This window comes from Macrotis lagotis, chromosome 8 (genome assembly GCF_037893015.1).
Source record: "Macrotis lagotis isolate mMagLag1 chromosome 8, bilby.v1.9.chrom.fasta, whole genome shotgun sequence".
Taxonomy (NCBI): Eukaryota; Metazoa; Chordata; class Mammalia; order Peramelemorphia; family Peramelidae; genus Macrotis; species Macrotis lagotis.
In genome coordinates, this window is record NC_133665.1 from 100,396,083 (window position 1) to 100,540,261 (window position 144,179).

At 41.2% G+C, this 144,179-nt stretch overlaps 1 protein-coding gene across 3 annotated transcripts; it reads right to left on the reverse strand.

Annotated features, from left to right (window-relative positions):
* Positions 1–48,293: 48,293 nt before the first annotated feature.
* On the reverse strand, positions 48,294–110,772 carry PTH1R (parathyroid hormone 1 receptor). 3 transcript variants are annotated; one of them, XM_074197757.1, is made up of 14 exons: positions 110,669–110,772; positions 81,585–81,687; positions 77,289–77,414; positions 73,541–73,651; positions 72,569–72,687; positions 68,148–68,242; positions 62,098–62,275; positions 61,464–61,617; positions 57,362–57,422; positions 56,955–57,021; positions 52,882–52,976; positions 52,559–52,700; positions 49,674–49,715; positions 48,294–49,042 (listed from the first exon to the last, which is right to left on the reverse strand). In XM_074197757.1, the coding sequence occupies exons 1-14, from the start codon at positions 110,741–110,743 to the stop codon at positions 48,662–48,664; spliced, it is 1,749 nt and encodes a 582-aa protein (XP_074053858.1). In that variant the 5' UTR covers positions 110,744–110,772; the 3' UTR covers positions 48,294–48,661. The 3 variants fall into 3 exon arrangements, with proteins under 3 accessions (XP_074053858.1, XP_074053857.1, XP_074053859.1); XM_074197756.1 differs by having other exon boundaries at positions 62,089–62,275; XM_074197758.1 differs by lacking the exon at positions 110,669–110,772 and adding an exon at positions 100,322–100,427 and having other exon boundaries at positions 62,089–62,275.
* Positions 110,773–144,179: the final 33,407 nt, after the last annotated feature.

Sequence of the window (144,179 nt, forward strand, 5' to 3'; positions counted from 1 at the left end):
TGGAGGTACAACTAGTAATAGCAACTGTGGGGAAAATATTGAAAATATTGGTGGACTTATGATAAAGAAAGCAACTCACCCCAGAGACAGAGCCATTGGAATCTGAACACAGACTGAAATATTTTTTTCCTCTCTATTCTTGAGGTTTCTCATCTTCTTGGGGGAGGGATCTATGTTTACTCTCATGTTTACTCTTATAATACATTCAATTTACATTAATGTACAATATGGAAACAATGTAAAGACTATCAGGCAGCCTTCTACTAGGGAGGGAAGGGAGGGTGGGGGAAAATTGTAAAATTCAAAACCTTTCAAAAATGATAGGTAGATACTACTATTGTATACAGTTGGAAAACAAATAAAATGTTAAAAAAAAGATTGAGTGCTAAACTCTAGAGTGGGAGTCAAACTGATCCAACTATTCTGAAGAGTAATTTGGAACTGTGCCCATGGGCTAAAATCTGCATACCCTTTGAGGCAGCAATATCACTCCTAGGTTCATATCCCAAAGAGTTTTTAAAAGGGGGGGGGGAGTACCTGTTCAAAAATATTTATAGAGGCGGCTAGGTGGTGCAGTGGATAAAGCACCAGCCTTGGAGTTAGGAGTACCTGGGTTCAAATCCGGTCTCAGACACTTAACTATTACCTAGCTGTGTGGCCTTGGACAAGCCACTTAACCCCATTTGCTTTGCAAAAAAAAAAAAAAAACCCTAAAAAAAACGCCAAAAATATTTATAACACCTCTATTTTTGTGGTGGAAGAGTTGGAAATTGAGGGAGTGCCCATCAATTGAGGCATACTTAAATAAGTATATGATTGTGATGGAATACCATAGTGGAATACTTTTAGAAAAACCTGTAAAGACTTACATGATCTGATGCAAAATAAAATGAGCAAAACTAGGAGAATATTGTACCATAGAACAGCAATATTGTATGATGATCAGCTGTGAATGACTTAGCTATTCTCAGCAATGCAATAATTCAAGATAGTTCTGAAGGACTTAATGGCAAAAAAAACAAAAACAAAACAAAAACTATTGCCAGAGAAAGAACTGATGGAGTTTTTTAAAAATTTTATTTTATTTTTTTTGTTTTTTGTTTTAGATTTTTCAAGGCAATGGGGTTAAGTGGCTTGCCCAAGGCCACACAGCTAGGTAATTGTTAAGTGTCTGAGGTCACATTTGAACCCAGGTACTCGTAGCTCCAAGGCCGGGGCTCTATCCACTGCACCACCTAGCCCCCCCCCCGAGTTTTTTTAATTAAATATTTTGTTTATTTTGAGTTTTACAATTTCCCCCCAATCTAAATTCCCTCCCCCCCACAGAAAGCAATTTGTCAGTCTCTACATTGTTTCCATGTTGTACATTTATCCAAATTGAGTGCGATGAGAGAGAAATCATATCCTTAAGGAAGAAACATAAAGTATAAGAGATAAAAAGATCAGACAATAAGATATCAGGTTTTTTACCCCTAAATTAAAGGGAATAGTCCTTGAACTTTGTTCAAACTCCACTGTTCTTTATCTGGATACAGATGGTATTCTCCATTGCAGACAGCCCCACATTGTCCCTGATTGTTGCACTGATGGAACGAGCAAGTCCATCAAGGTTGATCATCACCCCCATGTTGCTGTTAGGGTGTACAGTGCTTTCTGGTTCTGCTCATTTCACTCAGCATCAGTTCATGCAAATCTCTCCAGGCTTCCCTGAATTCCCATCCCTACTTATGGAGTTTTGATGCAGATTGAAGCATTCTTTTTTCTTACTTTCTTTTTCTTTTTTTTTGAGGGGGGGAGGAGGGGGTCTGTGTTTTCTTTTATGATATGACTAACATAGAAATGTTTTGCATGATTGCACATGTATAACTATAGCATATTGTTTTTCCTTCTCATTGAGGGATTTGGAACTCAAAATTGTAAAAAAAGAATGTTGAAAATTGTTTTTATGTGTAACTGGAAAAAAAGTTTAAAAAAACGATAGGATGCTAAAGATGTGTGACTAGGCTGTCCCATTTTGAGAACTGCCACTTTCAATGACTCCCATTTCATTATGTTTTCTAAGTTCTCTAGGAAATTCTTAGGGGAGACCTCTGCTTTTGCTACCTCTGAATATGGAGCCTTGTCTGAGAGGTCTCTGGTATGTTGTGATGCTTTTCTTCTGTTTGCCCACATGCAGATGCCTATGGACTTCTAGTTAACTTTACAGATGTTTTGAAAGCAGATAAAGTTATTTACTGTAGTTTTTCATTAGATTTCTTAATCAATATGTTTCTGTTGTTATTTTTACCTTGGTTTTGTGCATTTCTTAATGTTTTGAAGTGATTGAGGGAAACCTGGACTGCCACACATAATTTGCATAAGTCAGTCTCTCATTCACTTGCCACCCACAATGGATTTCTGAGATGTATTTAAGTATTTTATTTTTTCTCATTTTGCAGTTGGAGAAACTGAAGCTCAGGATGTTAAATGATTAATCTAGGGTCATATAGCTAGAAAAATGACGGAGCTGGAATTCAAATCTATCTTTTGCCAACAAATTCAGTCTTTTTTCAACTACTTTTCCCTTCTAATTAATCTTCCAGAATTCATCTTTTTAAATTTATGTTTAGAATATTAAACTTCCTCAAAATAAGAGTCACTGTACACTTTACTTAAGCTGACTTTCGGGGAGGAATGGCAGGATACAGATGGAATACTTTAATAATTAAAGACATAGGGGGCAGAGCCAAGATGGCGACATGAAGGATCGAGTCTTAGGGGCTCTCTTATAAAAACTCATAAACTAAGGACTCTAACTAAACTTTCAAGAGACAGAACCCACAAAGGGACACAGTGAGGCAGTTCTCCTACTCAAGGTAACCTGGAAAAGAGCAGAAAGGCTCTGCTCCCCGGGGTCGGAGGGGTGGCCCACCAGAGGGGTGGCCCACCAGAGCCAAAGAACTTCAACCTCCCGGAGGCAGCCCCAGGGCGCTGGGAGCTGCGACTCACAGCAGCGGTACTGAGCTGCACCCCGGGGAGCACTGGCACAAAGTGGGGGAACAGTGGGGGACCTCTGCCAGAGTGAACACATGGAGCCCAGACCTCAGGGCACACAGTGAGCAGCTTGGTCTTTCTGCAGCCCAAATCCAGGAAACGGAAGCAGGCAGAGCTGGTAAGCAGGAGCCCCCAGGGCATGAGCCCATTGAGCTGAGGGAGGGGAGTGAAGAGAGAGACTGCAGAGCTCTGTCCTCTGCCTCTGGAACAGGACTCTGGGGCTCTGACCACATTCAGATCCTGATCCCAGTCTAGGCCTCCCCTATAGAACAACAGGGCCCCCCCACCTCGGCCCCGTGGCAGAGGGGGGCACTTATGGTCATTCACAGGCCAGGAGGGAGGACAGAACCTCACACACTGAGACCCTTGTGGGAGTGCCCCAAAAGCTCAGGAAGCATCCCCAAAAAACAGGCTTAGGTTGGGAAAATGAACAAGCAAAGAAATAAGAGGAAGACCATTGAGAAATATTTTGCAAATGAGCCCAAGAAGGATCAAAATACTCAGTCTGAAGATGAGGAAGCACAAGCTCCTGCATCTAAAGACTCCAAGAAAAACAGAAATTGGGCTCAGGCTATGATAGAGCTCAAAAAAGACTTCAAAAATCAAATGAGGGAGTTGGAAGAAAAACTGGGAAAAGAAAGGAGAGAGATGCAGGAAAAAACATGAAAATGAAGTCAGCAGCTTAGTCAAGGAAATCCAAAAAAATGCTGAAGAAAATAGCATGCTAAAAAACAGCTTAGGTCAAATGGATAAAACAGTTCAAAAAGTTATTGAGGAGAAGAATGCTTTAAAAAGCAAAATTGGCCAGATGGAAAAAGAGATAAGAAAAGTCTCTGAGGAGAATAAATCCTCCAGACAAAGAATAGAATTCAGGGAGATTGATGAATTTACCAGAAATCAGGAATCAATACTTCAAAACCAAAAAAATGAAAAATTAGAAGAAAATGTCAAATATCTCATTGAAAAAACAACTGATATGGAAAACAGACTTAGGAAAGGTAATTTGAAAATTATTGGAATACCTGAAAGTCATGATCAGGAAAAGAGCCTTGACATCATTTTCAAAGAATTACTACAGGAAAATTGCCCTGATATTCTAGAAGCAGAGGGCAAAATAGAAATGGAGAGAATCCACAGATTCCCCCAAGAAAGAGATCCCAAAAAAACCAACCCCTAGGAATATTATAGCCAAGTTCCAGAACTCCCAAGTCAAAGAGAAAATATTACAAGCAGCCAGAAGGACACAGTTCAAATATCATGGAGCTGCAGTCAGGATCACTCAGGACTTAGCAGCATCTACATTGGAAGCTCGTAGGGCTTGGAATAAAATATACCGGAAGGCAAAAGAGCTTAGAATGCAGCCAAGAATGAAATACCCAGCAAGGCTGAATGTCCTCTTCCAGGGAAAAAGATGAATTTTCAATGAACCAGGGAGAATTTCAAAGGTTCCTTTTGGAATGGCCAGAGCTGAACAGAAGGTTTGATCTTCAGATACAGGACTCAGGTGAAGCATGGAGATTGGAGGAGAGGGGGAAAATCTGAGGGACTTAATGAGGATGAACTGCATGTATAGAAAAATGATACTGATAATATTCATATGAACCATCTCAGTTAATAGAGCAAGTAGAGGAAGCTTTTATAGTTGAAGCACAGGAGAAAGCTGAATTTGAAGATAAAATATGGTGTAAAAATGGAGTCAATAGGAAAAAAGGGAAATGGAAAGGGAGAAAGAAAAAGGAAAGGGGGAATAGTCCAAGATATTTCACATAATAAGTTTTTTTTAATTACAATGAGCTATTGCAATGATATGGAAGGGGGGAGGCAAGGGGGAATGAGGGAAACTTTGCTCTCATCAGAGATGGCTAGGAGAGGAAACAGCAAATATACTCAATGGGGTATAGACATCTGGAGTAAGAAGGAGGGGAGAGCAGGGGGAAGGGGTGGGGATGTGAATAAAGGAGGAGAGGATGGACTTTTTTTCACCCAAGCAAGTCTATCTATATTCATGGGGGGAGGGGTATTTTGTTTACTTGTAAACAAGTATATTTTATTAATGTAAAAAAAACATTTGTACAAAATGAGAATAAAAAATTAGAAAAAAATAAAAAAAATAATTAAAGACATAAAAAAGAACTAGAAAATGGGCTCAGACTATGAAGGAGCTCAAAAAAGACTAAAAAGCAATTAAGGGAGGTGGAGGAAAAATTAGGAGGAGAAATGAGAGTGATGGAGAAAAATCATGAAAGCCAAATCAGCAGCTTGGTGAAAGAAATACAAAAAAATGATGAGAATAGTATGTTAAAAACCAGTTTAGGCCAAATGGGAAAAGCAAAACAAAAGGCAAATGAGGAGAAGAATGCCTTAAAAAGCAGAACTGGTCAGCTGGAAAAGGAGATAAAAAAAGTTCTCTGAAGAAAATAACTCCTTCAAATGATGACTTTGTGAGAAATCAGGAAGAAGTAAAACTTCCAAAAGAGCCAAAAATTAGAAGAAAATGTGAAATATCTCATTGGAAAAACAACTGACCTTGAAAACAGATCCAGAGGAAATAGTTTAAAAATTATTGAGCTACCTAAAAGTCATGACCAGGAAAAGAGCCTAGACTTCATTTTTCAAGAAATAAATCAGCAAAATTTCCCCTGAGATCCTAGAAGCAGAGGGTAAACTAGATATTGAGGGAATTCACTGGTCACCTCCTGAAAGATATCCCAAAAGAAAAACTTCCAGGAATATTATAGCCAAATTAGCAAACTCTCAAGTCAAAGAGAAAATTCTAAAAGCTGCCAGAAGCAAACAATTCAACTACCATGGTTCCACAGTCAGTATTACACAGGATCTAGCAGCATCTACATTAAGGGCTCATAGGATTAGAATATGATATTCTAGAAGGTAAAAGATCTTGGTTTACAACCAAGAATCAACTAACCATCAACTACCCAGCAAAACTGAACATCCTCTTTTAGGGGAAAATACAGACTTTCAGTGAAACAGGGGACTTTCAAACTTTCCAACTGAAACAACCAGAGCTGAACAGAAAGTTTGATCTTCAAATGCAGGACTCTGGTGAACCACAGATGGGGTGGATGAGAAAGACTAACTATGAGGAACTTAATGATATTGAACCCTTTATATTCCTTCATGGGAAGAAGATATTGATAACTCATATGAACTTTCTCATTTATAAGAGCTGTTAGAAGCTTTTATAGACAAGACACAGGAAGGAGCAGAATATAATGATATAATATAGTAAAAAGATGGAGTCAATGGGGTGATAAAGGGAAGTACTGGGAGGAAGAGAAAGGAGAGGAAGAAGGAGCTAAGAAATTTCACATAATAGTCAAGAAAAAGCTTTTTCAATGGAGTGGAATGGGGGAAGGCAAGGGGGAATGAGTGAGCCTTCGTTCTCATCAGAAATGGCTCAGAGAGGAAATAACATGCACATTTAATAAGGTGAGGAAATCTATCATGATTGTACCTGTATAACTTTTGTTAGATCCCATACTATGGGGAGGGAGGTTATAAAATGTGAAATTCAAAAACTTATAAAAAAGATGAATATTGAAAACTATTTTTGAAATATTATTTTGAAAAAAGAAAGAAATGACCTTTGAAAAATGTATAAAGTATAAGGAAAGGAGAAGCAAGTTCAGGGGCCTGGAATATGGAGCTCAGGAAGAACCAGTGATAGAAAGCTGGTGCAGACTGAGGGTCTTAAATGGAACATGCCCATAAAGGGCAGGGTTGTCACCTTAAAGGACTTTTGGGGAAGACCAAGAAAAGTGTTCTAGCAGAATGAATCCAGGAATTCTAAGAGTTGGAGGGAAGTGGGAGAGAGTATTTCTGGTTGGGGGACAACTAGGGCATAGAGATTAATGATGGAGCAGTGTGTGTGAGGAATAGCCCAGTAGAGATTGTAGAGTTCATAGAAAAGGGGTAAGGTGTAAGGGACCTGTGCTTTAGACTCCCAAGAACTTTCTATTGTTTACAGTTATTTTAAATGGGATTTGTTTTTAGATTTTTTCAAGACAGTGGGGTTAAGTGACTTGCCCAAGGCCGCGCAGCTAGGTAATTATTAAGTGTCTGAGGTCGGATTTGAACTCAGGTACTACTGACTCCAAGGCCAGTGCTCTATCCACTGTGCCACCTAGCCACCCCATAAATGGGATTTTTCCTTTCTGTCTCTTGCTGCTAGGCTTTGTTGGTATCATATAGAAACTCTGATGATTTATGGTTTTTATTTATTGATTTAACAACTTTGCTAAAATTAATTATTTCAAATAGCTTTTTTAGTTGACTTTCTAGGATTGTAAATTGACTTTATTTTTTTCAGTTTTCAGTTTGTACTTTAATGAAATTTTTAAAATTTATTTTTTATTCTCATTTTGTACAAATTTTTTTACATTAATAAAATATTCTTGTTTACAAGTAAACAAAATACCCCTCCTCCCCCATGAATATAGATAGACTTGCTTGGGTGAAAAAAGTAAAGGGGAAAGAAAAAAATTAAAATAAAAAAAATAATAGTAATAATTGTAGGTATGGCCAGGTGGCACAATGGACGAAGCACAAGCCCTGGAGCCATGAGCACCCGAGCCCATATCCAGCCTCGTAAACCCAACAATCACCCAGCCTTGTGACATGCAAGCCAGCCGATCCCCACTGCCCTGCAAAAACCAAAAAAAAAAAAAGGAAAAAAAAAGACCCAAAATAAAATAAAATAGTAATAATAGTAGGGGTGGCTGGGTGGTGGACAGAGCATTGGCCCTTGAGCCAGGAGCACCTGGGTCCAAATCTGGCCCCAGACACCCAAAGATCACCCTGCTATGTGGCCCCAGGCCGGCCATCCAGCCCCACTTGCCCTGCACCCTCCTCCAAATAATAATAACAAAAAATGTGCTTGAGTCTTTGTTCCAACACCAACAACTCTGTCATGGGTGGATCTCATTCTTTATGATAAGTCCATCACAAAAGTTACTTCCATATTTTTCCACTGTTGCCATTGCTAATCGCAACTCCCTCCTTTCTTATTTCTCCACTACCATGTACTCTATTTTCTCTCTCCTTTCACTCTGACTCTGCTGTAGGGTCGTTGACTGGCACAACAGACAGATCCCTGGTCCTGGGGCCAAGAAGCCCTGAGCTCCCATACCACCCCCTTAGGCCCAGAATCCACCTGGCCCTATGGTCCTGGGCAGGCCTTCCAATCCCAGCCCCTTGCAAGAAGTAAGAAAGAAAATGTGTTATATCTGACCACACTCCCCCCATGGTCCATCCTCTCCTCCTTTATTCACATCCCCACCCCTTCCCCCTGCTCCCCCCTCCGTCTTACTCCAGCTGTCTATACCCCATTGAGTATATATACTGTTTCCTCTCCTAGCCACCTCTGATGAGAGCAAAGGTTCCCTCATTCCCCCTTGCCTCCCCCCTTCCATATCATTGCAATAGTTCATTGTAATAAAAAAAAATATTATGTGAAATATTTTGGACTATTCCCCCTCTCCTTTTTCTTTCTCCATTCCATTTCCCTTTTTTTTCTATTGACTCCATTTTTACACCATATTTTATCTTTGAATTCAGCTTTCTCCTGTGCTTCAACTATAAAAGCTCCCTCTACCTGCTCTATTAATTGAGAAGGTTCATATGAGTATTATCAGTGTCATTTTTCTATGCAGGAATGCATGCAGTTCATCCGCATTAAGTCCCTCGTATTTCCCCCCTTTCCTCCAATCTCCATGCTTCACCTGAGTCCTGTATCTGAAGATCAAACCTTCTGTTCAGCTCTGGCCATTCCAACAGGAACATTTGAAATTCCCCTGGTGCATTGAAAGTCCATCTTTTTCCCTGGAAGAGGACATTCAGCCTTGCTGGGTATTTCATTCTTGGCTGCATTCTAAGCTCTTTTGCCTTCCAGTATATTATATTCCAAGCCCTACGAGCTTCCAATGTAGATGCTGCTAAGTCCTGAGTGATCCTGACTGCAGCTCCATGATATTTGAACTGTGTCCTTCTGGCTGCTTGTAATATTTTCTCTTTGACTTGGGAGTTCTGGAACTTGGCTATAATATTCCTAGGGGTTGGTTTTTTGGGATCTCTTTCTCTGGGGGATCAGTGGATTCTCTCCATTTCTATTTTGCCCTCTGCTTCTAGAATATCAGGGCAGTTTTCCTGTAGTAATTCTTTGAAAATGATGTCAAGGCTCTTTTCCTGATCATGACTTTCAGGTATTCCAATAATTTTTAAATTATCTTTCCTAAGTCTGTTTTCCATATCAGTTGTTTTTTTTCAATGAGATATTTCACATTTTCTTCTAATTTTCCATTTTTTTTTGTTTTGAAGTATTGATTCCTGAATTCTGTTAAATTCATCAATCTCCCTGAATTCTATTTTTTTGTCTGAAGGATTTGTTCTCCTCAGAGAGTTTTCTTATCTCTTTTTTTCCATCTGGCCAATTTTGCTTTTTAAAGCATTCTTCTCCTCAATAACTTTTTTGAACTGTTTTATCCATTTGACCTAAGCTGTTTTTTAGCATGCTATTTTCTTCAGCATTTTTTTGGATTTCCTTGACTAAGCTGCTGACTTCATTTTCATGTTTTTCCTGCATCTCTCTCCTTTCTTTTCCCAGTTTTTCTTCCAACTCCCTCATTTGATTTTCGAAGTCTTTTTTGAGCTCTGTCATAGCCTGAGCCCAATTTCTGTTTTTCTTGGAGTCTTTAGATGCAGGAGCTTGTGTTTCCTCATCTTCAGACTGAGTATTTTGATCCTTCTTGGGCTCATTTGCAAAATATTTCTCAATAGTCTTCCTTTTATTTCTCTGCTTGCTCATTTTCCCAGCCTGGGCCTGGTTTGGGGGTGCTTCCTAAGCTTTTGGGGCACTCCCACAAGGGTCTCAGTGTGTGAGGCTCTGTCCTCCCTCCTGGTCTGTAAGTGACCATAAGCGACCCCCTCTGCCACGGGGCCAAGGTGGGGGGGCCCTGCTGTTCTATTGGGGGGCCTAGACTTCGATCAGGATCTGAATGTGGTCAGAACCCCAGCATCCTGTTCCAGGGGCAGAGTTCTGAGCTTGCAGTTTCTCTTCACTCCCCTCCCTCAGCTCAATGGGCTCATGCCCTGGAGGCTCCTGCTTACCAGCTCCACCTGCTTCTGTTCCTGGATCTGGGCTGCAGAAAGACCAAGCTGCTCCCTGTGTGCCCCAAGGGCTAGGCTCCATGTGTTCACTCTGGCAGAAGTCCCCCACTGTTCCCCCACTTTGTGCCTGGTGCTCCTCGGGGTGCAGCTCAGGAGACTCCCCCCTGCTGTGAGCTGAGATTCCCAGCGCCCTGGGGCTGCCTCCAGGAGGCTGAAATTCTTTCGCTCTGGTGGGCCACCCCTCTGGCAGGCTGCTCCTCTGACCCCGGGGAGCAGAGACTTTCTGCTCTTTTCCAGGTTACCTTGAGTAGGAGAAATGCCTCACTGGGTCCCTTTGTGGATTCTGTCTCTTGAAAGTTTAGTTAGAGTCCTTAGCTGGTGAGTTTTATCAGAGAGCGCCTAAGACTGGATCCCTTCTTGTCGCCAAATTGGCTCCGCACCCGTAAATTGACTTTAAACGCCAAACAAAGGACTATGTATTTGGTAGAGGAGATGATAGGGAACCACTGAAGTTTACTGAGTAGGGCAGTGACCTGTACTAAAGAAAGTCATTTTGGTAGTTGAGTGGAAGTAGGATTAGAGCTGGGATAGAGGAAGGAGGAGGAGGACCAATAAGGATGGGAGGCAATAATTCAAACAAGAGGTGATGAAGGCCTGTCCTGGTTGGGGGGGGGAGGGGGTGAGGGGGGGGTGGATGGCTATGTGATTTGAAACCAAAGAAAATGAAAGATATTGTTCAGGTAGAAATGACATGATCCATCTCAGGACTGTGTTCATTGATGCACAACATTCCCAATGCTTGGAATGGATTTTACCCTCCATTCCCAATTCTCTTCCCTGGTTTCTCATTCTGGTAAAATGCCCTCCCCCTTTCAAAGCCCAGTTTAGCTGCCACCTCCTCCTTGAGACCACTGGGGAGAAACAGGAGTATGGCTGAGAGATTCCAATGCAAAAACAAAAATTGTAGATGTTTATACCAAAATTATCATACATCTCATATTTACACTTTCGGTTTCCAGTGCTGATCAACAAACAATTTAGTTCACAAACAATAGATTCCTGTGCAAAGGCCCCCTTGCCACATGAGTGCAGAACTTTCAAATACTTCTCCAATAAGCAATTTAGACACAACTTCTCTCCTTTTTCTTCCCTCTTCTTCAATAACAACTCACATTTCAATAGAATTCAGGGTTTTAAGTAATGCCTTTCTCACAATTGTGGAACAGGAAGGAAAGTGCAAGGAATATTTCCATTTTACAGATAGGAAAATTGAAGCCCTAAGAAGATGATGTGTATAGCAAGATGTGTATAGCAAGAAAGTGTCTGAGGCAATCTGGTGTTCCATCCATGCCACTTCCTTCTGCCTCCATTCTTTTTTTTTCTTCTTTTCTTCCTCTTTCTCATCCCATTCCAGTTCATCTTTTATTCAGTAGCAAAAATAATTTTCTTAATGTCCTTCTCTGGTTTCCCATTGCCTCTAGGATCACAGGGGAATTCCTAATTCATCACAGACCCTTTTGTTCTCAAAAGCAACACATTTTTGACATCCCTTAATGAGGGAGGCAAGCTTTCATCTAAAGAATAGATAACAGCTATAAATTTGAGATTTAATCAAAATTATCTTTTATTTAAAGCTCTCTTCTGGTTTCCGTGACCTGAGAATCTTCTGCTTTCTCTCTACCTCTTTGCCTATTCCTTTTCTCTTTCCTTTGTGGTTTCTTATCTTCTTTCCATCACCCAAGTATAGGCTTCCCTCAAGGTTGAATCTTTGTAGTCTTTCTCTTCCCATTCTACCTTCCTTTGAGATTATCATTATTATGTTATTAATATCAAATCTCTGCAAATGACTCCCAAATATTTATTTTGACACCTATATCCTATCCATCACACCCCATCCATTGTATTCTTATGAATCCAAGCTTCATAGACTGTGAGCTTAACAGGTTGACTTGGGAAAGAGTTTCAAGGGAATGATGAGAGCTGGAGGAGTAAGTGTTTTAAAGATGTTAATGAACAACTGTTCAGTTTTTACTATCTGTAAGATCCTGCATTCATCTTGGTTACAGAGAGGGGTGAGAAATAAACTTTGCTCCCAAGAATCTTAAAATCCTTTGAAATAGAGAAATGAACAATGATGTTATGATGTGAGTGGAAGGGACACAAAAGCCAAGGAGATGCCCAGGCAAAATTCTGTGAGATTTGAGGTAAAACACTCTTTCACCCAGAAGTGGGAATGTCAGAAAATCTTCATGGAGGAGATAATCAATGAACTGGCTCTTGAGAACACTTTAGCAGCCATTGATAAAAGCACAAGTGCTAGGGAGATAATCTGAGTATTTCCTGCTTAGTTCTGTGTAGGAGAATAGAGGGAATGAACTGAGGACAGATGGAAAGCCCCTAGATTAATAGAAAATAGACCTTGATGGATGGGATGACCAATAATAGAATCATAATTTGGGACTGAGAGGGAACTTTGGAATTATCTGGTTTAACCCTTTAGAGGGAGCAAAACTGAGACCAGAGAGGAGAAAGAATTTGCCAAAGGTCACACAACAAAAAATCAAAGATTCAAACTCATTTTCTTTGATTTTTAGATGCAGTGTCTCCCCCCCTTTATTTTCTTAATTTAAAAATCTGAACATTCTGTTTCAACACATCATATGAAAGCCTAACTAAACCCTAACATACTCACAATTTATAACCTCAGAAAGCACTTGAGCAAAACAGCATCAAAGAACAGTTGAAATGGCTGGTACATTCAACCTTACACTTGAGGGGTTAACCCTTATTAGAAGGAAGGAAGGAAGGAAGGGGCGGTTGCAAGATTTATGTTAGTACCAGTGTTGCCCAATGTTTGGGATCTGAGTTTTGTTGTTGCTGAAGCTGGTTTTTGTTTATAGAGTTGTTGAAATTTCAGCTTATTGTTCCTTTGCTTCTTATATATTTACTCTTTCACTTTATATATAGGATCAAAGAATTCCTGATCTGGAGGGGGTAGGGACCTCAGAGACCTGGTCAACCAACTTCATTTTATATTTGAGGAAACCTGAAACTCAGGGATTGTAGGAGATTTGCTTATGGACACTCTGGCAGCAAATGGCAAAATCAGAATTTGAACTCAGATACTCTGACTTCTGATGCAACTCTGGAAGCTCGAGGGCATTTTCACTCATTTGCATCTCATTGAAAAATGAATTTGGGCTGTCAGTGCTGAAACAACTCTACTGTCAACTCTAGGTTCCAGGATTAGCTATTAAGGGGAGAACATGGCAGAGTCAGTAGTAATTCTTTGATGCCAATGACTTGAACCTTCCCTGGTATGCTTCCCTAAATAGCATAGAGGATGGTGTGTGTGTGTTTGAGTGGGGGTGGGGAGGAAACTGAAGATTAGATGAGATATTCGTAAAAGTTACTGGCACTTTTTAGGTTCTCAATAAAAGCTCCTGAGGGGGGAACTTATCTTTTCTTCTTTGTATGTACAGCACCCAGCATAGTGACTGTCCTATATTTTTATTAGAGATCTTTGTTTCACTTCCCCAAACTGAAAAAGAATAAAGCAGAAGAAAAACAAAGAAAAGGTGTAACTATTTCTAGCATTATTTAGAAAACCATAAAGAATCAACAAAATTTTTTATTCATTAAGATTTTTGAAATAGCCAATCAATAGTTAAAGTCGAATGCATTCTTAAGTTACTCTCTAATTTAGCTCTCCAATAGTTTAAGAATCAACAAAAATTAATTGGAATCATTGTTTCCTCAAAGTTGAAGAATGCAAAATAAATCATAAAAATCGTCAGCTTTTCTTTATGTGACTGACAAAAGCCTAGAAGAGCTAGAAGCAAAAATTACTGTTTGAAATAGTAACAAAATGAATTTAAACATCTGGCAGTTAATCTACCAAGGCGCACAAAGGACATTAATATGCAAGGTATAAAATTTTTTTCTCAGAAATAAAGACCTAAAGGAATGAAAAGGTGTTCACAATAATGCTGTGCCAAGATAGTAAAAACAATAAGACTGCAGAAATTAACTGACAGGTATACCAAAATATATATCAAAACACACTATACCAAATTACCAGTGAATACTTTATATATACAGACAAAAATAAAATTCATAATGTAGAAACAAAAGATCAAGACTACACAAGGAGATAATAAAAATAAGTAGGTCTCAAAGAAGCTTAGCAAAAACAAATCTCAAATGATGTCATAAGCAATAGTTGTTTTTTTTTTAAATCTATTTATTGGATTTTTTAAAAATTGGAGTTTCCAATGAAAGCAGAGATAAGACTTATAAGGAAAGACACTTGTAGTAAACTAATCTTCAGTAACACAAGAACTCAAGAACATGTACTGGGGAAATAATTATTTTATTAGAGCAGCTGGGAAAACTAGAAAGAATTAAATGTAGACCATCATATTACTTGCACAATGTACTATGATAGACTCCAAATGGATAAATAAGGGAAGGAAGGAAGGAAGGGGTGGGGAGAGGAGAGTGAAAAGAAGGTGAAAGAGGGGAAGGGAGGAGAGTGAAGGGGAACATTTTTCATTTTTTTTTCATTGTGCATATTGTTTTCTGACTGATTAATTTACTTTGCATCAGTTCATGTAAGCCTTGTATTTGTTTTTTCTCCTAAGGTTTGAGTTTCCCCTCTTTTGCCCAGGTTGAAAGGACAAGGAATTACACACCAGAGCCTAATTCTACTTTTGGCAAATGGGAGTTTTGACCTGTTCTATTTTCAACCTGGGCTGGTTTACCATTCTTTAGGCAGCCTGATGCTCCCCTCATGGCCCATTCCCCTTGTAGGTATTCACATATTGATGTCCTATATTAGTTCAGATACCAGAACAAAGTCCAGGACTTAGTCCAGGACAAACCAGAACTACTGAACTCAAGAGGTTCATCAACTTTAGCCACCTCAGTAACTGGGATTATAGGTGTATGCCACCTTGCCTTTCTCATGTAAGTCTTTTTCCATTCATATTTGTAGTCATCATATTCATTTCTTCTTACAGCAGAGTAATATTTCATTACATTTATATACTATAATTAGTTTAACCATACTCCAAAGCCTCTACTTTGTTTCTAGTTCTTTATTACCATAAAAGTTCTGTAAATATTTTTGTGTATGTAATTTTATGTATCAGTGTCCTTCTTTGGTTTTTGAGTTTAGTAATATAATCTCTGAGTCAAATGGTATGAGGATTTTTAGTCACTTTAGTTAATGCTATTTTGATGTGCATATCCCTTATTATGAGTGATTTGGAACATTTTTTTCACAAGGTAAATAGATAGCAATTCTTTTGAGAACTATTTACTCATGTCCTTTCATCTATTGTTAAAAATTAGTTCAGTTTTATTTTCAAGTTTAGTTGTGCTGGTACTTTTGTGTTTGTATCCCTAGCACCTAGCAGAGTGACCTATCACTTAATTGACACTTCTTGATTGATGATAGGTTTACAAATTAAAATTTCAATCTATTATTTGTACCTATATCACTTCATTTTTGTATTTCCTGAGTCATTCTTTTCTTCACAGAATCCATGAAATTTTCCATTGTCTTTTCTATACTGTCAGTTCTCAAGTTTGTCTTTTTAAACTGTTACTTCTGTGGTTGTATTTCCAGTTAGATGCCAGATCTCCTCTTATATCTCTTCCTGTGATCCTAAAGCATTGTGGAGCTTCCTTCTATATATCCATTCTCTTTTCCAGAAATTTGGTTGTTGTTAGGGTGCTGTTCTTTCCTTCTGAACATTTCCTATTATTTCTAAATTTCCCCTTATTGTTTACTGTATTGAGACCTCTTTTTTTTAAAGTTCTGTATTCAGTCGTTTGGTTAGTTTTCCTGTAAAAGTTCCTTTTTCTTCCCCTATTTTAAAAAAATTTCTTTTTTTTTTTTTGTCATTGTTTGAGGTGGTTTAGAGGAATGGGGCTTATTCATGGTCACTCTCTCCATCACTTTGCCAGAAACCTAAAATCATTGTGTTTTCTATTATACCAAACTGCCTTTGTAATACAGACAGAGAAAGGATGGTAGACTTGGACTAAGAACTTTTTGGCTGCTAGATATTTTAGAATCTATTGGATACTTTTATGTAGCTGTTAAGTGAGTCTAGAGGGAGAGTTCCAGTGGATGAGATTTTTCTCCATGTCTGCAAATTTGTGAAAATTGTTTACGTCATTTTTTCCAGGAACTTTCCTTTAGTCACTCCTTGTGTTTCTTTTCCTTTGGATCTAACATAAACAATTTATTTTATAACTCTGTTTTGTACTTACCTGTCATTACTTCATTTTATATCTTCACAAGAGTCTTAATAATGATGATAATAGCTAGTGTTTGAATAGCACTTTAAACCTTTCTTTTTTCTTTTTTAATTTAATATTTATTCTCATTTTGTACAAATGTTTTTTATACATTAATAAAATATTCTTGTTTAAGAGTAAATGAAATGCCCCCTCCCCCATAAATATAGACTCGATTGAGCGATAAAGTAAAGGGGAGAGAAAATAATTAAAATTAAAAAAATAATAGTAATAATTGTAGGTATGGCCAGGTGGTGCAATGGATGGAGCACCAGCCCTGGAGCCATGAGCACCTGAGCCCACATCCGGCCTCTACACCCAGCTGTGTGACATGCAAGCCACTTCAACCCCCACTGCCCTGCAAAAACCAAAAAAAAAAGAAAAAAAAAGACCCAAAATAAAATAAAATAGTAATAATAGTAGGGGTGGCTGGGTGGTGGACAGAGCATTGACCCTTGAGCCAGGAGCACCTGGGTCCAAATCCGGCCTCAGACACCCAACGATCCCCCTGCTATGTGGCCCCAGGCAGGCCACCCAGCCCCACTTGCCCTGCATCCCCCCCAAAATAATAATAATAATAAAAAATGTGCTTCAGTCTTTGTTCCAACACCAACAATTCTGTCGTGGGTGGATCACATTCTTTATGATAAGTCCATCACAAAAGTTACTTCCATATTTTTGTACTGTTGCCATTGCTGATCGCAACTCCCTCCTTTCTTATTTCTCCACTACCATGTACTATGTTTTCTCTCTCCTTTCACTCTGACTCTGCTGTAGGGTAGCTGAGTGGCACAGCAGACAGATCCCTGGTTCTGGGGCCAAGAGGCTCTGAGCCCCCATACCACCCCTTTGGTCCAGCATCCACCTGGCCCTATGGTCCCAGACAGGCCATCCAATCCCAGCCCCTTGCAAGAAGTAAAAAAGAAAATGTGTTATATCTGACCACTCTCCCCGATGGTCCATCCTCTCTTCCATCACTGACATCCCCCCCTTTCCCCTATCCCCCCTCTCTCCTTCTTACTTCAGATGTCTATGCCCCATTGAGTATATATGCTGTTTCCTCTCCTAGCCACCTCTGATGAGAGCAAAGGTTCCCTCATCCCCCCTTGCCTTCCCCCCCTTCCATATCATTGCAATAGCTCATTGTAATAAAGAAAAATCTTGTTATATGAAATATCTTGACCTATTCCCCCTCTCCTTTTTCTTTCTCTCATTACATTTCCCTTTTTTTCTATTGACTCCATTTTTTACACCATATTTTATCTTCAAATTCAGCTTTCTCCTGCGCTTCATCTATAAAAGCTCCCTCTACCTGCTCTATTAACTGAGAAGGTTCATATGAGTATTATCAGTGTCATTTCTCTATGCAGCAATACATGTAGTTCATCATCAAGTCCCTCATATTTTCCCCCTCTCCTCCAATCTCTATGCTTCACTGGAGTCATGTATCTGAAGATCAAACCTTCTGTTCAGCTCTGGCCATTCCAACAGGAACATCTGAAATTACCCTGGTTCATTGAAAGTCCATCTTTTTCCCCTGGAAGAGGACATTCATTTTTATGGGTAGTTCATTCTTGGTTGCATTCCAAGCTCTTTTGCCTTCCAGTATATTATATTCCAAGCCCTACGAGCTTCCAGTGTAGTTGCTGCTAAGTCCTGTGTAATCCTGACTGCAGCTCCATGGTATTTGAACTGTGTCCTTCTGGCTGTTTGTAATATTTTCTCTTTTACTTGGGAGTTCTGGAATTTGGCTATAATATTCCTAGGGGCTGGTTTTTTGGGATTTCTTTCTCAGGGGGATTGGTGGATTCTCTCCATTTTTTTTTTTTGCCATAGCACTTTAAACCTTACAAATATTATCTTATTTCATCTTCACAACAACACTGGATAGGAGTTTTACATATGAAGAAACTGAGGCCCAGCTAATAAAATATTTTAGGCAGGATTTGAAACAAGATTTTTCCAACTCTAAGTCCAATCTATTAAATAAGTCTGATCTATTCATTATACATCATTCAACTGTTTTGGTTGCTGCATAGTGATGTGGAAATTTTCGTGAATTCCTAAATGCTGTTCTTGATATAGTTTGCTTACTATAGGTTTTCCTATAAAAGTCTTTGAGTATTTTTTAGAAGAGACTTTCTTTCTTTAACTTTTAATTTTTTTCTTTTTCTTAATTACATGTAATCAAAAATAATTTTAACCATTTTTTAAAATTTAGTTGCAAATTCTCTTCCTCCTTTCCTTAGCTGCCCCTTCTTTAGAAGGCAAGCAATTTGATAAAGATTATACATATGCAGTCATGCAAAATATAATTTATATTAACCATGTTGCAGAATAAAACATGAACAAAAAACCTAAAAATAAATAAATTTAAAAAAGTAAGTTTTAATCTGCATTAATCATTTAATCTGCATTTATGCTTATCACTCCTTCTTTGGAGGTGGATAGTATTTTTCATAGTTGCTTTGGAATTGTTTTAGATCACTGTATTACTGAGAATAGCTACGCCATTCACAACTGCTCATTGTACAATTTTGCTGTTACTATGTACACAATATTTTCCTAGTTTTGCTCATTTCACTTTGCATCAGTTCACATAAGTTTTCCCAGGGATTTCTGAAAACATCCAGGTCATCATTTTTTATAACCCAACAACATTCCGTATACCACTACTTATTTAGTCATTTCCCAATTTATGGGCATCATCTCAGTTTCTAATTCTTTGCCACCGGAAAAGAGTTGAAGCATACACACAGACATTTGTATATATGGGTTATTTTCTTTTTCTTTGATCTCTTTGGTGTACAGACCTAGTAATAGTACTGCTGGGTCAAAGGATGTGCACAGTTTTATAGCCTTTTAGGTGTAGTTCCAAATGACTATTCAGAATAGAAGGATCAATTAACAACTTTATTGTGCTTCACATAGTGCTTTAGTGTCCAAATTTCCCTGTGTTCCATCCAATATTTGTCATTTTCTTTTTCTGTCATATTAATCACTCTGATAGATATAAGGTGGTACCTCTAGTTAATTATGATATAGAGTATTTTTTCACTGACTATAGATAGCTTTGATTTCTTCATCTGAAAACTATTTATATCCTTTGACCATTTACAAATGGAGGAATGACTCATACTCATAAATTTGACTTCTTTAAATATTTGAGAAATGAGGTTGTTATCTGAGAAACTTGATGTACCCCCCCCCCCCCCAGTTTCTTGTTTTCCTTCTAATCTTGACTGTATTGGTTTTGTTTGTGCAAATCCTTTTTAATTTGATGTAATCAAAATGATCCATTTTATTTATCCCATATTGAGTATAATTCTAGTAACAGACTGTGTATGCTTTCTGTGGACCAGTTTTGATAGGTATAAAGAGGCTTATCACAAATAGGCTACTTACTTTATGGGGAATTATTTGACTGATGACCCATTAAAAAAAGAAAAATATAAAAATCTCTCAGGCTGTGTGGTTTTTCCCTTTACTTTTGAAGCAATGATGGCAGAATTATGGGGAAAAAGACAGAGTGTTAAGAATCACACTGTTTTTAGACTATAAATATTAAATTAACTGTTGACTCGAACTGAGATTCTTGTCCAATGACTAATGAGTTGACATACTCAATGGAGAAATTGAATTATATCAATCTTGATATTCATAGTGACTATGAAACTGCAAAATATTAGGAAACTGCAGCTATATGGCTTCCAGGCAGTAAAATGCAAATAAAGGCATACATAGAACAGTAAGACAATTTCATGAGACATTCTCCCATTGTAGCACTCATGATAAGCATTTGGGAAAAGATTACCATACAATAACTATCTTCAGGCCTCATTTTTCATTAACTTCCGTTTTGCTGATGCATCCTTCCATGCTGATCTGTAGCTTTCCATATATATAAAATATGTAAAATTTCCTCCCCCATTGGAAAATGAGCTCTTTGGGAGCAGCACTTGTCTTATTTTTCTATTCGTATGCTAAACACATTGTTTTGTGCAGAATAAATCTTTTAAAAATGCTTTTTTTTTCTTTTTAGGTTTTTGCAAGGCAATGGGGTTAAGTGACTTGCCCAAGGCCACACAGCTAGGTAATTATTAAATTTCTGAGGTCAAATTTGAACTCAGGTCCTCCTGACTCCTGGGCTGGCGCTCTATCCTAGCCGTCCCTAAAAAAATGCTTCTTGCAGAAGATAATGTGGAGAAATTCTGTTATGTGTATCTATATCTGTAAAGACAGATATAGATAATAAAATAAAACAGCATGACTTCAATTCAAGGTAATTGTAAGGACAGATGGCAAAAGGATATTGGAAAATATGGTTTGGTACCAAGAAAGCAAAGAATTCAAAGGTTTGTAGACTATACAGAAATCGCATACCTATGTATCATGAGGACTTCCTTCACTAAGAGAGTTATGTCATAGATAAAAATTGGAATTGACTATATCTTAACAGAAATGAAATAATATCTATTTCTGTACAGATCAATTACTTGTTAGAACAAAGGTCAATTTCAAATGAGAAGAAAAAGCAAAAATAAGAAAATACAGCATAAAATTTAAAAGGGGGGAAAAAGTCTTCAATCATACTTGCTTAAACAAAGTTTTGATGCCCCATCCCTCAAATGACAATGGATAAAGGAACAGATATTGATGGGTGTATTTACCATTTCCTGTAAAAGTTTTACTGATGTAAAGAATTACCACAACAAGGAGACCAAAAGAGTTTAGAAGTCACCTCAGTCAGCAAACACTCGATCTTCCTGCCAAGCAAAGAGAAATGGTAGCCAAGGGTAACACCGGCTTAGAATATAAACTCACTTGTAAAATGTCATGGAGAAGGATGGTGGAAAAATATGAGCAATATTGTCTCATAAAACAGTGAGAAGTGGAGAGAAAAAAAACAAGTTTACAGAAAACTTGTCAAGAGATCCAATTAAATCAGATCATTCCAAGGACATTTAAGGAGGAAAATGGAAAGATGATAACAGATTAAAAAAATGGAAATGATTTACAAGCTTGTTATGAATTAATAATAATAACTAACATCTACATAGGACTTTAAGATTTACAAGATTTATATAGTCTATCTTCATTTTTCAGTCATTGATTCAGTCCACAAGCATTTGTCAAAGTAACATTTTTTATTAGTTATGTGGGAGGCAAAGGCAAACAAAGCAATTTCTGTCCTCAGAAAATTAACATTCCATTGGTGCTGGTGGTGAGGACTAATAGGTAAGTTAATTACCATAGAAACCCTGTAAGATAGGTACTAAAGGGGGTTTTATCTCTATTTTATAGATGATAAAACTGATATTTTAAGAGTTAAACTTACTCATAGAAGTAATATAGTCACATAGATAGTAAGAATTATAAATTGGATTTGAATCTGTCTTGCTAACTTCAAGTCTAGCATTTTATCTCTATGACTGTCTCAGTGAGATGTGGCTGCCAAGAAAGCTAATTCAATCTTAAATTGAATGAAAAAGGTACAGTATTTAGACAAGGGAGATGAGAGCCCTGTTGCCTGTTCTCTTCCCTAATCAGGCCACATCAAGAATATTGTGGTTAGTTCTAGGTGCCACATTTTAGGCATGATAATGTTAAATTAAGGATGACAGTGGGAGGGAGGGGCTACACTATCATGCCATATGAGGATCAGAAGAGAAGACTGGGGGCAAGGCAAATATTTGAACCAGGGTATTATGTGGGAGAAAGATTAGAAATGCAACGAAGGCAAACAACTTAGAGCAGTGAGAAGTGGAGTCAGATGCAAGTTAAAATTAAGGAAAAACTTTCTAATAATTTGGATTATCCAAAAGTAGAATAAGCTGCCTTGGGAACCAGTGAGTACCTCCTCACTGGAGATCTTCAAGTCAAAGGGGGGGATCATAATTACATGTTGGGTATATTGTTGAGGGATTTTATACTCAGGTATGAATTGGGTTAGAAGGATCTAGAGGTTCCTTCTAAGACTGAGACTGTGATTTGCACAACAAACTATTTTCTACAAGGACAATATTTGAACTCTAACATCACAATCCCTAACACAATACAGAAGTGGCATTATAGTCAATAAAGTGAGAAGTATATGGGAGGTTAACATCTAAGTTGGCACAATCTGGTGGATGTTGAGAAACTGATCTTCAAGATTTCTGAAAGATTTTGCTGAATTATTGGGGACAGATCACAGAGATTTATTATGCCTCCAGAAGATGATTGAGAGGATAAAAGAAACTCCTGGCCCATATACTTACTCTCATCTCTACAAAAACTTTATGAGCATGGCAAACTCCTAGAAGATAGGATAAAACAGGGAAAATTTTGGAAATAATATTTTATTACATCTGGATAAAATTTATAGGAAGCATTTTGGTTGATGCCTCTGCAGGAAGAAACCATGTTGATCATATTATGGATCCATTGAAAAATAGTTATCTATGTTTACTTTCTGTCCCTGAAGATGGATATTGTGTCTTATCTAAACTAATCCCAGAGAGTTGCCTGCCATATTGGAGCATGATGGGATCATAGGATTATAGAATTTATAGTTGGAAGTGATCTTAGAGATCATCTAACCTATTCCTTTTTCTAAGGAGGAAACTGTAAGACCCTCTTACACAGGGTCACACAACATAGTAAATAGGAGGGAATGGAGTTGGAGATGAGGATGGGGGTGTCATAGAAGGTCAGTTCAAGTGCAGTGTGAAATCTGAAAGGAAGAGAGGGAAAGTGAATAGATATTGCCTTGGTTATTGTCACGAATGGCAATAAAAGGGTAAAATGGTAAAAGGGGCTCAGGTATGGCAGATGTCTGAGATCAAGGATCAGAACAGGCTACAGGGGCCTGTCTTGGGCTAAGGATGAGGGACATTTAGAAAGCTCGTGTCTTACTCAAGGAAAAGCAAATAAGCAATATTGTTTTCTCTGATGCAAAAGAAAATTGACTTCAATGTCTAAAGACCTGGGTTCCAATCTCAAATTCACTTCTTGTGTGATTTATCTTTATGTTGTCTTTCCTTTTAGAATGTAAGCTCCTAGAGGATAGGAACTGTTTCCAATTTTTCTTTGCCTCTCCAATCACTTAGTGCAGTGTCTGAAACATTGAAAAATGCTTACTGATTCTTCTGATTATGAGCTTGGGCAAGTCAAGCTATCTCTCTGGGTCTCAACTTCTTTATCAACCAAATTAGGAGGTTGGGTTATATGACATCTAATGTTCTTTTCAGTTCTGAATCACCTAAGTTTATAAGATTCAGAAAGGAAAAACCCCTGAGTTCAATATTAAGACCTATTTTATAGGCCCAATATTAGACCTATTTTATAAATGAGACAACTAAGGCTGTGGGAGTTTAACCAACCTGCCACAGGATAGTAAATGTTAAAACTAGGTTTTCAACACATCTAGGTTTTAAACTCATTTAAACACTTTCAAACCTCCTAGTCAAATAATTTTTTATGAATAAAAAATAACAAAACACTCAGGTATATCACAAAGCCACTCTTATTCCCTTCTATTTTTTTTTGGTGACAATCAGGGTTAATTAAGTGACTTGTCCAGGGTCACACAGCTAGTAAGTGTCTGAGGCTTGATTTGAACTTAGGTTCTCTTGACTTCAGAGCTGGTGACAGGATACCATCCAGATCTCCCCACCTCCATATACCATTTTCCCACAACCTGAGGTTCTTTGGAGGCTTTGGTTCTCAGGGACCATAAGAAGGATTAGTTCTACTATCAGGCCAAATCATTCAAAAGGAGGTTAAACCTTTAGTAGCATCCCTGTTTTCAGTTTCTTCCCTCTTTAATTCCTTTTCAACATATTTGTTAGTCCCAATTTGATAATCCCAAAATAGAAGTCTTGCCATATCATCCCCCAATTTAACAACAACAACACTTTGGTGACTCCCTATTGCCTCTAAGGGAAAAAATACAAAATCTTCAGTCTGACATTTAAAATCCATCACTATCATCTGGCTTCCATCTCCTTTTCAGTCTTTCCCCTTATACTCTCCCTTCCTGTTAAATTAGATTCCCTCTCTAGCTTCCTTGTCTTTGCCCAGTTCATCTTCCTTTGGAAAGTGCACAGAGACTCAGAGAAGTTAAGGAATTTGCCCAAGAGAACACAGATAGTAGCTGTCAGAGCCAGAATTTGAATCCTTGTTCTCTGACTCTAGACCCATCATTCTCTTTCTCTATATCATGCAGCCTCTTGTTCCCTATTTATCTTTGTACATGATACCTCCTCCAGTAGGAAGAAAATTTCCTAGAGGTTAGGAACTCTTTCAATTTTTGTCTCTGTATTAATATATAGTAGGTGTTAAATAGGTGCTTATTGGGCTTGAATGAAGAGTTGACTGGATTCAAAGCCTGCATAGATCCTGTACTCACCAGCCTGGAGGTAACACCAGGAGGAGATATCTAATCAAGGTCAATAAAGAATCTGCCCCACAACCTGAGGATACTGCAAAGTCTGGAAGCCTGCACTATGGCCTTGCCACTACTGGTGGCTGAAGACTCCATAATGACCCTTGCTGCCCCCTTATTAACTTCTGTGCCTGCCCCACCAGAAGTCCAAGTGACTGTGGGATAGATGGGAGGGGGCGATATTGTCCCTGGACCCATGTGCAGTGATCACTTAACTTTCCAAAAATATATTTTTATTTATTTTGTTAAATATTCCCTAATTATATGTAACATTTTAAAAAACATTTACTTTTTAACATTTTGAGTTCCACATTCTCTTCCTCCCTCAACTCCTTCCCTTCCTGGAGAAGGAAAGCAATTTGATTTGGATTATATAAATGCAGTCATGCAAAACATATTTCCATATTAGCCACATTGCAAAAGAAAACACAAACAAGAAAGAAAAATAGAGAAAGTAAAAAAGTTGGCAATCAGAGTTTATCAGTTCTTTCTCTAGAGGTGGACAAGTTTTTCATCATGGATCTTTTGGAATAGTCTCAGATCATTGTCTTGATCAGAATCTAAATCTTTCAAAGTTGATCATCTTTACAATGTTTCTGTTATTGTGCACAAGGCTCCTCCAGTTCTTCTTACTTCACTTTGCATCAGTTCATATAAGTCTTTCCAGGTTTTTCTGAAACCATTCATTTTATCATTTCTTATAGTGTAATCATATTCCATCACCATTTCATATTACAACTTGTTCAACTGTGGTCAGTCACTTTGTAGTCAAACTTGTCTCTATCTGTTGAGGAAGGGAGATAGAAAAAGGGAAATGACTGGAGAAATTAGAGGCAAAAATGGAAGTTGGGAAAGATAGAAACAAAGCCAAAGAGATAGAATCCAGAGATATGTACAGACTTTGGGAGCTAATGAGGAAAAGTTCAGAGTCAGTTTGAGGTTGTCAGGTCCCAGTCTGCCAAGATGGAGAGAGATGAATGAGATAATCTCTATTTCCTCTCAATTTAGAGGAGTGCTTCCTGGGAATGGGTCCAACACGTCCCCTGGTCAGTGTCCCATTTGCTACTTCCAGCATGTTGGGCAAGTCATTTCATGTCTCTGAGCCTCAGTTTCCTCATCTGTAGAAGGGGTGGGAGTTGAACTAGATGACCTCTAAATCTGTGATCTCTTTTCCAGGGGTTCACACTGGGTCAGAACTTTGTTTCATTAGTCACCTCCTCCAACTCTTCCTTTCCTGGCCCAATCCCCAGTTCTTCCAGAGGCAGCTTCAGATCAGAGTCTGTGAGAGAGAGTCTGTGTGAATAAAGATCTTCATATTAAGCCTTTCAGGGAACTAATTCACTTACAGTCTCCTGTTGAAAAAAGAAAGAAAGCCCTGGTGGATAATTAAAAGCAGTTATACTCTTTCAGTTTTAGCTGGAGTAGGGTAAAGAATCCCCTCCATCAAGGCTACTTGCTAGAAAGGGATTCACTTCTTGCTACAGATTGATTTTTTTTTTTAGGTTTTTGCAAGGCAAACGGGGTTAAGTGGCTTGCCCAAGGCCACACAGCTAGGTAATTATTAAGTCTTTGAGGTCAAATTTGAACTCAGGTCCTCCTGACTCCAGGGCCAGTGCTTTATCCACTACGCCACTTAGCCGCCCCTACAGGTTGATTTTTTGAAATATATATTCTGGCTTTGAGGACCTCACTAATTCCTTTCAGGAGAGATTTACTTCTTTTGACAAATAATTGAAAGCTATGAAACCTAAAGTATCAGTTTAGCTTCATTTACCAAAGTTATTTGCTGCAGTAGGTTGAATCTTCAATGCTTTGGGGGAGGGAGGTCCTGGAGAATACTGAGGGCAATTATGATAAGTGGAAGAGGCCAGGACTTGAATATAATGCCCATGAGTTCATATCTCATATTTGACCTACCTATAAAAGCTGTGTGATATTGGGCAAGTCACCTGCCATAGTTCCCTTGTCTGTAAATGCACATGAAACTCTTATTCTATCTACTTCATAAGTTTTTTGAAGGATCAAATCGATAAGCTCCAATGAAGTCTGGAATAGTGTCTTATCAGAACTAGGTTATCTCCCCAAAATCAGCACAGAGCTCTGCAATGATCTTTAATAAGTATATTTTGTTTATTTGGTATATAGATGGTGTTATTGATGAATTGGTGCATGGTGAAGTGAACAGAACCAAGAGAATGTTGTACACAGAAACAGCAACATTGTTTGATGAAGCACTTTGAATGATATAGCTATTCTCAGCAATGTAATGATTCAAGACAATTCTAAAGAACCAATGATGAAATGCACTATCTGCCACCAGAGTAAGATCTGATATCGATTGAATACAGACTGAAGCATGCTATTTTTCACTTTTTTTACTTTCTTCTTTTCTTCTAGTCTTCTTGTGCAAAATGACCAATATAGATGTTTTGCATAATTGCACATATATAACCCATATCTGATTGCTTACTATCTCAAGGAGAAGGGAGGGAGAGAGGGATACTTTAAATAAACATGTTAAAAACTGAAAAAAAGAAAAAAGTGCATGTTGAGTCACTGACTCTAAATTCAAAGTGTCTCTTTCCACTGTCCAATGCTGCTTTACCTTCTCTCCTCCTTTTCTCTTCCATCCTTCTAAATTGGATAATTGAGACCCAAAGAAATAGAAGGACTTGGCAAGTCTCACACAGTGAATCAGCACCAGAGAAGGTTTGAGAACCTCAAGGAGTCCAAATTCTTTATGCCAGTATTCAAGGCCCTCCACAATCTGGCCCTAGTCTTCCCTTCCAGGCTCATCTCCCAACACTTCCCAATATCTACCCCACACTCCAGCCAAACCAGCTGACTCATTATGTTCTTTCTGGCCTCAGTACATACTTTTTGCTCCTTCAGTTCTCTCAATTTGGAATGCTCTCCTATTCTCCATCTCTCTGCTCCACCCTTCAAGGCTTGGCTCAAATGCCAACTCATCTAGGAAGCCCTCTTTGATTACCCTGCCCCCTTTGTCCCTCCCACCCCAGGTGAGGGTGATCTCTTGCCTCTGAGCTCTCATTCTCTTAACTCTTGATAACGACTTCTGCAGTCAGTTTTTTACATTGTCTTGTCTTGTAAGTCAGAACATCATTCCATGATGTTTTTAGTCCTTTTAGAAAATGAAGGATAAACAACACCTCATCTACAAGTTTTAGCTTTTCAACATTAGATTACAAGCTCTGTTAGACAGGAACTATATCCTATAACCAATATTCTACAGTGACATCTACCTTAAAAGTTTACAGAGCTCTCTGCCCCTAACAGTTCTGAAAGGTAAGTCACACCAATATATCACCCCCCCCCCCCATTTTATTGAGACACTCACCTTGTCCATTGATTACATAGCTAATTAACAACAGGACTCAAACTCAAACTCTATTTATCCTTTCTATTTCTTCTTTTTTTTTTTTTTGCTTTTGCAAGGCAATGGGGGTTAAAGTGACTTGTCCAAGGTCACACAGTCAAGTAATTAAGTGTCTGAGGTTGGATTTGAACACAGGTCCTCCTGACTCCACTGTATCATGTAGCTCCTGGACCTTTTCTCTATTTCAATCTTGTTTAGGAAGTTTTCCCAGATGATTCCAATCCATCAATGAATCAACATTTATTAAGCCCCTTCTATTTGCCAGGCAAATACACAAATACAGGGAATACACATGCAAATTGAAACAAAGACAGTCACTTCCCTCAAGGAATTTTCAATTGGGGGAAGACAACACACAAAAGGAAGGTAAGGAAGTGGTGGTGGAAATGGTGGTGAGAAGTTACAAAGAAGTTCCAAACCCCTCCAAACAATAGTTAAACCTCTATTCTTATCTTCCCCAGCCCACACATTTGTTGTTCATGTCATTTCAGTTGTGTCCAACTCCTCTTTGTGATTCTAATTGGGATTTTCTTGACAACGATAAGGACGGGCAGCTAGGTGGCACAGTTCACAGGATGCTGAGCTTGGATAAAGGAAATCTGAATTCAAATCCAATCTCAGACACTTATTCACTGTGTAACCCTTGGCAAGTCATTTAACCCACTGCCTTAGTTTCTTCTCTGGAAAAGGAAATGGCAAACCACTCTAGTACCATTGCTGTTGTTTTTCAGTCATGTCTGATGCTTTGAGACCTCATTTGGGGTTTTTCTTGATAAAGATACTGGAGTGGTTTGCCATTTCCTTTTCCTGCTCATTTTGTGGATGAGGAAATTGAGGTAAACATGCTCAGGATCATACAACTCTTTTTATTTATTTATTTATTTATTCATTCATTCATTTATTTATTTATTTTAGGTTTTTGCAAGGCAAATGGGGTTAAGTGGCTTGCCCAAGGCCACACAACTAGGTAATTATAAAGTTTCTGAGAATGGATTTGAACCCAGGTACTCCTGACTCCAGGACCAGTGCTCTATCCACTGTGCCACCTAGCCGCCCCGCCCCATCCATACTATCTAGCCCTTAGTTATAGTTTGTCATGAAGTATTCTATAAGAATTATATTTGTATATGTCGTCTCTATTACTCATCAAGCTTGGTGAGTTTGATCAAGCTAAGTATCGTCCTATGTACATCTTTGAAGTCCCCACAATCCAAGCATTCGAAAGTCAGTGTGTGGCATAACGGAGAAATCCTTGCCTTGGAGTCAAATCTGAACTTTGAACCTCACTAATTATTCAACCGTGGACAAGTCTCATCATCTCTCTAGTCTTCATTTTCCTTCTCTGTAAAAGGATCCTTTCACCAACTCCCTTAGGGGCATTGTGAAGCAGGTACTATTTGAATCCTATTGCCCTATAGAGAGCTGTTTATAGAAGGCTCTCAGTAAGTCCTTAAGAGGTTCAATGAGGACCACCATAAATCCTGATTCCTCCAAAGGCAACTCTTGAAAGATAAAGTTCAATGGATCTGTAAATCTTATTGTATTGTTGCCATTGTTGTCTCTTCCAAAACCCAGTCTTTCTTCTGGAGCCTTGCCAAAGGAACACAATGGAAGAATGCTCTTTAAACCAAACTACTTAATGAGATCCCATGCTACTAGCAGACTGCTAATGGGGAGGGACCAAGAGAAAGGTTCAGGGATCTGTTCTGCCCTCTGCTGTTCAACTGTTTTATCCATTACTGGAGTGAAGTCATAGAAAACTTTACTGGTCCATTATGTGGATGATCTGAAGTTGGGAAGGATAGGCAAAACTTGAACAACAAAACAAGAATCCCAAAAGATTGAAGTAGGCTGAAATGATAGGTCAAGTCTAATGTAATGAAGTTTAATAGGGATAAATGTGAAGTCCTGTACTTAAAAAAATCAGCTACATTAACTTCAAGATGGGGGAGATATAGCTAGGCAATAATCTATATGTAAAAGATCTAAGGGTTTTAATGGACTAAAAATTCACTGAGATTTGATAAGGTGACACTACAGCCCCCCCCCCAAACCAGTGTAATCTTAGGCTACATTAAAACAAAAAGGAAGGTAATACTATTATTATATCTCTTGTTAGAGCATGTCTTGAATATAGGTACTATATTTTAGTAAGAATGTTGTTATTATTTACCCTTCATTCTTTTTTTTTTTTAGGTTTTTGCAAGGCAGACGGGGTTAAGTGGCTTGCCCAAGGCCACACAGCTAGGTAATTATTAAGTGTCTGAGACCAGATTTGAACCCAGGTACTCCTGACTCCAAGGCCAGTGCTTTATCCACTACGCCACCTAGCCGCCCCTTTACCCTTCATTCTTGAAGAGGAATATGACATCAGGTATTGCAAGTGAACTGGATTTAAGTGAGGGAGGATTGTGCGAAGTCAACAGCCTTACTTTCTTTCCAGAAAGGAAGTAGACAAAGTACAATAGAGGAATCAAGCTGGAGAGGGAACTGGAGATCAATCCATATGATTTGTTGAAGGAATTGGGAATGTTTAGTCTGAAGAACAGAAGACTTGATGAAGGCAGAGTAATAACAGTCGAATGCTATGGAATCAAAGATCTGGGTTCAAATCTTGCCTCAGATGCTTATTACTTGTGTAACCTTAGGTAAATCACTTAATTAGGCTGGGTATCAATTTTCTCATCTGGAAAAAGGGCAGATTGAACTAGATGACTTCTGAGGTCCTTCTCAGCTCTAGAATTATTTGACTTGGGTGAGGTAGAGGATAGAACATGACAGCAGTCTTCAAGTATTTGGAAGACAGACTGGAACTTGTTTTGCTTGGCCCCAGAGTGGAAAGGCATATTTGATCTCAATGTGATGATACAACGAAATCTTTCCTAACAATTAGAGCCACCCTAAAGGAATTGGGCTCCCTTGGCTGTTCTGGGGGATCCAAGTCTCTGGAGGGGGGTCCTGTAGAGGTTGGCTCCCTATGTCAGGGATATCTTAGAAAGGACTCTTGCTCCTATGGAAGGTTGTACTACATTGGTTCCAAGGTCACTTCCAGCAACCGAGAGCCAGAGATTCTGTGCTTCCGTGATTTCGAGAAAAGATGAAGCAAAGGAGCCTTAATGATCAGCTCTACTCCTCTGCCTGTCTGTTTACATGTTCCCTGTGGCTTGGCTAGGGGAGTAGGTCTTGCTCCCTGTGCCTCTGGCCTCCTTCTCCCGCCCCGGAATGGTCTCGCTCCATTGACTGCCTGGCTCCGGCCCCTGCTCAAGGCAAACAGCTTTTGACCTCTCTCCAAATTCTGCCTTCCCCAGTCAGGGCTCTTGTAAAGTTCTTCCAAGTTTTCATATCCTCTTTCCCATCCACCTGGTTGAAAATGGCCCAGGCAGGGGACAGATGGAGCTTGAAGTGGGGTGGTGGTGGTGGTGGCAGTGGTGGTGTAACTCCATCTTTCAAGGAGAGCTCCACTTTCTGGAGAGATCTGAGTTTTCAGAGGCAATGAGAGAATGATAGACTCTGCCCTCAAAGAACCTTATGTGTCTGAGGGGGAAGCACAAACCCTGCCTTCTTGTAGTTTGAAGATGAAGAAATGATTCTGGGAGTCCATAGTTTGGGGGAAACTTAGAAATGTGGGGTCCCCATCTGAGCAGGGAGACATAGAGCCCATTCTTTCTAGAGGAGTGGTGTCCTACTAGGACTACGAGGGACCGGTCAGGATCAGCATGACAATATATTTGTAAAAAACTTGTTGCTTTTTACCCTTTGGGGAGGTATTTTTTAAATGACTGATTTTTTAAAATTAAAATTGATTTTGGTGACCTTAGGTCCTGGCTGTGTGAGTCCATCTTGCCTGGGCTGGTGAGGGGAGAAAGGAAAGGGATTTTTTTTGAGGGATTTGCTGCCTGCCAGGGTTGTTTCCCAAAGCTGAGTGTTTCCAGATGGTGTATGCACCTTCTTGGAGTCTATTCTCAGGAGGGTTGGACAAGGTGCTGGTAAATGGCTTTGCAGAGGCAGGTGATTCGAGGTTCATCTCCTGACTCAGCCAGGAGAGGCCAAGGTCAATTGTGATTTCAATAGAAGATAGGGACTAGATCTGTTATCTCATGGTTGCAGGGAACTCTCAGATGATGATACTCCTTCTACCAAGGCAGGTCAGCACCTTTTCTGTTACTTACATTCTTAGAGAGTTGCCCACCACAGTGAGAGGGCAAGAGACTTGCTTAGGATCACATAGCAAATATATGTCAGAGTCAGGACTCGACCGTCTCTTCTTGACTGAGACCAACTCTCTTTGTATTGCCATATTGTCCCTTTCTTTACAAAAAAAATTAATAAAACTCAGTAAATATTAAATTCCTAGCAAGTGTCAGGCCTCATGCTTGGGGCAAGGATAAAAAAGATTGGTTTTGCATGGTTTGTCCTACTCTTAGGGAGGTTATGCTATGATGGGAAGTGAAAGTGCTTGTACATACACATATATAATTTCTGTACATGGGAGTGTGAGATGTACAAGGGAGAGAGGGGAAAGAAGAAAAGAGACAAAGAGAGAGAAGAGAGACAGAGGGAAAAAATAGAGAAAAAGAGACATGGAAAAGAGAGAGGGAGGAGAAGAGGAAAGGAGAGGAGAAGGGGAGAGACAGAGAAGGAGAGAGAGAGAGAGAGAGAGAGAGAGAGAGAGAGAGAGAGAGAGAGAGAGTTAATTCTGAGAAGAATCAAAGATGAAGACATAATTTTCACCTGGGAAAAAGGTGTCAGAGAAAGTTTATTGGAGGAGGTGGCACTTGAAATGACTCTTAAAGAGGAAAAATTTGGAGATAAGACATTTTCTAGGTATACATGACAGTGTCAACCAGGACACAGGAAAAGGTAGGGAGGAAACAGGTTGCCTATAGAAAAAAAGATCCAGTTTCAAGGTAGTATAGAGTGTTTAGCAAGAGTAATTTTAAGACTGGAAAGGTTAGGATGGTGTTAATATTGTGAAAGGCCTTGAATACCAAGTGACACTGTCATCCATCCACCTCCTGTCCTAGCATTAATAAAACGACAAAATCTTTAGGAGTCATAATCATTTGGGGTGTGTATGTGTGTGTATGTGTGTGTGTGTGTGTGTGTGTGTGTGTGTGTGTGTGTGTGTGTAACAAATAAGGTGATCTAAACATGCTTAGGGAAGGAGGTACATTTGACTTTGTGCCCAGTCAGGCTTGATGGATTGGAACCCATTACTCCAGAAGGGTATACCTTACTCATAAGGATGGAGGAAAAGGAGAAGAAAATCATTGCATATTAGGAAATAGGCTTGTAAATAAATTTAGGAACAAGAATAGGGAAGCATGATGGGGAGCATTTGGGTAATGATTAACAGAAAAACAAAAATAATATTCTTGCAGAATTATATTACAGATTGCCTGGCAAAAAGGAGAAATTAGTTGAGGAATCTGGGAAGAGATCACAAGCCTAGAATCACTTTTGTCCCAGTGAGATACCTATGGTTACGGGTGTTTGAAGTTAAGAGGACTAGGACCTTTGCTGTGAAAGCTTACTCAGTTCTTTTTGGGGCTAGTCATCCACCTTTGGGGTCCATGGGTTTACCTGTCTTTCAACTACGACTCCAAGAAACTGTAGCATGCACAGTGGCCATAGCCTAGTGAAACTGGCCTGACAGAGGAGCTAAATCAGGTTAAGGTTAACCCTCAGGTTTCAAACCTATTTGTAAGGTACCCCAACCAAGTGTGAAGACTCTCCTTGGTGGAACAGATGGATGAGAACAATTTTTTCCAATGACTATGAAGGCAACTGAAGCAAAGTTGCAAAGGTCATTACCCATCATTTTGACTCTTCTCTTGCCACTGTACCTTGATAACTAAGGGTAACAAATTTGTGTCACTATGTCTCACTTAACTCCATTCACTCAAGTCAAAACATCACTCTATGATGTTACTGGTTTTCTTCAAAAACAAAAGAAAAAGGGTCAGCTAGGTGATGTATGGATGGATAAAGCACTGGGTCTGGAGTCAGAAGGATCTGAGTTCAGATCCAACTTTAGACACTAAATAAATACCTAGCTGTGTGATTTTGGGCAAGTCACTTAACTCCATTGCCTTGCTAAAAAAGAATTTGAAAAATGAAGGACAAAAAAACAACATATCTTAGGATCTAATTCATGACTCATACAGTGTCATCTATCTCCATGATTTCAACCTCTTGAATCCCTTTCTATTCATAGACTTTTTTTCCCTTTCTTACATTTCTCATTTTTGACTCCTCCTAATTCTATTCTTTGTTCTCTTCTGGTTTCATTCCCCTTCTCTGCTTCATTTTAATCTCTTTTGCTGCTTCATTTTTCATCCTCCAGCCCTATAAATCTGAGTATTCCTCAAGACTTTGTCCTGGATACTTATCTCATTCTGGGATATCTCCCTTGTGAATATCACCAATTTCTATAAATTCAATTATCATCTCTATTCAGATAACTCTCAAATGCAAAAACTTTGCTTATCATTCTATTCTTGCATTAACAACTACTAGGCTTCTCCTCTAGGATGTATTTTTGGCATCTCGAACTCAATACATCTTCTATGGAACTCATTATCTTCTTCCTAAACATACTCTTTTTTCCCTGAACTTTTCAGTTTTTGTCTAGGACATTGTCATTATTCTCCAGGTAACCCAAGTTCCCAAACTTAGAGACATTCATACAAGTCTCCCATCTCTCTTATAGCCTCCTTCACTTCAATGATTTACCTAGTCTTGGTGACATTCCTCACTTTTGTCTCCTTATTTACATTCATAAGACTTTTACTCTACATAAGATCTTCATCATCTCTCACCTTGAATTTCTAGGATTTACCTTCTCTAATCCATCATTTTCATGGTTGCAAAATAATTTTTCCTAGGAGGCATGACTATGTTACTTCTCTGACCCAAACTTTTTCCTTTTTTGTCTCTAGGATAAAATATAACTTTTCAGTTTAGCATTAAAATCATTCATGATCTACCTCCAACTTATCTTTCTTGTTTGATATCACATTACTCTCTACATTTCAGCCAAAATGGATTGCTGTCTTTTTTTTTCTGAACTTGGAATTTTATTTGCTCCTTTTGAATTTTTGTATAAGTAATTGGTCATGTCTCAATGATGCTTACTCTTCACCTCTAGTGCTGAGATCCTTTACCTTCCTTCAAGACTTAATTAAGTACCAACTCCTATGTGAACCCTTTCCTGATCCCCCTCCATCTGCCAGTGGGCTCTCTCTTCATACTCGTCTTTGTAAAATATTTATCAGTGTGCACATTGAATTCCCCTCCTTCATTAGAATATAAACTCCTTGGGCAGGGGCTTTTTTTTTCATTTTTGAATTTGTATCCCCAGTACCTAACACAATGCTTCACAAAAACTGCAGGCACCTAAAAAGTATTCACTGAATTGAATGGGTGTAGAGTCATAATAGAATAATAATGGGGGACTTCAATTATCCCAACATCTGTTTGAGTTCTTTTACTGCCAAAAGCAGAGCAGTTAATAATTTCTTGGCTTGCCTTTATGATAATTTCATCCTTCAAAAGTTGGAGGAAGTCATGAGAATGACTGCCGTTTTGGACCTGATCAAGAAAGAGAATTGGTTGCTGAATGGGAACCTTGATGGAAGGGAACCATTCCAACTCATGGTGAGGTAAAGGAGGAAAACTAGGCATCGTCTGATAGCCCTCCCCTCGCAAGATTTTGGACAAGTATATTTCAAAGTGTTCAGAGAAAGGATAGATAGGATTCCATGGGCAAAAATACTATAGGAAAGTCATCCTGGGAGGAAAAATAGGGTGTTATCAGGTGGCATTCTTTCTCCCATTGGCAGTTGTACTCCAGTGTGTCCCTTCTGAATCCACACCATCTCCCTACTTCCTTTCATGGAAGCAGACTCTCTAGCAGCGGCCTTAATATGTTCCAGGATTTCTGTCTCTTCACTCTTCACAATTATATGAAGTCTCAGGTTGATCCTTTAATGTGACCTTATGGTCTCTGTTTCTTTACCATAGGATGGTATCTCAGAGTTGATTTCTTCATATGACCCTATGACCTACTATCATTCCCCTACAATGGAATTTATCTTAAAAGGGTGATTTTGTGATGCCCTTTCATATTGCCTGTTCTAGACACCAAAATCACTAGTTATAGCTCTTGGAGCAGTTGAAGGAACTCTCTGGAGGAGAGAAGACTAAGGGGACATGGAGCACAATGGTCACCTTCAAGCATTTGAAGGGCTGTCACATGGAAGAGAGGTTAGATTTGTTTCTGCTTGGTTTCAGGAGGCCCTAGTGGAAGTTGTTGAGTTGCATTTTGAGTAAGCATAAAGAAAAACTTTCTAATAATTAGTGCTATCACAAGATAGAATGGGCTGCTTCTAGTGGCAGAAGTCTTCATGTAAACTCTGAATGTGGGTATGTTACAGATAAAGAAAGAATACTTGTCCTGGTTGGCCTTGATGGTCTCTGAGTTCCCTTTTAACTTTGTGCTTCTATGGAAATCTCTGTGAAGAGTAGTTTCTTCTCAGAAAAAGATTGGGGATGCTGTAGGTGACCCCTCTTTTCTCATCAAATTCTCCCCACCAGGAAGGTTCCCCAAAGTGACCTCACCTGCATCTGTTGTGTGCTATAGAATTATACATGTCAGAGCTGAAAGGGATCTCAGAAGCCATCTAGTCTAACCCCTTCCTGTTATAGCTGGAGGAACCAAAGACCAGAGTGGTTAAATTATTTTCTCATTTACACAGTTGGTGGTAGATTTGGGACTAAAACTCAGTTCTCCTGACCTCCGGTCCATGTCTCTTTCCATTACACCATGTTACCTCTAGTTCCTCCCTTGGATCTCCAGGCCCCTGTATAAACTTTACTTATTTGCAATTCATCAGTCAGCTAAACAAACAGAATTCTTTGAGTGCCTCCCAGACCAGGCTTATGCTAAGAACTTGGGGATGGGAAAGGAAAAAGGAGAGAACACATAGTCCCTGTCTATGATTATAGAAATGATTATAGAAACACAGACTCTCAGAGTCAGCCTTGATAATCATATGATTCTATGCCAATCTGAACAGGAATCTATTGTCTATAATACCTGACAAGAAGACATCCATTGTAAGCTAGAGGCAGTCCATTCTCTTCTTGGACAATTCTGATTGTTAAGTTTGTCCTTACATCAATGATGTGTTTAACTTTTACAACACAGCTTATTTCCTTTTTCTTCTATTTCTACAAATTCCTTGACTTCTACAAATTTTTCCCCAAGGGCGTATTATCTTTGGGATGTCATATTTCACTCTTTTGTCTCTAGGAGAGGGTCACTGGTGAGATAGTTGAAGTATTGCTGTTGTTGGCCCTTTGTTTTTCAAGAAGACCAGTGACATCATGAATGGATGATGTCTTGACTTGAGCATGAGTTCATTTTAAGTAAGGGCTGAGTTCTCTCGGTGGAATGGGTAGATGAGAACAATTCATTTCAACAATCATGGAAGTGGCTGAAGCAAGTGCTGTGGAGCACTTAGAACTTAGTAAGCTGTCAATGATGCCACAGTTATCCTCTGTAATTGAAGTGAGAGGCATTTAGAATGGTAGAGTCATAATCTATGTACACAATTTAGAGTCAATTTAATCAAGCTCCTTCATTTTACTGAATCCCAAAGAATACAAGTGACTCATCCAAGGTCATACAAGTAGTAACTCTCAGAGCTAGGCTTTGAACTTAGACCTTCTGATTCCAAATCTATTACCCTCTCCACTGCATCAGATTCAAACTGTGTTATAGCTTAGAATTGGAAAAGATCTTAGGGATAGTTTTTTCCAGTAGTTTATTCTATGCAAAAATCCTCTCTAAAGAATTCTTTGAGAGGCCATCCATTTGCTGCTTGAATACTTCTTGTAAAGGGAAATTTACTACCTTACAAAAGAGTATTTTCTCCTTTTGGAGAGCTATCCTTTCAGTAAAGTATTTTCTTATAAAACAGATATATCAGGGGCAGCTAGGTGGTGCAGTGGATAGAGCACCAGCCCAGGAGTCAGGAGTACCTGAGTTCAAATTTGACCTCAGACACTCAATAAGTGCCTAGCTGTGTGACCTTGGGCAAGTCACTTAACCCCATTACCTTAAATAAAAAAAACAACAACAATAAACCCCCCCCAGATATATCAGTTAAGATAAGACTACATTTCTGAGATTTCCTGGACCAAGAAAATGAATGATAATTGGAAGAGGACAAAGAATCTTTCTTATAAGGTCATATGCCTATAGGCACATGTAATTGGTTGGTTTTGGAGGACTAAAGGAGATATCTCTGGGTTCAAGATCACATGGAGTAGAGAGTAATGACTGTGAGCAGGTAGAGAAATGTGGATTGTAGACCTAGGCCTGTGATGAAGGCAACAGGGGAGCAGGAAATCCAAGATGCCCAGACTTGGTTCTTAACTGATGTCTTCATCTCTGGGTCTTGTCCAGGGGCATATTCAGGTTCTTGGATATTGCCTTCTAGATTAGAGTTGTGGATCTTGTAGGAATTTGAATCTCAAACTACTCTAGGAAAAGTGGAGCAGGTGAAGAGATGAAACTGTCCTTCAGGAATGTGGCCAATATAATTTTTGTTATTTTTGCAATTTACTTGTGCCATGATTAAATGCTTTACTAGTCTACTGCTATTCTTTGTCTGTTAGCATGGTGAACAAGCAAATAGAAACAAGTTTGTTAACTTCAGAAGGTCTCTCTTTTCAAATTTAGAGGGGTCAAAGAATATCAGAAACATGTTTTATTTTTGAAAATCTCTCATTTAAATGCCAGTTGTGGGAGAGTCTTGACAAGAACTCCCTTATATTGAGTTAAAATATGTCTCCCTCTTATTTCTTCCCATGGGTACTCATTTTTCCCTCTGTTTTTTAGGTTCTACACAGAATAAATTTATATAGAATGAAACACAGAATAAACTAAATTCCTTCTAATACTTCTTCCACATGGAAACCATTCAAATATTCACAGCATGATGCAATCTAAGATCTAGAAGGAGCCTCAGAAGTTATTTGGTCCAAACTGAGCAATAATAGCCAATCTCTTCTTGAAGGCTTCTGGTGATGGAAAACTCGATACTTCATTTGGTAACCCATTCTACTCAGAAAGCTCTGGTTGTTAGGAAATTTCTCATTACCTTTAACTTAAATCTGACTCTTTGTCACTTTTACTTATTGCTCCTAAATCTGCTAAGGTCAATTTGAAGAATAACTATAACATGTAACCTTTAAAGAATTTGAGTTCATCTATCTTGTTCTTAACATCCCCAACTCCTTGACTTTTAAGACTTTTTCAGGCTAAGGAGCCCCCTTTCCTTCAATTGATCCTTTTAGGGCATAATTTCTAGTCTTCTCACTACACTGGTCAGCATCCTCTGGACTCACTCCAGAGCTTGCCAATATGTCTCTTAAATTGTAACGTCCAGATATAAACATGATACTTCAGAGGTAATACTAGGTATTCCCTATTCCTTCTCTTGGATGGGCTAGATATCACCACTTCAATCTATCTTTGCAAAATCTGATTTCCACTTGGCCACTATATTATGCAATGAAGAGATGAAACTGTCCTTCAGGAATGTGGCCAACATAATTTTTGTTATTTTTTTCATTTTACTTGTGCCATGATTAAATGTTTTACTGCAGATGACCTAGAGTCAGGAAGACCTGAGTTCAAATGTGACCTCAGACATTTAATGAACTGTGTGATCCTAGGTAAACCATTTATTTATTTATTTATTTATTTGTTTGCTTATTTATTTATTTTAGATTTTTCAAGGCAATGGGGTTAAGTGGCTTGCCTGAAGCCCCATGGCTAGGTAATTATTAAGTGTCTGAGACCGGATTTGAACCCAGGTACTCCTGACTCCAAGGCTGGTGCTCTATTCACTGCGCCACCTAGCCGTCCCCCCCCCCCCACAAATCATTTAACTCTGTTTACCTCATTTTCCTCATCTGGAGGAAGGAAATGGCAAACTGTTTCAGTATCTTTGCCAAACCCCTCCCTCTCCAAATAGGATCATGATGAATTAGGTATGACTGAAAAAAGGCTAAACAATAGCAGCAAGCATCCCCTAGTGCAGAGCTCAAATAGTCACTTGGTCCTCCTTGGGGGTGAGGTTAAAAGTTGGGAATAGACTGAGATAAAAGGGAGGGTATATAGGGGCTGCACAATCCATAACTAGACTCTGTTTTACAGAAGCAGAGTTGGGCGACATCAGAGGGGGAGAGATTAGGTGTGCGTGTGAATGGTGAGGAGTAGGAAGGGAATAGGTAGGAAGCATGAAGTTCTCATTGGGCTGAAGAGTGGGAAGGGGGTTCCACTGGTTCCAGGGGAACTTAAGCCTGTGACTGAGGGATTTGTTCTCACAGTGTTCCCTTCTTCATACCAACCACACATAGTTTTTCAGGGCAAGGGTGATGTGTGTAAATGTGTTTGTATGTTATAAGTGTAATTGCTCTCTCTGTCCCCTGAAGCATGATAGTTTTTAATAGAGGTGGAGTCCTCTTCTTTCTCAAACTCAGACTTCTTCTCTCTCCCAACTCTCTCCATACACACCTTGTGAGAGTGGGTATAGAGCACCCACTGTCAGTGACAGGGGCAGGCGCCAGCCAACAGCCATATAGGGATGTGGTGGCCTCATTAATGAGAACTTCCTGCTAATTAAAAGCTTCCCCAGGGGACTTCTTGGCTCCTACCTGAGCCCCCTCTCCCCCCACCCCACAGACTTATGGCCAGTGGTTGCTGAGGATTCCTTCTATATGGGCACCTAGAGGGGAGGAGCTGGCTGGAGCGGCAAGTTCAGGTTTGGAAGAGACAGTATTTGTTTATACAGCCAGCACAGGTTTATCTAATTCTACTTTCTGATGCTCCTGTGGTGATCCTGGTGTTCCCCATTTACCCACTGCATTCATGCATGAGATCTGAGAAAAAGAGCCTTTTGATTCAGCTGTTCTGCTAAAGCAACTGGGGCAATAGCCAGAGCTCCCTGTTTACCTTCCTAAAGGGGACAGGCCTGGCTGGATTGGGGGGAGGCAAGGATGAGGACAGGCAGCATCTGGAATTGAAAGACCACAGATGAAAGGTTCAGGGACATAGGGATGTGTGAGCAGGAAAAAGAATACTATTTGTCTTTGTCCCCAGCCCCAAAGAGTCAAGGACCAAAGGGGTGGAGGACAATAGGATTGTTTGTTCGAGTCATTATCATTGTCATAATTACCACCATATGGTCATTCACCATTTTGGTCAATAGTACCATTACCATCCTAAGCATATATAATCATTCCTTTCACTCATCTCCATCGTCACAACTCTATCTTTCCATCTCCATCAGCACCAACTTCATCATTGCCACCAATACCAAATCATCATGATAATCTTCATCACTACCACTGATATTGCTACCATCATTACTACTATAATTATCACACATCCAGTAAGTAGCAGAGCTAGGATTTGTTTCCACAGCACCATTCCTTGCCTCACTTAGGAATCTGAGGACTTCAGGACAATGGGGTTAACAGTCCTTTTACTACCTGAGAAAAGTCCTTAGCAAATACACCTTAGCAGCTATTATTGTTGCTATCATGATTATCTTTATTATTTTATATCCCTGTCTCCTGACACTGGTAAGTACTCTTTCCATGATGAACCTGTTGGATCAGACCTTTGGGAGAAGAAATCATGAATGACACTATCCTCTGATTTTCTTTTTTTCTTTTTGCAAGGCAATGGGATTAAGTGACTTGCCCAAGGCCACACAGCCAGGTAATTATTAAATATCTGAGGTCGGAATTGAACTCAGGTCCTCCTGACTCCAGGGCCAGTACTCTGTCCACTGTTCTACTTAGGCACCCCTATCCTCTGACTTTCTAATGAGCCATATATGGCCTTGTAAATAGGTGTGAAGTGCTGTGTGTAGGTTAGGTGCTAGGGGAAGGAGATTGAATGTCCCAGAGGGATGTTCTATTAGGTAGTAGCCTTTGATTTACAATGGTTACTATGGTCACAGTCCCTTGAATGACCAGAAGAACAGTGTTGGGAGCCTGGGAAGTGAGAGTTAGAAAGCAAACTCTCCTCTCTTCCCAGTCCCAGTGCTTGGGGTAAGGGTGTATGATTAACATTGGAAAAAGAATTATAGCATATCAATGGGAGGTAGAAGGAAAGGGGCCAGGGGTCATAGTGGCCCATAGAGCAACTGCAAGATAGGGGTTTTGGAGCCCACCCTTGGAACATGTACTTTCTAAGCTCAGGGGTCATTTGACCTTTTTGTCCATGCCTTTGCCTCCCAGGAGAAAGATCATACAAACTCATCTAATAGAAACAGTTGTGTCTTCTAAAACACAAGGGGGTCCTCTCACAATACACACAAACACACCTATACATACATTTATGCATACATTCAAATATCATGAAAAGTCTTGTTTTGGGTATCATGGAAGAGACAAGATGAAGTATTGGAGCCTTCCTTGCCTCAAGGAGATTCTGATTGGAGTTCTGCTGTTGCTATTGTCCCCTTAACAGTCTCTTAAGGGACATTCTCTCTCTCTGGTCATCCATCAATTCCTCCTGGTGCCTCCCACTTTGAATCCACCCTGGGGGCTTAACTCCCTATGATCAGCATTTGGGCCCTCCTTTCAAAGTCAAATTCCCTGAGTCTTTAAAGGTGACCATCTGAGGCAGCATCATGGTTAAGTGGAAGGAATGCTGGAGCAGGAGACAAGATCCCCCCCTCCTTGGGGAGCAATAGCTTCCTTTCTCTTGACTTCAAACATAAAACAAAGAGGTTGGACTAGAGGAACTTCAAGGTTCCTCCCAGTCTGAACTTCTATGAACTCAATGATGAGAGCTCACTTGGGCCATGAGGCAGAAACTTCCCCCTTCCTCCTTCAGGACTGCTGGCTTTTGTGCTTGTGGGGATGTAATACATTAAATGGGGGTAAAAGCCAATCTATTCTTAATCCTTCCTTGGACTGCAGTTACCACAGGATCCTCTTGCAATTAATGTGTTGTTGATCTCTTTCTAAGTTGGAGGTGTAAGATTTTTTCCCCTAACCCTGATGTTCCCGCTCCAGTCATTTGCCATTGTCCCTATTTCCTGGTCATGTCCTTTCCTCTACCTGTTCTATGTTGGTCAACATCCAGTCCCAAAGAGAACTGTGCTATACCAAACCTGTCCCTAGAAGTGACAGGCAGAGAATGGATGATCCCCATTGGAGATGATCCCTATCTCCATTCCATGAAGATCTCCATGGTATGTAAAACTGGACAAGATGATATGTCTAAATGCTTTAAGGTTTACAAAGCACTTTTCTCACAACTCTGTGATAGTCAGTGTAAGAAATGTTGTCTCCATTTTACAGAGCAGGAAACTGAGGCTCAGAAAGGAGAACTGACTTGACCAGAATCACATAATCTTTCAGTTCCAGAATGTTGTGATTCCATTACTCCCCTTCCTACATTCTCAGGTTCTGGACTATTTGCTGTCCCTTGAATGTTGCATTCCAACATGTGTGCCTCCATGCACAAATTATCCCCCATGTCTGGAATGTGCTCCCTTTTTCACTTCTGCTAGGAACCTTAGTTTCCCTTGAGGCTCACCTCAAATGCTTCCTCTTAAAAGGATCTTTTCTTGATATTCCTAGGTTCTTATGCTATCTTTTTCTACTCTCCCTCTCTTTGACTCTCTCTTCTCTTCTTCTCTCCCTCTCTTTCTGTCTTTCTTTCTCTCTCTTCCCCCTCTTCCCTTCTCTCCTTCCCCACACCCCCTCTTTCCATCTTTCTTTTTCTTTCCTTTTCTGTCTCTCCTTCCGTTTCACTCTCCTGTCTCCCCCCTCTCTCCTCCCTCTTTCTGTCTCTCTCCTCTGCCCCCTTCTTTCCCTCTCCTCTCCCCTTTCTCTTTCTCCTCCCTCTGCCTCTCTCTTCTTTCTCTGTCTCTCTCTCTCTCCCCTCTCTTTTTCTTCCTACTCTAACTCTCCTCTTTCTCTTTCCCCCTCTCCTCCCTCTCTCCCTCTCCTTCTCTTTCTTTTCTCTCTCCCCAGATGATACTTATTTACTTATCTAAATGTAAGTGGAATGAAGGTCCATGCAAACCAGGGCTGTTTTTCCTTTAGTCCAGGGACCAACACAGAAAAGGCCCTAATTCATGGTGGGTGAACTGAGGAAAGGAATAAGAATTTCTATAACACCTGCTCTTCATCAGGCACTGTACTTAGTGCTTTACAATATTATTCCATTTGATCTTCATGACCTCTCTGCAAGGTAAGTTATTATCTCCATTTCACAATTAAAGTAACTGAAGCAGGCAAAAGTTAAGTGACTAACTGAAGGTCATACAGCAAAATAGTGCCTGAGGAGGGATTTGAACTCAGGTCTTCCTTACTCTAGGCCTAATGCTTTTTCTCCTATGCCACCTAGTTGTTTAGATTGACAAGATTTAAGTTAAGAGCATCCTTTGTTTTAAAAGGCCACTTTTAATGGGGATCTCAGGGTCCAGGAAAGGAGTATAATTCAGAAAAGTTCTGTGGGCAGACTCCATTCAGTTGGGCATTCATTTGATTGAAGAGAGTGAAGCTCTGACCTGGGATAGAGAATCTTGGCCCCTAAGGAGAGGGGACATGAGAACAATAGTTTTGTCTTGAATGGAGGCAGATATCAGGGCAGACCTGGTAGGGAATTGTAGATGAATATAGAAAGTGGGTTTGTGGGTGAACCTGTGTCACAGAGATTCTCTGAACTCTGAATAGAGACATGAGAGGCTTTAACAACACTGACATATATGAATTAATAGATGGCAGTTAATCTTTCTGGAGAGTATTGTCCCTTCATTCTTGAAATTAGAAGGTATCTGTCCTAGTGTTGATTAAAAAGGATTAGGGTTAACTGACATGCTCAGGGTCACACATCTAATAAGGCAGAATTTGAACTCAGGGCTTTCTAACTCCAAACCTGTCACTCTATCCACTGTGCCACCTGGTACTTATGGGACTCCTTGTCTGTGTGACATCTAGAAATGCCCCTCTTTGAATCTGTTTCCTCATTTGCTTTTATTCCATAGCTCAGGGGGCTCCAAGATCATGGAGTAAACTTAAAGCTAGAACAAACTTTTAGTCGACCTGGACAGAATTTGAACCTAGGTCTTTTGACCTTTCATGATCCAGAATGATTTCACTTTAATTACGCTTTGGGGTTTTGGTTCAGGGTGACTTGCTATGAACAGAGTGGTTGAGGAGGAGGCAGAAAAGATAGAATTAGAGAAGACTGGAAGAGAGGCCATTCAAGAGGTAGGTGGCAAGTTTTAGTTTTTTAGGGGTAAGAAGTACTGAGAGAAATTATAGCCTGCCAGTTCCTGTGGACTTAGCCTCCACAGTCACTTTTGTATCTGCTTGGTCTTCTCTTCTGCCATGGTCATTTTTTGTAGTTCAGTCTTTTAACTGGTCTCCTTCATTTAAGGCCTTTCCAAACTTATTTCCCATTCTTCCTTTTTTTTAAGGTTTTTTTGGTAAGGCAAATGAGGTTAAGTAGCTTGCCCAAGGCCACACAGCTAGGTAATTAGTAAGTGTCTGAGACCAGATTTGAACCCAGGTACTCCTAACTCCAGGGCCGGTGCTTTATCCACTATGCCACCTAGCCACCCCTCATTCTTCCTTTTCTCACCACCTTGTAGGTATTCTATATTCTGGTCAAACTGGACAAATATTGTTCATTTCCCCTCTCCTGCAAACACAATATATGAAAGCACACTTTTTTTCCTGCTTGTTAATCTCTCTCTCTCTCTCTCTCTCTCTCTCTCCACTGCTCAGCTCAGGTTCTATTTCCTTCCTGAAACTTTCCTTGATTTCTGTGTTTCCTCATCCTCAGTTAAAACTGCTCTCTCTCTCTCTCTCTCTCTCTCTCTCTCTCTCTCTCTCTCTCTCTCTCTCCCTCCAGTGGTCTTAGAACCCATTGTCTGGTTCTCTTCATAATTCCCATCACATTCTACCTAAGCACACTTATTTATGTTGTGGTTTGAATTCCCTGGAAAATTACAATATTCTTGGAGGGAAAGGGGGAAAAAGAAGGGAACAAGATTTTATTAAGTGCCTAGTATGTGCTTTATATATATGGTTTTCATTCTTGTATCTCCAATGCCTATCAAAGAGCCTGAAATGTAATAGAGGTTTAATAAGTGTTTGGTGAACTTAACTGCAGTCAGAAGACTTGGATTCTAGGCCTGGAAGTTCTAATCAGATTCTCCATCCAACTTTAGATGTCAGTAACTTTTTTGGAACAGAGTTCTTCACCCATTTTTGTGTTATTCAGAGTAGTGGATAGAATGCTGGAGATAGAGTCAGGAAAGACCCAAGTTAAAATCTAGCCTCAGACAGTTTGTAGTTGTGTGACTTTGGGCACATCACTTAACCTCTTAATCTCTACTTGCCTCAGATTCCTCAGCTATATAATGAAAATAATAGCAGGACCTACCTGGAAGGGCATTATTTGTAAATCACTCAGCATAAGGACTGATCCATAACTATAGTTACTACTACCACCACCACTACTACTATTATCATCATCCTCATCCTCATCTCCTCTTCCAGGCCTCTTTGATGATGTCTTTACCATAACTTCTAGTTGACAACCCTAAGGAGCTGTCCAGGGTACCCAAACTAGGGTATCAATGCTTAATCAATGGTTGGGATGAGGACTGAAATAGACATGATACAGCCAAGGCAGCGAGTTGTCCAACCCTACTACCTCCATAATGTCTCTCTGTTCCAGCCCCTGCCCTCCATTTCCTAACCCAGACCTTCAGCTTTTCTTGCTTAGACTATTGTAATAGCCCCCTTTACTACCCGTTTCTCCCCTTTTTGTACACATACTTTGTATACATATTTTTACTATCACTTAAGATCATGTAACTTTTCTACTCAGAAAACTTTAGTGGGTCTGCCTTGCTAACTGAACAAAATGTAAGCTGCTTAGAGCCCTGCAGAATCTGATTTCTAGTCAAACAAAACCACCTGTTGTTCTCATCCTACCCTGTCCCAACTTCACATCTTTGCTCATGTGATTTCTTCCTTTCCCATGTGATTCCCCACCTTTCCCTGATATCTTGATTAACTGAGAGTCCTTCCTTCCCGGTCTAGTTCAAGTGCCCTTTCCCCCATGGAAATTTCTCTGGTTACTCCCCAGCAGGAAGTAATTTCCAACTCACCAATTTTTTTTTTTTTGTCACAATATGTGGACTTATTGCTTGATCTCTTCTCTTAATAGAGTTATTTGTATACACGCCTCTCCTGACTTTGAGAATAAAAGTAGCAAGGGGAAGAATGTGCATGAGGCTTGAAATTAGGAAAGTTAGGTACCCAGTCCCCTCCTCTTATTGTCTTATTGTCTGCACAATGCTGGTGAGTGAGTCAATCTGAACCTTAATTTCCTTAACCATAAAATAAAGCTACGAAAGTTCCACAGGGTAGTTATGAGGGAAAAGCTCTGTAAATGTTATCATGCTCTAGAAATGTGTACTTATCAGTATTTTTGTGTCTCCAGTGCCTTACTCATGGTAGGCTTTTAATACACTTTTATCAAATTGAATTCCATAAATATAAAATGGGCTCTGCCATCCCTGAGTTCATGAAAGATGCAAATGTGAGGACATGTTGGACATTGTCTAAGGAATCAATATCTTTTGTGTATTGGCAATTATTGTGAACTTCCCTCTGGAACAGAGGGTCTTTTTCTCTGGGTCCTCTCCCTCAGGGTCTCCCAGATAGGTTTAGGGACCTAAAGGTTGATATTTTTGGTGATTAGACCTTTCTCTTCAACTTCTGTCCTCAATGATCAAGAAGTTACCCCTGAGGATTTCTTCCAGCCCTCCCCTAATGGTTTTCTTCCCCTACTGTATCCTGGCTTGGGTGACATGAGATCCATCCACAAGATGCTCCCTCCCCCCATCACTTAGCTCAAAACAAACATAGCCACTCCAATCCTTTTTCTTTTCCTTTCTTTCCTTTTTTTTCTTTTTTTTTCTTCTTGGTATTTTTTTTTCTCCCTGACCTCCACAGCTTCCCCTCCCTCAATGGAATGTCTGTCCATCCCCTGGGTGGCCCCAGTTCTGCTCCTGGTCCTGAGAAGGCAGCCAAGGTCCCTTATGCCTGTGTACTGACCAGACCTGGGAGCATCTCTATAACTCCAGGCTCAGTCAGAGGGACCTCTGATTTGGCTTGCACTTGGGAATGTGGGGATCCCCAGGGCCCCTGGGGGGGACCTGGCCTGAGTACAAGGGTGGGAGCAGGCCACAGAGTTCAGGCTTGAGCCCAGGGTCTCTGCCCCCTAGATAGGTGGGGGATGTAGGTCACATGACTGTTTCCTTCTCTTCCTCCAAGAGTGGAGGGGGCTGTTCTCCAACCATTGGCTCATAGATTCCAGAGCCATTGAGATACCCGTCATCCTTGGTGCCAGGCTCTGGGCCAGATGAAGGCAATGAGTTCTCAGATATGGAGCCATGCTTCACATAGCCGGGCAATTGGTGGTGGCCATTGGCACTGGTTCCAGTCCCAGGAGCTAGTCGAGGGCTGAGGGACAAGGCCAGCCCCCCTCGGGGTCCCACATTTGTGACACTTGTGTGTGACACCATGGGGCCATAGCTATAGGTGCTGCTGCCACTCCGGGCCTTCCTCTTGAAGTCCAAGGCAAGGGTCCATCGGCTCCACGACTTCTTGATCTCTGCTTGTACCTTGTTGGGGAGGAGATGAGAGACAGAAGGCTCAGCCTCAGGGACCTTCCATTCTCAGTGTATGAAAAGAAGTTGGCCTGGGAGTCAGGAGAGGCCTGAATCTGAATTCTGCTCATACTCTCACTAGCTGGTTGGACTAGCTGATAGTAATATCTCATGAGGTTAGCAATATCCACTCTTCCTATTCCGTAATGTAGCAGTGAGGGTCAAAGGATTTTTTAAGTCACCCTATTAAGTTTAAAATTGGGTGTCTTGTTGGACCTCTGATTTGCAGCTAGGTGGTTCTGTCTGGAGTCAGAAGACTAGAGTTCTGTCCTAAATCACTTAGTAGTTTTGTGACTCTGGGCAAGTTACTTAATTGCTGACCTCCTCAGGTTCCTCAAATGTAAAATAGGAATAATAATAGCATATGCCTCTCAGACTGTTGGGAGAACCAAATGAAATATTATTAGAGTATTTAGCATGGTACTTTATGGTAGGTGATTAATAAATGTTTATTTCTTTCTTGTCCCTAACCAGTCTCTAAGCTCCCTGAGAGCAGGGGACATGGTTCCATAATCTCATTTCGTCACTATTTCACCTGTCCATGCAGAAGGCATGTTCTCAGGGATGGGGCAGGAGTGACACTCACCTCTCCATTGCAGAAACAGTATATTATGGCAACGAAAAATCCCTGGGGAAAGAGAGACAAGGCAGGAAGGTTAAGGATGTTTTGAATAGTTTTCCGAACCCTATCAAAGCCTTCTACTTCCAGGAAGACCTTCCTGCTGTGCTGACAGTTGAAGCCTCATGTCCAGATCATCCTTTCCAGGTTTAATGTCAGCTTGGAGAAAGGAAGGGGTAAAAAGTCCGTTTTATTTTTGCATCCCCTTCCCTTTTCATTCTGGGTTAGGATCTCAAGTATTACCAAGTGAGCAGTAGAAAATACTCTCCTTGTCTCTGATAGAACAGGACAGATGTCTTTATTGTCATTTTACAAGATAATTAACAAATTTCATTTGATATATTGGGTTAGAGTTATTCCCAATTATTGTTCCCCTTTCCCCTCTGAAAATGAAATGACATGTCTTGACCACCAGGAGTAAATTTATGTTGTTTCCTTATAAGATTGTGAAAGCTGGAGATGGGGATGGGGCTGGTTGGATGGACATTTTTATGGGTGCAAATCACTTTAAAATGATGGATATGGTTTGCAAATTTCAGCTGACAACAACTAGTTTTGCTGACTCTAGGAATCATTGATGGGCTCTTGGTGCTTGTCATGGACTCAGCTTTGCTATTGCAGAAGAGAAGGGAGTCAGTGACTTTTTCTTTTTAGGGTTATGCAAGATGCAGCATCCTGGGACAACTCCATGCTGGCAGGGTGGGTCTAGGTACACACTGGACACAGCTCAAGTGCCAGTCTCTTCCCACTCCAGTTCATCCTCCCTTACTCTGTAGAAATGACTGTCATAAAGTATAGGTCTGATCACATTACTCCATGGCCCCATTCAGTAAAGTCCAAAGGTTCCTTAGCACTTCCAGGATCAACTATAAAATCATCCTCTCTCCAATCACCCTCCATGTAAGATCATCTTCCTAAAGCACATATCTGACCATCTTCCCCACTTCCCCACTCAAAAAAATGCTTTAATGGTTCTTTATTGCCTTGATACAAATCCTTTGTAAATGTGTCCTTTCTTCCTTTCCAGTCTTCTATCTTATTCCCATTCTGCAATCCAATGACACAACCTTCTTTTGCCAGTTTTGGCACAAGCTATTCCAACTGCCGTCTCTGGATATTTTACCAACTGTCTCAGTGCCTAGAATGCTCTCTCTCCTCATTTCTGAATTCTGGTTTCCTTCAAATCCCAGCTAAAAATGACCTTTTGCAAGAAGCCTTTCCCAATCCCCCTTAATTCTAGTGCCTTCCCTCTGTGATTATCCTCAATTAATCATGAATAGATCTTGTTTGTATATAGTTGCTTTCATGTGGTCTCCCTCATTGGACCAAGAGCTTCTTTGAGAGCAGAAACTGGTTTTTGCCTTTCTTCATAACCCCAGGGCTTAGAAACAAGACACAGTGTAAAGTAAGTGTATAATAAATGTTTGTCGACTTGTCCTAACTTAATTCTTTTGCTTGAGGAGGTGTGTTTCCCCAGCCACAAGTCCAGTTTCTTATCTAGGCAGAGAGGTTAGCTTGTATCACTGCCAAGTTCACCACCACCCTTCCAGTCACCTAGGTTTGTAACTCTGGAGTTGTTTTCAGCTCTTCAATCTCCTTTCCCTACATGTCCAGCCATTTACCAAGCCCTGTTGATTCTATTTCCACAACATTCCCATATCTGTTTTTTTTTCCCCTTTCCACTCACAAAAGTCCCAACTCTTGTTAAGTAAGCCTTCATCACCTGGTCCAACTGGTCTCCCATTCTGCTTTGTTCCCCTCTCCATTCCATCCTCCACGTAAAATCATCTCCCTAAGCATACTCCTGACCATCTTACCATTTTCCTGCTCAAAAAAAGATTTTAGTGGCTCTTTATTGCCTTGAGGATAAAATACAACATCCTTATCACCCTGCCATTGAAAATTTACAATCTGATTCCTTTTCAGGCTTAGATAGAATAATGATTCCCCCTGGAATATTTGTCCAGCTTGAGTTTCAAATAAGTTCCTTTTTGTGTTTTTGCACTGGCTGGCTCCTCCCCTCTACCCCTGTGCCTGGAATGTTCTCCTTCCTCATCTCCTCTCTTAAAATCTCTAACCCCTTTAGGTCTCAGCTCAGGGGACAGTCTCTACACAAGATCTCTGAAGATCTCCCAAATGGAATGTAAATTCCTTGAGGGCAATTTAAATTTAATTTCTTTTTGTGTCCCAAAGGCTTAGCAAGTTGCCTTGAACAGAGTAAGAAGGTAATGAATTATTGAATATTTTGTGACTGAGAAAGTCTAACACACTTCACCACCACTTCTTCCCACCCTGCAATTGCTAGTCCTAACCTGGCTATGGACCATTTATAGACTTAGGTCTATCAGTTTCCTCATTAGATTCCCTTTCTATGGCTAATATGAAAAGCTATTTACTACTGTTTTTACCTCTGTTCCCTCTTATAGAAGAAAGGAGGGTAGCATGGGAGGTGTGGAGGTCGTGGGTAACCTATCACCCCAGATTTCCCTTGATCCCTCAGTTCAGTCTGTAGTAGACCTCAGGCCCTACTTGATGACATTTCTGCTATAAGGGGGAGGAGGATTTATAGAAACAAGAATGGCAAAGTGAAAGTTCTGGCTGCATGTGCATGCAGGGGTGGGTTAGAATCCACTGTTAAATTTTTGCTGTAAGAATTTACATTTAGGAGATTGGCAAATGCTACAAAACAGGGTTTGATTTACTGTTTTGTTGATTGCCTGGACTTAAGGAATCGAGAAAATATTTCAGCTATAGATTTACAGAGAGATAATTGTTAAATATTTACCAGCCCACCTCAATCCCACAAGAGGTCAGTGATCTGCAATGCTCAAGGGCCTGAAGGCCACACCTACCTGGAATGAATTGAAGAGCATTTCATAGTGCATTTGGACTTGCCAAAGAATCCCTGATACTTCTGTGTACGGCATGGCCATGAAGACGATGTAGTGCACCCCAAACAGCGGCATGAGCACTAGTGTGGACTTGAGCAGCTTTCTACAAGAGGGGGCAGAGGTCAAAGTCAAGACCAACCCTTCCTCCCTCTCCATCTGAAACTTGGCTTATCTTTCAAGACCCTTTTCAAGTGCATTCTCCTTCAGGAAGTTTGTAATTTAGTGAATGAAGGACTGAACCTCTGAATGGGGAGCTGAAATATGAGGCAAAGGAGGAGGCTCACCTGTACTGTTGCCTTGTGTCACATCTCCCTGCATTGGTCTCCCGGAGTTTAGTAGCCAGCACTCTGATTATATTGATAAAAAGAATAAAGTTCACCTGTGGGAGAGAGAAAACAGAAGGCATGGGATTTCAGAGATCTCTGTAGCTGAGGGAAGAGGGCGTAGGGGATGGTGACAGGGCAGCCTTGAAAATCTTTTCCTCTAGGAAAGAGAGTAGCAGGAGTCTGATTTCAATTTAGTATAATAGAAAAAATGTTGTTCTTAGGAGAAGGAAGATCTAAGTTCAAATCCCGAGTTTGATGCTTAGGAGAGTCTAAGTTTGTGATTTGGGAAAATCACTTAACCTCTCTGGGTTTCAAATTCCTTTAACTACAAAATGGATAGTTTGGACAAATACCTATATTCCCTTCCAGATCTGATATTATGTGATGGACATGAGGAACTCTAGGAGAACACTGACTCCTGCCCATCTCCCAAGCATTGTCTCTTTCTGGGTCCAAATAGATCTCCCATGAAATCTTTCCAGAATATGCCAACGTATCAAAGACCTATGATTTAATTGTTGTAAAAATACTCAATGTGAAGTCTATAATCTTATTAAATACTTGTTGACTGATTCATTGATTGTAGTCTTGCTGCCCAAGACTCAGAGAGGAAGAGAGGTCAAAGGTGGACTTCGTCCACAGTTGCCTAGCTAACTGAATGCCAGAGATAGGATTGAAGCCTCAGTCAGTCAGACTCCAGATTCAGTACTCTATCTGTTCATTATACAACACTGTGGTCACCTTCCACAGGACCAAAGGGCTTGGAAGAGACTTTAGATATAATTTAGTTCTTCACTTTCATTTAAGAGATGAGGAAACTGAGGTCCAAGGATGAGGAAATGTGGTGAATCGAATGAAATGGGAAAGCTGATCTGCTCAAGATCACTTGACTGGATCAGTCTTTTCTGTATCCTTTTCTCTCTCTAGCCTGCCTCTTTTATACAGAGCCTGGGAAAAGATCCAAAGAGGAACCATCTGCCCTTTATTGTTCAGTCATTTTCAGTCATTTCTGACTCTTTGAGACCCCATTCGGTTTTTCTATTTTTTTTTCAGGTTTTTGCAAGGCAAATAGGGTTAAGTGGCATGCCCAAGGCCACACAGCTAGGTATTAAGTGTCTGAGATCGGATTTGAAACCAGGTACTTCTGACTCCAAGGCCGGTGCTTTATCCACTATGCCACCTAGCCGCCCCTCATTGGGTTTTTTTTGGCAAAGGCACTGGAGTGGTTTGCCATTTCCTTCTCCTATTCATTTTATGGATTAAGAAACTGAGGCAAATGACTTGTCCAGGGTCACACAGCTAGCAAGTGTCTGAGGCTGGATTTGAACTCAGAAAAATGAGTGCTCCTTACTCTAGGATGGATGATCTATACACTGTACGACCTAGCTGCCCATAATTAGATAGACAGACCTGGAAGCCTGGTTGACATGAGTATGGTCACGTTCTCTGAGGGCAGCTGGGCTATTGCAACAGCTTTTTAATTGGATCTTTTGAACTTAATGTCCTTCTCTGTCTAGTGTGTTCAATACATCCCACTAGGATACTTTCAAGTAATAGAATACATGGAAATTTCTTTGAAAATTTGAAAGTATTCTATAACATTGTCTATCACTGTTTACCATTTGTTTTATGGAGGTTTTCATTTTTTGATTTTGTGGGGTAACTATCTTTAACAAACAAGACTCTGCATTATAGCTGTCAGCCCCTTATGATTTCATATTTTTCAAAGACTTCCCTTTGTCCCTCTTTCCATCTCCCCATCCCAGGGCTCAGTCTGGTATTCAAGGTACCATCAGGGATGTGCTGGTAAATGTTTAATAACTCTCAGAAAAAATCCACAGGTCATACTTGTAAGTTTAATCTGCATCATTGACATCTTCTCTGTCACATTATTAAGTCAGCACAGTCAACAAAGGAATAAATCAAGCCCTGATTTGTAGTTTGTTCATTTTTTTTTTAGGTTTTTGCAAGGCAGATGGGGTTAAGTGGCTTGCTCAAGGCCACACAACTAGGTAATTAATTATTAAGTGTCTGAGACCGGATTTGAACCCAGGTACTCCTGACTCCAGGGTTGGTGCTTTATCCACTGTGCCACCTAGCTGCCCCTGTTCATTTCTAAGATGTAAATACATGTTCACATTGAAAATTTAACAACTGGCTGACTCCAGCACCCTCCTGGTACCCCCAGGCTCCAATTTCCTTATAGCACATGACTCCTCTCTTGAACCCTTTATTTCAAGTCATGCCAGACTCCTCATTATCAATCCCTTCCCCCTAATTCCCCAAAAGTTCATTCTTTGATTCTCTACTGCTTAAGTCTCCAACCGTACAAACTTCTTTCAAGAGTCCTCTAAAGTGTTTCACTTGGGTCTCTTCTACCTCAGAGCTCCCATAAGACCTACTCTCTTCAACCCTTACTTGCCCCTAGACACAAATAAACTAGAATCGCAATGCTTTTTTCCCCCTGAGTATGAGTTTGGTCTCCCTTTCTAAAATGGAAGTCTTCTGGAGGGTATAATGATTTCAGAAAATCACAGAAAATCAGAGTTAGGAGGCACTCCAGACCCCTATCTGGTCTAACTTGTATCTGAGTAGAAATTTCCTCTGCAACAGCCCTGAGAAATGGTTCCTCCAACCTGTGCCTGGAGGTTGGAGCTATGCCTTCCTTGTATTGGTCATCCTCAAGTTATCCTGCATATATAGCTTGTTTGTACATAGTTGTTAGACATTGTCTTTTATATTTCTTTGCATTTCCAGTGTTTAGCAATCTGGCATGCTTAGGCACATAATAAACGTTTGTTGATAGACAAATACAGAGAAGATAGGGCATTTGTGGTCAAGAATGGGGGCGTAGAATGGAAGATTGCTTCCAGTACTTTGCAAAGAATAGGCAGTGTAGGGCACTTAATAAATGTTCGTTGATTGATTGATAAGAAATTTGGGTGAATCATCTTCCTAACAAGACATCAGGGTTTTTGGAAAAGGATTTGGAGTTCTTAGTGGACCAAAAACTTGATATGAATCAACAGTATGATTTTTTTTTACTGTAAAAAAGCTAAAATGATCTTGAGCTGCTATAAAATTAGCACAGTTTCCACAAATATTGAGATGTTAATCCTGTTGACTTTTACCATGACCAGATCATATCCCAGAATACTCTGCTCTCTGGTCAGCACATTTTATAAAGGATATTTCTGAGCTAAGGGTAAGTAGAATGGTCAAGAATCTTAAATCCATTCCATAGAGAATGGGTTGGAGGAATGGGGATGTTTGCCCTGGAGAAGAGAAGGCTCAGTGATGGGTGGACAACATGATAAATGTGTTAAAAGGCTGCCATATTGAAGAGGGGAATTCCACTTGTCTTGTTCAAGCCCAGAGAGTGGAGCTAGGAGCCAGGGGTCAAAACTGCAGAAGGTAAGTTTAAGTCTCTTTTCAGGAAAAACTTTCTGACTATTCTTAGAGTTATCTCAAGAGGTAGTATACTCCTTGCCTCCTTGTCTCCCCATCTCCCCATCTCAGCTTTCAAGAAGTGATCAAATGACTACTTGTGAGTATATAGAAGGGATTCTTTACCCAATGGGTTTGACTACAGCTACTGAGATCCCTTCCAATTGTAATTCTTTGGTTCAATTCTCTTGGAGGGTGTGGTGTGTTTCTTTATTTCTTTTTTTTTAAAGATTTTATTTATTTTGAGTTTTACAATTTTTCCCCTAATCTTACTTCCCTCTCCCCACCTCCTACAGAAGGCAATTTGCCAGTCTTTATGCATGGTGTGTTTCTACATTAGACCAAGGCAACTTGGACCCTCTATCTAAAACAGAAGCTCTTTGAAGGAGGGTTCATGTGATTCATACAAATCTTAGACTCAAAAGTGGAAAGGATCCCAGATCCCACCAGGTCCAACTTGTACAATGGTTCCAATAGCCTTGGGAAACCAGGAGCACATATCCCACCCAGGTTGGAGCTCCTTGAAGACAGGGGCCATGTGTCCTCCTTAGACCTCCCTTCCCGCACCCCCACCCCCTGCTCACCACAATAGCTGCCAGGATGGGCACCTGTATGATCCATTTCTTATTCCCCGAACTCAGGTCCCAGCACCTGGAGAGACATAAGTTCATCATGTCAGCTCTCAGAGGCATTCTTGATGAGCTCCCCCCACCCTCGACACAGCTCTTCCCTAGGCCACTCCTCTAGACTCTCATGACTAAAGTAACATGTTCAAAAAATGAACATGGAAGCTCCCTAATTTGGTATCTACAGAAAGCCCCCACCCTATTAAACCATCCCTGACGTGTCCTTCATAAGGGATATGATTGTGCTTTCTGAGCCTAGTTTCATCTGTCATGGATAGACCTTGGACACCCTAAGAAAACCCTACTCTGAGGTTCCCCCCAAAACTCCAGGGCCCAAAAGGCCCCAAAGGAGGCCCCAGACTTACTCGGTATTGGCCAGTGTGGCCCTCACGGTCACCCACACAGCGACAAACACGGCAGGGAGGCCTGGGGAGGAGAGTAGAGGAGAAATACAGAGAAGAGGAAAGAAGGGAGAGAAAAGACATAGAGGAGGAGGGGAGGAGACATATAGAAGAGGAGATGAGAGATGCAAAACAGGTGGAAAAGAGAGACAGAGGAAAGAGGAGACAAAGGAGAGGAGGCATGAGGCCCCAGCTCTCCTACCCTCCCACCCTTCAACAGTGAGTCAGTCCATGGTAAAGCCCTCCCCCTCCCTCCCTCTTTCCCTTTCCCTGGCTTCTGAGCCTTGATTTACCTCTCTGACTATAGATGGAAGACACAGGAATGTCTAGAGAGGGAAGAGGGGTGGGAGGAGGAAAGAAAGTATATGTTAGAGAGGAAAGATGATGATGGGAATAACACAAACTATAGAGAAGAGAGATACTGCCATTGAGACTTGAAGAGACGTGAGAGAGGGCCAGTTTAGGGAGAGGGATGTAAAGAAGAAGAGAATGGGAGAGGGTAAGGAGTTACTGAGTTTAAGAATTGGAAGGGAACATGGTGACTATTTAGACCAAGATGGGGAGGAAAACTGAAAATGGATGAGAAAAATGGAGGGTGGTGAGAGTAGGGAAGGGTAGGGAGTAAAGTCTGGCATAGGCTGAGGGCTGGTTATTAGGGTAGGGATTCCCAAAGGTATAAACTTTGTGGTTTGTAGCTACTCTCCAGTCTCAAAAAGTGGGGTTCCAGGAGTTGTGATCTCCAGGGTCAAGATCATTTTGATGACTAATCAGAGAACACCCAACCTCTTTAACCTAACTCTTGGTATTTTGTCTCCAGATGCCATGTCTTTGCACTGACTTTCTTCTCTCCCTTTTACCTTACTGCTACCTCTCAGTTCCCGGCTTCCTTCAAGTTTGAGTTCATGTGCCATCTCTTCAGAGCAATATTTTCTGATTCCCCTAGTTAAGAGTTCTCTCCCTCCTTGCATGAACATGACTCAATGTATCTGTTTAAATGATGCATCCCCTCAGTAGACTGTAATTCCCCTGGCAGGGTGACAGTCATTTTATCCTGAGAACCACCTTGCACATTAGAAATGGTTACTGGATTTCATTGGTTTGGAAATTTTCCTCTTTGCTTTCCTTTCTCCTCTGTTTTCACTTCCCCTTTCCTTTTTTACTCCCATTATGAGACATTCGTGAAAAGAATTCATTTATCTACTCCAAGATTTCCTTGTTTTGGTTCCTTTTCCAATTATTGGATATTACTGTCCTTGCTAGCATGCCCTCCTTCACCCACAGCCTGGGTTATGCTCTCTTTCCTGATCTTAGTTTCCTTAGTCACTAAAAAAGGTAGGGAGGACCCTTTTCTGTCTGGCCTTTATAGTACTTGCTTCTCTTCTGATTCAGGAATGTGGCTCTCTGCTCAGTTCCCCTTATCTTTGGGTCATTCTTTCTCCCCAGATTCTTCATCCTCTTCCCAACTTCTAAACCTCTCATCAGTTTTTCTAACAGTTTTTGTCTCAGTACAAACTACCATATTATTGAATTGTCTCCTTTACATTTCCTCCCATACTAGAAGCTGGGTGACCCAGAGTTTATCTCTACCAGGTTCGTAAGTAGGGATAAAAACACCAGGCAACTCAATTGTCCTGGTGGAATGAGTTATGAAGAGGGAATCAACCCTATGTACTATCTGTATGACCATGGGCAAGGTATTTCTCCTTTTGGGCCTTAGTTTCCTTATTTATAAAATGCGAGGGTTGACTCTCATGACCTACCTATGGACCACACTTTCTGTCCCAATGTTGCCTTTTTTTCCTAGAAGCATTTTTATTCTCCAAACCCACAACAACATTCATTTCCCTGATAGCCTGATCAAAATCATCTCATTGGGGAACATAGCTACTTGAAAATTCACAAATTCACCCAAATAAGTCCATACAAACATAAATGCACACACAGATATGTTTGCTTACACAATGCATAACCATAGGCCCTCCCCCCCGATATATCTAGCCAGTCTACAAGGGCATGTGAGCATGTACTCCCAGCCACTCTCATGATTACAAATTCACACAGATACAGACACATACACACATAAATGTATTCAGATTGTCCTTTGCATCCACATTCATCCACTTGTACGTACATGCATCCACATAGACACATCCATAATGACTCCCCTGTGGGCACAGAAAGGGTTCCCTGGGTGGGCACCGATGCTGTCAGTGACTCTTATAGTATCCACATTGTATGCGCTGTGCATAGTAGTGAAAACACACAGTGTGTACAATGCAGGTTCTATAAAGTCAGATGTGTCCCCCCTCAGGGCTCACCTCATGGGCTCATTCAACCAAGTGAGACCCACACCCTGGGCTAGCTTGGCTCAGTCCATCCTACATATCAAGGACCCTCCCCTAACAAATACTGGTGGCCTCTCATCAGATCTCAGCTCAAGACCCTTTCCTGACTCCCCGTGACCCATTGGGTCTCAGATAAACTCCTTGGTTTGAATTTTAAGGCTACTTCTGTTAGCTTCCCAGTATGGTGAATGACTATACCTCAATGGGCTGGCCACAGTCTTGGTCAGAAAATCACACTTATGTGTATTCTGTATGGGCAAGGGCTGGGCTTTTTGCCAGGCTTTGTTTTGAGATCTAGGTGTGACCATTGGTTTCCTTGAATTGAGTGAATGAGCTTTTTAGGAGGAAGTAGAAACAGTCACCCAAAGCCACCACCCTACCACAAGGATCCAGCCATTAAGTATAGTAATAATGGTGGAGAGGAAGGGAGAAAGGGAGAGCATCCTTGGCTCAATCAGGTCTTGGGGATCAAAAAGTCTAAATCTCATAGGTGGGGAAACCAAGTTCTTGAGAGATAAAGCAACATGCCTGTTAGGTAATAGAGATGGATTTGAATCCAGGTCAATTTAGGATTCTCTTTCTCCTATCCCATGCAGGAATTTGTTTTTTTATCCCCATACGTGGCTGCCATTGTTGCGGCTGCCTGTTCAAAATGAGTTTGTCCAGGGCATAGTGGGCAAAGAAGGGGGGCACTAAAATGTGTATTCTTATGAAGATGGGAGCTGGTGAGGCTCCTTTGGAAATACTGGCAGTCCTGAACAAGAGGATCCATAGGCTGTCAAATAGATGGATGAGGAGAAGGATTAACATCTCCAATTCCAGGAATATCTTCTGCCAGAGACAAAAACAAGAGAGCTACTAGGCAGTGGTGATCTCAATCCAGGGCTAAACAGGTGTTTCTGGTCATCATCTGCTTCCCTCTGTTTTCTGGTTACAGACTAACTTCTGAGTCTAGTCCCAGATTAAATTCTGGAGGCTGTCATTTAATTATTGGAGGTCAGAGCTAGAAGTCCAAGCCCCTCCTTTTACAGATGGGGAAACAGGTTCAGAGTGAATTTGCCTAAGGTTGCACAGAGAGCTAGGAGCAGAGCTGGGTCTGACTCTCATCTCTTGGCTTCACTTCCCACCACCAGCACTGCTTCTGCCTTGCATTCAGCTTTAGTCCTTTCTGTGATTCAGCCCTGATCTTGGGTTCTGATTTCATCCTCATTTTCTGTCACTGATGTCATTTCATTCCCATAAGTGCCCTTGATTATTGGGAAGCAGCATCTGATTCTAGGTTTAGGTGGGTTACTACCTGAGGCTCCTCATGTAAGTGGAGACAGGACAGCCAGTGTGCATGGATGTATAAGGGAATTTCCTGATGTAGGAACAGAATTATGAGGCAGCTACAGGACAGGCACACTGGGAGATATAATGGGATCTATCTATGCACACTGAGTTCTCATGTTGCAATTATATAGCCACATTCATGCATAGAGACTTACCCAGACACAATGTATACATGAATCCATGGAGCAACAAAATGTTTGCATGCTCACATGTAGATACATAGTGGTGTAACAAAAACAGACACAACCCTTCCATCACAGATGCATGTGCACACACACACATACACACGAAAACACACAAACACACACAAACACAAATAAATGTAACCATAAGCAGGCATACACAGGTAGCTGGGAGGTAAAAGGCCTTTAGCATCCCAGTAGACGTACCCCAGCCGAATAATGTGAAACCCCAGAGATACTTTTTCTCAGAGAAAAAAGCCATGAAGATGAGACTGTGAAGGTATAGGCCTTCCACCAGGATCCAGTAGTAGTTGGTGGTCAGGAAGTAAAGGAAGACGGTTACTGCCACTCTGCAGCCCACCTGGATTGAGAGGAAACAAGGGGCAAGGAGTTAGATGGAGTTGGGCATGCTCTTAGGGCTACCATCTTTTATTCATGCACCAGGGAAACATTGTTAGCACCAGAGTTGGTCCTCTATGGGCCACCCAAAATGGAAGGAAACTTTTTAGGACTCATTCATATTTCATTTCCATCCCTAGAAAACAGAGCCATTTTCTCTGATTCTGTCTGATTATGCTCAGGCTGGTGTAGAAATTCTTTGCACTTTCACATGTTAGTATGTTGGGATGAAGTGGGTGCTTGGGTCTCTGAGAAGCCTTCTGGGAGTACACTCTTCTGGGGGGGGGACTCATGGTGAGGAGGGACAGTGAAAGTGGGAAAACACAGAGAGGGAATGTCCAAAGAGGTAGGGGATGAGGATTTGGGGGCGGTCACAGAGGAGTTGGATTGGACAAGAAGGAATGGGCCATATGCTGGGACCTGGGACACTCACAAAACCCGCCTTATCAGCAGGGGGAGGCTCTGTGAAGGCCCTCAGCTCCTCCTCAGTGATGCGCTCAATTTCATCTGGCGAAGCCCCCGAGTAGAGCACGGCATCCTTGATGAAGATGCTCACAGCCCGGAGCATGAAGGATACGAAGAGGTGCATGTGAATGTAGTTTCGGGTGCAATGCAGCCTCCTGGAGGGGGCACAAGGAACAGGGTATCAGGTTAGCGGATGCAGGAAACACTAAGTCCTTTACTGCTCAGTCCTGTTCTCATACTCCAGGTACCCAGGTCTTTGTCTTTGATGATCCATTTATGTGACAATAACAATGATAATAGGGGCTCCCATATCACTCAAAATTTAATATTTACAACCTTTTTCTTCTTTTTTTATGCAAGGCAATGGGGTTAGGTGACTTGTCCAAAGTCACACAGCTAGAGAATTATTAAGTGTCTGAGGCCAAATTTGAACTTAGATCCTCCTGACTCCAGGGCTGGTGTTCTAAACCTTTTTCTTCTTCATCAATTTTGGGACATTGAGAGTAGAATAATCATTGTCCCCAACTTATAGCTGAGGTTCAGGAAGGCCAATTAGTTGGTTGCCCTCCTAGTACAGAAAGTAAAAAAATATGGAGGATCAGAGCATCAGAGCCTTAGAGCTGGAGTGAACTTTAGGGGTACCTAGTCAAATTCCCTCATTTTGTATATGGGGAAACTGAGGTCCAAAGTAGTTAAATGATCAGCATACTTCTAAACAGGGAGCTAAGTAGCAAAACAAGAAATCAAAATTATATTCTCTGACTCCAAATCCAGTGTTCTTTGTACTTTGACTCTCCAGGTTATCAGAGAGAGGAAAAAGCTTCCTTAAAAAAATGTTAAGAAATTTTAAGATGTTAAGAAAAAAAAAGAAAATAGAACTGAAGAGGCAAAAGGGAATTCTGACCTATGTCAAGAGGTTGAAGGGTGGAAGAATATTACCCAAAGAGACAGTGATGAAGGACCATTGAACACTTGGAGCTAAGATCCTATTATCTTTCTGGAGAGGAAGCAATAAGTCTGTCTGAGGATGACTTGAAGGAGTTATGCTATACTATGAATCCATATGGGCAATCAACAGAGAGATCATCCAGATAAGGATGAGAAGGACAGATGAGTAGTGATGGTTGATAACTCCCAGCGCAGGGCCATCAAGACACCTCTTGTTTGAACTGACACAAGCAATAATGAAGTTTGTCTTCCCAGAGCATGGACTCAAAAAAACCGGAGATCTAATGGCTGCTACTTGCTTCTGCTACTTTCCATGGGGACAAATGATTAGAAGAGACCTAGAAGAAGGTATCACCGAGGATTATGAAGTCCTAAGCAAGAAATGAGAGATCTCAAGAACAGAGGTGGTATTTGCATTACTGTCAGTCATCAGTCAACTAGTATTTTTTTTGTTCATTTTTTTAGTTTTTTTTTTTTGTAAGGCAATGAGGTTAAGTGGCTTGCCCAAGGCCACACAGCTAGGTAATTATTAAGTGTCTGAGGCTGGATTTGAACTCAGGTACTCCTGACTCCAGGGCTGGTACTCTATATACTACGCCACTTAGCAGCCCCTCAACTAGTATTTATTGATGGCTTACTGTGTTACAGACACTGTTGACTGAAGACAGAAATTCAGAAGGGATTGAGCACCTGGTTAAGAACATGGTGTCTGAAAATGAGATTTGGATTTCTGGATTACATCTTAAAATAGAGGAATAATTGACTTTTGGCCACTTAAAAAAAGTTAGTAATATATAGATGTATATTTACATATAGTATGTATAAATAGATATAGCATATATATGTGTATATGTAGATAAACACACACATGTCTGGATAAACATATTTATACACTTACATACACAAATGTATATATGTATGTTTGTATGTATGTATGTGTGTGTGTGTGTTAGATACTATACTAAGACCTGGTATTACAAAAACAAAAATGAGATAGTCCCTGTAACAGACAAAGTAAACTAGAGATTCTAAGAGAAGGAAACAAATTTGACTTCATATGTATCCCTGAGACTTGGTGAGATGGAATTCATCTGGCTCTGGAAGAGTGTACCATAGGCAAAAGGAACAGAATAGGTAAAGGGAAAATAGGTAAGGGAGCATAGGTAAAATAATAGGGTAGTGTTATATTATAGTTAGGTATAGTTATTATGATTTATTCATTTGAGGAAATCCAGGAACCAAAGAGGAGTAGCATGGTAGAAAGTAGTAGTTCTATGAGGATTAATGGGAAGAGGAACAAAATGCTATTTTTGTGATATTGTACTGCAGAACACATGGACAGAAGAAAGTGATGTATTCAAGAAGCTGTTCAAAAACCTGATGCAGAGAGATGATGTAGTAGGGATGATAGAATTCGATTGTTCAGAGTTTTCTCTGCCTCTGTCTTTCTACTAAAAGGAAAACAATGAATGAATACTTTAGTATTAATTTCATTTTTTCCAAAGGTGGAGGAAGTAACAAGAGGAACCACTATTCTGAACCTAATTCTGGCAAACAAAGGAAAAGTGAAGGAAATCTGGGTGGGGTGGAGATGATGACTCCATTTTAAAAGTCATTATAGAAGAGAGGAAAGTGGCAGAGCAGAATGGATTAGAGGGAGAAAAAACTTGGAAGTAGAGAAACTAGTTACTAGGTGGTTTTAGATGAATTTTAAGTTAAATTAAATTCATGAATACAGGATGGGAGAAACCTAGGATGTTGTGCCTAGACTATTGTTTCTTTAAAAAGATCTAGAGAGTTTTAGCGGTCTACAAGTTCAACATGAATCCATAGCAAAGTATAACAGCCAGAAAAGCTAGTGTCTTCTTAGGCTACATTAAGAAAGACATAGTATTCAAATTGATGGAGTTAACACGTTCAGTTTTCAGATAGACATTTTAGGAAGGACAGTAGTAATCTTGGATGCATCTAGAAGAAGGCTATCAGGATGATGAAGGGTCTTACAGCTCTTCTCCATACATTCCCTTTTCTCTCCCTTTTAGACATCTATATTACATTTCAGGACTTCATCATCTCTGGCTTGAGACTATTGCAGCACCCACCCAAGTAGTTTCTCTACTTCAAGTTTTTCCTTCCTCCAATTCATTCTTCACATGGTTGCCAAAGTGGTTTTCTTAAAGTGCAGTTCAGACTATATCATCCCCTACTCAATAAATTCCAGTGGTTGCCTTAGATTCTCTAGAACCAAATATAAATCCCCCTGCCTTTTTTGGCATTTGAAGATCCTCACACCTTTCATTTATTCTATGGATCTTGCTGTTTTGCATATGTTCCATCTCTGTGTTTTTGCACTGACCAGCTGTTTCCTAAGCCTAGAAAATACTCTCATGACCTCATACTCTTGGAAGTCTTTGTTTCCATCAAGCCTCAAGTCAAACAACAATCTCATGTGGTCTTTTCTAGTTTCTCCAATTCTTAAGACAATCTCCCTCAAGATTACCTTTTATTGTCTTAGGTTAATTTTGTATGTAATTATTTAATTTGTATATTATCTCCTGGATGACAATGTAAGACCCTTGAAGGTAGAATTTGTTTCCCTTATGGCTTTTTATCATTGAAAGTGCCTGCCTCAAGGGGTGGCTAGGTGGCACATTGGATAGAGCACCAGCCCTGGAGTCAGGAGTACCTGAATTCAAATCCAGCCTCAGGTACTTAATAATTACCTAGCTGTGTGGCTTTGGGCAAGCCACTTAACCCCATTGCCTTGCAAAAACCTTAAAAAAAAAGTGCCTGCCTCATAGAAATAAAGGTTTGTTGATTGGTTGATTTTGACTTCTGTTCAGGTGAAGTTGAGTCTCCTTGATTCTTGTGTCAAATCAATCATATAAGAAAAAAAGATTAATCTACAGGAGAAAATGCTGGCTATCAATCCAGATTTTTTAAAAATGCACTGGTTCTAGATCATTTGTGTAATGGAAAGGAGACTGCATATTCTTTTATTTGCCTTCCAGAAAATTTCCCCCTAAGTCCCTGTTCTTATGTCTCATCAAGTCCAAGATTATTGAAGTTGTCTGCATCAGGTTGATAAAGTTAACATCAAGGCTGAGCCAGTAGGGCCCAAGCATGTCTGATTCCTACCAACTTGGAAGGGCTTCAAGGACAGGCCTGGGGATGGAATGACACCTAACTAAGTTTGGGAAGTGTAATCACCACAGGGAGAGATTTATTTTGGTCATAGGAAATGAATAATTGTTTAATGAGATGTGCCTAATGAAACATTCTTTGATCCTCTGACTCTCAGCTCTGGACATTTGCTTTGGCTCTCCCCTAGGCTTGGAATACTCTCCCTCCTCCACCCTGACTACTGACTTCTTTCTTTTCCTTTAAGTTGCAACTAGTATCCCATCCTTTGCTGGAAGCCTTACTCAATTCCTCTTGATAAAGTTGGCTTCCCTCTGGCAATAATTTCCTATTTATTTTGTAAATAGCTCATCCTATATATTCCTTTGCATATTATGTCCTCCATTAGATTGTAAGCTCTTTGAGGGTAGGGACTGTCTTTTGTTTCTTTTTGAATCCCCAGTACTTAATAAATGTGCATTGATTGATTGGGAGTTATATTATGGATTCATAAGATTATTAGAGTTGGAAGAGATCTTAGAGTTCATCTGGACTTGTAGACAGGAAGACCCAAGTTTGACTCCCACCTTGGATTACTAGCTGTGTGTTAATCTTCCTGTATTTGATTTCTCCATCTTTGAAATGAGGAGTTTGGATTCGATCACCTCTAAAGTTCCTTCTAGGACTAAATCTATGATTCAATGAGCCTCTCTTACTTCATAGTTGAGGTCTAGAAAGTTTAGATGACTTGCTCAAGCTCATACAAAATGACTAAGAGATTCTGAGAATTCTGAGGGAGAACTGAGATTCAAACTGAGTTCCTCCATTTCTCAATCCAGTGTGCTCTTTTTACCAGGCCACACTGTTGGCAGAGAAAATGATCTCCTGATGAAATCCCAGATCTTTGGAAATACAGTGGTACTGAAGTAATTCTATTAATAACAATGATAATAATAGAAACAACTGGAATTTATAAAGCACTTTAGTAACAAAGCATTCATTATGTAGATAAATTCATGGGTCTAAATGAACAAACCACATTCACTCACTGAGCAGAGAAAACAATGAGCCTGAATGGAATTCAGTTAAGTTAGACTTTCTTTCCCTTTTCTGAATTCTCATCTCCTTGTGGTGTCCCATTGGTCTTTTCATCCCCCAGTTCATCAAATTGAGCTTCTTAGGGTATTACAAGATCAGAGAAAGTCAGAACTAGAAGGGACTGAATCGAACTGTACTATATATAAAAGAGAGCCACTGCTTTGCCTTACTGATAGAAATGGAGAAGAACTTCTTTTAGAAGGTGGAGAGAACTGATTTCTACTCTAGGCTCTAGGGAAATGTCATCAAAAAAGAAATTATGGAACCTTCAGGAGGAATTGATTTCCGTCTGTGATAGATGAGAGGAAAATCAAGTTTACTTTGATGTAAACCTTAAATTTTTGGAATGGTTTCCAGGGATCAGGGAAACGGTACTTAGAATCCCAGGGTTCCAAATTCTACAGGGCAAATCCACCTTGGAAACAAGGGATAAGAAGAATGCCCACAAATGCTTCCAGAGTGTCTACTCTCCCCCAGAATCTACACCTGATGATGTGTTTTCAACCCATTGAGTAGTATGGGGATAGGATAGTGCTTTTTTTTTTTTTTTAGGTTTTTGCAAGGCAAATGGGGTTAAGTGGCTTGCCCAAGGCCACACAGCTAGGTAATTATTAAGTGTCTGAGACCGGATTTGAACCCAGGTACTACAGACTCCAGGGCCGGTGCTTTATCCACTGTGCCACCTAGCCGCCCCCTAGGATCGTGCTTTCTTAATAGGCACCATATATATTTTCCAGGCATTTTCCATGGTCATGTTCTCAGACTATATCCTGGAACGCTCCCTACTCTGAGCTCCTGACTCCCTAGTTCCTTGTATAGTTAGGCTCTAAGCATCTTGGAAGTGGGAAATGAGAACCTTACCGAAAGTAACCCAGGATCAGCACAGCCACTGTGAGGGAGCCCAGAGAGATGGAGTAACCCACAGTATAAATCATTCCAAGGCGATCGAAGACTTCCTGAAGGCCAAAAAGAAAAGAGTCAGTAGAAGGAGGATAACCAGGGCTTCTGCCAGTCCATATTTAGGGTCACCATGGGAAAAACTGTGTAAACAGGATCAGCATTATGGAAGGGAAAAGATAAGAATCTTATCTTCAGCAACCTTTTGGCTGAGGAAAGGAATACATCCTGCCTTGGGGGGGGGACCACTTGTCTAAGGGAGGGGGGTAGGGGAACAGATATGGAGATTGTAGACATAAAAGTATATTTATGTTTATAACTATATTTGTATAAGTAAATATCCTTACATAAACATGTGTTTACGTGCATATATATGTAGCACGAATACATTCATATATATTGTTAATATAAATATGTTAGATTGTTCTAAGCAGGAAGGAGATGGGGTATAGACTGGATGCTGATTGGTTTGGGGAGATGAGAGGCAGGAGAAATTAAATAGGAAAGGCCTCATGGAGGAGGGGAATTTTGAAGAGGGCTTTTGTTTTATGCTTATTTCTTATTTTCTCCTGAGAAGGAGCACCCTGAAGGCAATACCCTCAATTGCCCTTTCAGGGACCCCTAGTGTTTCCCCAATACCTTCAAGACCATTTCTTTACCAAGGTGGCAGTTAGAGCTTGGGGGTTATCCCTATTCCCTTGTCTTATAGGGTTCCATTGCCCCCTCAGAGGTTGGCCCTATGCCTAGAGCAGAGGAGGAGGTGGCTGATGTCACCGGGCAGGGATTCCAATGCTTCGTCTTGATCTCAGGTTCTGGACCACATGTGAGCCAGGGCTCTCCCTACCTCCCTGCCCAGTGGTAGCTGAGCAGTCCTTCCTGGAAATCTCGCCACCGGCTAGGCCAGTGCCAACATTAGGGGCTGGGAAAGAGGGAACGGGAGTCTGGCCAGGTAGTACTGGGGCACTGGGGGAATTTCATCAGGGAAGATGGAGTCTATAAACCAAAAGGCAGAAAGGGCAGCCGGGGTAACTCAGATCAGCAGACACTCTCCATAGATAGAGCTTCTTGGTTGATCGGGGGATGGGGAAGACCTAGACCCCCTTCAAAGGGGCAGTTTGGAGAGAGGGAAAGAGAAAGAAAGGGAGACAGACTAAAATAACTCTTTACTTTCCTGAGATTTGCTTCCAAGCAAGGAATGCACGAACCCACTCCTCCCATCTTCTATTGAAATCCTTCCCTTCTTTCAACTCAGATGCCATCTCTTTCATGAAACCTTCCTTAATGCAGGCCCCCCTGAAGCCCCCTGTCCATACCTTGCCACATTTCCCCTGGGCTTTGCCCAGACCTTTCATTTTTCCTCATATTATGTTTTTTTGGTGTAATTATCCTTTCCCCTTTCTTTCCTTTGGAGCAGGGTCTGTATCATCTATCTTTTGTATTCCTAACACCAATCACAGCCCAGCCATATGACAATGTTTGCTGAATTGACTTGAGGTAGATTTTACACAGAATGACTAGGATAGAGAATGGGAAAGAGAAAGGGGGAGTCATGGAGACAGTGGCAGGGACAGAAAGAGGCTTGGAGAGACAGAGGGAAGCTCAGTGAGACAGAGAGAGACAGAGACAGTGGCAGGGACAGAAAGAGGCATGGAGAGACAGAGGGAAGCTCAGTGAGACCAAGAGAGACAGAGACAGTGGCAGGGACAGAAAGAGGCATGGAGAGACAGAGGGAAGCTCAGTGAGACCAAGAGAGACAGAGACAGAGACTCAAAGCAACAGAGAAAGAGAAAGTAAATAAAAGGAAGACACACACAGGGGACGATAGGGATACCAGACCAAGATCGAGAGGAGACAGATGGAGCTCAAGAAGCTTAGCCTTTGAGAGGGGGAAAGTTAGGGATGGAGAAGGGGAGGGGAGGGGCCAAAGGGCTGGCGGGGAGGAACTGGGGAGGTGGGGCAGGCCAGGGCCACGCCAGCGGCTGGTAGCTGTGTGATGCTCATTAAGAACGACGCAGCCGAATGCTGAGCGGAGGGAAAACCAAGCTGTTGTTATTGGCTTCTTGCCCTGCCCCAAGCCCTCGGAAATAAATCAGAGGCAGGAGGCCCAGCCCCGCCTGCTTGCCTGGCCACCAGGGCCTTCCCGTCAGGGAGAGAAGAGGGGGGCTGAAGCCCAGCCACAGACTGGGAGGAGAGGAATGAAGCTGTTGTCCTGGTCCCCAAAGCAGGCCGGGGAGGCCCCGTAACCCCTCTTTCCTTTCTAGTTCATTTCAGTCACTTTTCCTTGACCTCTCCACATGGGACATGAAAATCCCCATTGTGTGTTCCTTGGCAGGCCTTAGGTCTCTGTAGTGAGGGGTGTCAGTGGCGGGGGTTGGAATAGTCATCTCCTAGCCCTCTCCCATGAGTACAGGTGTTGATTATATTGGCTAGTTATCACCTTGGAAGTCCCTTAGAGCACGTCTTCCTCCCCACATCTGGCATTTATGGTGGGCTCCAGTCTCAGCTCTGATGTTTACTAGTTCTGGGATCCTGGGTTGGCTGGTTAACCTCTCCTCTGTGAGTTGGGGGTAAAGACATTTTTACTCCTTATCTCACAAGGACAGTTGGAAGGAATATACTTTATAAATCTGAAAGTGCTGAAGGAAAAGTGAATTATTATTAAGGAGGAAAGGAAGAAGAAAAGGGCAAAGGGTTAAGTCTCAGGGCTGCCTGATGTATGTACATATCTTTTAGCTTTCTGAACAAAGAACATTCAGAAGCTTACTGGGGAATTCTATGCATTACGATGATCTATGTTTGTGTCTTATCCTCTACTAGGCTGTGAGCTTCACTAGCTTCTCACCTAGACTTTCTCTCTCCATTATCATCTAGAATAGAGACACTATTCGAGCCATTTAACAAATGTATGGCTAGGCAGGAAGGTAAATGATATAGGTGGTGGTGGCGGTGGCGAATTTACCTTTTCTGGAAGAGCTTGAAGAATAGGAAGACTATTCCCTAGCACTGTTCCCCTCCAACCCATCCCAGCCCATTTGTGGCTGTGCTAATCATGATGGGAAAACAGAAAAGTGGATAAGATGGTTACTTGTCAGGAAGGAAAAGTGGAGGGATAAGGCAAGACCCCTTTAGGCTCAGCACTTGGTCACTTTGGGTTCTAGGGAGCATTGCCAAGCCCAGAAGGCAGGGTAGAAACCTTGGCTCAGGAAGTTGGAGCTCTGAGAACCATCTCCCAGGGACATTCAGAGAAGATGTCCCCCCTTCCTCCCCCAATGAGTAGATGTGTGGCATATCATTATCTTTTTCTGAAGCTCTATTCTGTGAGAATGAAGAAATGGAGGTACAAAGCAGCCCCTTGGTTTTCTAGGTAAACTATAACGTTCCCCTTTACCAAATATTCTGATCCTTGTAGGTAGGTAGGCTAGGAATAGCTTGAAGAGGGATCCTGGGAAGGGTGGGGAGAGGTGGACAGGTGATTAGAATGAGGTGTCTGGGATACTTTGAGCCTCTAAATAGCCTCTCCCTGACTATCTCCAACTTTTATTAAGCTCATTCCCTGCCCATGAACCTTTAATTGTTCCCCATTGAAGGATAAACCCTTCCAACCTTTAGTCCAGCATTTGAAGCCTCCATAAACTGGCCCCAATCCTCCCATCTAATCTCCTCTCTCTTCCTCTACTTCCCTTTACTTTCGCTCAGCTGATGCTCTCTTTCTTGCTACATGCAAAGGTCAAACTAATTTCTTTTTCAGCACTTTTGATTTCTTCCCCTCTTTCCATTTGTGACTTATTCCAAAGGTCCCTTCCAGCACCGATATTCATTAAGGCCCCTTCTGACCCTGACATGCTCTAAGAGGCCCTCCCAGCTCTGACATTCTGAGATTTGTTTAGTTTCCTCCAATTATACTGATCCTCACTGAACTCCTCCAAATTCCTGTCACTTTTATAGTTGGAACCACAAAATTTCCCAGTTATTCATACATTGTCATATGTATTTAATGTGCATGAGTTCTAGACTGTAAATTCTTTGCAGACAGCGTTATGGGTCTCCCTTTGATTAGGGGCTTCATCAGGGTAGGTCCTGTGTCTCTCCCTCAGACTAGAGGCTCCCTGAAGTCAAGATGCATCTCTCTCCTCTATGAGGGGAGACCTGAATTCAGGGTCCATCCATGACTCTGGACTTTAAGTGACCTTTGGGATTCTTGGTTCATAGTTGGTGAGGGTCAGAGGAGCAAGATAAGATTGTTAGAACCTTGGAGGAAGTAAGGGGGAAGGGTCAGTGAAGGGCTAGGGAAGTCCCCAAATTCAGAGCATGTTCTCCAAGAGGCATAGAGGGAAGGTGCCTTAGTCTTAGGTCAGAGTTTAGGGGATGAAGATGTAAACACGTACCCGTTCTCGGGTCTCGTTGGTCAGAAACTTGACACATTCGCTGTAATTCGCCCATGTCCGGTTGTTCCCAGGCACCAGCTCCCAGCTGCCATTGCTGTCACAACGCCTATAGGCTCGGCCTGGCCAAGGAAGGGAGAAGGGACAGGAGGCTCTGTGGGTGAGAGCTTGGGCCAGCAGGCAAGTGGGACCATTCCTTCCCATTCCTGGGGAACATTCTTCCACCAGAGGCCTTCCCATATTGGCATTGCCTCCTCAGCTCCCCACTCTCCCCTCCTTGGTGAGGCATGAAAGAGGGCAGAATATATCCAGCCCAGTAACTCTGAGGGATTCCAGTTATGCCTCAGTTGTGGGGACATGTAATCTGGGGTATAGTGGGAAGGACAAGGGAAGGTTGGAGGAAAATTAAGGTGAGAGAGGAGAGAGGAAAGAGAGTAGTACAGGCAACAGATGAGTAGGCAGAGGACAGAGGGGGAAATACCATACAGGAGCACTCAGAAAGAATAAAAGTTAAAAAAAGAAGAGGCAGAAGAGAGGGAAAAGATAGTAAAGTAAGAACTGAAAGGAGAGGAAATGTGAGAGGAGAGAAGCTGAAGAAATTACAAAAGGATGATAGAAGAGGAAAGAAGACAGAGGAAGAAGTGAAGGGAAGAGGAGAAAAGGAAGAGAAGGGAAAGAGGGATGACATGAGAAAAAACTGAAGGGAGAAGTGAAGGGGAGGAAGAAGGAGAGGCTAGAGGAGAGAGAATTAAGAAGAAAAAGGAGGGAGAGAAGAGAGAACAGAGAAGATAGAAAAGAAAAGGAAGGAACAGAGAGGAAAAGAGGAAAGAAGAAAGAGAAGAGATGAGAGATGGGAGAAAGAAATCCAGGTTCCAAACAAAGTCACTCTATACCCCAAAACAAGGAAGCATTTCCCACCTAGCCCTCTTCTCCCTTCTGGCAGAGGGGTAAGCTGGTAGCAGAAGGTGGATGTACCTTTGTGGTTGAAGTCGTAGATGTACTCAGGACAGGGCACGGCCACCACCTTGCCTGGTACTCCCGCAGGCCAGCACAGAATGTTGTCCCACTCAGGTAGGCAGAAGCCATCTGTGGGGGCATAGATACTGTTGGAGGCCAACATGGCCAGACAGATGGGCTAATGTCCAGATGCACTGCAGTGGGTGAAAGAGCTGCTTGCGTGTCTGGCCCAAAGCCAAATGGAGTAGTTTGTTCTTTACCCCTCCATCCCCTCATTCTATCCCTGACCCATGGCTTGACTCTGAATCTCAGACTATCAGAGCTGGAAGGGATCTAAGGATACAACACTGGAATTGCAATGGTTCTTTTTTTTTTTTTTTTGCAATGATTCTTAGAATATAAAATGCCATAACCGAAAGGGCCTTCAGGACACGAGACTGTTAGCACAGGAAAGAACCTTAAAACATATATAGAAGATTGTCAGAGCCAGAAAGGACCTTAGCTAGCTAATGCTTTAAGGTTTGCAAAGTGATTTACAGATATCTCATTTTATCTTCTCAATAGTAGAAGTAGATGCTTTTAATATTCTCATTTTATAGATGAGGAAATTGAACCACAGAGAATAACTTGCTCAGAGTTCCCACAGTAAGTAAGAGGCTGGATCTGAATTCAGATCTTCCTGAATTCAAGTCCAGTGCTCTATGTACCATGCTACCTAACTGCTTCTTAACAGCATAGGCTATCAGGATTATGAGGGGCGTTAGAACCTAGAATGAAGAATCCTGGAGCTGCCAGGGACCTTAGAACCCAGAGTGTTAAAATAGAAAGGAGTCTCAGGGATTGGGAAGTTCAACTCTCCCATTTTACAGATCAGGAAATGAAGGTTCACAAAGTCATGAAGTGACTGGTAAGGTCATGTTTTTTGTAGAGTGGGGATTAGAATCCAAGTCATCTAGCCCAGGGCTCTTTTCTTCAATATACCCTCCCTGCCCCAACCCATCTAGTGATGCTCCTCAAACCCAGTCCTTCCTCTTCCACCCTGCCTTGGCAACGTTTTCATCTCTTGCCAGCCTATCTTTCAGGGAGCCACCATGAAAAACAAGTCCATTGCAGAAATTAATGCACTGATGTTGATAACTGAGACTTGCTTCAAGTGAGTGAAATTTTCTTCTTGAAGGTCTCTGTGTAGCTAGAATAATGACTCCTATTTCTAATAGCACATTCAGGATATAAAGTGCTTCTTTTACTACCACTCAGTAAGGTAGATAGGGCAAATATAATGGTATGGATGATGAATTTGATATCCTGAGGAAGTAACATGCTTAGGTTCCCACTGCTGCTAAATAGCAAAGTCACTCTTCTGGGTCCAAGTCTCCTTGTTCTTGGTCAGTTGGCTGCCCCACCTCTACAGGAAGTGACCTGGCCTAGAAATCAGAAGTCTTGGGTTCCAGTCTGGCTTCTGCTATTTGTTGTGTAGCTTTGGCTCAACCTCTTGGGGACTTTGAATTCCCAGTTTTTATTAATTTGTGATAAAGGCGTTTGTAAGGAAATCATTGTGATAAAATGAAGCACTGGAAGGAAAAATACCCAGGACATGTAATAAGAGATGGCTATTATTTTTATAGAGAACTCTAGAGAGGTGATGTCTTAACCCAAAAGAAGGAAATGCTAAAGGTGGACACTTAGGCCCTGGGCCAGGCTGATGGGGAGATTTTTTTGGGCCAGAAGTCTCCTATAGATAATTGCCTCCCTACCTGTAGTCAAGGCTGATCAGGTTACACAATTGCTATGTGACCTCAGGTGGCTCATGAACCCATCATCTTTCTTGCTCCATTTCTTTTAGGGGAGTCCTCCCAGCCCAGGAAATGCCTCTGACCCCTCTCCTAGCCTTTTCCAACTTTCCCCTCTCCTTCCCACCACAGGATACTAACCACTGGATTGTTCCCTACCCCACCCCACCCCCCACCCCAACCTGGAAAGAGGCCTTCACAGCCGGCCCCCATGAAAAGGGACTCTGTCCCAGGCCCGGTCCATCCTCTTGGCCACATCCCTTCTCAAGGCTCCCCCAACTCCTGCTTCCCAAATACCTCACCCCACAATATCCCCTTGTCTCCTTGATACCCCCCCAAACCTTGGCCTGCCGGGGGGGGGCAGTGTGTGAGGGATCCTGTGGCCTGGGGAGGGGGCCAGAAGTATGGGAAGCCACCCCAGGTAACCACTGCTCCATAGATGTGGCCACAGCTGGAATTTATCTCCAAAAGGCCAATGGGTACTAAATGATCTTGAGTTCTTACTCAATGTGCCATCTCTCCCTCACCTGTCTTGCTCTTTGCCTTTTCTCTACTGTTCCCCCCCCTACTTTTTCATTCTCTCTTTTTCCTTTTCCTACTTCCTTCCTTTTTTTCCTTCTTTCTTCCCCATCTCTTGCTCTCTCACCTTTTTTCTCCTCATTTTGTTTCTCCCCTTACACCTCTCTTTCTTTAACCTCTCTCTCATCTCTTTAAATAGACCTCTCTCTCTCTTTTTGCCTTTTTTCTCCCACATCTCTTGCTCTCTTCACTTTTTCTCCAATTCCAGATCTGCATTTTTTTAGGGTTCCTGGCTATGATCTCCCCCTTCTCCCAGCCTGTTTTCTTTGGATTGTGGATAGGAGGGAGGGAACTGTCTTGGCTGGGAACAGGGCTTCCTTAGCCCTTTCCCGCTCTCCTCCCCCTGGAACTGTGTCCCCTTCTAGGCCTTTTCTCATTTCCAACCCAGGCCAAAAATTTCTCAGCTACTTCTACCTTCTAGGTTCCAGTACTGCTCCTCTGCCTCTTTCTAACCTGAGATCTCTTCCAGGGAAGCTTTCAGGGTTAATCCTATGGGGAATGGCTCTTCTAGCTTCTGAAGGCTGACTCTCTCTTCCCCCTTCCATATGCCCAAATCCTTGAAATGTATTTAAAAATAAATACTTCCATTGAATCTATGTTTCTATTTTATCTAGACAAATTTGCTTACCCAGTCTTTTGGCTGTTCCTCTTACTCCTCAAATAGTGTAGGGACTAGATCTGTGCCCTCTGCTCTGCCAGGTTACTTAGAATCCTGGATCTGATACTGTGTGACCTTGAACAAGTTATTTTTCATCTTTGGACCTCAGTTGCTCCATCTATAAGGTGAGGGGGGTGGAGTCAATGAGCTTCAAAGTCCCTCTCATCTCTAACAAACTATAGATCTATGAGGCTTTTCCACCCTTTTCCCTCTCTTCTTCCTTAACTCTCTCCATTCTTCCTATCCAGCTCAAGTACTCTCTTCCAGGAAGTCTTCCCTGCATCTTCTCTCATGAAGCTTGATGGATTCCACAGTGCCTTAAGCCTCCTTTATTTTACACATGCTCATCCACCCATTTTAAGCAAATACTCAGGAGAATACTGCTATCTATATTGGAATTTCAGATCTTCAAGGGATCTTAAGAGATCATATAATCCCAACCTCTCATTTTGAAAAGGGGGAAATGACGATCCAAGGGAGGGAAGTCATTTGCCCAAGGTCACAAAGCACTGTTGTGGCTGAATCATTCTCAGTCGTGAGCTTTTTCCACTACCCTATATTGTCTCCATTATTTTGTCTTTGCTTCCTCCCATCATAGATCAAGTTACCATTAGATACACAGAGAAGTCAATAAAGAGACAAAGTGGCAGAATAGGAAGAGTCAGAAGCAGGGTGCCCAAGGGTGAGGTCTTCCTGAAACCTCCCTACCCACCTGCCACAGGGACATGGCGGTACCTACCCTGGAGCCGACTCCCATCAGAAACTTCCCCAGTCTCCTCTGCTTGGGAATAAAGTTTTTCTGCAGGTTTCTCCTTCTTTGTCTTTCCAGACCTTGACATCCAGTCTTTGGCTGATTCAGCAAGTTCTGGCAGATAAATTGGGTGTGTGTGTGTGATTATTCTGCACAAAGGCTCTAACTGGCCTCTTCACCTGCCCCCAAACTCCCCTGGGTGACCCCCCCTTCTGTTCTGACTTCTCAGAGGCAGGGAATTGAACAAAATGACCCCTTAGCATTGCAGAGAAATGATAGACCCCTCAGAGTGTGGGTCTGCTACCAGGCTGCTGCCCTCCCAGGGTGGGGTGGGAGTCACTAAGCATTATGGTTGTAGAAGGCCTTTTGTTTAGTTGTAAGGGGGTAGGGATGGAGTGAGAAACAAAAGTAACCGTGGTATTGAATGATGAGCTCACCCATACTCCTGAGTCAATTAAAGAGTTAAAGGTCTGAGTCTTAAAAAATGTTTAGATTGCTCATCATTTAATTGAACTGAATTGCTACATCAAGGAAAGACCTAAGTAGTGAAAGTAAAGAGAGGGAGGGCAAGGTTAAGGAGAAAAGTGATATTAGAGGTTGTCTCTATGTCCTCAAGGATTGAGGGAGCATGAGAAGAAGTGATATCCAGATGGAGGAATGAGCTGTAGGCACCTAATGGAAGAGTGGAAGTATTCTGTAAATTCCTTCCTACTCCCCAACTGACAGACCCTCAAGTATGAGGGCATGGAGATGGGGGGCAGTTCTGTTTCAGGGCTCCCATCTTAGTTAAACCTTGTTCTTAGATGGATGGCTCTGTCCCTGCTGGGGAAGGATGTCTTGCTCCCCTGTCCATAGGGATGTCTGAAGGTCTCTTTTCCCCTCCCCTCTTCACTGAAGATTCCCAGCTTCTTTCCTGCTTGGAAGGGGCTTCCTCACATCTGACTCAGATCCTTCTCACTGTGGAGTCAAGTCTGGTTCCTCTTGCTGGGCCTCCAATATCTGGAAACCATTGGGATGGCTGGGATACTGTTGGATTGGCTGGGGCTGGCCACAAAGGGGAGGGGGGAGAGAGAGAGAGAGCAGGAGAGAAGGGAGAAGGGAAGGGAAAAAGAATGGGGGAAAGGGAGGAAGGGGGAGAGAGAGAGAAGGAGGGAGGGGGAAAGAGAGACAGAGGGAAAGAGGAAAAGGGAAGGGAGGGAGGGAGGGAGGGAGAGAGAGAGAGAGAGAGAGAGAGAGAGAGAGAGAGAGAGAGAGAGAGGCACATAGGGAGAGTCTGTCTAGACTGACTTGTAGTGTAGTATTTTTAAGCTGCTATTATTGTTCTTTCTTCCCTTCTGCCTTGGCCAGGTGGGGAACACATTAAAAGCAGGGGAATGGGGTGGGAGAGTGTTTCAGGGAATCCCTGAGTAGTTTCTGTTGGGGGAGGGATAAAGAAGAGCTGAGGAGGACATTTGGGAAGGAAAGAGATGGCAGTGAGCAGGTTGGCTAGGGCAGGGATGAGAGAGGGAGGGTCCTTGGATGGAAATAGTGTTTGTAGAGGAGCTGAGGAAATTGGAGTGGGTGGGGGAGGAGGAAAATGGTGGGGAGGAGTGTGTGAGGTAAGAAAGGACCCAAACAGATAGAGGGACAAAAACAAATAGCAAGGGAAAGAGACATAAAGAGAGCTATGCACAGACAGAGAGAAACAGGGGTCTGTCAAGGGATCTGTTTGTGTGTAGAGATGCAGATTGGAATGGGTTTGTGTGTTCAGTCAAGATGAGAAGTCAGTGGAAGAAGGGAAAGTCAAGGCGCCATCCCTGATGGACAAGTTTACCCCATGCCAGGTTGAGTCCCGTCTCTGGTCACAGATCAAGCTCTTACTCCAGCCCCAGCCTGAGTGCTGACCTCCGTCAAAAATGGAATACTGACCTACAGTTCCTCCTTAGCCATCAGACCTTTCTCCTTTTAAAATCTTGGAGCTGGACTTCTTTCTCAGAGAATGCCCCTTCTCTTAAAACTCAACTTACACAACCCTTCCATACCTATAGAACACTTAGTGGAGAGGGATGTGGGGAGGGGAACCTAGTGCCATGAGCTTCATCTCAAGATAACCTTTGATCTACCCAGTCCAGAGGTCCTACTCTAGGAAAAGCAAATCCTTGTCCTTCTACATCTTCCTCAAATTAGGGGTGCCCCAAAGGCAGAAGCCGGGGCTGTGTGTCCCTTAGATGAAGGGGGGGTCTCATAGGGCAAAGGCTGTGTGATCTCCTTAGACTCAGGGTTCACTGCTGTCTTCCCCTCAGACCTGAGGCTCCCTGAGGACAAGGTCCCTCTGCCTAGGGGCTCCCTGTACATTCCCCAAAAATGAAGGAGTGAGTAACATTTAGCTTGGCAGCAAAGACTCAGAAGAGAAAACTCCAGGACTTGAGTGACCCATATGTCCTTCATATGGAAAGTTGATTCTTGCTGTGAAAATCTCTCAGCTTCAGGTGCAGGATGATTGGCTTTTCTCTTCTCTCTCTATATTGGGCACTATGAATTTCTTCACTGCACCCATCACTTTCGAATACCCGCCCCCCCCCCAACCAGTCGGGGCGGGGGGGCTGGGAACGGAAGGGAGGAAATAGCTGTGTCTGTCTTCTGTTTGGTGGCCTGGCCACCACTAATAATATTAGAGAGACAAGAACTAGTGGTTTGAATGGTGCCTAATTAGCCCCAATCACTGCTTCCTGGAATTGTAGTCTGGGGCCCCTAGGGAACAGAGAAAAGGGAGAGGGGAGGAGATAAATGGACTGGAGGGGAACGAGGGGAACAGCCATTCAGGAAGACCTCAGTCTGAGGGAAGAGACAAAATCCTTTCCCCAGTGGAAAGGATTCTAAGGGAGCCCTTTTGGAGGGAAGGAGACAAGGACCCTACTCTCAGGAACTTACTGGTTTGAGCTGAGCAAACTTATGGATCCATGGGGTGTAAGAGATGTTTGTACTAAAGTTAATGACAGAGGAGGCTGCCAAATCTCAGAAGGAGTCCACTGAGTGTGAAGACAGTGAGACAATTTTACTGTGCTTATTTGGAGGGCCTCCAGAGGACAAATCTAGGGCTAAGTAGGTAGAAGTTATGGGGAGGCTGATTTTGGCTCAGTGTACACACAGCTGCTGAACAATGTGACAAGAGTGAACTGAGCTGCTTTGGGAGGGAGGGAGTTCCCTGTCAAGGGAAGGGTGCAAGTAAAAGTTGAAGGATTCTTCTGTCAAGAAATCTATAAATGTAATTGTCACAGTGGGTTGGACTAAACCTCCAAGATTCCTTCCAGTTCAGAGATTTGGTGATTTTGTTATATTTTAAGATTATAGAATCTTTTAAGAGTCTAAGATTATATGAATTCTAAGAATCTGTTGTCCAGAGATAAGTTTAATTGACCATCAGAAAGGGTCCCAGCAACACTATCAAGTGGAAACAGCTTTTCCAGGTGTTGTGGATCTTTCCCCAATGCCATCTTCTCTCAATTTTGTATAATAGAAAGATACCTGGACTTGCTACCAGAAGATCTAAGTGTGAATTCCTACTCTGACACCTATGAGAAATGCAACGATGGACAAAATACTTCTCATCCTTGTGCCTGGATTTCTTCACCTGTAATATGGGGAGAATAATATTCTATGCTTCTCCCATCAACCATTGAAAGCATGCAGAGAAGTATCTTGGAAAATAGATGTTCATTAAGTGAGAGATATTTTGTGAGCAGCAGGAGTCTGAATTGTTGGACATCCCCTTGACATGATTTACACAGGTCTTTCTCCACTCTCCCAACTTTGCCCACAAAAGATTCCTTTTCTAGTCTCCTCTTTCTCCTAGGTGGTAATATTCACATATACTACACAAACAATAGACAAAACAATCATATCCACATACAACCATTCATACATAATCACATGCACACATGAACATACATATAACCAGACACAAGGCAAGAAATGATATGCATGCACTTATATACAATTCTCCCAACCTATAACTAAATAAATATGTGGCCGCTCAACATATACTCAGAAGACTGAGGGGAACATGCTTTGAAGAGGACTTCAAGTATTGACCCATCCCTCTAAAGGTGGGCAAGTGGGGGAGAACTGGAGAGAGAGCCCCATCAGGGAAGGAGCTCCTCAATGGCTCAGCTTTTGTTTTCTTCCTCCTCCTTCCTCTTCAGCAATCTCAGAAGTGGGACACCCAAGAGAAGAGCTAGCCTGGCAGTGAGGCATCTGTAAATGAAGTCTGCTGCATTGACTCATGCAGGGAAACTCCTAACTCACCGGAGACCCTGAGGACCTCCTTCACCCGCTGCTCACACTGGGCCTGGGCATTGCGCAGAAGGATGATCTGCTCCTCCTTGGTTATGACATCATCGGCATCCACCTACGGCAGGGAAGAAGAGAGGATTGGTTAGATGGGGGACAGGACTTCCAAGAAGAGAAGGGGCAGGACCCTTTCTCTGGTGCACAATGATGACTTCCCTCTCCCTCCCTTCTTCCTTGTCTTCAGTAGACAGTTCCAGCTTGGAATTTATAACTTTTATGGTCTGGAAGACTTGTTAAAATAGAATTAATCTTGGATTGGGAGGCAGGTCCTAGCTTTGACACGTCGTTATGAAATCGTCAATCCCCGTTACCTCACAGAATCTTATTTTCTTTGTCTGATAAATTAGGAGGAGAGTAGGAGTGAACCAAATAATCCCCAAGATCCCTTCCAGCTCTACTTATGATATTATGTTTCATTTTCTTATTTTTAAACTTTTTAAACTTTTATTTTATTTTTCTAATTACATGTTAGGAAAGTTTTTCAACATTCATCCACTTGCTTATTTATAAGTTACATATTTTTCTACCAGCCTTCTTTCCAACCCTCTTCCCTTCAGTGATGAACAGTCTAGTAAAAGTTGTACATATACATTTTAGTCATTGTGCGCATGAGGAATTAGGATTAAGGGAAAAGGAAGAAAACCATGGCAAAGGAAGGAAAAACATGAGATTTTTTAAAAAAATGAACACAGTATCTATTCAGATTCTGTTTTTTTTTTGTTTGTTTGTTGTTTTTTCCTCTGGAGGAGGATGATATTGTCCATAACAGGTCTTACAGGGTTGTCCTAGATCTCTGAACTACTGAGAGGAGCTGCATGCAACATAAATGCTCAACTTACAATGCTATTGATAATGAATACAATGTTCTTTTGGTTCTGCTCCCTTCACTCAGCATCAGATCATGTAATTCTTTCCATGTTTCTTTAAAATCTGACCATTCATAGTTTCTTATAGTAATACATAATATACATATACCTTAACTTGTTCAGCCATTCTCCAATTGATGGGCATCCCCTCAGTTTCTAATTCTTTGTCACTACAAAAAGAGCTGCTATGAATATTTTTGAACATGTGGGATTTTTAACATTTTTAAAAATTTTCTTTTGGAAATAGGCCTAGTGATGATATTGCTGTGTCAGAGGGTATGATCACTTTTATTGCTCTTTGGGCATAGTTCTATATTGCTTTCCAGAATGGTTGGATCAGTTCACAACTCCACCAACAATGCATTTACTATCCCAATCCTCTCCTTATGTTTCATTTTCTTAGGACCACTCTTAATTCTTTGTTTTGTGTGTTTTGTGGTGTCACAGAAAGAATATTAAATTTGGAATAAGAAGAGAGTAAATATTTATATGGTACCTCTTCTATACCAGTCACTGTGCTAAATGTTTTACAAATATTTTTTTACATGATCTTCACAATAACCCTGGGGAGGTAAGACCTGTTATTATTCCCATTTCACAATTGAGAAAACTGAGGCAAACAGGTTAAATGACTTCTATAGATAGTACATACAGAATACTTTACATACATAGAAAATATCTGAGACTAGATTTGAATTCAGGTCTTCTTTACTTCAGGTCCAACCTGTTTTCCACTGAGTCACCTAAATTTAATTTCTGACTTTGTCACCTAATAACTGTGAGGCCTTAGGCCAATAATCTTTCTTTTTTGAGCCTCAATTTCCTTCACTATAAAATGAAGGGAGTTGGGGTGACTAGGTGGCGCAGTGGATAGAGCATCAGCCCTGGAGTCAGGAGTACCTGGGTTCAAATCCGGCCTCATCCACTTAATAATTACCTAGCTGTGGCTAGGTAATTACCATTGCCTTACCAAAAAAAAACAAACTAAAAAAAATGAAGGGAGTTGAATTCAGGGGTTCTTGACCTGAGGTCCATGCAACTATTTTTATTTTTATTTTTATTTATTTATTTATTTGTTTGTTTGTTTATTTATTTATTTTTAGGTTTTTGCGGGACAAATGGGGTTAAGTGGCTTGCCCAAGGCCACACAGCTAGGTAATTATTAAGTGTCTGAGACTGGATTTGAACCCAGGTACTCCTGACTCCAAGGCCGGCGCTTCATCCACTACGCCACCTAGCCACCTCAACTATTTTTAATTGAAAATATTTTTGATGGTTTTCAATTTGTAATCTGATGTACTACTTTATTCATTTTAAAATTGTTCAGAAATGAGCTCCCTAATCTTCTCTAGACTGCCCAAGGGGTCCAGGACACAAAAAAAGAACCTCTGGTTTATATAATCTCTAGATGTTCTCTTATTTTCAAAAACCATGTGGCATTGACATTCTGTCGAAAGGGTTAGGAAACATTTTTCTACCAAGAGTCATTTGTATATTGATAACATCATTCATGGACCATAAAAAATTATCAACTTAAAAATTAACCACTGTATTTGGTCAAACATTTAATTAATTCACCCCTAAAAAAAGTTCCTAGATTTATTGAATTTTGAGTCCCACCTGTGGTTGCCATGGCAGCACCAGACCAATTTTTGATTTCCTGGGTCTTATAGGGCTTGTAGGTTGAATGTTCTCCACCCCTGCTCTAAGGTTTTCAACAACTGAGCAAGGTGACTAGTGCAAAGATAATTATCTCCATTTTACAGGGGAAAAAAGTTTAGAAAAACATAATATGATCAGTCAAACTAGAAGACCTTTAAATTCCTTTACTATCTGAAGATTCTATGACTTGTTCAAGGGCATGCACAGTTAGCATCTTGGCCTTCTGACCACTTATGCTGGCATTTTCCCACTACTTTATGGGAGGGAGAAGGGAAAAGGTCCCTCTGGTCTATTATTGCCCCTCAATTCTGGAGGATTCTTCTCTGAATATCCTTCAAATGTTTCTTGCCCACTTCCTCAAGAGACATCAAGTTGGTACAATGGATAGAGTATTAGATTTGAAGTCAGGAAAAGGAGTTTGACATCCTGACTCAGACACTGATGAGCTATGCAACACTGGGCAATTTACCAAACTTTATTTTAAACCTCAGTTTCTCCATTTTGGGGGATAATAAATAGCCCACCTCCCTGGCTAACTAAGGATCAAATGAGATAACATATATAAAGTTCTTTGCCAGTCTTAAAGTACTATCTAGATGCTAGCTCTCATTATTAGACCTTAGACCTGGACATACTTCTCTGAACGTTCTAGCAGGTTCCAATGACTGGTCTGTCTACCTTAAAGAAACAAAACAAAAAACCCTGATACCCTTAAGAAATACTGCAATCATTTCCTGATATCTACCCTCCTTCTACCCTACTATGCTTTTAAACTCTTCCTGGAAAAAAAAAGAAAAGAAAAACATTTGAGGAAAATTGACCCACAAAACAATCTTGGCTGATAGTGTATTCACATTCAGCTATTAGAGACTCCCACCTCTCTGCATTTTGCAGTTTCCCTCCTGTTTCTAGGGTTTGCAAGTAGAGAGGTCAATTCCCTTCCCTTGCCCTAATCCATAAGGTTTGATTCTTTGGATTTGTTTTTCATAGTATTAAACTGTTTAGATTGTGAAGAAACCTTAAACAACAATAATAACAATGTCAACAGAATAAATGGCCAAGTTTGACAGATTTGTTTACAGGAAACAGAGGGGTTCATGAAAGCACTATGAGTCAGGTCATTGCTACTGAAACTAAGAAAGCTCATTTGTAAGGAGTCCAAACTTATTTATTGACGTAGACTTTGCAAGATGTTCAACCTATTGTGGCTGGTTTCAAAGATATAGTGCCCACCAACTACTAAACAAAACTCTCAAGGACCCAGAATTTATATAATTCACTAGGGGCTCTATTTCCTTTTCTCTCTGAAATAAGACAAATCTACTACAAATGCCAAATTCAAAGTAGCCTTGAGAATTCTACAAATAAACTACTGAAACTGGAGTATTTTTCAGAGACAGAATGATTTCTCCTATGCCCCACAAAAATTTCAGAGCTAGCTTCTTTTAATAGATGTTGCTATGCTAAAAAAGAGAAATTTCCAAACTATGGGAAATGAAGAATTCTCAAAATACAGAGACCTAGTGAAAGCTTTCAAACTCATGAGGGCCTGGAATGAGATAGATTTCAAAGATGTACAAAGTCCTGTCTACTACTGGAGAGATCCCAAGGATCCCAAAGATGCTTTCAGCTCTTCTAGTTTTATTATCTATTTAGTTTATTAAACTATAACTAGTTTATTTTAAAAGATCAGTCATTTTATCTACCTATGCATTAGTCCCATAATGCTAAATAATAATAGTCAATATTTATATAGGGTGTTAAGGTTTGTAAAGTGCCTTACTCATTTGCTCCTCCCAACAACTCTGGAAGGTAGGTGGTATTATCTCCATTTTGCAGATGGGGAAACCGAGGCAGACCAATGTTAAGTGACTTGCTCATGGTCACACAATTATTAACTGTCCGAGACCAGATTTGAATTTAGGTCTTCCTGGGGTCCTCTAGTGCTCTATCTACCACAAAATTATAATGGCAAGAAAACAAAATGTCCCAGGATTATTTTCATCTGAGCTCCATTGTACACAAAGGTAAGATTGAAATCCTAGCATTGGCTGACAACTGTGAACTTTCAGTCATCTCACTGAATTCTGACAGCCATCCTGTATTCTAGGTAGTATTGTTTTTCAGTCTTGTCTGATTTTTCATGACCCTATTTGTGTTTTTCTTGACAAAGTTTAGTGGGTTGGGTTTGTCACTTCCTTCTCCAGCTCAATTGACAGATGAGGAAACTGAAGCAAACAGGGTTAAGTGACTTGCCCAGGGTCACATAGCTAAGTATCTGGGGTCAAGTTTGAACCCTGGAAGGTGAGTCCTGCTGACTCCAGACCCAGTGTTCTCTGCTATATGGTCCCATCTCGCTGTGGTTTTTGAAGAGAGGTGTGACATGAGTAGATTTAGATGTGAGGAAGATTTACCAGTGGAATGAAGAATTGAAGACCTTTGAAATGGCTATCAATGTAAAAGGTCAAGGTCCTACCCTACATCTGGGGCTATCGCAAGTCATCCTGATCCCTCTCTGGTCCTAGGAGCCCGATGGCTCTGGAGGCTGGTGACTTTGCACAGCACCCCGTCATGCAAATCTAATTCACTCACGTAGCACGGCATCCCCTCCTTATTCTCTCAATGTTTTCTTTGAGAACAAAGGACAACAAAAACTCTAGATATTATCCTACTATTACAAATGAAGAAAACTGAGACTAAGAAAGCATCATAGGTTTTGAACCATAACGGTCCATAAATGCAATTCAGTCCAACACTCTTAGTTTATGACTGAGGAACTAATTGTAGCTCCTCACTGAGGAACCTAGCATCAGAGAGGTTACTAAATTTGCCTGAAGACTTATCTCCCTTGGCCATGTTCATTCACATGGCTACTAATTCATAAAATGTTATAGCTAGACAGAACCTCAGAACACAGAACACAGGATGTTTAAACAGGATGAGACTTTAGAGAGACTTTTAGGGCTGGAAGAGACTCCAAGATCATCTACCTTAAAGTCTTCATTTTACATACAGGGAAACTGAGACCAAAGTCATGAGGTTGGTTTAGCTAAGGTTAAACTGGTATTAGAATCTAGGCCACCTGATTCCAAGACCATATTGTAAAGTCTTGTCAGGTTTCATTCTCTCTCTCTCTTTTTTTTTTAAATTTTTTTTTTTAGGTTTTTGCAGGACAAATGGGGTTAAGTGGCTTGCCCAAGGCCACACAACTAGGTAATTATTAAGTGTCTGAGGCTGGATTTGAACTCAGGGACTCCTGACTCCAGGGCCAGTGCTCTATCCACTGTGCCATCTAGCTGCCCCTTCAAGTTTCATTCTAAGGTATCTAAATAATACTGATTTAGAGCCTGAGGACCTGGGATTGTATCCTAACTCTGCTACTATAACCAGTGTGAACTTGAGCAAGTAATTTCCTCTCCAGAGACCCCTACTTTCCTCTTATAAAATAAGGGCATGAGCCCAGATGACTTTTTTTTTTTTTTTTTTTAGGCTTAGCTCCTATGACCTCCAGCTCTGGCTATAGAAGATGAGTCTGTGAGGAAGTGTAAGTTCCTGCCAGGTTTTGCTTCTGGCCCCAAGGCTCAGGGTCTCCTCCCACATTTCCCTGCCATCATTCTCTGGAGGAGCCAAGTTCCTGCCCAACCCCACTGGACATCCAATGAGCAGGGAAAACTCTTTTAGCCCAAGGGGATTCAATCCCTGAAGCCTGGGGAACATTCCATTCATGAAGCCTGGGGACATTCCATTTCCTTGGCCCCTCCCTGAGAAACTGGGAACAGTCACTATGGTTCCAGAAGAACCCTGGAGACCAGGGACAATGTACTACACATGTTATTATTGTTTAGTTGTTTCAGTTGTGTTCAATTCTTAGTGACCCCATTTAGTGTTTTCTTGGCAGAGATACTGGAGTAGTTTTCTGTTTCCTTTTCCAGTTCATTTTTACAGATGAGCTAAGTGAGGCAGGCAGGGTTAAGTGACTTGGCCAGGGTCACATAGCTAGTATGTGTATGAGGGCCAGATTTGAACATAGGTTTTCTGTGTCCAGTCTGATATACCGCCTAGCTATACATATGGTTTTCAGCAAAGAAGATTAAGAAGGATTATCTGATAGTGGTATTTCAGACAATATGACAAGCCAGTGAGGGAGATATTTGGGAGGAGCATTTCTGGTACTTGCACATTATACCATCCTCTCTACTTGTGTCTTTCCATGGAAAAAAAAATTAAATGGAAACAGCATCTTCTCAGGTTTAGAATCTCAAATGTAAATATATGCCAATAATTATGCAAATAAAACAAAATAGTTTCTCTTTCCCTCCCTCTTCTGGTCTAGTCAATGTCCCCTCCTAAATGTGGAACAGTATAATACCCTAAATGAGATTTGGAGAACCACATCATCTAAAAAGTTGGAAGGAAGGCCATGTAGTCTGAACTGAATAATCCTCCTGTTAGGGCTGGGGTTCTGGAAACTTTCATTCATTTTTGACTCCCAACCCTGGAATTGAAAGGGTTAACACTGCTGCCTGTTTTCCAGTGCTTCCTCACACCAAGGCCTAGGATCTCACACTTACCTGGAATTCCCTTTTTCTGGGCCTTCAGATGACCTGAGGGCAGGGGAAAAGGTGGGTAGAAGGTGGGGGGGGGAGAGGACTGGCTAGGAAGGTCAAGTCCAAATTCTCAAAATCTCCAGGGTGACCAGTAATAATGACAAAATTAATAGCAGCTCCCGTTTCTAGAACCATTTAGAGCTACACTTACTATATAAATTAAATGATAACTACTATTATTAATAAAACATTCACATTTCAATAGTACTTGATAACTAACAAAGGTCTGTCCCTGGACCACAGAATCTCAGAATTATAAGGAGCTTCAAAGTCCATTTGGTTTAATGTCAATCTAAACAAAAATGATCCCTAACAGCTCATCAGCATTTGCCTGAAAATTCTCAGATGAGGTCTTGCCTCCCTCATTCTTCTTGGCTAGGCAGCTGAGATGGTTCTAATTGTTAGAAAATGTTTCCCGGGGGCAGCTAGGTGGCGCAGTGGATAGATCACCAGCCCTGGAGCCAGGAGTACCTGGGTTCAAATCCGGTCTCAGACATATAATAATTACCTAGTTGTGTGGCCTTGGGCAAGCCACTTAACCCTATTCGCCTTGCAAGAACCTAAAAAAAAAGAAAAGAAAAGAAAATGTTTCCCCACACAAAGCCTCACCTTGTCTATTTGCAATGTTCACCCTTTCCTTCCAATTCTCCCCTCTTCAGCCAAGCATCACAATCCCAATAGACCCTTCTTTCACAGGACTGCCCTTCAATAAGCTACAGACCACAATCAAAGAGTCTTCCTCAGCTTACTTCTCTAGACCCCAGGATCTTCATTTCTAAAATGAGGGGCCTGGACAACATAATCTGGGGAGGATCCTTCCACTTCTAAATCACTGATCACATGATTCCCAAGTGTGGGTTCTGTGAATCCCTCACAAGTGCTAGATGAGTCTGAAGAGGCAGTTTCAAATTCTGCTGCAGAGAGTGGCTGTGTGTCCCTGCGCAGATCACTTATCTGCCTAAACCTGTGTTCTTATCTCTAAAATGGAGAGAATAATAATTTCTCCTCACGGGATTGTGAAGATCAAATGTGATAATGTGTGCCAAGGACTTTGCAAATCCTAAAGCATTAAATATGAGTTATTGTTATTAGTATTATTGGATGGCTAGGTGGTACAGTAAATAGAGTGCTGACCTGGATTCAGGAAGACCTGAGTTCAAATTCTACCTCAGACATTTGGGCAAGTCATTTAATCCTGTCTACCTCAGTTTCCTCATCTGTAAAATGAGTTGGTGGAGGAAATGGCAAACTATTCTAGAATTTTTGCTAAGAACCCCAAATAGGATCACAAAAAGTCAATCATGACTGAAAAGACTGATGAACAATTACTAAGATGTAATCTTGATCTGGATGGGCAAAAGGGGCAGCAATCCTGACAAACTTCAATATCCCCAAAGTATTGGAAATGTTGCCATTGTCTTCTTTATGTTTGTCATATAAAATGAGTCTCCATTGATGGAGTTCAGAAAGAAGGGGTCCTGGGGCAAGTCACTATCCTGCTATTATAATTTTCTATTCAGTATTCTGAAGACTTTTGCATAAGTGGATAAAATAACTACTTTTTGTAGATGAATAAAAATATTTGGATGTCAGATTGAAAATATCCTTAGTATGATGCAAATGATATTTTATCTCATCCTGTTTCCATAGGATTTTGATTTCTTATATCTTGTTTCTAGATTTTGAAAACATTTTATCCCATGAAATTTGGAGATTGTGCTTATTTAGGATGAAGACATGTATCAAAAATATTTTTAAAATTTGTTAGGTTTAGGCAACAGTACTGTCTGTGATATTCGTTCCGGTTTTTGGTTGAGTTCTCCAGGATGATTTGAAATCTGTATTTCTATAATGGAGATTAGTCTTCCCAATCAGTCTATGATTCTATAATTCTAGCTACCAGGTCATCTTGCTAGGTACATGGCTGACCCTGATATTTTACAGTCTGCAATGAAGATGCACATCTTCATTGATCACTAAGCCTGTGCTCCTTAGACATAATTCTACAATTTCTGGTGGCAATGACCTGGTCCTGAATTACTAGCCTAAACCCTTGTTTCCATAAACAATTTTACAGGACTCAGTCATTGATCATACATTTCATGTCAACATGCTGTTGGCTTAGTTCATATGAATATTACCCTGGATCTTAGCCATGGCACAGGCTTCCTCCCAAGGTAAAGTACTTCTGATTAACATTCGGCAAATCTTGTGGTGTGCATCTCTATTGAATGTCTATTCATTTTCCTTTTCACAAGGAAAAATTAAGAAAATCATAGTTATATAGTTTTGGGATGCAAATTCAATTCAATTCAGTACAATCCAAGTCAGTTCAAACATTTTACTAAGCACCTATTGGATGCAAAGAATTGAAAGTAAAGGCCAACAGTTATGTAGAACTTTGAATGCCAGGAAAAGAAGCTAAAATTTACTCAGGGGGCAATTGGGAGCCACTGAAGATTTTTGAACAGAGTGAAATGCCCAGCTAGATATATAAAGAAGCAGGTGGTAGCATGTGAAGGATGGAAAGGAAGAGATAAAGAGTTAAGGCAAGAAACACCCTCAGAGATCACTTTATAGTAGTAGAAAAAAAATAAAACTTTGATCTTAAAGTGACCTACATATGAATATTGGTTATGCCTTTCACTAATTATGTGTTCTTGGGCAAATCACTTCCATGTCTTGGGCTTTTCTTTCCTCTTTCTAAAATAGAGGAATGGATAAGATGATCTTTATGATCTCTTTCAGGTCTGATTTGTTGAAGCTATTGTAGTTGTCCAGGCAGATAGCCTGACCCAAGGTGGGGGTCTAAGTGGATCTTACTCATATGGGGGAGTACATGAGAATTCCAAGACTTGATAAAGAAAGTGATCACAGAAGCAGACAGAAACTCAGCAAACAGTGGAAAATTTGGAAATTTTCTCCCTTTTACCCCTCTCTTCTCTCTTCCCTGATCCTACAGGGTTCAGCCAGCATCTCTTCTCAGACACTTAATGGAAGTCTGAATGGAAAAGGGTCCCATAAAGTTGCTGGGAGTGAGGCCCTCACCTTCTCTGTGTTTGTTTGAGTGAGGAATGGGTTGTTCAGATTTCCAAGTCTTCCTACTGAGCTGCAGGCTGATGGGAGGCAAAAAGAGATGGGACACTGTGTCAAGAAAGCCCACCCAGCCAAGGGAGAGAGAAGATAAATGATGTAGGAGTAAGAGACAGGAGCTGGGAGGGAGACTTGAGTGGAGAAGGGGGAGTCAGGGGCTGGAGGGAGAAGTTAATTGACCACATCTCTCTGGCAATAAAGGTTTCCAGGACCAATGATGATTCAATTGGCTCTGAAGAGGGTTGATTTCTCCTGGTTTCAGTTAGCAGTGGGTGTGTATGGACGAGTCCTCAATGCCTATGTATATGTGGATCTCTGCATATCTGGGTGCATTGCTCCAGGGCTGTGAATCTTTGAGTATGTCCAATCATGCTGGTGAATGTATTTGTGGATAAATGTCTATAAGTATATGCATTTAAGTGTATGCATTTGCATTTCAGGACTCCACTACAGGTATGGATTTATGTGTCTTTTATATTTTGATGTATCCATTGTGGTTCCAAAATATCTAGGTATATATATCTACTTCTCTTTCTGTTCTGGCTGTAAATACATAGGTCTGCCTAAATATATGGCTTTCTTTGTTTTTCAGTTTGTAACAATATCTGTATAGGCCTGCCTATATGTATCTCTATATGTGCCTTAATGTCTATGACTCTGTGTGTGTGTGTGTGTGTGTGTGTGTGTGTGTACTGTGGAAGGAAGAGAGGGTCTGGGTGGGGGGGCTCCCTCACAGCAGGTTTGGCTCCAGACTTCCTTCAATTGGAACCAAATGCCTATTCCCCGCCTTCTCCTCCCGGCTTTCCCGAGGGCTTAGGGCCCAACCACAAGCTCCCCAAGCCCCGCCACTCGCCTTGGCTTTTGCCCAGCCAACATGGCGTGACACATCTACCCACAGCATTCCTCAGCCCCCTAGGGACTGAGTCTACTCATTTCTTTTCAATTCCCCCTTCTCAAGCTACCAGCAGGGACTAAGGGTCTGTAGAGATAGGGAGGAGGTGGGTTTAGACAGGGCCAGAAAAAGGCAGCTGGTTGTTGAGGTAGGAGATGTGGAACTGGGGAGGTGATGAAGGCTGAGCATTGAGGACCTCGGGGAGGGGGAGTGGCTGGCTGAGAGAAGCTGCTGAAAATATGTTTATGGGAAAAAGAGAGGGAAAGAGGACAAGATCTCTGGACTCGCTCACTGACTATTTGGGGTTTCCAGCTCTAGAGTGGTTTCTGTCTAGTCTTCTCCATGAAGCCTTCTCTGCTTAACCTCATTTTGATTGCTTCTTTAGCTGCCATCCACGCACCACAAAGGTCTCCATTTGCACCATATTTATTTGCATTTGTTGAGATTTTTTCATTGCTCTGTTTTGTGTTATTTTTATTATTTTCTCTATTGGACTGGGAACTCTTTGATGGTGGCCCTATATCCTAAAATCACCACATCATTATTGCCATCATCATTTTTATATTTACCATTACCATTAACACCATCATCACTGACATCACTGCCATCATAACCATCACACCACCATAATCTAAGTGTTCTCTGGTTTTTCTGCTTGATATGAATAGAACTTGAACGTGAATCATCCTTTACATGTTGTCTCTTCGATTATAATGAAAACTCCATGAGAAATTTTCTATGTGTTCAAAAAAAGCACTTAATAACGATATGCTTTTCCATTACATCTCCATCATTACCATCTTCACTGTTTTCATCTTTGTCCTGATCACCATTATCTTTAATGCAGCATCTCATCATCACCATTACAAATCATTCATCTTCATCACTACTACCAACACTGCCATCACTATCTTTTTTTTTTTTTTTGCAAGGCAAATAGGGTTAAGTGGCTTGCCCAAGGCCACACAGCTCGGTAATTATTAAGTGTCTGAGGCCGCATTTGAACTCAGGTACTCCTGACTCCAGGGCCGGTGCTCTATCCACTGCACCACCTAGCTGCCCCTACCATCACTATCATTATCAGCATTATCATTATAATGCCCATCTTTATGTCTGTCACCCCTCATTACTACAATAACCCTCATCATCATCTCTATCCTCTTCCACATCATCACTAATGTAGAGTGTTTACAACTTGCTATACATTTAAAACCTTCAAGATTGGGTCGGCTAGGTGGCTCAGAGGATAGAGCACCGGCCCTGGAGTCAGGAGTCCCTGAGTTCAAATCCGGCCTCAGACACTTAGTAATTACCGAGCTGTGTGGCCTTGGGCAAGCCACTTAACCCCATTGCCTTACAAAAACAAACAAAAAAAATATTAAAGATAGGTTTGAAGAAATCTTATCCCTATCTTTCCTATATTCCAGTATCCTTGGAAAAAAAGGAATAGAAGAATGGAGATAGGGTTCTGCTTCCTGTCATTATTGTAGTAACACAGGTGAAAAAGTCTTTCTTCCCTGGGCCTCCCCACTCAAAAGCCCTAGGGTATACATCCTTTTTGGAGCAGAGAGGAGAGTTCTGAATTCTTGTATGTGGGTATGCATGCATCTGTACAGCTGAATGATCACTTAAGCAACTGATAAGTTGCCTGATGAATAGAATGACTGGTTGATTGACTGTACAGCTATATAGATTACTGACCAGGTGACTGATGGCTTGAATGATTGACTGATAGATTAACCAACAATTTAATATATAATTAACTGACAAACCTCTAACCGGAGGTTCTAGTTGGTTTGATGACTTCCGTGTTAATCAATTAACCAAAAAGCTGGTTGACCAAATGACAGACTCAGTGATCTCTTAGGAGTTTCCAGGCTCTTCCTTGCCACCCTGCCAGAGAACTGGGACCAGGACCAAGGCTAAGTATTTCTGAAAGAAGCCATACCCTAGCTCAGACTGTAGTTATCTCTCCTGAGAGCACCTTGCCTTTTCCATGTGCTCCCCAAACATATGGTAATGACATTTAGTTATACAATTATATATACAATGTATATAGTTATATAATTTATATAAAGATACACACATATATATGTATATACATACACAATTATATTAGGAAATTTGGGATTAAAATCTAGACTATTTCTGTATTGTTTATTTGGCCAACATGTAAGGAGATTCATGTTCAGCTTGGACTAGATGGTCTCTGGAGCCCCTTCCAGCTCTGAGATTTGCTGATTCTGAGTAGGAACACATGTTTCCATAGAACTCTTTCTATTCTGAGCAGATGCATGAAATGTCTGCCTGGACCTAAATGTCTTGGTATGTCGTTGAATGCTTATTATCAACCTGAGTGACCTTGGACAAATTACTTAATTTCCTCATCTGTTTTATGAGGGGATTGGACTAAATGACATCTGAAGTTTTTTCCCAAGAGAGATCTATGATCCTATATGTTTGGGGGTGAATTTGTACAAGGGGTTTGTTAAAGAAGTCAGTATGTCCAAGCTGAACCCTAATCCTAGTTGCAGATGAGTCCTGAATCTTGACTGCATTTGGTCATGTGTGTTTTGTGTAGTCTAAATTTCTTTGTATTGTGCATTTGTGCTGGTGCATCTTTATGGATTTGCATGGGTGGCAGGTTTCTTTGTCTATGTCTTCCTGGCCTTATGTTTTCTCCCTTAGTCAGGACTTTTGCTTTTCTCATTCCCCAGTCTGGATGTCTCCAGATGTCTCCAGCCAGCTGTTGTCGCTTCCCCTTTCACTTGGCTCCATGCCTAGCTTCCCTGCCTTATTCAAAGAATTTCATGTCACCCACCTTTTCTTTGGAGACACATTTCTGAGGTCAGAGTGGGGGAACAGGGGTTGGAGAGAGTCTGCCCAAGAATCTTCAAGCAATTTGTTTGAGGAAGAGGGATTCAAGCTAGACCCACAGAGGTAATGAACAGTGGCATAGCAGAAGCACTGGGATCTGAGAGAATTCCCACAAGACCTAGGAGCTGGACAACTGACCCAACTCCTTAGCTTTCCAATTCCCACCTAAGATCCTTTACTTTCCTGTACTCAGACAACAGATGCATCTGAAACTCTCCAAGGATGGAGATTCTGTCCACTGTGACTGTGAGAATGAGGAATGAGAAAGTGATTGTTGAACTCTAGCAAGAGGAATCAGGGTTAGAGCAGAGATGACCCCAATGTTTCTTCACAGGCTAGTACATTTGCTCAGGCTTTCTACCCTGACTGGGGTGCTCCCCTGTCTTTCAGCCCCTTCAGATTCTCCCCTGTTCTTCAAACTCAACAATTCAAGACTTGTCTCTTCCAAGAAGTCCTTCTTAATCACACCCAATGATCTCTTGAGTTTCCACAACCTTGACTGTCTACAGCATGACAACATTTTGTATGGCCCATTTTGAATTGTCCCTAATTATTTCCTGTTTTTAAATCCCCTTGTTCAAACAAGTGACCTAATGAGGGCAGAGAATTTGGCTTCTTCCCCTAATAATCTCTAGGATTGGATTGAACCCAGAGAAGCTTAATAAGAAGTTTCTGAATGAATGGTTGTGTGTGAGTGAATGAATAAATGAATTGTGGCAATGATTGAATGAACTAGTAAATAGTGAGTAAATGAATGAGTAGTGAATTAATTAATAAGAAGTGAATGAATGAATGAACCAATGAATGAATGAATGATTAGTGAGTAGATAAAGGCATCCTTCCCTCTCAGTCTTTAATAGGAGTATTGGTTCTCCTCTGATCGTATGGTATTAAGAGGACTAGAGGAGATGACCTCTAGAAAGCTTTAAATATTTTGGGAGATAGGCTAGCATCTTATGAGAGAAGAGGTATCCAGAAATTGGATACCTGACAAGGGCAAAATCTTAGGCAGTGAGAACATGTGTCTGTCCCTCAGGAGGCTCTCTGTCTAGGCAGCTCTCTTCTCATCATGGTGGCCACCATGACCCTGGAAGTAAGCATATATTTATAAACAATTGAGATGACCATCATCCTTCTTCTTATTCACAGCAACAACATTGTGCCTTTGTTGTCTGGCTGGGGGGCAATATTGAGAGGTCACCATCATCCATAGCATATGACTCTTTGGTATAATGAATGAACAGTTGTAAGGTTAAAGATAACACAAAATAATAAAATAGCGAGATATCAGTCAATTGGCTCCTACATAGCTAATGATCCCAGGTGGCAGAATTATTCTAGACCAGAGCTTCTTAACTTTTTGTGTATTATGGGCCCCTTTCAGCACCCTGTTGAAACCTAGGAGCCCCTTCTCAGTATAATATCTTAAGATGTATCAAATTAAATACAAAGAATTACAAAGGAAACCTTTTATATTAAAATACAGTTATCAAAATATATTTTCAAAAACCAATCAAGTTCATGGACCCCAAGTTAAGAGCCCCCAGGGTTAGAGGGAGGGTTATGCATTCCTTGATTTCAGATCCCTCCTTTTTTCCTTCGTTCCTTTTCCATTCCATCCCCCTGGCTTACTTCTGGCTTCAGACTGACTCTGGGCCAAGGGTTTGTTGTCCATCCCTCTGGTGGTCAATCCTGCTTATTAGACTCTTTTTGGGCTTTCCCTCCACACTTCCAACAAGGAAGAGTCTTATCTACTGAAAGGGAACTGGAAAAAATGCTGATAGATCTTGTCCCATGAGCTTGGCTCCACACACCCTTCACAAATTCCCCTCCTGCCAAGGCAGACCTGAAAATAGTAGAGAAGGGTAGCAGTCCTAGGGGGTCTAGGAGCACTGATTTGTAGGACCTGGGCTTAATTCCCAGTTCTGCTATGGGAAGGTTGTTGAGCAAGAAGTCAGGAGAGATGTTAGCTTTGAGGCTTATTAACTCCATGACCCTGAGCAAGTCACCTTGGCTTTCTAATCCTAAATTTTGTTCTCTTTTAAATGGAAATAATAATACTTGTGGACATGGGATGTTTTCAGGAAGGTGTTTGAACTTAAAGTTTGTATTTTAAATAATACGGGTTATTTGAATTTTTACCTGTGGGTTTCTGGGGAAGCAATTTCCCTTCTCTGGAAATCTGCTTCCTCTTCTACAAAACAAAGGGGCTTGGATTACATAATGTCTAAGATCTCTAAGCTATGATTTTATCTCCCACCCACTCCTTGGGGTAAGATTTGGGGAGAGGGAAGAAGAGTTAGATTTCTCTGGGCCATCTGCCTGGAGGTCACAGAATCCTATTCCTGTCTTTGTGCCCTGCTCTCCTCTCCTAATTGGGAGGTGAAGACATAGAATTTAGTGGCATGAAGGTGAAAACATTGCAACCTCAGTGAGCTGGCAAAACTTGTGGGGCTCACCTCTTAAGGAACAGCCCTTTTTCATAGGGGACCCCTGGTCTTAGTGAGGTGACATGATCCCAACCTTTATGGACCTTCATAAAGAGAGGTAATGGGGACCCAGAGAAAGCCATTTAGAAGTTTGCAAAGTTATCTACAATAAAACAGCTCTAGATGATGGATAGAAAAGATATTATGATCTCCATTTTACAAGTGAAGAAATTGAGGTTCATAGAGGAAAAATGACTTAAAGTCAGATTAAGTATCAGAAGTATGATTTCAGTTCTTATGTCTCTTGACTCCAGAACCAAAGATCTTTCCATCAAACTGTGGCATAATTTCCAGCTAAGGAGGATCAAAGGGTGGGGTAGTAGTGTGATGATGGTGGCAGAAAGGGTGGTGGGTGTCGGTGAGAGGAAATGACTGTGATCTCTCCTTCCCAGCAATATGATCTAAGTCCTCAGCTGCCCACCGCATTCCCCCCCTTGCCAGAGGCCAAGCTCTGTCTCTCTCTCTGAGGGGTGGGAAGTTGCTGTTTGTGAACTGTCCTACCACCCAACACAAACAAACAACCCTCCCTAACTGCTTGCTCTACAGACTCATCTGCTTTGCCCAACTTTTCTTTTTTCTCTGCCTGAGGCCCTATGGGCTTGAGTTGAAGGAGGTGAGGGTGAGGAGGGAAGAAGGAAAAAGAGAAGGCGGAGGGAGGAAAGGGGAGAAGGGGAACCAGCTATTTACAACCTCAGGAGAGGCCTGTCCAAGGAGATAGAGATCTGCTGGCTCCCGGGTCAGTGCCAGCACCAGGCCTCCTGAATTCTACAGAGAGGAAAGAATGAACAAAACATGTGCTCATTTGCCTTGTCCCCCAGAGCTTGGAGTGGGGAACCTCTGCTGAGGTGAGGATGGCAACAGTAATCATCTTGATGGGAGATGAGAGTGCTAAGAGGGGATTGATGCTAATGGGGGGACTTAGGAAAAGTAGGAATAACAGCATGTTAACATAGCCTTTTAAGGTTTGTAGTGCTCTTGATATATATCCTTATTTAATTCTCACAACTAACCTGGGTGCTATTAGAATCTTCATTTTAAAGATGTGGAAACTGAGGCTGAGTCCCACTCTGGATCACAGGTTGAGGCAGTATTTGAACTCAGGTCTTCCTGATCCCAGGTCCAAAAGTGGTTTATTCTGAACCAGTGTGGTGCTATTGCACTGACTGAAGTCAGGAGAACTAGATTCCAGGGGTTTGCTGAACCCAACTCATTGAGAGTCCAGTTGTTAAATTTTTAGTGTGAGCATTTAAACCTGGGAAATCAGTAAACACTACAGACCAGGACTTGATTTGTTGTTTTGTTGATTTTCTAGACTCAGGAGAGTGATGGAGAAAAATATGAGTGATGTAGTTTAAATATACAAGTATATCATGTTTATATTATTTCCCCTGGAAAGCCACTTGTTAAACATTTATCAGTACACCCTCATGGCTAGGTTCAAATCTTGCCTTGGATAAATAACCTCTCAGCATCAGGCTGCTCAATGGTAAAATGGGAGAAGATAATAGTAAGTGCTTAATAAATAATTGTTGATTGATTGATTGGCTTGTGCTCCTATCTCAAATAATGATTGTTAGGAAGCAGCTTTGTAAACTTTTAAGTGCAATAGAAATAGAAACTATTTAGGAGGATGCTGGTAGAGGTGATTAAAAATAGCTGACATCTCAAGAGTGCTTTGAGCTGTGAGCTAGGACATAATGGTATTATCTATGTAGCAGGTAAGGAAACTGAGGTTGAGTTAAAAGAATAAGTTAGTTCATGACCCTACAACTGAGAAGTGTTGGAGGAAAGTTGAGAATCATGTGTCTTCTGGCATATTGATTACCAGTGATACTGTGGTAGGTGATGATGACGATGAGGGAAAGAAACAAATGATGGTGGTGATGGTAAGTGATATTGTCCTTGTAGGCGGTACTGATGTTAAATGATAAGGAGGGATGGTGTTGGGAGAATGCTGGCATCTGGGGTGTAGGAAAAGCACTGAGATTTTGAAAAGGAAAGCTGACTTTCCCTAACCTCCTCTTCTCTTGAGCCCCACTGCCAAATTCCATATCATGCCTGTCTCAGCTCTCAGGAAGGTGACAAATTCTCATCCTCTAGAGAAATCTCAACTTTCTCACATTTCCTACTTGCCCCCCCCCCCCCCCCCCGGGGAACCGGGTCCTGGGAATTCATTTTTGGAGGTCATCATGCCTACTTCCCTTACCTCCAGGTAGATCAGCATCCTTGGCTGCTTATGGCCATCTATGCTTGACTCCAGAATTGGGGCAGGATGGGGAAGGAGACTCAAAGAACTTCCTCCTACTCCTCTTTGGGCAGTTCTTCCTAAGGTCTATCTTAAATCCTTGCTGAAGGCTTTTGAGTTCTTTTCCTCTCCAATCTGCCCCTAGAGGGAGTGCCATGAACATTCAGTAAAGGACTGACAGATGGATATCTTATTTTTAAACAGATTGACATTTCCCAGGATGGAGGGATGGGAGCTGGAAGGGACTCTAGTGCAACCCTTCATTTTTGCAGAGGAAGAAATTGAGGCTCAGGGAGATTAGAGAAGCATAGAATATTTAAAAAGTTAAGCAGCCAGGGTTCAGATCTCTCCCCATTACTATCTTTGTGACCTTGGGTAAGTTGTTGAGCCTCCATGGTCCAAAATCTCTTTGGGAAAAAAAGGTAGGGGGTTGGATTAGATGACTCTATGTTCCTTCCTGGCTCTAAATCTATAATTGTAAGAAAGTGACTTGCTCGAGGTTATATGGCTATTAAGAGATTTAATTTGAACTTTGATTTGTACTCAAATCCTCTAACTAAATTCAGCAATTCTTTTTACCCATTTCCTCTATGACTATTTGTGACAATGCTGAGGAGACACTAAGAGAGACAAGCTTCACTTTCCTGACTATCTCTTTCTCCCCCACCCCTGCCTAGATCCTTTCCATATGTAAAGACTTCTTGAAGGCAGCACAATTTGATGGAAAGAGCATTGGAACTAGAAACGAAAAACCCTCCTGGCTCTCTGACTTATTATTATTTTTTTTAGGTTTTTACAAGGCAAATGGGGTTAAGTGGCTTGCCCAAGGCCACACAGCTAGGTAATTATTAAGTGTCTGAGACCGGATTTGAACCCAGGTCCTCCTGACTCCAGGGCCGGTGCTCTATCCACTGCACCACCTAGCCGCCCCTCTGACTTATTTTCTATGTGATATAGGTAAGCCACCTTTTCCAAGCCTCAGTTTTCTCATCTGTAAAATGGGGATAATACACTGTCCAATTTACAACATTGAAAGAAAAGTTCTTTCTAAACTTCACATTTTTTTTTTTTTTTATGTTTTTGCAAGGCAATGGGGTTAAGTGGCTTGCCCAAGGCCACATAGCTAGGTAATTAAGTGTCTGAGGTCGAATTTGAACTCAGGTACTCCTGACTCCAGGGCTGGTGCTCTATCAATTGCGCCACCTAGCTGCCCTTAAACTTCACATTTTTATAGAAATGATAGTTATTACTATTATTATTGAAGGAGAAAGAAGGGAAATATTGAATCAGGCAGATGGAGAGTCTGCCCCAAACTTCATGGAGGCCATCTGCTTTCCTTTGTGACTCCTACACAAAGTTCTTGAACTTCAAGTTCTTTTTCTCCAGTCTCCTCTCTGTCTTAGGTAATTTATTCCTACTCTCTGTCACAAAGTACCCTCAGCTACATGTCCTTCGTTGCCTGCTAATAAACCATCCTCCGAAATGATCCTCATCACTGGACCTTGCTTTCCATAGAAAACTATAGCAGATCAAAAGATTGTCCACCCCTGGGAATAATCTTGTTTCTTCAATTGAGTGAGGGACTCAGACTGGAAAGTTGTATTGGCACAATGGGCAAAGATGATCTTAATAGAAGTTTAGTGATAGTGACAGTGATAGAGTGATTGGGATTGGGATAGAGATGGAGGATAGCGATGTAAGAGTAACAGAGAGGGTGGTGATAGTGATAGAGGAGATGGGGATGATGGTTGATGATTTTAGGTAATGATGGTGATAGTGACTGAATGAGAAGGTAGTTATGATGATAGTAAGGGTGATAGATGATGTGACAGTGATAGGGATGGATATATGAGCTGATAGTGTTAGAGAGGTGATGGGGGATAGGGATAGGGTAGTGATGGTGAAGGGGACAGGGATGGTAGTGATGGTAGTAGAGAGGGTAGTGATAATGATATAGAAGATATGAGTGGTGATGGAGAGGGAGGTGTTGGTGATATGGCAAGGAAGGATGGTGATAGAGAGGATAGTGATGATGCAATAGTAGATGAGGGTATGATAGAAAGGGTAGTGATGATGACATAGAAAATGAGAATGTGATGGCAATGACACTATGGTGATATTGCTCTAAGATGAGAAAAGTAGGATCTTAGTGGAATTACACTTTGCTTTGATTTTCAAAGCAAGACAATAATGGAGGACACATCCCGAGTATCAATAGCTTCACTGCCATTATTTTTGTCTTTGATGTAGTTATGAGAGAGTCATTGCGTGCTTGGGCTGGAAGCTTGGCTCAGATTCAGGGAATAAGGAGATCAATAGTTATTGAAAAGACAGACAGCAAAAATAAACACTTGTGGACCATCAGCATGGAGGTGCCTTCATATATCTCAGTGTGAAAGCTGAACCCAGTGTCCAAGGCCCAGGATGGAGTGAGGAGGCTGGTTCCCTATCTCTTTGATCTCCTTCCCTGCCTGCATCTTTCCTGCCTTTTTATTAAGGACAACAGATAAGCATGAGGAACCAGGTCCCCTGGAGAATGGGTCCAGCTGGTCTGAGAGACCCTGTCCCATATACCAACCACATTAGTGTTTCTGTCCCATGTCAGTTGATCCTTCTCCCCCCCCACACACACACACACCTTAGGAAAGGTACAGGTGTCAACTGAGAAACTAGCAACCCAAGGATCCTGCTGCTGGGGAGAGCTCTGAGTTAGGAGTCGGCTTCAATTCACAAGTATTATGACCTTGACAAATCACTTAACCTCTCATGGCTTCAAGTTCCCGATTTGTAAAATGATCCAGGTAAGCTGGATGATCTCTAACGTTTTTTAGCTCTAAGAGTTTATGAGGCTATGGGGCAGGAGACAGAGGTGCCCCATTCCCATGCCCTATCCTGACCTCCAGAAGCTGATAAGTACAGGGTTGTTTTTTTCCCCATTCTGGGGCCTTCCTAACAGGTAGTCTATCTTTTATACTGCAGAGGAGGGTGGAATAAGAACAGCTCATATGTCATATTTTGAGCTCTGCATCCTAATTATCCTAGAATGATTGAATAGGATCTCCCAGGCCTCTTGGGACCACATCTACCTTTGATCTAGGCTGCTCCTTTCCAGAGCTCTTTGTCTGGGACCAGGAGCTGTCTTTAAACAAATAATCGATCAATCAATCAATCAATCAATCAATAAACACTAATTAAGCTCCTACTATGTGCTAACCCTGATACTGGATATTGAGGATACAAATACGAAGAATGATCTTGAGAAAATGCTCAACATAGGAAAAGGGGAAGAAAATATGAGTCCTGAAAGTTCATTCAGTTTCCTTTAAAAAAAAATTTCTAATGAAATTGCATTCTCCCCCTACAACTCTGTCCCCCCTCAGACCCTGCATTCCAGAGACAGAGTTATTTAAAGGGATGATGTTTTCCACTAATATACAACACCTAAATCTTTAAGGGAGAGTAAAAAGTTGAGCTGTCCAAGAATAATATTATTAGCAATATTGGCAGAGTTATCTTGTTTTAGTGGGAAGAACTATATAATCTTAGAGAAAGAACTGGATTCAAGTTCCAATTTTGCTACTTATGAGTTACATGATTTTGGCCAAATCAGATCTTAGACAGCCTGAGCCTCAGTTTCTTCATCTTTAAGATGAGGATAATATTTACTCTCTATCCCACAGAAAAGGAAAGATCTTTGTAGACCTTACCTGGACTCTCCACTCTGGCTGAGATTGCTTCCTCACAAATACTCTTTTGTTTTCCCTAACTCTCCCACTATGGTCATTCTTGCACTGTACAGAGCATCTGCCTCAAATTTCCTCTCTCTCTTTCTCTCTCTCTCAGTAAGTTCTTCTCACATTTAAGGTACAACTTTAGTCTCAGTTGCTCCAGGAAACCTTCCCAGACCCCTTCCCACCCTCATCTCCAGCCCACACTAGAAGCCCACCTGGGATGTATACACCACCCATTTGATCACTGAATACATGAATATTTGGGATTATGAGTTACTTTGGTGTCTGTGTGAACTTGGTTTCTCTCTGGACAGACTGGGAGCTCCCCAAGGGCAGGTTTTACTTTCTCATCTCCTCACATTCCCCCACTGGGCCAAATAACAAGAGCAACAAACACAAACAAACCAGAGTGCAAGGCTAATATATATATATATTAAATATTCACTGGATAAATATATATTGATTGAGCAGTTTTTTAAAAAAGTAAACATGAATTATTCAGCTGACTATGAAGATATGCCCTTTGTGCACTGAATTGTTTGGGACAGATATGAGAGACAGTTTGGTGTAGGCAGTGATATCTAACTCAAATAGAAGGGGGCAGGGACACTGAACCATACATCCCTGTGGGCAACAGGTTAACTTAATTTTAAACCTAATGTTATCTATGTTTTACTGTATTTTTATTATGTTGTTAAGTATTCCCCAATTATATTTTAATCTGCTTTTGGCACACTAGAAAGGTTATGGACTGAGTCTTAATCATATGACTGAAAGGGATAAAGCCCTAGACTTGACCTGGGTTTGATTCACAGTGGTAATACAAGTTGTATGACTTGGGCAAGTCACCTATTCCTCTCTAAGTCAAATTTCTGGGATATAGAAGGAAAGAGACTATTGTCCAGGACTGTTGGGAAGGAAGGGCCTTGCAGACTTTCAAACTCTAAAAATGGGACTTTTAAAAAAAGTGATCTAAAGGAAGAAAGCAAGCTGACTAGCTCCTTCATTTTGGAGTGAAGAAAACTTAAGCTCAGAAAAGTGGAAATGATTTGTCCAAGGTTATACAGCAAGTAAAAGAAAGTAGCAAGGTTAAGACTAGAACCCAGGACGCGAATCTCAGATCAGTACTATTTCTACTATGATGGCTCATATTAACTAAGAAAGCATCAAGTGGCTGCTCAGGGAAATAGGATGGGAAGAAGCCTTACCCTCACTTCCCAGACTCTCTCCACTCCATATTGATTCTCTAATCTAGGAAAAAAAAATGTGATCATTCATTCTTTCCTCTTATCACAAGTTCCTACTTTTATACTATCTAATATGGTCTTTTCAGCCTTTGAGAGCTCATAGTCATCTCACAGAAGACTTCCTCCAGGAGGATCTCCTTAATGGAACCCACCAAACCCTATTTACTTTCTACCTTTATGTCTATAAAGGAATTTGCATGGGCAAACTCCTTTATACTGATGGGAGGTTGGATTGAAACTCTTTTTATTTTTGTGTTTAAGATGCCTGCCTTGCTCTCCTAATCTGATCAGGATCTCCCAGAGAGCTGGAGCTGTTCTTCACACTTGCCATCTCCCTAATCTAGTCAGAATAAGTTCTAACCCAAGTAAAAACTAAGCCTTTATCCCAGCCACTGATTGTGCCCTAGCCTTCCTTACTTGTTATTTCAAAAACCTCAGGGAGTGAATGAGTTCCAAAGGAGTCTAGGAGGGAAAGCCTGCCTGACTCTGTGACCCACCCTCATTGCTAGAGCCAAGTCCCACTGATGGGAAGGGGAGATGAGGCAGAGTGGCGTCTAGTGGCAGCTTTTTGTATCTCTTCTGTCTCCATTCTGCCCTAAAAGATGAGCAGTCCTCGACTTGGCTGGAGAGTTAAATAATCCATCAGTGTTTGTGACTTATACAAAGCTGATGAGTCTGTTGTAGAGAAAATAATCTTGATTGATCCCTGACATGGGAAGGACGGTACAGACTGAACTCAGCAAGAGGAAAGTTGGAAGTTGGCCAGACTCTCACTCAGGGCTCAGACCCCTGGTAGATGGCCAGAAATGGATGAAGTGATAGCTGGTGAAAGAAGGGAAAGGAAGAAAGGAGATCTCTTTGGGCACAGAAAACTGATAATAGTGGGACAGACTATAATCTCCCAATCCTCAAATTGAATTCTGCATTGACAGAGCCCCTATTCCTTCACTGGGTTCCTCATCCTTCTATGGAGTTCCCCATTCCCTATATGGATTATTCTTTTTCTCATTAAGCATTGATCTCTTCAATGCCGCCACTGAGCCCCCAACCCCATGACTTCAGGCTTTTTTCACACTATCTAACCAAAACCTGAGCCCCGTTCCTCTCATTAAGCCTTTGTTTTCTTCACTGAACCTTCAACTCATTCTTTGAGATCCTTTTGTTACTTCACAAAATCCTCAGTCCCAACATTAAGCCCTTGTCACTTAGAATCTAATCACCTTTCCTCACTTGTAAAATGCTGAGGATGTCTGCAGTACTGTCTTCCAGTGAGATAATATATGGAAAACATCACACACACACACACATATCAGTTATGAACATTGGTGATTGGGAGGACCACTGGGGACTCAAGAGCCTGCTGGTCCTTCCTACAATATGAACCTTAAATTAGCAGAGGGAACTGAATTAAATTAGTCAGAGGGAACTGAAAGTCCCTTTCTTAGACTAGAAGGGATCTTAGAGAAAACCTCAACCAAACCCCTTCATTTTACCAATGAGGAAACTGAGCCCAAAATAAGTGAAATGACTTGATGAAATAACACAAGTACTAAGGGGGAAAGTTTTCATTTGAACCCAGGTCTGATAACCCAGGTATAGTTCCTATCTACTATGCCTTGGATCGATCCCACTCTAGCTTTGATGCCTCATAGACTCCCACCTATGCAGTTGAGGATATTTTAAACTTCTCTCAAATAATTTTCATTTAAAAACAAATTCTCACCCACATTAAAATCCACTGACCCTAAGATTCATATTTTTGTCACACTTATATATCATATCATATAGTCCTGTAACTTTGTTCAGACATTGAATGTCATTTCCTCCAAATCTCTCTCTCTCTCTCTTTTCCTCTCTTCTCTTTTCTTTCTTTCTCCTCCCTATCTTGCTTCTCTCTCCCTTCTTTTCTCTCCTTTCTTTCCTTTCTCTCTTTTTCTCTTTCCATTCTCTCTTCACCCTCCATCTCATCTTGCCCTCTTCTACACACACACACACACACACACACACACAGAGGAGATATATTCCGTACTTGGACACACAGATACAAGCACATTCACACATACATATGAATTTTGATACATCATATCTCTAACAAACAATTGAACACACAAATACTCACATATTCATTCACATTTATGCATAGAGACATACATTTTCATCATCAGAGAGATAATAAATATGCAAACATAGGTATGCAATACCTACTCACACATGTGTACACACATACACACGTATGTGCACATACCCATATATGTGTATGTGTAATGTAATGTAATGTACACAGACCCTTATACAATCTCATACCAACACATCTGACACTCACACTCTGAAAGGAGGACTTAATAATGCTCTTCTTCCCACTAGTTTCCCTCTAAAGGTGTGAAATCCAACATGCCCTAGTCATCAGTCTCTTGAGACTGAGCAGAAAACCAAGCAGGCTATGGCTCAGGCTTGGACCTGGGGGACAGACAGACTGGGGCTGGGACCCTATTCTTCCAAATGAGAATCTGACTTCTACCTCCTTTCACCAGCCCAAGGATAGCTAGGAGACTACACCCCAGTCCTCAAGTCCAGATGCCCTCTGGGGCTAGCTGTGCTTCTGGCTCACAAGCAGGGTATGGGAGAGCAATTTAAATGTAAGTTATTATTACAGATAAATCACAGAGCTGATACATATATAATTATATATTTAATATGAAATTATATATATATATATGTGCAATTGAAACAGAAGAGGGGAAAAAGGTCACTATCTCTGAAATCACCGAATGATAGATCCTTCAAATTGGATTATTTTATCATTGACTCTCATTTTTAAGATGAAGAAACTGAGGCTTATAGAAAGGAAGTAAGTTTCCTATGGTGAGACTTGTTATTGACAGTTGGCATCTGAGGCTCTTTGACCCAGGTCTGTTGACTCCAGGAACTATGGATCACCCTCTTATAGGAAATATTTTCTCAGGAACTCCATTCACCACAATGATTGCAGTCCCCAAGTTCTAATGATCTATGAATTATTACAATTATGATTATTATTAGCAAAAGGCTTAGTAGGACACTTCATTTTTGATGGCTTAGGGTGGGGAGAGTGAAGCTATGTCCCAGAATGGGGGAGAGAAGAGAACAAATTACTTAGGTATAGTGTAGTTGTGAAGTAGGGGGAAGGTGGACCACTAGGCACTCCTGATGAAGGAGATATTGAGTGAGGGAGTCTCTACCCTGAAACACTGGTCTTTGGCCAGTAATTTCCCTCTCTTGGCTTTAGCTTCCTCATCTGAGAAATGATGGGGTTCAACTAGACTCCTAAGTTTTTATCAACTCTGAGTCCTATAATATTTTTGATCTCATGAAATGGGAAGATGACATAAAAAAACTAGCTATATGGTTTTCATGGCATCTCACCATGGGAGCCTAAGTAATGGGATCAGGCTCATAGAATTTTAGAATCTCTAATCTGGAAAGGACTTTCCAGATCATAGGATTACAGAATTTAAAACTGGAAGGGACCTAGAAAGCAGCCAGTTTGGCCTCCTCTTTTCTTCTAGAATAGATCATATGTTACCCCAGCAGGAATCCTTTTTAAAAAATTTCCCCAGCCTTTCTTCTGGTGAGATTTAGAGGCATGTCTGTGATGTAGTTTTAAAAAAAGACTCTCCCTTTCGATTCTCTCCCTTTTTCTCTCGGCCACTATCCCTCTGCCTTTCCCTGTCTTTCCCTCATTTCTCCATCTCTCCTTCCCTATCCCTTCCTTACTGTATTGATCTCCTGTCTCTTCTTTAATATCTCTTCTTGTCCCTCTTTTTTTACTGTCCCAAGCTTTCTGTCCCATTCTTCATTTAGTTCCATCTTCATTTTATTTTTCTCCATCCCTCTGCCTTCTATTTCAATCTGTCTCTCCCATTATTTTTTCTGCCCATAGACTAGGCACTAATCCTGCTCCTTGAGATTTGTCACCTCACTTACTTGAGGTCCCATTTAGAGCAAGCAACTCTCAGGAGCTCGGAGATAGATGCTTAAGGGAACTTGGAGAAGGGATTGTGTTCCTTCTGAGGGAGACTGTCTCTTAAGTCATTTATGGTCCTACTGATGCCACCCATGGACAACCTCTCTGAGTACTAGGAGGGCTGAAATACCTTACGATGCCATACTCTTGCTAGCTGGGACTATGTGCATGGTGGGAAAGCCTAAAGTGGACTTCCTGGAGATTTCAAGGGACCCTATAGAACAAAGCTTAGAAGTACTAGTAAAAACAGAACAATTAAAGGACTTGGGTTGAGGGTGGGGTTGGGGGGGAGACAACGTTTCAATAGGAAGTTTTTAGTTCCAGCTAAAGGGAAGCTTCAACACAGAGCTCCTAGGAGAGAGGAGTCTGACGCATCTGCCAACTGTCTTTAAGGAGAAGATCTAAATGTATTGCGGCAAGAAACCCTGAGAAGGACCCCTTAGACACAGGGCCCCCCAAAGGGACTTCTAGAAGAAGTAACCAAAAATTTCTGGGGGGATCTGCTAAACATATAATAGCTAAGGACTCCTGTGGTCCACCTCCAAATAGAGATCTGCCAAGCGCTCCAGGAAGATTTAGACAGCTACCCAGGAATGCTGGAAGAGGGACCCCGAAACACAGAGAACACGAACTCCTTTGAGGAGGGAAACCTGAACACAGATCCATCAAAGACCTTTAAGGGAGGTCTTAACCTCCTTAGACATGGAGCTCACAAGAATTCCTGGAAACGGAACCCTAAACACAGAATAACCAAGGGCTCCTGGGGCAACCCTTCAAAATAGACTCATCAAGGTTAGTTTAGGAAACACTGTAATAGTAAGGATACCTAGAATGTCTAGAAACGAGGCTCCCGAAAAGCCCTGGGAGGGACCCTTTAGAGAAGTCCACAGCTTCTGAGAGAACTCATCATTCCAGTCATCAATATCTCTGGACCTTTGGGGGACCCTTAGGTAGCTGACTGCCAAGGGAGACGGGAGTCTTAAAGTCGAGGCCATCAAGTTCTCCTGAAGGAAGCCTTCGATTCTGTTTCCCCCAGTTCTAAAGAACTCCCCAGCTCTTCTCCTTGTCCCTCCCCAGCTCTTCTCCTTGTCCCTCTCCAGGTCAGCTCCTTTTCCTAGGAACTGACCTCTTCACCCTGCACGATCCCCCCCTCTCCGATTCCCCGTATTTGCCTCGGGTTTCTTCTCATCCACGACGTCTACCTCTGGGCTAGGATCGAGGTGACTGCAAACCCCAGGAGACCCCTTCCCTAGAGGAGCCCGCTCCCCTCCTGCCCCCACCCCTCCCGGGGCCGAGGAAGGTCCGCAGGGGTGCCCGCGCCACTCACCAGTGCGTAGACGGAGCTGAGGACGGAGCAGCAGAGGAGCAAGGCGAGGCTGTGCGAGATCCGGGGCGCTCCCATCGCCGCCGATCCCTAGGGCCGAGTCCAGCGGGGCTGGGGACAGAGCGGGCCGGGCCGGGCCGGGCCGGGCGGGGCAGGAGAGAAGGGAAGGCCGGCGGGTCAGCCGAGGGGGCGCAGGCGGCGTCTCGGCGCCCCCGGCCCCCTCTCCTCTCCCTCGGCCCTCTTCCCTCCGGCTCTCCGGGGGCTCCTGGCCGGAGCTAGGCTGCGCGGCGGCCCCGCGGCTCCGGACGTCCCCTGCCGAGGCTCCGCGCAGCCCCGGAGCCCGGCGCTGGCTCCATGTGCCAGGGGAGCGCGCGGGCCGGAGAGCCGGGGGAGCGCGGCGCGCTGGCTCGGCGGCTCGGGCATCTGCCTCGGAGCGGGGAAATCACATCCATATGTCCGCGCCGCGCTGCTCCCCCGGCCCCGCCCCCGGCCCCCCTCCCCGTAATGGGAAGTTCGAGCCGCGGTTTGGTCCGACGCTCGGGAGGTGGGGTGCGGTGGGGAGGGGGCGGCGGGAGGGGGGCGCGCCCCGGGGGGGCGACGTGGGCCTGGGGGTGTGGATGCCGGTCTCCCGGTCTGTGAGCGTGGAGGGGTGTGGGAGCCGGCACGTGGGGGTGTAGAGGGGGCCGGGGCTGAGAAGGGGATGGGGACGGGGAGGGGGTGGCAGGGGGATGGGGAGGGGGAGTGGTCAGGCGGGGTGGGGGAGGAGGAGTGGTTCGGAGGGGGCGGGGGGGCTGAGGAGGGGGAGTGGGCGGGGCTGGGTGAGGGGTGGTCGCCCAAGTCCGGGTGTATTTTTAGATCTGGTAATTTTATCTTTTCCAGGTTTCTAGGGAAGGGGGGAAAGAGAGCGCCGAGGAGACAGCGGAGGGGAGGGCGAGGATGGGGGCTGTGGGGACGCGGTTTCCCTGCAGCTTGAACAGCGCCTGGCCGCTGGGGGGGAAGGGGCTGCGCCCGGGCGGGGGGGGAGTCTTGTTTAACTTTGCAATAGCGCTCAAAGCTCCAGTAGTCGGAGGCCGGCGGCCGCCAGCTCGCGGCCCCAGCCCCGGCCCCTCTGCTCCCAGCCCTTCCCTCCCCTCCCAGGCCTGGCCCGCCGGCCCGGCGGCGGCTTCCCTCTCATTCCCTCCTTTCCAGTCTCTGGGCCCAGGATCTGCTTCCCCTCCTTCCCCCAGCCCCCTCGCACAGGCTGCCTGTCCGGCCCAGCCTCTCTCTCTCTCTCTCCCTTCCGCCTCAGTCTACCCGTCTTTCTGTCTCTTTCCCTCTCAGTCTCCTTAAGTCTTTTCCTCCGGTTTTCTCTGCCTTCCTCCAGGCGTTCTCCTCCTCCCAGCCCTTTGGGCCTCTCCTTATGTCCCCTCTCCCTTTCTCCTTCTTTAGTTGTCTTTTCCCATCTGGTTCTTCTCATTTCTTCCCTCTCCTCTCAGCCTCTCCCTCTTCTGTCTCTCCCTCTCTTCTCTGTCTCTTCTGTCTCTCCCTCTTCTCTGTCTGTTCTGTCTCTCCCTCTCTTCTCTGTCTCTTCTGTCTCTCCCTCTTCTCTGTCTCTTCTGTCTCTCCCTCTCTTCTCTGTCTCTTCTGTCTCTCCCTCTCTTCTCTGTCTGTTCTGTCTCTCCCTCTCTTCTCTGTCTCTTCTGTCTCTCCCTCTCTTCTCTGTCTGTTCTGTCTCTCCCTCTCTACTCTGTCTCTTCTTAGTCTCTTGTCTCTCCTCAGTCTCTCCCTCTCTTCTGTCTCAACTGAATCTCTCTCCTGTTTCTCCCCCTCTTCTCTGTCTCTTCTGTCTCTTCCCTCTCTCCTCTCTTCTGTCTGTCTCTCTTCTCTCTCTCTCTCTCTCTCTCTCTCTCTCCTGTCTCTCTCCTGTCTCTCTCCTCTCTCTCCTGCCTCTCCCTCTCTCCTCTGTCTCTCCTCAGTCTCTCCCCGTCTATCTCGCTCCAACCCCATCCCCCCGAAAATATCTGCAAGTTGCCCCAAACGCCCCGAAGCCCAGCGGGAGAAGGGCGGACTCTGGGCCCCGGGGACTGCTCCGCCAGCAGGCTGCCCCAGGACGGCGGCGTCCGGGGCAAGGCGAGGGAGCGGGCCCTGGGGGGCGGGGGGGCTTGCTGCTGGGCTCCCCCTCTGCCCTGCCCCCGAGCTCCCTGCACAGCCACTCCACCCTCCCGCTACGGACACTCCGCACACTCCGCACAAATGCACACACTAGCACTTACTCTGAGCCGGTAGCCTCGGGCCCCGCTTTGCCATGGATGTCGGGGACCCCCCGACGGCCCCCCGAGGACAGCGCCCCGTCCGCGATCTCGGGGGGACTTCATCGGGCGCCGGGGCCCCTTCCTCCCCCCTTCCCTGCCCCCGCCCTCCTCCTGCTCCTCCCCACCTCGGCCACCCCACTCCCCTGGTCCTTGGCCTCCTTTCCCTCTTTCCAGGCTGTCTCTGGCTGTCTCTGGCTGTCTCTGGCTCTCTCGGTAATCGGGCTTCCCGTCTCTTTTTGCTCCCTCCCTCTTTCTCTCTCTCCCTTTCTCGCTGTCTTTCCCTCCGGTTCCCTCCTTCGCTACCCAGCTACTCCGGCCCGGAACAGGACTCTGACAGTGTTTACAGGGAGGGGAGGGGGGAGAGGAGGAGGAGGAGGGAGGAATTGGGGGAGGAGCCCTGGAGTCCCAGGTTATAGGACCCGGAGGGGGACGCCACGAGCACCCCCACCCCCACCCCAATCCCCTCCGAACTCAGCCCAAGGGTCCTTCCCCAGTCTGTATGTGTGCTGGATGCTGCGGAGGTCCAGCCTATTTAGCCCACCATCCCCTCGGGACCGGTTCATTCATATCCCCCGGTGGCCCAGGGATTGGCTTGGGGGAGAGGGGCTGAGTTGGTCCTTTTCTTTCCCCGATTCCACGCCTCCACACTTCAAGTTTTGGATCCTTGAAAAGAAGAGAATGATTGGGGAGGGGAAAGTTAGCCAGAATACGGAGGGATGACGCCCCTGTTCCCGGGATTACGTGGCCCCAGAGAATGGGGCTACACGTCCATAATCCTTAGTGTGTCCCTCAGTTCTTTCATCAGTCTCCCCTTTAGTCCTTCCGCAGCTCACCCCGAAGGTGGGGGCTCCAGACGACTCGCTTTATTATTTTTTTTTCCCATGAAATTGCTATTGGGTTAATTTTTTTCCCTTCTAATTGCAACAGCCCCTCAGCGTCTGAATAGGTGCCTTCAGTTCCTTCATGAAAAGGCCCCTCTTTCCAGGGCCAGAGCAAGGTTTCCTGGTAAAGCCAGAAATCTCTCTCTCTCTCTCTCTCTCTCTCTCTCTCTCTCTCTCTCTCTCTCTCGACTCTCTGGATGTGATTCATTCTCTCTCTCTCTCTCTCTCTCTCTCTCTCTCTCTCTCTCTCTCTCTCCCCCTCTCCCCTTCTCCCCTTCCCCTCTCCCCCTTTCCTCTCTTCTCTCTCCCTTCCTCTCTTTATTTTGCTTTTTTTCCTGGTTTGCCCTCTCTTCTTCTTTCTCTCTTTTCTCTCTTCTCCCTCTGAAATCTTTTCTCCCTATTCTTTTTCTTCCCCTTGATTTCCTTTATCTATTTTCTTCCTCATTTCCTTCTCTTCTTCCCAAGCATCCTCTTTTTCTCTTCCCGTTTCTCACTTTTTTCTTTCCCTATATCTTTCTCTTTTTTCCCTTGTCTACAAGACTAGCTTGGGTACTTATGTGGGTAGAGGGGCTGTGGGATCTGAGAAGCAGGTACATAACAGGACAAAGTTGTCCTGGTTCTCTTTATTTTTATTTTTATTTTCAGTCTAGGTCCTCAGACATAGACCATTGAAAAGGCAGGAACCTGGAGGGCTAGGTCCTTGAGCATAGGGAGCTCAACTCTATTATTTGAAAGTCCTCTTTCCTCAATTCCCTCCACTGAGATATCTCTTGTAGGCAGAAAAAAAGGAAAGATCCAGAGGAGGCGTGGCCTTCTGTAATTTTTTTTGGTAAAGACAGGGATGATAAGGTTCTAAGCTTAGGTCACAAGATGAGAAAGGAGAGGGGAGAATTTGAGATTTTCTGAGATGACTTAGAGATGAAGTGATACAATCTCCTGCCTTCCCATTATTTAAGAATTAGGAAACTGAACCCTAGAGAGACAAAAATTACTCATTCAGGGTCATATATCTAGTTAATGAGAGAATTGGAACTAGAACTCAGATCTGATTCTTAGCTTGAGACTCTTTGTATTATATATAAGATGAAGGACCAGAAATGGGCTCTTTGAGGAATATGGGGGCCCTGGGAAGGAATCTGGACTCAGTGGAAAGGATATATGACCCATGAGAGGGAAGAAAGTTTATTGGAGGGAATGGGACATGACTCAGTTGAAGGAATGGTCTTGTATAGTCTGGAATATGGTTTTGTTGTAACACTGCTTAAGTGAAAATGGATGACCTGAATTTTACAGAGTTTGGAAGAGAGAAATATCAGTCTTTTATCAGGATAAAATGATCAAGAGTTCAGTAAAGACCCAGTTCCTAAGGATGACCAAAGTTTTCATTTTCCCCATTCACCTCCCATTGGAATCTAGAGCACAATGAATTTTAAAGGGCCTTGGATTTGGAGATAGAAGATCTAGGTTTCATCCTTGGCTCTTCTATTTGTTGCCTGTATCACCTGGTCAAGACACTTCTGTCAGCCTCAGATTGTTCGTCTGTAAAATAAGGGGGTTAGAGTAGATGGACTTCTCAGTATTATACCTCATAAGTCTGATCATGGTACTGTGAGTCAGAAGAGTTCAGGACTCGAATCATGTTTGTGTTAGTTACTGTATGACTGCGTGGAATCCTTTAACCTCCCCCAATTCCAGTTTCTTTAGCTGTTATAAGAATATTAATAGTAGGGGTGGCTAGGTGGCACAGTGGATAAAGCACTGGCCCTGGAGTCAGGAGTACCTGGGTTCAAATCTGGCCTCAGACAGTTATTAATTACCTAGCTGTGTGGCCTTGGGCAAGCCACTTAACCCCGTTTGCCTTGCAAAAAACAAACAAAAAAGAATATTAATAGTGTAGAGCCTCTCTTGCCTAGTTGTCATATGAAGCAAATGAGATTATATATTTAAGTTGCTTTGTGACCCATAAAGTACTTTATAAACACCAGTTGCTATTATGATCCAACAATATAACAGGGATTCCTGCCTCACATTCCTAGTGCTGAACATGTTCTTCCATAATAACTTTGGGGATCCCTGATAGTGGGGTTAAATCAAGTTATGATAATTCTGGGGTTCATGTTTCTGATATGTGTCTGAAGCCACATCCTAAGTTTGTGTTGAGATATGCATTGCACAGTCTACAAATGAACCAGTACTTTGAACATAGTTGGTGCCATGGATCTGAATGAGCTAAATGATGAATAAGCAGTTATTGAGTTCTAAGCACTGAGCTAGAGTCTAGGGATAAAAAATACAGACAATCGCTGCCCTCGAGGGTTTTACTTTCTATAGGAGAAGATAACCTATTTAGGGGAGTGGTGGCCAAGGAAGGGTATTTGCGCTTGAAAAGTTGTAGGAATGGAGTCATAGGAGAGTAGAGCAATACATACTTTCTGTTGGCAAAGGCAATTACGATTCCAGAACTGGAAAGGGAAGCAAGATGGCCGGACAGAAAATGGCTATGGAGTAAAGTGACGCATGGCCGAAATCTGCTTAGATATGATGAACTACATGAGATTCTACTCAGGACATCAGTGCCCTAGAGTGTTGACTTTAGGATCAAAAAAGGTTCTGTCCTCCAAGTCATGCTGGTTTAGGGGCAAGTCAACTGTCAAGATCAATTCTCTGAGCATCTCTGATTTCATTCCTGTGAGTCCCTTCTCCAATAACACAAAATTCAAATCATTCCAACAGCAATTTCCTTGAGTTACTGTTGGCAAAAGAGCTTTGACCTCTGGTGACTGACCTCTGCTGTGAAACTTCTCTCCTCTTAGCTTTATTGGTTTTCTGAGGACACATTCAGTCAATCTTTGACTTCTATTTGAAATTTTCCTGTTGGATAGGACTCACTAGATCTACCATCAATCATAAAATTATAGGATTTATAATTGGAAGTAACCTTACAAATTATCTAACACAACTCCTTCATATTTTATCATTATTATACTTATTATTGTTATTATCTATATAAGGAAACTGAGTTTCAGAGAGGAGAAGGGACTTGACCAGAGTAATGCAGGTATTAAATGGTGGAGCCAAGATTTGAAAAGCTTGGTCTTCAAATTCCACATTCAAAGCTCCTTTGACTACACAACATTGCTCATTGTGTCTTTCACGGTAATAGTGAAGATAGGAGAATTCTAGTGGAAGACTTGTACCAGAAAGGGGTTAATACATGTTTGTTGAATTGAATTGACTAGGAATGATTCTAGACAGGAAAATGATCTGCTCTCATGACTGTACCCAAATACAACCTCACTTGGAGGATTTTCTTGGTTTATAATATCAAAGATTTAAAGCCAGAAAAGACCTCAGATGTCATCAAATCCAATTCACACTTGAACTGACATCCCATTTACATACTATAAGTGATTGTTCAGATTGAAGTACAATTCTAATAATAGGGAATTCACTACATCCCATGAGGCTCTTTCCATTTTAAGCCAAACTCTGAAACCATTATTAGTGGGTAGGGAATACTGAGACTGGACAGAGAACTGAGGAGAGGTAGAATGTCATATTTACAAAATGCATTGCAGTTTGAGCCAGAACACCTAAGGTTTGAATTTTGACTTTGTTGTCAACTAGCTCTGTGATCCTAGCAAGTCACTTCTTTCTAAGTCTCAGTTTCCCTAACAGTAAAATCTGAATGCAGTGATCTCTATGTTCTTTGTCTCAAAAGCTTGAAGAAAGGAGCAATGAAGCACTCTTGTATGTGTGTGTATGTGTGTGTCTGGGTGTGTCCACACATACACATGTTTGGACCTCAGTAAACCTGAGACACGTAGTGGGGAAGCATTTGGGTGAGGATAAAAGGAGATAGAAATAGAAGAAACAGAGAAAAAGAAGTGAGGTAATGACCCAGAATATAACACAGACCAGACGGAGTCTATGGAAGATATGTTCACCAAGATGGCACAGAGGCAAGATATCATACCCAGGGGGAATGAATATTACTAAATGTCTGTTAGAAGTCTCATTCAAGTGTGATAGATTTTTTAAATCAAATTTTATTTTTCAGATCTTCATTTTCTTCCTCCTTGATAGATTTTCAAACGCCCTTTGACCACAATCCAATTTGAGAAGGAAGATATGATAAAGATAAAATACTTGCTTTTAGAGACCTCACTATATAATGGGGGAGATTACATGAAAATTTATGCTGATAGCCTTGAAGAAAGTGCTAGAAGGGGTTTTTATCTCTCAGAAGTGTTGATGGGACCTGATCACTCTTAGTTATTTTTATTTACTCTTTTTAAGTCCAAAGATTATTATTCTCCTTGACAGAGGTAAGAGAAGCAACATAGGTGTTGAGTGGTATTGTGTACAATGGAAAGTGCACTGAAATGAAAGTCAGAAGACCTGGATTTGGGTCTTGGTTTACTTTACTACCTGTGTGATCTTGGGCAAGTCCCTTCCCTTCTATGAGTCTCAATTTCATTATCTATAAAGTGGGGGCATTAAGTTAAATAGAATTTATTGTCTCTTCCAGCTCTGACATTAAGTGATTTTTGTAATCCAAACACTGTATTATCATCTCTCCCAACTGGACTGAAATAAATCAACAGTGACCTTTACATTGTCCTTTAGGTGCCATGGAGAATAGTTATCATTCCTAAGACTTCCACTATGAAGAGTTTCTCTGAATGAACTAATATGTCCTTCTCTTGTGTTTGGGAGACAGAAGTCAACTGGCACTCCTGGGAGATTATCAGTAAGGGTGACAGTCATTTTGTAATGAATGTCAAAAATGTTTAATGACTGATTGAATTTCTTATTTCCTGATATTGTTTTTTTAGGTTCCTTTTATTTTGAATTCTTATATCAGCTGGCTTCGTTTGCTATAAAGAAGTAAATTTAGGGGGATTCCAAGCTATAAATTTGAATAAATGACTACTCCAATAATACTATGTAGCCAAGGATAACTAAGAGGGAGACCACAACCGGGTAGACTCGGGACACATTTGAAAAGATCTGATTTTTTGAGGGGGATTGTAAGCGCAATGTGAGTGTGATATAGAAAAAAGACTAATATTCTTATATGCTGCATTGAGAAGACCAGTATCCAAGATATTAGTTCTCCTATCCTAGACCACACCTAGAGTATTGGCCGCATATTTTAAGAAGGGCATTGAAAAATTGTAGTTTGCCACTTGGAACTTTGTAAAAGTTAAACGACTGCCTTGGGAATTAGGAAATTCCTGGCGGCTTTTAAATGGAAGCTGGATGACCATTTTTTTCATGATGTTGTAGATGTGTTTTGTGTTCAGGGCCCAGTTGATCACGGTAGCCTTTGGTGTCCCTAATTCTCAAATTTTGTAATTCTTGAGATGAAGTTCCCAGGTTTAGAAGAATTATACCCCATGGATGGTGCTGAAAAACCCACAAATGTGATTCTGGAACTGTTGTCAATAATAGCTGAGAAATCATGGAGAGGTATCAGAAGACTGTAAGTAAGTACATGGTATCTTGATTTTCTTACCAGAGAAATGGTGATGAGGAGGGATAGATTTTGGAAAGTATAGGCCTGTGGATTTAACCTTGACTCTACAATCAAATTTTAGAAGACATTACTAAGTAAATAATTTTGCCACTCAGAAAAGAAAAAGGTGATGATCAGAAGTCAGTATAGGTTCACCAAGAGCAAGTTATGCCAGACTAATTTTTTTACATGAAGTTATATAGAGTGGTAGTTTGGAGGAATTTCATATAGAATTCATATTGGTCTTAACAAAGCATTTACAAAGTCACTCACTATATTTGTAGGTAAGGTGAAGAAATGCTGGATGAGTTGTACTATTAAGAAGATACATAACTGGTGGAATATTTATATTGCAAACTGTAGATTCTCTGATTCAATGTCAGCATGGAAAGAGGTATGTCAGTGTACTCCAAGGGTTGTCATTGATTTTGCTTTATTAAATATATATTGGCCAACGTCTTAGAAGAAAAATCAGTCACTTGAGTCCTCCCTTGTTGTCTGAAATCTGATAAGGGCTCATTTTCTACCAAGCTGGAAAGTCTTTAAGGACAGCTCAAAGACTGACTGTGTATCTGTCATTCAAGGATAAGCCTATCAAAACTCAGAGAGAGTCATCCCTAGAAGGTTGGTCAAGAGAGAGGATGATTTTTTTCAGCCATGGCCATTACTGAGGTGAGGAAGGAGGGTAATCTGTGTCATTGGAAGGAATAGCTATACCAATTAAGAAAGAAGAATTAGAAGAAGACATGTATGGCAAACTTATGTACAGATGACATGAAGCTAGGATGGATAACTTAAAAGACAGAAGTGGGATGGAATGAGACTATATGAATCCTCGAGAGGGTGACTGGAATAGCAAAAGGCCTGGAGGCCATTCCATATGAGAAGCAGTTGGAAGAATTGGGAATTTTTAACTTGAGAAAAAAAACTACAGGGGCAGGGGAAGACCACAAATTTAAAATATCTAAAGACTGTCATTTAAAGAGACTTCCTCTGCTTGGTCCCAAAGGTAAGGATTAGGAGTAATGGTAGAAGTGACAGAGAAGTAGATTTTGGCTCAACAAAGTTCAATTTCACAAACATTTATTAAGTGCCTGCTTCATGCGAGGCACTGTACTAGGAATGTCAGATCAAATTTCCTAAAAATTATAGCTGTCTTGAAATGGAGCAGTAGTAAGCCCCACATCACTGGAATTCTTCCAACAGAATTTGGAAGTCCATTGGTCAAAGATGTTGTAGAAGGGTTCCTGTTTAAGCAGGTGTTAATCTTGCTGATCCCTTGAGGTCCCTTCCAACTCTGAGAGTCTAGGATTTTATGAAACAATTAGAGAACAGTGGAACAGTGAGGAATCGAAAACTCAGACATATTATTGATAATAAATGCTGCAGAAATTCTGAGAATTGCAGAATGAATAGAGAAAAAAAGTACTATGACTTGGAATGGTAGCATCTGGAAGAATGATCTGGATAAATGGAAATGAACAGATAAGATGTACCATGGTACATGGTAGGATGAGGGAGAGTGAGACTTTTCTGACTGGACAAGACTAATAAGGCCAGAGGAGTTTGAAAGTTGGTCTGTGACCAGAGTTAGAGTGAATAAGGTTGGAGGTCAATCAGTTACCAGGGTCAAGCTTCAGTTGATGACCAGGGTTGGGGTTAACCTGTGATGTACTACATTTCTGTCTGTGACCTGAAGTAGGAACCAGTTGTTGACTAGGGCTGGGGTTCATGCTGGAGCAAAGAAACAAGTATTTTCTTCTAATAGGATCTTTGATTTGGAGGGAACCTCGGTGGGCATCTAGTTCAACTTATACCTGGCCAGTAATCCCCTTTATAATACTCATGTCAAATTCTCATCTAGCCTCTATTTGAAGAACTCCAATGATGGGGAACTCATTCCCTACCAAGGCAGTTCATTTCTTCCCTTCTCTGCTCTTCAGTCTCCTCTGCAAAGTAAATTGTTTGGACTGATGACTTCCAAGGTCCCATCCAGCTTGCACATTTCTCTTATGATTCTCATGACTATGCATGGGGGTGGGGGTGGGAAGGGACAATACACAGGGGCCTTGTTAGTCCTTCTTTCATGGGGAGGAGAAAACTTGGAGAAATGGAGGAGTCAGCAAGTGGAGTAAAATATGACCTATAGTCAGTCTGTTTCTTAGCCCTAAAACCTGGAAGCCCTGGCTGGGTTTGGAAACAGGCAAGCTTCTGTCTACGAATATATAAATACTCGAGGGTTAAGCAAATATATCCAGACATTCAACGGGACCCTAGAGAAGAAGGTCCCTGCCAAGGCTTGTCCCAGCTCCAAATAACTCTCTAGAGTTGAGGACTTGCATAGTTAGGTTCTGGCCAGAGTGAGTCAGTTAGTCAACATTTATTAACTGCCTACTATGTACCACTGCAATAGGTACAGTGCTAAACCTTGGGGGTACAAGGAAAGGCAAAATACAGTCAGAGGGGAACATGGGCTTTTCCAGGCAGACTCTTTCTGAGACTCGCATGAAGTCCCTAGAGGAAAGGAGTCTGAATTCAGGATGTCTCTAGCTGGCTAGAATCATCCCAGTTAGTGGAAAGAGCCAAGATACTTTCCAATTAAGGGACTTCAAGCAATTAATTTCTTTTCTCCCTCAATTTCCTCCTCTGTTAACTGGGGATGATCAATGGATTTCTTCCCTTTCAGAGGCATTGTGAGAAAAGTGGACTGTAGATGTGTGTTACCATGATAATCAATGATGAGGAATACAATTAGTTCCCTATGTCTCATTTGAAAATCTCAGTCAAGTCACTGTTGATGTGATGGAATGAATGATGAATTTAGACTCTGGGGTCTGAGTTCAAATCCTGTTACTACCTGTGGGACATTGGATGTCCCACAACCTCTCTGGATCTCGTTTGCCACAAGCGAGGTTAGGCTAAGGGACCTTGAAGGTTTTCCAGCTCTCCATCCATGAACTTTTCCCTGAGTATTCTTTTTTTTCCCTTTTTAAATTTTTTCTTTTTATCTATCTATCTATCTATCTATCTATCTATCTATCTATCTATCTATCTATCTATTTATTTTTTCCCCTGAGTATTCTTTCACATGATTCCCCCATTGGACAGAGACTTTCAGAATCCTCCTGCTTCAAGATTCAGCTCTGAGGTGGGGGTAGGGGGCATTTCCTCCCATTCCACTCAGCTGACTCTCTTCCTAATTTCTCTTGCCTTTTTTCCTCTGTGCTTGAATTATATCCCAGAGTAGAATGTCAGTACCTTGAGGACAGGGACTGTAACCTTTTTGTTTCAGTCTTGGTTTTGAATCTCCCCTTCTGGGACTCAGTTATTTTCCTTGTAAAACAAGAAGCTGACTTAGGGAGATGATCCAAGATCCCTTCCTGTTCAAAAGTTCTAATGTGGGTTCTAAAGTTCTAATTTTGTTTTGAGGGTCTGTCTGCTGGGAAGGGGGGGACTGCCTCCCCCCTTCCCTTCCATTTCTGTACTGAAATTCCATCATTAGCTATTTATTGCTTTTGCTTGAGGCTGACTCTTGCCTCCCACCCCCTACCCCCAAGGTTCCAGTAAAGATGCAATTATGTTACCTTGAAAGTGATATATTAACCTGTTAGCACCCAATGATCCATTTGCAGGAATTAGTTAACCAAATTAGGCAAGAACAGAGCCCAGAGGGAATGAAATGCAAGGCAAGTTGGTTTCTGAGAAGGGAAAGGGATGTGATGATAATAATAATAATAATAATAAATAAAGCAGTTCACATTTTTGTAAAGGTCTAAGGAATACACTTTCCTCACAACAATCCTGTAAAGGATGTAATTAACCTCATTTTACAGATGGGGAAACTGAGGTTTAGAAACTGCTGGGATCAGCACTGGAGTCTAGGTGCCTTGACAGGACCCTAGAAAGGAATGGTACACTGAGTCAATAGATACAGGCCAATGTCCATTAAGGGACTTGATCCTGAAAGATCTGTCTTTGGGTAACCATTATAAGCATGCCCACATGTCCCTGGGCTGAAACTCTTGAGTTGAATTAAATTGAATGAAATTACATTTTTTTTACCTGAATTGAATTTTTAATAGAATGGGATTGAGTTTCTCTGTCTGCCTCTGAGAGTAAACTGTCCACTCCCCTCCCCTCCCCCTTCACCCCACTTCCCTCCTGCTTCTAGGGCTGCTAGCCAAGGCTTTGGGGATTAGAGTCTGGAGGCCCCCTGGAGGCTGGGGCTGCTGGCTTAGAGCCAGGAGAATGGAGTGGAGGTAGAGTTTGGCTCTGTCCCCTTGCCGGCTCCAGCATCCTCAGCCCCTGTGTGTGAGGCGCCAGCCAAGATACACAGTGCTGCCCCGAGCCAGGACCCAGCGTGAGTAGCAAACAGGAAAACCACTGGCTTTGCTCCCTGGACTCTGCAGTTGGGTGCCCACCGCCCCAAGTTGCTCACCTGCCCAGTCCTTCTTCTCCAGGGATTCTACTCCTCCACCCCTTCCTGACAAGGGAGAATCTGATTCCCTTATTCTGGAAGGGACCCATTTGTGAGCTGAGCTCTGACCCTGGGCCCAGACTGGTCCCTAACCCTGGTTACAGACTGGCTCTAATCCTGTTTTTTTTTTTTTTTGTGGGGTAGTGGGGTTAAATGATTTACCTAAGGTCATAGGTTAGTAAGTATCAAGTGTCTGATACTGGATTTGAACTCAGGTCCTTCTGACTCCCAGGCCATTGCTCTGTCCACTGCGCTAATTCGCTACCCTGGGATTTAATCCTGGACAGAGACTTACCCCAGTTATAGAGTGAACCTTAAACCTTAGTCACATGCCTCATAACCCTAAAAAGAATGAGTGAGGAGGGAATGGGGGGGGAGAGGGCTCCAAACTTACATTCCCCCCGCCCTGGTCTCCTGCCCCCTCTGAAATCCTTGGGGCAGCTGTGATAGAGGTCAGCCTTCCCTAAGACACACACAGGTCATAATTTTGAAGAAGAGATGAAAACAGAAGAGGAAGGGCTAGAGAGGCAGGGATGAGCTAGAAGGATCATCAAGTCAACCCTCTCCTTTTACAAAGAAGGAAACTGAGACTTAGAGAAGTTTACATAGAAACTCAGTGGTAGTACCTACACTAGAATCCAGATTCTTCCTACTATTCAATTTTCTAAATTTTCATTATTTCTAACCCACCTCCAGCTCAAGGTCAAACCCACCTTCCCTGAAACATGATGGTCACTTTTCTCTTATCAGTATCAGTATAGGGGGAATGAGAGCTCCAATCTTTTGAAACTTGGGTGTAATCATCCCCATAGTGAAGAATTCAAAGCACCAAATTTATTACCACCCACCCAACAAACACTGGACAGTCTCCCCCCAATATATAATAAATAGAATGTTCTCATTGATTTTGAAATATAGTTATTTTCCTGGCTCCACTTGTTCACAGAGAAACCAAAACTTTCCACAGAATGACCTCTGTGCATTCCTTTTGTCTTATTCTCACCATGCCAGAAGGGAGGAGAAATAGTCTCCTTTGGGACATCAGACCCTGGCCCTAGAAAGTCTGGCCAGGGCCTTCTGCCTGTGGCTCTCTCTCATCAACTCTCAAGGTTTAAATAGATCCCAGTTCCCCAGACTCACCCACAAGCTGATGTGCCAGCTCAGAGGGCTGGCCCCTGGACTACCAACAGGATGGATATGCCTAGATTGGGCACCAGGAGTTAACGATAAGCAGCAGCTTCGGAGGCACCCAGTTCTGCCTAGGAGGAGAGGAGCATGGGGATGGTCAGAGAGGAGGAAGAAGGGGGAGGAGGACAGGAGGCATGGAGAAGAAGAAAGTCTGAGTCAGAGCTTTTAAAAAAACACAACAATTTTAATTAATTTTTTGTGAAGCACCATAGTCTGCTAGGGAAACTTTGCTCCCTTGACCACTGGTGTAGCACCAGAGCAAAGGTCAGGCTGTCACAGTGTCCAATGCATTCTTCACTCTTCAGGACTTGGCTATGGAATTCTCTATCAGTCTTTGTCATTCTGGTCCTGTCTCTCTCTGTCCTTATGCCTCTTTATTCTTCCTGTCTCTGTCTCTTTATATATTTCTTTTTACCTTTGTCTTTGTGCTTCCAACTCTCCTGTTCTCTCTCTCTCTCTCTGCCCCCTTCTACTACCTTCTTTCTTCTCTCTCCCCTCCTCTTTTCCCTTTCCCCCCTCTCTTCACCCTCTATCTTCTCATGTCCCCCTCTTTTTCATTTTTCTCTCTCCCCCTCTCTTCCTTCTTTCTCTCTTTCTCTCTTTCTCTCCCACCCCCTATCTTCTCTCTCTCTCTCTCTCTCTCTCTCTCTCTCTCTCTCTCTCTCTGTCCATTCTCTCTCTCTCTCTCTCTCTCTCTCTCTCCCCCTCTCTTTCCACTATCACTTTCCCCTCTCCTCTCTAAATCTTTCCTTTCTCTCTTTCTCACCTTCTCTCCTCTTCCCCTTTCCCTCTTCTTTTTGTCTGTTCCTTCTTCTTTCTTTCTCTGTCCCCCCCTGCCGCCTTTTCCTCTCTTAACTCTTTTACATTTAACAGGCATGGATTCTTTTTCTCTCTAAGTGTGCCTGATCCTGATTCTCCAATTCCATTTGCCTTTTTGTGTGTCTCTATCTATGCCTTTCTCACACTCTATATTTGTCTGTTTGTCTCTCTTCCCCATCTGTTTCTGTACTATTATATCCTTTATATTCTTATTTTGTGTTCTGTTCAACATTATTATCATTAGGATAAGGAGAGAGAGAGAGAGAGAGAGAGAGAGAGAGAGAGAGAGAGAGAGAGAGAGAGAGAGAGAGAGAGAGAGAGAAAGTTTACCAAAGGACAATTTATCTGGAAAAGATCTGAGGTTTCTGGTGTAAGCCCACTCAAAATAAGTTAGTAGTGCATCATGGCAGGCAACCAGAAATGCTAAGTTAATCTGAGCATGCATTAATAAAAAATATGGGATATTGAATGAGGAAGGTGATGGAACCGATGTCCAACACCCCAGTCAGATCCTATTTCGAATATTGTGTTCAGTTCTGAATGCCACATTTTTGGAAGGACATTAACACACTGGAGTACTTCCTGGGGAAGCTCAGTCCAGGTGGGATCTCCTCCAAGAAGCTTTCCTGGAACTCACCAGGGTCTGAGAACTACCAAAGAGAAGGAGCCAAGTTCTCTGCTCTTTTTGGGGGGTTACTTCAGTCTGGTCCCTGGAAAGTCTATCAGTAGGTATTTGGTGATTAGGATTCCCTACTGATTTTCCTCTTTTCCTAGTATTTTCATCTTTTATCATAGTTACCCTGAGGGTGAGAGCCTGGTATTTCCAGGCCTATAGCAAGCAAATTCCATCCTTTTCCTCCCCCTAATCACCAGCTGACCAGTTTCCTAGTCACCAGCTGGATAATAAAAACTTTCCTTCTTTTTCCTCTACCCTCATTGAGCTTGGCACTACCCCTCCCAAACCTTGAAGTCTCCCCCATTACTTTTCCTACTTTTCCAGTCTTCTTACACCTTATTCCCCAACCTGTATGCTTTAGTCAAGTGACACTGTTCTCCTAGATGTTACATGAACAAGACACTCCATCTTCTAGTATTTTCTTACCTTCCCCCATGCTTGAAATGCTCTCCTGCCTCCACTCTGACTATTGATCTCCTGGTTTCTTTTAAATAACAACTAAAATTCCAGGAACCTTCCCCAACCCATCTTAATTCTAGGGTTTTTCTTTTCAAAACTATTTCCCATTCATCCTGTATATGGCTTGCTTTGTATGTTGTCTCCCATTAGATCATAAACTCTTGAGGGCAGTGACTTTCTGTAGCTCCTAGTGATTAGCAAAGTTCTTGATAAACAGCAATTACTTAATACATATTGATTGATTGCATCCTCTTGAACTCCATTCCACTATAAGACAAATTTCCTGTGATTTTAGGACAATTCCTTTCCCATCTTTTTTGCACTCATGGGAACCTGAAGACACTATCTTTGCCCGCCATTTGCAATATTGGCGCGTCTTTTTTCATAATTCATGATGCATTGACACAGGAAGGTGAGTAGAAACATTCCTTACTTTTTTACTGCTACTTCTGCACTTTCCTGATGCTCCCATCAGTGAGTACCTCTCTTCTCCTTTAAAGTTTACTCCATTCATCTCTACTAGTCCATCCAGAGCCTTGTTGCCATCATCTATGAATCTCTTTATTTTCTTTTCTTTCTCAAGTAGAGGATTTGGTTCACATTATTGCCCTTATTACAAGAAGGGACTTCAGTGTGTATATTGATATCCACCTCAAACACATTAAATTCTTTCACCCCTATACCCTGTCCCTTCATTCCACCTCATCCACAGACAGGGATGTCTTGATCTCAACATTACTATTGATGATGTCACTTCTGGAATGTGGAACTCTGAGATCCCTTTCTTTGATTACAATCTCTTACTTTTCCATTCTTCCTTCTTCTTCAATTACTCCTAAAACTTTGTCCTTACCATAACCTTCAGTCATTCAAGCTTTTAGTTTATCACCCCTGTTCTGGTCTAGTTTGCTTCCTTTCACAACCTTGGATGACTTTATAATTAACTGGTTCAACTTCTACTGGTTTATCTTTCAACTGGTATATCTTCTACCCTTGAATTCTTTGCTTTCTTGTCCTTCCTTGGCTCATGATTTGCTGAACTCCAGCCATGAGTTACTCCCACCATCTGCCTTTTCTCTCCTATTTTGGCATAGTAAGCTCTTATTAAATATTTGTTGAATTAAATTAAACTTGACCAGGATGGAGAGGGGCCTGGAGATTATGTCATATGAAGAGCCACCGAAGGAATTTGGGATGTTTAGCTTGGAGATATGAAGACTTAGAAATATTTTAAGACTTCAACTATTTAAAAATGGCTAGGTTGCATAGTGGATAGTGCTCCGAACTTGGAGTCATGAAAATATGAATTAAAATCTGGCCTCTGACACTTCCTAACTGTGTGATATGAGGCAAGTCCCTTAATCTCTGTCTTAGTTTCCTTATCTGTAAAATGGAGATATCTCTCAGGGTTATTGTGAGAATCAAATGATGCATAAATACAAGTTATTATTAATTTTTGAAGGGATTGTCATATACATTTTGTCTCCAAAGGTAGGAATATCAGCACTGGTAGGAGTTGCAGAGAGAATGATTTAGGCTTTATATTAGAAATAACCTCCTAATATTCAGAACTTTCCAAGAAAGGAATAGAATGTCTTTGGGAAATAATGAGCATCATACTACTGGAGGTCTTCAAGTGGAGGCTGGATTACCATTTGTTGGGGGAACATTGTGAGATGCCTGTACTGGTATGAGTTAAACTAGATGGTCTGCCAGTCCCTTTGAGTTCTGAATCTATCTATCTAGAATATTGTGTCCACTTCTAAGCATCATATGTTAAGAAATGAAATTCTGGGATCATTTCTGAAGCAAGTGAGATCTTTTTCTACCTATGGTGGAGGCTAGCCATGAGTAAAGGTCTGATGGCCTCAATCAAAGGATATAGAAAAGAATTAGGGAAGGGGAATATTAATGTCTTAGGGAATGGTGATGCTTGATGAGATAGGCCAAAATGAGAATGTCTGCAGTCTATTATTTTTATATAGAGAATGAAGAAGGGACATTAGTTCTAGTTAGAAAGAGAGACAATATAGGGATCTAAGCTAGACCTTGTTTGGAATCTTGATATATATGGGGACAGGGATCATAGGATTTTTCTTTTTTAGGATTAAACCTGTAGTTTAATCTTCTTACTTTTCAGATAAGGAAAATGAGGCCAAAAGAAGATAAATATCCTGATCCTCATTATACATCTAAAAGGTGGAAGAGCAAAGATTCAAAGGCATAGAGGCATCACAGAATTTTAGAGCTGAAAGTTATGTGAGAGATCAACCTATATTGGACAAAGATCTCCTCTATAACACCTAACAGATGGTTTTCTAACCTCTATTTGAAGACCTGTGAGATTTTTCACTGGCATTGAAATAATCCAGTAAACTCTTAGTTAGCTCTGATAGTTAGGAATTTTTTTCTTGTGCCAAACCTAAATTCGCAACTTCCACCATTAGCGATTAGTTCTATCCCCTAGGACTATGTTTAATTAATCTTCTATATGACTGCCTTTAGAAAGTTGAAAAAACTGTCATGGTTCTTTTAAATATTTTTTTTTAAATCCCCACTTTTTTCCCTCTATGATATGGCATGGTCATGAGTACTTCACCATTTTGGTTGCCCTCCTCTTAATGATGGAGCTGGGTGCCCCAGTTTATCAACATTCTTCTAAAAATACTTGACCCACATTGAAGGTCATATCCCAGATGTGGTCTGACCAAAGCAGAGTATGGTGGGAATCTTATTTCCTTAGTTTTGGACACTATGACTTTCAATATAAGCTAAGAACCATGGACACTGATTCGATGCAGGCTCCATTAGTGTTTTTATTTGGTTTTTTTTTTCACATGCCAACTCGTCTTTTTCAGATAAACTAGTTAGTTAAACCTTCCCCATTTTATGTCTATGGCTGTGCTTTTTAACTGAATACCAAAACTTACATTTGTTCTTATTGAATTTCATCTTCTTAAACTCTGACCAGTGTTCTAGCCTGTTGAGATTTATTTTTTGTTTCCATATTCTGACTCTGTGTTATTATTAATTACATTAATTATTATTAATTAATTTATTATTATTAATTAAATGGGCAGCAAGATGGCACAGTGAATAGAATTCCTGATTTCAAATTCAGCCTTAGACACTTATTAGCAAGTCTGGGCAAGTCACTTAACCCTCTTTACCTCAGTTTCCACATATATAAAATGAGCTGGAGAAGGAGATGGCAAATTACTCCAATATCTTTGCGAAGGAAACCCCAAATGGGTCTTGTTTTGTTTTGTTTTTTTTAGTTTTTTTTGCAAGGCAAGGGGGTTAAGTGGCTTGCCCAAGGCCACACGGCTAGGTAATTATTAAATGTCTGAGACCGGATTTGAACTCAGGTACTCCTGACTCCAAGGCCAGTGCTCTATCCACTGCACCACTTAGCCGCACCCCCCAAATGGGTCTTAAAGAGTTGGATACAATTGAAATGCATGTTGTCTTTACCATTATTCGTCATTGATAAAGTTTTGAAATAGCATGAGATCAATTATAAACTTACCTCCAAACTGATATAAAGATGCTAAAGGTGATCTTTGGGATGGTCATTTAACAAGTTTTGAACCTATTTAACCATACTATTGCTTATATTTCCCTTTCTTTTTCACAAGAAGAGCATGAGAGATTTTGCTCAATGTTTTTAAAAAATATGAGTACACATTGTTTTGATTTGCCAACTAGTACTTTGACCTTTCAGTACTTCAATGCATCTGTGATACTGAAATGTGTGCTCTCTCCAATGGCATCATTTGCAATTCATAATGACTTCCCACTATATTCAACTTCTTTACAAGTTCTATAAACCCACAATACAGGACAGAGACACTCTTCCAAACCTCTAGATATTATGTCAAGGTGTCTTATAAGCAACTGACCCTCAATCTAAAAGGTAACTTGTTATCTTCCACTCTAAACTCCTCCTTTTTCTTAATTTTTCTATTTCTGTCATGGACATCATGGCCCTTCCAGTCACCCAGGTTCAAAAGTGAGAGTTATTATCAATTCTTCATTCTCCCTCACACCCTACATCCAACTAATTATTGTCTTGTTAATTGTATCTACATGATATCTCTCATATTGATGCTCTTCTCTTCTTTGGCACCTTCACCAACCTAGTTCAAGCTCTCACTTCCTTTCATCTGGACAATGATTTTCCTCCTAATTACTCTCCCTGACTTAAGATCTTTCCCTTTCCTGCCCATCCTCCACCCAGCTGTCAAACTGATATTCTTCCAGCACAGCTTGACCATGTCACTTCCTTGCTCCAGAAGTTCCAGGGGTTTCCTATCATGTCTAAGATAGACAGACTACTCCAGTATCTTTGCCAAGCAAACCCTCAATGGGTCTTAATGGATAGAACTGAAATGACTCAACAACAACAATCACAAAATGCAATTTGTTGTGAATTATTAAGCATTAAGAATTATTAAGCAAGCTTCTCTTTTTGACATGGAGAGGCCATCATAGGCTGGTTCCATCTTCTCTTTCCAGGCAGATTTCACATGACTCTCCCTCACATATTCTGCATTCCAGTCAAATAGACTTATTTGCTGCTCCCTGTACATAGATGGACATATTTTACTTCTTTGATGGGCTGTTCCTCAGATTTGCAATACTTTCTCTTTTTGAAGTTGCTTTTTGACATTTCTAACCTCTTTTAGGACCCTGCTCAGTGTCTACAACCTCTGTTGATCTTCCCCCTGGATGATTCTTCTTCCCTTCCCCCAGAAGCATTCTTCTTCCTTCTGGAATTCCTTTGCCTTTATTTTCTTTTTTTCTTTTTAGTTTTCTTTTTGCAAGGCAAATGGGGTTAAGTGGCTTGCCCAAGGCCATACAGCTAGGTAATTATTAAGTGTCTGAGACTGGATTTGAACCCAGGTACTCCTGACTCCAAGGCCGGTGCTTTATCCACTACGCCACCTAGCCGCCCCCGCCTTTATTTTCTAAATGTTTTTATATCAATTTATTTTTCTGTACATGCTATTTCCCTCCAGTAGCAGTGAAATCCTTGAAAACAGGAACTGTTTTGATATTACTTCTCTAGCTTTAGGATCTGGCCTATAGTAAGCACTTAATAAATGCTTGTTGAAATGAATTGAATTATATAGCTTGTCACTACATATATTTTATCTATTTATTTATTTATTTGTTCGTTTGTTTGTCTATTTATTAGGTTTTTTTCAAAGCAATGGGGTTAAGTGGCTTGCCCAAGGCCACACAACTAGGTAATTATTAAGTCTTTGAGGTTGAATTTGAACTCAGGTACTCCTGACTCCAGGGCCAGTGCTCTATCCACTCCACCACCTAGCCTCCCTACTACATATATTTTAGACAGATAATACAGATGGACAATAAGCTGGGCCAAGAATTGAATAGGAAGCAGAGAGCAGACTGGTTAGCATCTGGGAAACTGAAGACTAGTTTTAATTTTCCTAAGCTTCTCCCTGAAACAAAACCATCAATGTTCTTTCAGGAGCCTTCCTAATAAGATCAGGAGTGAAACAAGCATGCCCCTTATCACCACTATTATTCAATATCATCCTAAAATATTAGCTTTAGTGATAAGAGAAAAAATAAATCAAAGGAATTAGACTAGGTGAAGAGTAAACAAAATTATCACTCTTTATAGATAATATGATGGTATACATAGAGAACCCTAGAGAATCAGCTAAAAATAACTGTCAGAAATAAAAACTTTAGCAAAGTTTCATAATATAAGATAAATCTATGTAAATCATCAGCATTTTTATATGATCATCAAAGCCCATCAGCAAGAGGTAGAAAGAGAAATTCCACTTAAAATAATTGTAAATAATATACTTGAGTCCACCTGCCAAGACAAATCCAGGAACTATATAATCACAATTACAAAACGCTTTTCATGCAAATAAAGTCAGTTTTAAACAACTATAAAAATATCTACCAGTTGCTCAAGAGTAGGTACAGTCAATGAAAATTCTACCTAAATTTACTTATTCAGTGCCCTATTAACCCAAACTATCAAAAATTATTTTATAAAGTTAGAAAAAATAAAATTCATCTAGAAGAACAAAAGGTCAAGAATGTCAGGGGAATTAAATGGAAAAAATGCTAAGGAAGATGACCTAGCAATACCAGATCTCAAACTATATTTTAAAGTAGTATTTATCAAAATTGTCTGGTACTGGCTAAGAAACAGAGCGACAAATTAGTGGAACAGATTAAATACACAAGCCAGAGGAGCAAATAAGCATAGTAATCTAGTGTTTGATAAATACAAAGACCCTAATCTTTGAGATAAAAACTCACTATTTGACAAAAACTGTTCAGAAAACTAGAAAACAGTAGGGCACAAATTAGCTATAAAGCAACATCTGACACTATATAGTCAAATAAGGTTAGATGGGTACATGGGTAACAGTATAAACAAATTAGAGGAGAAAGAAATAGTTTACCTATCAGATTTATGAAGAAGGAAAGCATTCATAACCAGATGAGAGTTACAGAACATTATGAGATATAAAATAGATAATTTTGAATATATTAACTCAAAAGACTTTTGCTTAAGCAAAACTGATACAAAAGGCAAGCAGATAAGCAGAAAGCTGAGAAACAATCTACTAAAATATCTCTGATAAAGTCCTCATTTCTCAAATATATAGAGAACTGAGTTAAATTTATAATAGTACAAGTCATTCCCCAATTGATAACTGATCAAAGGATATGAGTAGACAATTTCCAGTGAAGAAATCAAAGCTATCTATAAGCATATGAAGAGCTACTCTAAATCCCTTTTTAAAGCTTTTTTCCAGTTACATGCAAAGATCATTTTCAATCATCATCATTTTGAGTTCCACATTTTTCTACCACCCTCCCCCTTCTCCATGGCAGTGAGCAATCTGATATAGGTTGTATATGTACAATCATGGTTAAAATATTTCCATTCTAAATCGCTTTTGTTTGGAAAAATGCAAATTAAAACAACTTTGGAGTTATAGAGGATATGATGCTATATGTAGAGAACCCTAGAGAATCAATGTAAAAAAACTACCTGAAATAATAAATTTGAAGTCATACTTAGCAGCTTGGCTAATAATGATAAATGTTGGAGAGAACATGGGAAAATTTGGACACTTAATGCACTGTTGGTGGAGCTGTGAATAGATCCAACCATTCTGGAGAGTAATTTGGAACTATGCCCAAAGGACCTTCAAATTGTGCATTCCCTTTGCACACAAATACCACAACTAGGTCTGCATCCCAAAGAGATCATAAAAGGGGAAAGGACCTACATGCAAAAATATTTATAGCAGCCCTTTTTTGTGTTGACAAAATATTAGAAGTTGAAGTGATGCCCATCAATTGGGGAATAACTGAACAAGATGTGGCATAGGAATGTATTAGAATAGCCTTGTGCAATAAGAAATAATGAACAAGTAGATTTCAGTAAACCTGGAAAGACATTCAAAACTGATGCAAAGTGAAATGAACAGAACCAGGAAAACATTGCACTGTTATCATCAATGTTGTGTGATCATCAGTTCTTCTTAGCAATACAATGATCCAAGAAAAATACAAAGATTCATGAAGGAAAATGCTACATCCAGAAAAAGACCTGATGGACTCTGAATGTATATCGAAGCATACTTTTTAGTTTACTTTATTCTTTTTATGTTTTCTTTTCCTTTTTTTCTGTTTCTTCTTTCACAACTGTTACTAATACAGAATTAAGTTTTAAATGATAAACACATGTATCACCTCTATCAAATTGCCTATCATTTTAGGAAGTTAGGGAGGAAGAAAAATTTGGAACTCAAAGTCTAGTAAAAATGAAAGCTAAAAATTGTTTTAACATGTAATTTGAAAAACAAATAAGTACTGTAAAAATTATTCTTCCAGGGTTGTCGCATGGCTACAAATCCTGTGACACAATAATCTGAAGAGTTAAGTTATGATTCTTCAAAAGGGCAATGGTGGGATACAGTAGGCAAAAATAGTCTGCTTCATACCACCAACAAGGAAAAGTTCTTTTGATATGTCATAAAAGATTTCATCAAAGAGATTAGAGTCATATTAAGGATCATACTATAAAAATATTATAACAAAAACAGGTCATTTATTTCTCAGAACTATAGGTTGGAACTATATTTTTCACTAAACAAGAGATGAAGGCAATTACAAAAAATGGAATCATTTTGATTATTTGAAACTGAAAAAGATTTTGTACAGAAGACATTAAAGTATCTAGGATAAAAAAGGAAGTGGTTAAATGGGAAACATGTTTGTACCAAATTTCTCTGAGAAGGATTTGTTATGCAAGATATATAAACAATGAATAAATATGTATAAGACTGATAGTGTTCCCCAATAAATAAATAAATGGTCAAAGGATATGAATTAACAGTCCTCAATAGAAGAACTGCAAAGTATTCACAATCACTTGAAAAAATGCTCTAAATCCCCATTAATAAGAGAAAAACAAATCAAAACGACCCTGAGGTTTTACTTCACACCCTGCAAATTGATAAAATTTTTTAAAATAGCAATGGTCAATGTTGGAATATTTTGGAAGGATAGACTCACTAATACATTTTTATTGGAACCATGAAATGATACAACCCATTTGGAAAGCAGTTTGGAATTATGTAATTAATGTGCTTAAGTTATCCATACCCTTTGAATTAGAGATTCTATTACTGGATTTATACCCCAAGGAAGTCATCAAGAAATATAAAATTCCCTATACATTTCCTCCCTTCCTCTTCCTCCTTTCCCTTCCCCCTCTCTCTATTCTTTCCTCTCTTCCCTTTTCCCCTCCCTCCCTCCCTCCCTCCCTCCCTCCCTTCCTTCCTTCCTTCCTTCCTTCCTTCCTTCCTTCCTTCCTTCCTTCCTTCCTTCCTTCCTCCTTTTCTTCCTGCTAAGATACATTAGACTTCCTTGCTTTCTGCCAACATTTGAAAGGATGCTGAAGGGGTATGATGTGGTTCATTTGTCATCGCTTGTCCTGACCATGACTCCTATTTTCTTTTTCTGTTATGCAGTTCCTTGATGACATCTTTTACATCTGTTCTTCTTCAGTGTTCCTCATTGGTGATAAGGTATAACCTGCTTATGACTGCAATGAGCCTCTTTATTAACCTTTTTTTTTTAGGTTTTTGCAAGGCAAATGGGGTTAAGTGGCTTGCCCAAGGCTACATGGCTAGGTAATTATTAAGTGTCTGAAACCGGATTTGAACCCAGGTACTCCTGACTCCAGGGCCGGTGCTTTATCCACTGCACCACCTAGCCGCCCCCTTTATTAACCTTTATGTGATATTCATTTTAATATTTTTTTGAGGATCTTTATTTCATGAGTCACTGCCATGACACTTGTGGAATGTTAGTATTAAAGAGCGGGGAAATTTGTTTCTGGGTCAGGGGGGTGAAGGAAAGCTTAGAGTCATCAAGAGTGGAGTCTAATTTCCCAAGGATATTCCAATTGGTACATTCTAGACATTGTATTAAACAATGGGGATTAAAAAAGCAGTAGACATCCTTCTCTTGAGAAGTTCACAATCTAATGAGGGAGACAATATACAAACAAGTTATTGATAGATTAAATAGAAAATAAGCAACAGAAAGAAGATACTGGAATTAAGAGGTACGGGAAAACCTTCCTGTAGAAGAAAGTTATCTTTCTTTTGTTCAATTCCAGCCTTAACTATCTATCTCCTTTTAACAATTAGTACTTATTTATTTTTAACAATCATTTAAAAAAATTTCAATTCCAAATTCTCTCTCTCTACCACTCGCCCCTCCTCCATCCATTGTGAAAGCAAGAAATGTGATATCAATTATAAATGTGATATCATGCAAAACAAATTTCCATTTTAGTCATGTTGTAAAACAAAAACAAGGAAAAGCGAAAAAGTTATACTTTAATCTGCATTCAAACTCCAGTTCTTTCTCTGGAGATGGATAGCATTTTTCATCATAATTACTTTACAATTGTTTTGATCAGAATAGCTAAGCCATTTATAGTTTATCACTGTACAGTATTGCTGTTACTGTGTACAGTGTTCTCCTTGGTTCTGCTTGCTTCATATTAGTTCATTTTAGTTCTTCCTAGGTTTTGCAAAAACCATCCTATTCATCATTTCTTATAACACAATAATATCATATCACATTTATTTGTCATTCTCCAAATAAAGAAGAGCTGTTATATATTTTTAAAATTTTTAATTTTTTCTAATTACATGTAATATGTTTGTCCTTCATTTTCAAAGAAGACCATGATATCAGGGAAGTAATGCAAAGTAATGCAATTCACAAGCATGTGAATTGGATTTTAAGTGAGGAGAGTGTTGTGCCAAGTCACCAGTCTCACTTTTTTCTCCAAGCCATCTGGTTCTAGTGGCCATATCTGAATCAGGACAAGTGGAGATGGCCCTGGAGGTGAGGCAGTCAGGGTTAAGGGACTTGCCCAAGGTCACACAGCTAGTAAGTGGCAAGTATCTGAGACCAGATTTAAACTCCCATTCTCCTGAATCCAAGGTTAGTACCCTATCCACTATACTACCTACCTGCCCTTTTTAAAAAAATTATGTGTAAAAAGAATTTGAAACATTAACTTAAAAAAATTGAATTCCAAATTTCTGCTTCCACCCTTCATTGAGAAGACAAGCAATTTGATATGTTATACACATGTAGTCATGCCAACCATATTTATATTTTAGTCATGTTGTGAAAGAAAACAGATAAAAAACTCAAAAAATAATGAAAGTTAAAAAAATGTATGTTTCACTCTGGAGCTGGATAAAATTTTTCAGGACTCTGATGTTAGAGTACAAGTGTCATAGTTTGATTTCCTTCATGGTGAAAAAAGTTTGTCATAGTCCTCTTTATAGATCTTTTCCCTATTTGGTTTAGTTGTCCTTCCATTTTTATCCTTAAATGCCTTTGTGATGACTTTGCTCCAGTTGGATCTCTAGTTACACTTTCTTCTTTGTTTCTATTTGCCTTGTACAATATTACTGTTTATAATCATTCATTAGCCTTCTTTTAAGATTTAAAAAAAATGAATTGATAATGATGTTGGATTCCAATCATTTGCAAATCTCTTGAATACAGCCCTCCTCTCCTCTGACTCTACCACTACTCTGGTCCAGGTCCTCATCTCCTCACACTATTGCAGTGGTCTATTGATGGGTCTGCCTGCCTCAAGTCTCTCCTCACTTCAATTCATTCTCCATTCAGCCACTAGCATGATTCTCCGAAAGCACAGGGCCAACCATATCACCCAATCTATTTAATAAACTCCAGGAATTCCCTGTTGCCTCCAGAATCAAATGCATTCTTTTTGATATTCAAATCCCTTCTTAACCTAGTGCCCCCTTCTAGTCTTCTTATACCTTACTTTCCACTATATGGTCTTTGACTCAGTAACATTAACCTCTTTGCTGTTTCACTAACAACACATTCCATTTCTTGGCTCAAGGGATTTTCTCTGGATATCCTACATATATAGAATACTTCCCTTCTTCAACTCTTCTTTCTGGCTTCCATTAAGTCCCAATTAAAATCCTGTCTTCCACAGGAAACCTTTCTTAACTTCTCTTAATTCTTTTTTCTGGGGGGATGGGTGCATGGGACAATGATGTTAAGTGATTTGCCCAGAGTCACACAACTAGTAAGTATCAAGTGTCTGAGGCCAGATTTGAACTCAGGTATTCCTGACTCCAGGGCTGGTGCTCTAACTACTGCACCATCTAGCTGCCTTCTAGTGTCTTTCCTTTTTTAATTATTTCCTATTTATCCTGTACACATCATTAAATTGTGAATTTCTTGAGGGCATGAACTATCTTTTGATCCTTTTTTTGTATCTCCAGTACTTTGCTAGTGTTTGGCATCTAGTAGGCACCTAATAAATGTTTATTGATTGGCTGGATTTAGCTGCTATCTTTCTCTGCCTAAAAAGTAAGTCAATTTTTATTATATTGGTTCAGCTCACCCATGAGCAATTAATATTTTTCTAGTTTTTTGGGTCTTTTCCTGTTTATGTAAATAGTGATTTATAGTTGCATCTATAAAGTTCTTGAGTATGTTTTGGGGGATAGACTCCTACAAGTATTTTATACATTCTGTAATAATTTTAAATGGAATTTCTCCATCTCTACCTGCTAGATTTTATCGGTATTATATAGAAAAGTTAACAATTTGTATAGATTGATATTATATCTTGTAAGTTTTTTGATGTTATTGTTTTAATTAATTTTTTATTTAGTTATTTAGTTATTATAGCAAATTGAAGACATATGGGAGAAAAGTTCATGACCAAACAATGAATAGTGTGGATCCTAAAAGACAAAGTGGATAATTTGGTATAGATGAAATTCAAAAGTTTTTGCACACATAAAGCTAATAAAGCTAAGGTTAAAAGGGAAACAATTAATTGGGAAATTGTTTTCCTCAAGTTTCTCTGATAAAGGTCCAATTTTTAAATCATATAGGAAACTGATTTAATATTTAATAAAAAGAGCCATTTCCCAAATGATAAATGGTCTAAGCATAAATACAGACAATTCTCACAGAAAGAAATTTTATAGTCATGTGAAAGAAATGTTACAATTCATTACTAATTAGAGAAATGAAAATTAAAGAAATTCTGAGATTCCACCTCATATCCAGTAGAAGAGTAAAGATACCAAAAATGAAACTGATAAAAATTGGAAGGTCTTTGCAAAGATAGGCACACCAATGTACTGTTGGTAGAACTGTGAATGGGTACAACTATTCTTATGAATATTTTTGAATTATACATGGAATTTTACTAAGAAGTATATGTGTACTCTTTGACCTAGCTGTACGACTGTGGTACCCAAAGAGACGAAAGAAATAGGAAAAGGTCCTATGTGTACAAAAAATGATTTTAGCAGATTTTTTTTGCGGTGGTAAAAAACCAGAAACTAATGGGGTTTCTCAATAATTGAGGAATGACTGAATAAGTTGGGATGACTGGGATGTGGAACTATTTTACTCTAAGAAATGAGGAAATGGGTGATTTTAAAAAGACATGGATCTGGAGTGAACTTTTATAAACTATTGAAAAATGAAAATGAGTTGGACCAGGAGAACAATTTATGCAATAACAACTCTATAAAAATAAACAACTTTGAAAAATGAAGGACTATGATCAAGACGATAACCATCATGATTCTAGAGGACTGATAATGAAACGTTTTTCAATTAGGGATTTAAGGCTAGATTAAGGGAACAGAAAGAGATATATATTTTTGTATACATTCATTGGGGGAATTTGTTTTGCTTGACTATGTATATTTATTATAGTGAATTTCTTTATCTTTTTTCAATGGTATACGGTTGGAAAGGAGAGAAAATAAGTTTCTGTTAATTAAGAAAAAATAGCTAGAGGTATTATATGTATATGAAATACTGTGTATAATTTTGGATGAAGTCACTCTTGTCAATTTTACTTGCTTATAATGACCTTTCATGAAGTAGCAATAATCTGTAAATATTCATAATATAAAAACAAAACATAACAACAAAATAAAGTGAAATTTAAAAGAAAAAAGAGAAAATAAAGTGTTGCTAATTCAGTTTTTTTTTCCTGGACTCGATATTCTTGATATGGCAATTAATCAACTATTCATTTTCTGTATAAAATTGTTATAATTGATGTTGATGCTATCTTTGTCACCTATTTCCCATTTTCATGATTTTTATTTGTTTAAATAGTTCTCCAAGTATTTCCAGGTCTTTCAAACCATCCCATTGTTTTTAATTGTATACCACATCTTTTTCTTCTTTTTCTAATTTCTTTTCTCTGATAAGTCAATGGTCTGACTGTATTCGGATGGCTAATTCTGGAATAATGCTCACATCAGAAGTATTTCCCTGCCTCTCAAAACATAATCAGTTTTTTTGGGGGGGGAGTGATATTTGATGCTGACCAAACCAGAAATAAGTCATCGTGGTCTTCTTCTTCTTCTTCTTCTTCTTCTTCTTCTTCTTCTTCTTCTTCTTCTTCTTCTCCTCCTCCTCCTCCTCCTCCTCCTCCTTCTCCTCCTCCTCCTCCTCCTCCTCCTTCTTCTTCCTCCTCCTTCTCCTTCTTCCTCCTCCTCCTCCTCTTTCTTCTTCTTCCTTCTCCTCTTCCTCTTCCTCTTCTCCCTTTCTTCTTTTCCCTTCTCTTCCCCTTTCTCCTCCTCCTCCTCTCTTTTCCCTCTTCTTCTTCCTCCTTGTTCTTATTCTTCTCCATCTCATTCTCTTTCTTCTTGTTCTCCTCCTCCTCCTTGTTTATTGTTCTTCTTTTTCTTGTCCTTGTTCTTCTTCTTGATCTTGTTATTCTTGTTCTTTTCTCTTACCTTTCTGGACTGCTTTTCAATTTACTTCTTACCCTTCTCAATTTTTTCCCATTCATGTCAAAGTTATTGAATAGCAAGGTGTACATTGATTCAATTTGGAGAGTCTTATTGAGTACACCATAGCATTTCTTTGTCTCCCTTTGAATGTTGCAGCATGTAAGTTGCAATTATTTTCATTTTTTTCAAATTTGAATCTTAAGTACAAGAATAGAAGATGATCACATATTCCCTGAAATAATGTTTCCTGTTTCCTTTGGGAATATTTAAAACCAACTCAGTCAATTCCTTTCTTTGTACTACCTAAGAGAATTGTCAACCAAGTTTCCATTAATCTAAAATTTCCCTAGTTATAAGATGATACTTTTCATTATCATTCATGACTCATTTTCACAGGATTTTATAAATGGATTTGTAATGGTTTTGGATTTGACCGCCATTTCTCTCTGCCTGGAAAACAAGGCAAGTGCTGGATAACTCAGGATTTTTCATTTGTTTATGGCAAGAATGTCAAGATTAACATGATTTCATTTTTTCCTGCAATATGCTTATTAATCATTGGTTATTGGCCAGGGATCTCACATTTAGAGGACTAAATCAAGTTAAGGTCTAAATCAAGTTATAGAGAATCTTATGTAATTCATGGCATCCTCTGCAACTTGGCCTCTATTATTGAAGAAATGGAAGGGGCAGAGGACTGAGGACCATTTTGTATTTTTCTTTGTTTCACAGGATGCCAAGGCCAAAGAATTCATTGCTCATTGGGAGCCCAGGGTTCATATTCTAGATCTGATGCATACTTCCTGTGGGACCATAATATGAATTCAGTTCTTCCAACTCTAGGTGCAGTGCACTATCCATTGAGCCACCGTCTCACTTTACATGTAGTAGGCACTTAATACATATTTGTTGAATTTGAATTTGTACTTATTTACATGTAACTTTACTTCTTTTTTTTTAAAGATTCAAATTTTAAAATTCAACCATGTTTTTCTGCCCAACAGGTCATAAATTCTGCTTTCATAATTCTCACTTTTCTTTTAAACTATTTGGGAAAAACTGCAGTGAATTCTATAATTTCTTGGCAATCTATAGTGTCTTCCGATTGATCAACTGGTTATGTGCCAAGCATTGTTCTAGGCACCAATCTGACAAATATAAAGATTGGAATAATCTCTGTGATGAATTGTTTTGTTAGACCCATGGACCTCTTTGGAGTGTATGAGATGTTCAGGGAGGACCAGTGCCTCTGGAGTGAGGGCTAGTTGAGAGATTTTCAGGTCTTTTGGTGTTCATTAGTCTCTCAATTCTCACTTGTGGCTCCAAAAAGCTACAGCACCATATCCTGATAAGACTGTCTTAGCAGACAGGCTACACCAGCTGGAAGGTGACTGACAGGCTTCAAACACCCTGGTGAATGAGGGGGTGTCTGCCCCAAACATGTGAAGACCTCCCCTAGGTCTTCACAAGGGTCAATGAGAACAATCTGTTTCAGGGTCCACAAAAGCAGATGATGTGGAGCACTTGGCAGACACTGAAGACCCCAAGGTCATTTGCTGCATTCCAGGGCATCAGCAGTCATTTTGACTTTTATCTTGCTACTTGTCATTAATGATTCTGGAGGAGAGAGTCACACCAACGACTGTGTAGCTGTCTCTGCTGCACTTAAATCCAATTTATGCACAGGTCTGGATACCATCCTATGATGGTGGTTTTTGTTGAAAATGAAGGACAAATAAGAATGTCCTCTACCTCAACAAGTACTGATTCATTTTCCTTTGTCTGGCAATATTTAGTCACAATTGTTTGGATTTTATCTCATCCAGAAGCCACGTTCCTGTCTCTTATTAATATCTTCCCCATCGGTTTATCTGATTATCTCACAAGTTTTCCACTGAGTTTTACTTCTCTTAATATTTTTGGTGATTCAGTCATTTTCTTTTCCTTATAGTCTCCTATCTTTTACTTTTGGACTCCTTCCCCTTTGAGTGTGGTTTCCCTGGGGAATAAACCTCAAAGCCAGTTCAGCTACCAGCCTCAGACTCTATCCCATGTGCCTCAGGCACAGCAACCCACACAGGTCCTGTCCCAGTTCCCTCTAGTCTTCAACTCTGTTTGGAACTTCTGTGGCACAAGGTACTACCACTATTGTCCCTTGACTTCTGATTTTTTTTTATTTTATTTATTTTGAGTCTTACAATTTTTCACCTAATCTTCCCCCCTCCCCCACAGAAGGCAGTTTGTTAGCCTTCACAATGTTTCCATGGTATACATTGATCTAAGTTGAATGTCATGAGAGAGAAATCATATCCTTAAGGAAGAAAAATAAAGTATAAGAGATAGTGGAATTACATAGTAAGATAACAACCCCCCCCCCCAATTAAAGGTAATAGTCTTTTGTCTTTTTTTCAAATTCCATGATTCTTTCTCTGGATACAGATGGTATTCCCCATTGCAGATACCCCCAAATTGTCCCTGATTGTTGCACTGATGGAATAAGCAAGTCCATCAAGGTTGGTCACCACCTCCATGTTGCTGTTAGGATGTACAGTGTTTTTCTGGTTCTGCTCATCTCGCTTAGCATCAGTTCATGCAAATCCCTCCAGGCTTCCCTGAATTCTCATCCCTCCTGGTTTCTAATAGAACAATAGTGTTCCATGACATACATATACCCGTTTGTTAAGCCATTCCCCAATTGAAGGACATTTAATTAATTTTCAATTCTTTGCCACTGCTATGAATATTTTTGTACAAATGATGTTTTTACCCTTTTGCATGATCTCTTCAGGGTATAGACCCAGTAGTGGTATTGCTGGATGAAAGGGTATGCACATTT

Excerpts from the sequence above, each read along its gene's own strand:
- PTH1R (XM_074197756.1), bottom strand. The coding sequence starts at position 110,743 with ATGGGAGCGCCCCGGATCTCGCACAGCCTCGCCTTGCTCCTCTGCTGC. Across the intron at positions 52,977-56,954 it reads CCATCCTGGCAGCTATTGTG|GTGAACTTTATTCTTTTTAT; the intron begins GTGAGCAGGGGG and ends TCTCTCCCACAG. Across the intron at positions 49,716-52,558 it reads TGCTCTTCAATTCATTCCAG|GGATTTTTCGTTGCCATAAT; the intron begins GTAGGTGTGGCC and ends CTCTTTCCCCAG.